The 135,496-nt window shown below is 39.8% G+C and overlaps 6 protein-coding genes and 1 long non-coding RNA gene across 8 annotated transcripts in view; 2 read left to right on the top strand and 5 right to left on the bottom strand.

Annotated features, from left to right (window-relative positions):
• LOC137272777 (uncharacterized) overlaps positions 1–1,082 on the top strand; it is a 5,166-nt gene extending 4,084 nt beyond the window's left edge. The window contains exon 4 of the long non-coding RNA XR_010956109.1: positions 1–1,082. This exon is cut by the window's left edge and continues 1,259 nt beyond it. This is a non-coding gene — a long non-coding RNA (uncharacterized lncRNA).
• Positions 1,083–2,022: 940 nt separating this feature from the next.
• On the bottom strand, positions 2,023–4,382 carry LOC137271940 (uncharacterized). Its single transcript, XM_067804322.1, has 2 exons — positions 3,138–4,382; positions 2,023–3,045 (listed from the first exon to the last, which is right to left on the bottom strand). Exons 1-2 carry the CDS (start codon positions 4,380–4,382, stop codon positions 2,023–2,025), a joined length of 2,268 nt encoding a protein of 755 aa, XP_067660423.1.
• A 10,333-nt stretch (positions 4,383–14,715) lies between these two features.
• Positions 14,716–15,588, bottom strand: LOC137271939 (uncharacterized). Its single transcript, XM_067804320.1, has one exon. The coding sequence runs from the start codon at positions 15,586–15,588 to the stop codon at positions 14,716–14,718; it is 873 nt and encodes a 290-aa protein (XP_067660421.1).
• A 29,890-nt stretch (positions 15,589–45,478) lies between these two features.
• On the bottom strand, positions 45,479–46,585 carry LOC137272776 (beta-1,3-galactosyltransferase 5-like). Its single transcript, XM_067805167.1, has one exon. The coding sequence runs from the start codon at positions 46,583–46,585 to the stop codon at positions 45,479–45,481; it is 1,107 nt and encodes a 368-aa protein (XP_067661268.1).
• A 6,697-nt stretch (positions 46,586–53,282) lies between these two features.
• On the top strand, positions 53,283–70,851 carry LOC137271938 (serine-rich adhesin for platelets-like). Its single transcript, XM_067804319.1, has 9 exons — positions 53,283–53,368; positions 56,617–56,789; positions 59,584–59,690; positions 63,859–63,944; positions 64,417–64,541; positions 65,025–65,177; positions 65,905–66,043; positions 67,808–69,801; positions 70,418–70,851. Exons 1-9 carry the CDS (start codon positions 53,283–53,285, stop codon positions 70,456–70,458), a joined length of 2,904 nt encoding a protein of 967 aa, XP_067660420.1. The 3' UTR covers positions 70,459–70,851.
• An 8,348-nt stretch (positions 70,852–79,199) lies between these two features.
• On the bottom strand, positions 79,200–101,083 carry LOC137274101 (mitochondrial ornithine transporter 1-like). Of its 2 annotated transcripts, XM_067807099.1 has the most exons (7): positions 100,938–101,083; positions 91,915–91,968; positions 88,861–88,964; positions 86,532–86,943; positions 84,625–84,797; positions 83,661–83,822; positions 79,200–80,680 (listed from the first exon to the last, which is right to left on the bottom strand). In XM_067807099.1, exons 3-7 carry the CDS (start codon positions 88,955–88,957, stop codon positions 80,550–80,552), a joined length of 975 nt encoding a protein of 324 aa, XP_067663200.1. In that variant the 5' UTR covers positions 88,958–88,964; positions 91,915–91,968; positions 100,938–101,083; the 3' UTR covers positions 79,200–80,549. The 2 variants fall into 2 exon arrangements, with proteins under 2 accessions (XP_067663200.1, XP_067663201.1); XM_067807100.1 differs by lacking the exon at positions 91,915–91,968 and having other exon boundaries at positions 100,938–101,018.
• Positions 101,084–106,929: 5,846 nt separating this feature from the next.
• LOC137272775 (uncharacterized) lies at positions 106,930–115,788 on the bottom strand. The gene is made up of 5 exons (XM_067805166.1): positions 115,499–115,788; positions 110,167–110,305; positions 109,459–109,682; positions 108,516–108,605; positions 106,930–107,394 (listed from the first exon to the last, which is right to left on the bottom strand). Exons 1-5 carry the CDS (start codon positions 115,620–115,622, stop codon positions 107,207–107,209), a joined length of 765 nt encoding a protein of 254 aa, XP_067661267.1. The 5' UTR covers positions 115,623–115,788; the 3' UTR covers positions 106,930–107,206.
• Between the last annotated feature and the right edge of the window lie 19,708 nt (positions 115,789–135,496).

The raw sequence follows: 135,496 nt of genomic DNA, 5'->3' as shown, positions 1-135,496 counted from the left end.
CTAGCATTATCGTCCATAGATACTGGCCGACTGGCGTGGGTGTGGTTATCAAAATGCGGGACAACAGCAGCCTCCAGTACTTCCTGGTGGTATCTCTGACCATTGAGTGTCCCTTGAATGGTGATAAGATTCAGCTTACAGTCACAGGAGATACATCCCCACACCATTACAGAGCCACAGACAAAGGGTTCAGCTGCATGGATCATCCGCAGTTGACAAGCTTCATTACTCCTTCTCCAAACTCAAGCATCAGTAACACGAAGAAGACAACGGCTTTCATCGGACCAATGGATCCAGCGTCGTGTCCTCAGATTGTGGTTTTGCCGATGATTACAACACGCCAAACGTTGAGCCTTGTCAGTGAGTAAGGGACATCTGATTGGACCACGTGCACAGGGTCCAACGGACCTGAACCTCCTTCGGATCGTGCTTGTTGAGAGACGACTCTGTTCTCTGAGATCTTTGACATCGGTCATGGGCCTGCGTCTCACTAAGCAAACTAGGGCAGTCATCACGGAGAGCCGTCTTTCTCGGCCTTCCTGATCGTGGACGTTCCTTGATGTAACCAGTGGCCGCATGTTTCCTTACAAGGCAACTAATGACAGTGTGATTGATATTCAATCTGGACCCATTGCTGAGACAGGACAAACCAGCTTCATGCATACCAATAATCTGCCATCTGATATTTTCAGGAAGCCTAAGCCTCGACACGTCCAAAGAAAGTTCAATGCAATGAGAATTTCACCTTTTCATACCCCTCAGTCGCTTGTACCATGACAGAACTTTAGCATGAAAAGCATGCATTTGGGTCAGCACGTGAATTTCATGCTAACTGTATGTGTATTTAGGTGTAACTGGTTGACTTCACTGTTTTTGTTACAATCGACAATTATTTTTTGGTTGTGCTTAATCAATGCTCATGTGTATATTTGTTGATATCACGCCATCCTGCAATCGATAACAGAAGATTACACCTTTATTCTGATTATATAAAACATGTTAGTACATACACAGTTGTATTTTGTGCCATTGAAGACATGTTGTTTTACAATATGATTCATTTGAATAAAACATGACTGGCAGACTGAGTTTGGTTTTACGCCTTTAGCAATATTTCAGCAACATCACGGCGGGGGAACACCAGAAATGGGCTTTACACATTCTACCCATGTGGGGATTCGAACCTGGGTCTTGAGCGAGACGAGCGAACGATTTAACCACCTTGCTACCCGACCGTCCCGACTGAAATATGACAAAGGAATATATGAATCAAATACTGAAGTGAGCGACTAGTTTTGCCGCATATATTTTGTCTTACTGGGTTTTGGTGGTATCCAAAACTATGTCAGAAAATATAACATTTTTGATTAAATGTCATTTTTTATACTTACCTGGTAGAAAGCCAACAATGCCCACGTGAGTGGCGCTTACTCAATTTCTCTCATAACACAGTCTACAAAAAGTAGAGACGCGAGGTCAACATACGGGCGGTAGGTCACCCAGGTCACGAGATGACCTGGACACGTCATTCCCTTACCCAGCGAGGCAGACAACAAAACCCTCAGGAGGGGAGGCTGGGCGGGAACTCCCGACTGTTGGCTTTCTACCAGGTAAGTATAAAAAATGACATTTAATCAAAAATGTTATATTTTTTACATACTTATCAGGTAAGAAAGCCAACAATGCCCAGAATGGCACAGAGGCGGAGGGCTGAGAGCGTGGACGCGAGACCTCTCCCGTGCGTCTCTACGTAAAGAGGAACCAAGAAACCCTGAGGAGAGCGATCCACCGGCATCCGCCTCCGCACTATAGGGCGGGTAGGACACCAACCGCTGTCCGGACATCTCCGATAAGGAGGAGGGATCGGCCGACAACCCCGGAAGGGAAACCCAACACGAGAAAAGACAGCTCAACACTGAAGGAGTGGAGAGAAGCAACAGAAAAGTTTATTTGAGGCAAAAAGGGTGTGTAGCTGAGGTCCCCAGCTTGGCACCATACGAGAGGCGGGGGAGTGTAGGCCACCTAAAGAGGAGCAGCCCCGCGCCGAATTAAAGGGTAAGGACCCCCCGTTCTTTGCTGGGCAAAGACCTGGGGTCCTAGCCTTGAAATGCCCGCCAGATCCTCGTTGGAGAGGGTTCGTAAATAGTGGTTGGCGAACACCAAGCCAGACTTCCAGAAGCAGCCCGCCATGATGTCCGCCACCGCAATGTTGCGGTGATAAGCCATGGTGGCCGAGACGGCCCTGATCTCGTGTGGGTTGGTTCGAGTCGGAAGAGGTCTGTCCTGGCCTTTGTAGGCCTCTATGATGGCCGACCGAAGGTATACCCCAAGAGCTCTCCGATCAATCTCCCTTTTGCTCCTCTGGGAGTGAGGGAGGAAGAGCCTCCGCCGCCCCTGCCTAAGGGAGCGGGTACGGTCGGTATACACTCGGAGAGCCCTGACAGGGCAGAGAGAGAGTGCTCCCTCCTCCGTCGGGTCTACCAACGGCCCTAAGAAAGGGATGTGGAAGGTACGTCCCAGTTCGTCTGCCTGTTGGTTCTTGCAAACGAAGTCGGGGGCGAGGCCCAAGGACGCAGATCCTCCATCCGTGGCCTCAAATCTCAGGAGATCCGCCTGAAGAGCGTGAAGCTCCGATATTCGGGCCGCCGAGGCCATGGCCACTAGAAAGGTGGTCTTCACCGTGACGCGGAGGAGGGGAGCCTCTTCCAGAGGCTCATAAAAATCTGACTTGAGGTGGTCAAGGACCACTGCCAGATCCCACTCAGGAGCCCTCGGCTTGCGCCGACCCTCCGCCTGTCGGAAAGACTTGATGAGCTCCCTCAGTACAGAAATGTCCAGTCCCGGCGACCTCTTCCTTATAACGGACATGATGGCCGCCAGATTGGTGTTAATGGAGGAGGCCTTCAGCCCTCGAACGTTGCGCAAGTGAACCAGATAATCAGCTATCTGGGGAAGAGTGGCAGAACCGGACTCCACGCCGTTGTCTTCACAGAAGGAGGAAAAGGAACCCCACTGGAAGTCGTAGAGCTTCTGCGTGGTTTTCCTCTGTGAGGAAGCCAAGGCCGAGGCTACTCGCTTGGAATATCCACTGTTCCTGAGCCCTCTTTGAATACAAGCCAAACGTGCAGATCGAATACCTGAGGGTTTTCGTGAACACGGCCGCTTGGCTTGCTTATGAGAAGGTCCCTCCGGTGAGGGATCTGAACGGGATCCTGCAGACAGAGTCTGCGAAGGGGAACGAACCAGGGCCGGGCAGGCCACATGGGAGCCACCAGAAGCAGTCTGATGGACTTGGTGGTCTGAAGCTTGGCCACTACCTGTGCTAGAACCGCTGGGGGAGGGAAGGCATAAGCGTCCATCCCTTCCCACTCTAACGACAGTGCATCGACGGCCCAGGCCGCTGGGTCCGGCACGGGGGATACATAGATCGGGAGCTGGCAGTTCAGCCTGGTGGGAAACAGATCCAACATGGGCCTGCCGAACTGGAGACAGAGGGACTGAAACGTCCGCGGGTTCAGTTGCCACTCTGTCGAAGGAGGCGCGTCCGGCCGGGAGAGAACATCTGCCAGGACGTTCTTGGCTCCTGGAATGTGAAGTGCACGGATGCTCAGGCAGAGCCTGTCTACCAGTTCGAACAGGCGGAGGGTCAGGTCTAGGAGAGGAGTGGCTCTGGTGGAGCCTTGACGGTTGATCGTCCAGGCTGCGACTGAGCTGTCCGTGTGGACCAGTAAGGTCTGGTGCCTGAGGGGAACGGACCAATGGAGGATGGCAAGTCGTACGGCGTCCAACTCCAGCACATTGATGTGCCGGTCCTGCTGGGCTGCCGACCAGGTACCTGCCGTCTGGTCCGACCCCAAGTGAGCGCCCCATCCTTGGGTGGAGGCGTCCACGAAAAGGGGACTGGTCGGGAGAGGTGTCCTTAGGGGAACTCCTTTGAGGACGTTGTCGTCCACTTGCCACCAGGTGAGGAAGTGTCTGAGGTGAGGTGGGAGACTTATTGGGTGAAGACAGTGGGTCTCCCTGACGTGCTCGTTGAGGAACACCTGAAGAGGTCGGAGCATCAGCCTCCCCCTTATGGTTAGGTCCTGGGCTGACGTCAGGAGGCCCAATATCTGCTGCCACTGCCTGAGGGACAGGGGCTCTGATAGTGCCCGAGTCATCAGGGGCACTAGCCTGGTCATCCGCTCCTTGGGTACAAAAGCCTTGAAGGCTACTGTATCCAGTATGGCACCTAGGTATTGGAGAGAGGTGGTTGGTACCAGGTCCGACTTCTCCAGGTTCACTAGCCACCCTAGGCGTCGAAGGAGGTGGATGACGAGGTCCCGTTGCGCCTCGAGAATGGAGGGCGAAGGGTTGTGAGCGAACCCATCGTCCAGGTACATAAGGAATTGGACCTGGAGTTCATGGAGGAACTGGACGATGGTTTGGGTCACACGAGTGAACAGCCATGGGGCAGAGGAAATCCCGAACGGGAGGACATTCCACTGAAAGTGCCTGCCCCCAGGACGAAACGGAGGTACCTGCGATCCGCCAAGTGAATGGGGATGTGCAGGTACGCATCCTGGAGGTCGAGGGACACCATGTAGTCCGAGGGCTCCAGTAACCGCATGGCTGATGGAACAGTCAAGAGTCGAAAATATGGCGGCTGTTCGAGGTAGGAGGAGTTGAACTCCTTCAAGTCGTGAATCAGCCGCCATTTCCCCGAGTTGCGTTTGGGCCTGACAAAAACGGGGGAATAGAACCCGGGAGTCAGATCCTGGAGGGGGATTTCCTGAACTGCCCCCTTGGAGACTAGAGACTCCACCTGCTCTAAGGTGAGTTGGAACCTGACCGAGTCCATCGGACGTTCCACCAGAGAGCAGGTTAGAGGGGGCGGAGAGGAGATCGGGATGCGGAAGCCACGCTCCAGGATCCGACACACGAATGGGTCTAGTCCTAACTGACGCCAGTTTGGGACAAAGAGGCTCAAGCGGCCGCCAACGGGTCCGTCGAATGGAGGAATGATAGGTGGCGGAAGGATTGGCGGGCACCAAGAGTCACTTCTTCTTGGACGTCCACTTGCCCTTGTTCCGCTTCCGCGGAGTGCCCTTGCTGGGGGTTTGGAATCCCTGGTTAGCCTGGCTGGGCTGGTTGGACTGGTTCGTGGGCCCTCGGCCACGACCTCCGAACCGAAAGTCCACCTTCCCTGTCCGCTTCCTAGGAGTGGATTGGTCTCCTGGAGGACCTCCCTGACGCTTGGGGGGGGTGGAGCCTGCTGAGGGTCCGCCACCCGTCATGATCTGATTGGTTAGGTCCTGCTGCTGGATCTCATGGCGAGTGCGGAGAGCTTCTGGGATTCTGAGCTTCCGCGAACAAGGTGTCTGCCGACACTGAGGCGTGACGGAGGGAGATTAGTGCGCCCCAGGAAGCCTTCCCGCCTGAGGTTGGTAATGGCAGCTGAAATCCTAGCAGCCGACAGGGTGACTTGTGCCACTCCGCCAGCTACCGCTCCAAATGCCCTATACAGAGGTTCCTCACCCTGTTCCATCCCTGCCTCCTTGGCGAAAGTGGCCATAGCTTGGCAGGCGTGAGAAACATAGTTGCTCAGCCCCACAATGGATCTGGCCTCCTTGTCCAAATGGATAAGGTGATTGTCCGACACCTTGTGGGGTACCCCAGCAGAAGCAACACGAGAGATATCGGGATCCAAGGAGGGAGGATCTAAAGGAATGGGCGAGTTCGCCACTGGAAGCCTGATTCTCTGTTTGTCTGAGAGGAGGAGCTGAGGGGTAAGACGACCTGGTCCGGCGGTGGCAACAGCCTCCTTCAGTTCCTTAGCGGCTGCTTCAAGGAAGCGGTGCGGAGGGAGGACTTTCCGAGGGGAGAGAACACAGTCGCCTCTCGCCCTAGAAGCGGCAGAAGGTTGATCGTCCACCTCCGCCAACACCACACCGGTGTATTCCGCAATTGCCTCCAGTCTAGACGCAGAGTCAGAGACTGGAGGGTTAGGCTCTGGGAGGACAGGGTCGCTGTCATCCCCCACCTCCTCCGGGAGGATAGGAATAAGTGGAGGGTCTCTTGTGTTAATGAACTCCCTAGAGGGGGAGGACCTGGGAGAAGGAGAGCGCCTCGGGGAGTGAACAGGCGTCCGCCTCCGGAGGCGGAGCGGAGAGGAGGGTTCCGCAGAATGAGCCGATGTGGGCGGACCAAGGCGTTGATCAAGAATGGACTCCACTAACCCTTTAACGGAAAGGAGAAGCCTCTCTGAGCGAACCTGCTCCCTGTTACGAGACTTCTTCGCTTTTTTCTCCTTCCTTCTCTTCTTCTCCTTCCTCCCCTCCGGTGATACGGCTACGTCCTCCCTCAGGAGGGGCCGAGAGGGAGAGACGGAACGGGAGCGAGTATCGCTCCCCTCTGGCATAGTCCTGATGGGGTCCGACTCCATTCCTGACTGAGAGTCGAACTCCTCCGCCTCCTCGTGAATAACTAACTCCTCTGATGCGGAGGGAGAAGGAGGGCGGATGGGAGAGCGAGGCACCGATCGTCTAGATGACGCCGAAGACACTGGCGAACCTGCGGAAGGCGCTGCCTTCTTCCGATGAGACTCCCTCTCGCTCTTCCTAAGTACTGCCAGGTACTGACGAAAGTCCCGCTCAGAGAGGACCTCACACTCTGCACAAGTGTTATCCGCAGCGCAGGGACTCTTGCAAAGCCTACACAATGTGTGAGGATCCCACTTAGCCGACTTCCTAGTGCCGCACTGAGTGCAGAAGGAGGCGAATACCATGGTGGAACGCACGACAGGGTACGCTGCCGAGGGGTGACGGCAGAGTAAACTCCTATCCGAGGAGGATAGGCACGTCACAAGCGAAAGGTCCGACCAGGCGGAAGGTTCGCCTGTCCTCCGCCTCTCCGTCAAGGCGAAAGGTCCGCCAATGCTCCTCTACACCACACAGGGGTTGAGGGGAACGACAGAAGAATCTCCTAGCGAAGGGTCCGCCTAGGCGGAGGGTCCGCCTGACCTCCGCTACTGCGCACAAAGGCGCAGGTGAACGATAGTTAAGGAACCCCTAACGAAAGGTCCGCTTATCCGCCAATCCGCCTATCCGCCAGCGAGTAACGCGGAAACCCGACAAGGGTCCGAGTGCACGAGCCACACAAGCGTGAACCGAGACACAATCGGGACACCCGTGAAGCACGTGCAAGTGGGACGACGGCCGACGACCCACAAACTGCTGGCAAGAAAGAAAAAATCAGCTAGTCGCAGATAACGAAAAACACCTAAAAGCGACTAGAATGATGATAGTAGAGAGAGAGAGAGAGAGAGAGAGAGAGAAATATAGAAAAATGCAATAAACAAAGCACACACTTAACTAGAATCCAGTAGAGCGGCCAAGCAACACGTCTTGACTCGCTCGTCTCTAGTAAGGGAATGACGTGTCCAGGTCATCTCGTGACCTGGGTGACCTACCGCCCGTATGTTGACCTCGCGTCTCTACTTTTTGTAGACTGTGTTATGAGAGAAATTGAGTAAGCGCCACTCACGTGGGCATTGTTGGCTTTCTTACCTGATAAGTATGTAAAAAATACATGTTTTCAGTGTCTACATTTGGTTAATCGTCAAATTAATCAATTCCGTTCTGTCAGGTAATGAGAGGAAATATATGTCGCCTCTATGAATATGTATATCATATGTTGAATGCTTCAGCATAAAGTTGTAATTAACGTTGTACTGTGCATTCCGACCAGGCCATATCTATTTGGTCCTTGTTCGACACGCAAATGTGACCGATGTCTCTTATTGAATCCGAATACAAACACTGGTGTCAGTGTTACAAAAACACAAGCATTTAATTTGGACTTTTCAAAAAGCAATATAATTAGTGGAGCAGTTCATTGACCGTATTTATTGGTCAACTTACATAAAAATACGGGTTGATAATTTACTCGATCGTACATGCTGTTTTCTTACTTCAGTGCTCAGTGATGTTTCGATCAATATCACATTCAGATATGTAACACATGCACATTGAAATCATTATTCCTAGTCATATGTCAGAATAAGAATACTGTTATGTAAGATATTTAAGTGTGAGTACATTGATTCGGTCTGAATGTTTACGTCAGGGATGAATCAATAATAATGCTGCTGGCCTGCTTGTGAGTATATTAGTCTGTAAACCCGATGGTGACATTAATAGACTGCAGATATAGAACACTCACTGGGATATTTATTATATACACATATCTCGTGGTGTTATCTAAACAGAAGAGAGGGAGTAGTAATGTTTATATTTCTTACATGTCATAGCCGGAAAATGTCACCATGTGAGCGAGTGAATTTAGTTTTACGCTTTGAATGTAGTGTCATGGTGGAGGACATCAGAATGGGGCTTCACATACAACCACGTGAGGAATAGAACCAAGGTCTTCGGCGTGAAGAACGATTTACCCACTAGCCTACTCCACCATACAAGACTGCATAATCTCAGCACTCAACCCTTTTGATATGACACAAGCTACAAGGCTTTGTCCGTACATAAATAGTAGCGAGTCCTTTGTCATCTTTGTGTTTCTTGTTTAACTCCGCACATACCAGTGTTCCAGCCGTCTGTAAATAATGGAGTCTAGTGATCAACGTCACCGATCAGCAAAACAAACATTTTCATCAAGGGAAACTAAACTTTAAAGCGTAAATATATGAAAACATTTATTTCATTGTTAGTTACGAAAGCAAAATATCGTACTACTTTTCGCTATGCTGTAAATCAAAATGATGAATTGGCAATGGCCAGTATATCGACGGCCACCTTCATTCCTAACCTATAAACCATTGGTATGCAAGGCTAAGACGAGACTATAGCGAACCTTTGCTGATGTTATAATGGGTCATAGCACGCTTGTACTAGGTACTTTTAAGTATAGGAGAAAAAACGCCTCCGAAGTTTTTTCTCTTGCTTATAAACCGTCATTTTAAATATTGCGTTATAAGGAATTAGGACCTCACTATACCGCGAACATTCGGAATGACAGCAATGTCGCAACTCTAATGCACAAGTTAGAAAACGCACGGGATTTTCACGCAGTGCACGTGTTTTTTGTGAGTGAGTCAGTTATATACCACGTGGTTACTTGAATCCGCTCATTGCTAACCATGGCAAACCAGAGCGAAGACGAAATGTTTTTAACACAGTCGCAGTTTAAGAAAGATGATGACAATGCTGCTGCTGCTGCTGCTGCTGCTGATGATGATGATGATGATTTTCTGTTCCGTTTCGCGGCACCTTTGACTGAGGAAGATATTGAAAGGAAATTATCTCGATGTGTTCCAAGAACGACAAGGTACAAAAATGATTGGGCGAAAGGAGTATTCAGGCGATGGCAAGAAGAGCGTCGGACGAGGTCAATGGATGCAAACATCGCGCTGTCGTCGTCCGTCTTGACTGAAGACTTGCTGGATATGACTGCTAAAGATATAAATACAGCCCTAAAGTATTTCCTATTCGAGGCGAGGAAAGTGGACGGGACTTGCTACCCAGCTGTTACTGTGTATGGGCTATTCACGGCAATAGCGTCACACTTGAAAGCTAACAAATCTCCTTACAATCTGATGGAAGGCGAAGAGTTCCAGGACAGCAGACAGGCACTGGACGCATGCATGCGTGAGAGGTCCACAGCTGGTCTTGGAGCAGACGTGAGAAAACCTACAGAGGTGATAACTCGAGACGAGGAGAACACTCTGTGGGAGAAGGGGGCTCTTGGAGAAGGCACGCCGCAAAAACTCCTGGACACAGTCCTCTACTTAACTGGTGAGTTGCATTTTGCATTTGATTTCCCTGTCGAAAAGTCGGATATTAGCAATTTTGGCATTTACAATCAAACCTTCACATCGAAAATAAATGTGATTAACTGGAACAAAATGCCCGACTTCACTTTGAGGCAAACCAAACCAAACAAAGTTTGGATGGATATTTTGAATCCCGTGTTAAGACCAAAATAGATAAACATTATATAATTGTGTACGGAATTTTATTTTCCAGGACTTAACTTCGCCTTGAGAGGTGGAAAGGAACATCGGAGTTTAAGACTACACCAACAACCTCAGATTACAGGCCCACATACAGACCAGAACGGCCGCAGGTACCTGCAGTATGTGGAAGACGTCTCTAAGACAAATGCCGGGGGAGTGAAAGACAGGAAACTGCAGAAGAAAAAGGTGCGAGCGTATGAAAATACCAAGAACCCGGAACGATGTTATGTGCGCCTTTTCATGAAGTACAAGTCACTTTGGTATGTATTAGATGTTTTCTGATACATTTCTGATACATGTTATACATTCTTTAGATATACCACTCATTTAATCACATCATGCGGGTGACTTGACCCATACTGCATGTAAATTGTCTTATAATTTTACTCCCTGATGATGATTGCACGCATTGGTTTAGGGGCATATAAATGACAAATGCAAACATTTCATACTTAATTGATTCTATGTCAACACAATTTAACTTTCCAGCCTACCATCTTCAACTCGAGCAAATGCGTTTTACTTCACCCCGATGAAGAAACCTAAGGATGGAAAATGGTACCTAGAGTCGCCCATGGGCCACAACACAATCCAGACAACGGTGAAGAGAATATGTGCTGAAGCCGGAATTGAAGGAAGGAAAACGAACCACTCGCTCAGATGCACTGCTGCTACCCGTCTCTACGAGGCAAACATAAGCGAGCAACAGATTTGTGAACAAACTGGTATGTAACTCAATGAATATCTGCAAAACACGAATGAAACTTGAAGTGACTGGGCCAAATTGCAATTTGGCGATTTTAAATGCTAGAACTTGTGATGTCAACATGTGTTATGGTTAACATGCCAAGATCCGGGTTCGAATCCCAATGATGGCCCCAAGCAAAGCGATTACAATATCATATAAATTGCTTTTCAAACGGTTATGTACAATTTGAAATGACTTATCAAGATGAATTCTTTTATTGTAGGTCACAAAAGCGAGGCAGTGAGGGTTTACAAGAGAACCAGTGATCAACAACAAGCAATGGCGTCAGATGTTCTCTCATGTTCAGCTCCAAAGAAAACTCAGACGTCTGCGACAGTGTCGGTTCCTACTTCAGAGGGAGATTCCGGTACAACACAAACTGTCGCTCACGGAAGTGTTACAATGACGTTCAATTTCAATTAAAACACTGTTATCAGAGTTTTTGTTTTTCCTTTCCTGTGAATGCAGATTTCGGTGGCTGATCGCTCCAAACCGGTACTTTCGGGACGAGGGTTTACTCCTAGTAAAACCTGGGAATAGGTTTTACTTAAATCTAGTTAAACCTATTCCCAGGTTTTACATTGGGAGTAAAACCTCTTACCGGGTATTGGTGCAAGTAGAAAAGATAATGACCATTAAAGGCAGTGATCAGAATTAGGTTTATAAACATGGTTTAAAACCGGGGTTTAACCACAGGCAAACTGTAGCGCAAATGGGTTGCTCAGCGTAGAGAATTTAACCAGTCTTCTTACATGCGAGCAAAGCGAGCAAAGGTTGGCAACGTACTTTCCTCGCTTCAGTTCGAAAAATATTTTTCATGTCAAAATAAAAAATATCGCTACCATCAAAAGTATACACCTATTTCTTCACTTGGTTGTGCTCTCACATTTCCAACCCCATGCTGAACAATTACTCACGTGAAATATTTTTTATTCAACATTTGAAGTGCAACTCGTGGTAAATCAGTCCGTTCTTCGCCTTCACCCCCCTTCCAGCTTCCGGTTCAAAGGAGTGAAGGAACAGGAAGGTATTATTCCACATGGAACACTTAGAGTTATCTCCTCTGCTTCATTCGCAGAGGTATTTCTTTTCAGTTTCACGTGAGTAATCATTAAACATGAGATAGGAAATATGAGAGCACAATCAAGTGAGGAAATGTGTACCTTTGATGGTGGCGATATTTTATTTTGAGATGAAAGCGATCCGATCCGAAGCGAGGAGAGAACGTTGCCAACCTTTCGCTCGCATATAAGAAGACTTGTCATATTCTCTATGCTGCAGAACCCCATTTGCGTCATACGTCAGTGACTATGATGGGGAATAAAATTTAGATCGCTCTTTTAACTTAAATTTACTGAATAATCAGGGAAGTTAAGATTATCTAAAGTTGACCACGGTTTAAATAGGTTAGACCACTCGTACCCTCTGTTTTATGGCTGAAATGATGAGTTAAATCCCCCCGGCGCTACGGGCCTCTGGTGTAAGTGAGCATTTCGGCGGTTAAACACGGGACCCTCCTGGTCTTACCCATACATACTCTTAAGACATTGAATTTGTATACGCCGGATAACCGAAAATAATTATGTTCGTGCCTCTGTAGCCTATTTATGTATCAGCTGAAGCAATAGAAGCTGTTCCGAACAGCAAAATGTGTAGATCAATCATCGCAGCTGTCGTTATTATTGTTGAGAAAGTTTGCTCCGTTTCATTTACACACAAGTGGTGCTGTATTATGCAATGCAAATGTAATGCATGTTTTCACTTGTGTTGGTGACCATGAGTGATTTGACAATAGGAGTATTTTTGCTGACAGTGGGGAGTCGATGTGAGTATAAATACGCTACCTATATAATACACTGCTGGTTTGGGCTCATAAGATCAAGTCAGGTGTACATCAGCATAACAACCCGTCAAGATCCGGGACAGAATAGGTCTTCAGCAACCCGTGCTTGCCACAAAAGGCGACTATGCATGTCGTATGACACGACCAATGGGATTGACTGGTCAGGCACGCTGACTTGATTGACACCTGTCATCGGATGCCCATTGCGCAGATCGATGTTCATGTTGTTGATCACTGGATTAACTGGTCCAGACTCGAATATTTCCAGAGCTCTGTCATATAGCTGGAATATTGATGAATGTGGCGTAAAACCAAACTCACTTACCTATTCATGAGCATAATACAATGTAAGTAGTGGTTTGTTGGTTTGATTTGGCTGTTACATTTACATGCGTCATGGTATGTCTTTGTTTGTGATATAATCCCCCACCACGAGGGTATAGGTTTGAACTCCGTCTGTCCTTTCGAGATGATGGGGAGTGATTTTCCCTAAGACCACTATAGATAGGGAAAGCGAGGCATGTGTTTTCAGGACAGGAATGTCGTCAGGGAGTTAGAAAACAGAAACTTTCTTACAGTTTGTCAGACCCGTGAAGGTCGGGGGTAGACCAGGCCTTCAGCAACACATGCTTGCCATAAAAGCCGACTATGCTTGTCGTAAGAGGCGACTAACGGGATCGGGTGATCAGGCTCGCTGACATATGTCATGAGTTCCCATTTGCGCAGATCGATGCTCATGCTTTTGATCACTGTGCTGTCTGGTCCAGACTCCATTATTTACAGACCGCCGCCATATGACTGGAATATTGCTGAGTGAGGCGTAAAACTAAACTCACTCACTCATTACAGTTTGTTACACAGTTATGGCGACTGCGTCTCTTGACTTAGAGCACGGAATCCCCGGGGAAACGATTCACTTATAGCAGTTAACGTATCGCTGTTTTTGAGAAAAAATGTTGTCAAAATTAGAACAGAATACTGTGGCGGGGCACATTGGTGACCATGTCTTCTTGTTGCTCTTATCATGATAATATAACATGTTATCAGTTTTGTTTAAGCGTACGCGTTGGAAACTTGTTTTACGGATGCACGGAATACGACCATTATTACTTGCGGTGACATATGCTGCGACAATGGTTCCACCAGATACTGCTGCTCAAGGTGGGTGGTAGTTCATTGTTCCTTATACCTCATTACGTCGTGTTGGTCAGGTTGTACACCAGGCTCGGTTGGACTATCTTGGCGAAATGTGTGTCACCTTGACCATACCACAAGGATACTCATGCTATCAATCATTGGTGTACTTCTCCCAGAATTTCCAAAGTAGCCACTTGACATTCAGGCGATGGCTAGTGTGACTTGCAAAATTGTTTTGTTTTGTTTTTCTATCTAATTCAACACTTCAAGGAAAGACAATTACCTTTAAAAATATCAATGAAAGTATCACTAAATCAAACGCTGGATATGAAAAACAGTTTCTGTGCCAACCATTAATGTTTGTTTGTGTAAATTTAATGCGTCATTTTCTGTTCATACCAGTTCTCAAACAATCGTTGGAGTCGTTATTGGAGGGTGTTTACTCGTCGGCTTCATGATAGGCATCCTCACCATCGCCTGTTGGTACTGGCGAAAATCATGTCGGAAATCGAACGGCAATTCCTTGCAAACGAACAGGCGTACAGTTATCACAGGTATTGTAGGATTAGAATGTTGGCAACTCTCACGCAGAAGCGATATTATCATTTTCTAAGGGTTGGCATGGTAGTTGATGATTTTGCATTTCCGAATCTTACAACAAATCGAGACCGACCTGGATTAGATTCTAGACCAAATTCATTCAAGACTCTGTTTGTCTTGAGGCTCCTTTGCAAAACGACACAGCGGAGAAAGATACACTGTACAGAGAATGATGATGAACATTGCTTAATTTAATGCCATAATAAACGCGTCTACTAAAAGACAGTGGTTATTAATATGCTATGATACGTATAACCGGAAATTATCTATGCATTTATTCAGGCACAACTAACGAAGGTTACACTCCACGGGATGACCGCCTACCAAACACAGGAACAATAGGTCCCCCCAGTTACGATGCAATAACTACAGAGGATGTCAGAACTGAATACACGAGAACAGAGGCGCCGTACAATGATACAGAAACACAAGAAACAGGAACAGGTGTAAAAGAAACGGGTACAGGGTTACAACAAACGAGACCAGGACAGGCGAGTACCGAGACACAACAGACGGATATACAGACACAACAGACAGGAACAGAGACAAAACAGACGGATATACAGACACAACAGACAGGAACAGAGACAAAACAGACGGGAAGAGAGACAGAACAGGCAGCAGCAGAAACACAACAGACGGGAACAGAGACGCAACAGACGGGACCGGAGACACAGCATACTGGTACAGAGACAGGATCAGAACAGTTGGGTACAGGGACACCTCAGACGAGAACAGAGCAGGTGGGTACAGGAACACCTCAGTCAGGAAAAGAGCAGATGGGTACAGGAACACCTCAGACGGGAACAGAGCAGATGGATAAAGGGACTCCTCAGTCAGGAACAGAGCAGATGGATACAGGGACACCTCAGTCAGGAACAGAACAGATGGGTACAGGGACACCTGAGACAGGAACAGGGCAGATGGGCACAGGGACACCTCAGACGGGAACAGGGCAGATGGGTAAAGGGACACCTGAGACAGAAACAGGGCATAGGGGTACAAGGACACCTGAGACAGGAACAGAACAGATGGATACAGGGACACCTCAGACAGGAACAGAGCAGATGGATACAGGGACACCTCAGACGGGAACAGAACAGATGGGTACAGGGACACCTCAGACAGGAACAGGGCAGATGAGCACAGGGACACCTCAGACAGGAACAGAGCAGATGGGTACAGGGACACCTCAGTCAGGAACAGAACAGATGGGTACAGGGAGACGTCAGACAGGAACAGAGGCGCCATAGAAGGAAACATAGACGGGAGTAAAAACACAATAGACGGGAACAGGAACAAAGCAAGCAGGAACAGAAACACGACAGACGGGAACAAAAACAACGCAGACGAGAACAGAGACAAAACAGACGGGAACAGGAACGAAGCAGGCGTGAACAGACAAGGTACAGAGACTCGATATGCTTACTGCTTACCAGAAAAAAACAACAACTTTATTTCGTACTCATTATCGACATTATTTAAATCGCATAGCTGGCATAGTGTCTCTCTCGCCGACTGTCGAGTCAAGCATCAAAAAACGTGGTAATGTAACTCGGAACGTCTATCTGTTATCTCAGAGAGGTACCACTCCAAATTAATTCATGCTTAAAATAGTTTGTGATAGAAATAGATTTATTTGATGGAGTTATTGGTTCAAATCATGTTTGTACATAACCAGTCTTTGAGTCAATGACTTCATAAAAATCAGGGTAGCAGTTAACAACGTGGTCATACCATGCGTCACCAAAGCTAGTTTTAAACAGCAATGCTTTAATATTCGTTACCCAATTAGTTTCTCCATTATTGTCATAAACTACCATCATATTGTAACACTTTTTGGGAAATCTATGTGCAGGCATGTTTAACAGTCATAACCAGTATTTGACAGCCTTACCTTGAGAAGATATGTGCGTTGGGAATCTACCACATTCACCGTAAACCATAACACTGGGTGTACTTGTCTTAACGCCAAGAAATCTTTTACAGACATATATATGATTTTTTTTCTATTACATCGAAATATTGTAAGCCCCAGACTCTAGATCAATACAGTAGTATTGGGCTTATTAAACATCAAATATTTTAATAAGCGGCTCAAATGCAACATTTCCCAGAGCATTTAACTGTTCATAGATACAGATAAAAAACCTTCTGCGCTTGTGAGGCTGCCTGTTTAGTTTGTCTATTCCATGACGTAAACACCTAAATATTTATTGAACGGTGTTATTTCGAAAAGTTCTCCTTTAAGAAAGCAGTTGTCTTTACCCGATATTTTGCCACCATATTTAAAAACTACCACTTTCGTCTTATCCATATTTACACTTAGTTTCCAATTGTCGCAATAATTCTCTAATCCATCAATTTCTCCCTGTAGGCCACTAATAGTACGGGAAAATAATATGATATCATCTGCAAATAGTAGCAAAAACAGCTGCGTAATATCGGGGTGTAGCTGGATGCCATGATTGCAATTTTCGTGAATTTGAGGTAATAATTAATTTATAAAGAAACTAAACAGAAAAGGACTTAAGATTCAGCCCTGACTTACTCCTGAATGACTGGTGAACGTTTTTGAGACATCGTTATTATGTCTTACACATACCTTTATATTTTCATAAATACTGCATAAGAGTTATTAATTTTCCTATTCAACCCATGCATTCGTAAGAGACTCCATAGTTTATTTCTATTTACCAAATGCTTTCTAGAAATCTACAAAAAGAGCACGGAATTTGCCACCTTTAGTACTGAAATATTTTTGTACAATTGTTTGGAGAATAAATATATTGTCAACTGTCGAGTATCTCTCTCTGAATCCCGCTTGCTCTTCGTTTATTTCATCCAGAGCATCTGCCCACAGTACATTGAATATCATTTCCAAATATGGTATTAGTATATCCCCTGAGTTCTTAAAAAAATCAAAAATAGTATCATCAATACCAGGGGATTTACTGCATTTCAGATGTTGAATGCTTTAATGTATCTCATCTAGTTATGGGTGCATCTAGAATTACTTTCTGGAGCTCCTTGGGAATAGCAAGAGTCGAAACGTTTATCTGGGGAGGCAAAAAGATTTTCAAAATATTTATACCATTCCTCAGTATGTATACAATTTTCAGTCTTTTTAGGATTGAAACTCTTTAACTCCAACCAAAACTGCTTTGAGTCATTGATGCTGTCTTCCAAACATTTTTGTTTAGATTCAAAATATCCTTTTCTTTTTGCTGGCACGTTGCTGAGTACTTATTCCTAGTTTTGTGGTATTCGTCTAGAGATTTTCTATGCTTATTTTTTCGAAAGTTATTTAATGATTTACATCTGACTTTCTTTAAACTTTCACATTCACTATCAAGCCAATAATTTAAATTTCCTCTGAATGGTTTCCCCGTTTGTCTTCTCATATCTGAGGCTGCTAAACATAAAGCGTCTGTAATGTAAACAATACTCGTATCCATGTCAGATAATGCCGTAGCTAGGGATTTATCTAGCCATTCTTCTACAGAATCGGAGTGTAAATTATCTTAAATTATCAAATTATCGTAGTTTTCTATTGTCCCAGACAAAGATGAACGATTTTTTCAGTTTTGTGTTTTATAACGTTATTGTTACAGTCACTCCTAATCATTCGTGTCGTGTGTAATTTCATTGTTAAAGGGATATGTGTTGACTTATGTTCAAATAATACTGGTGAAGCTAAAAGATAATTAATAACACTAGCACCACTCACACCTATAAAAGTATTCACCTACCTCTTCGTCATTACCACAGCTTCCATTCATCATATGAATATTTAAAACAGCACCTAAATCTAATAAATACTTCCCAAAGCTATTTACAACTTTATCCGATTAAAAACGGCCTAGATTTAAGTAATCAAAATCCCCAAAGTCCCACATAGAATAACCTTGATGTTCAGTGTATCCAGTTATATCATCTTCCACAAAATCAGGTTTAGTACCAGTTCTAGAGTTGAAATCTGCTCCTCATAGTATATACACATTAGGTAAAGTAGTCAATATCTCGAATAATTTCTCTTGAAACAGCGTGATTATATTTTTACATTGTGGGCTAAGTTCTTCATACCATGTTGAGCCCTCTGGGTGGATATAGACACATGTATAAATTATATTTCGATCAAGTCCAAAAGGTGACTTATCAAAAAGAATGAATATAGTATTTTCTGTAACGTTTGATCATTTTATGTATTTACTTAAATAATCATAACAACAATCCCTCCAGAGAGTCTACCACATGCTGAGACTCTGTCTGCATCTTTACAAACAGACACATAATCCAAAATGTGTCTTTTATCCTAGAACAGAGACATTGCTACATGTCTCGGTAAAACCAATTATATGGAATGTTTTGATGTAATTGACAAAGTCCATATCCTGTAGTGTTGGTGAAAGTCTAGAAATATTACGGAAAAAGAAATCCAGCGAGCCTTCAGAGTTCTCAACAGGATGTTCACACAAATCTTTTATCTTGACCATGTCCATACCGCTAGCGAGTTTGTACAGCGGGACTGGGTACAGAAACCCGCCTTTTCGTGTTATTTTAATTACCATTCTATTCAATCTGAAAAATAGAGATGCACTCACTCTTTGTGTCATGGAAGAAGATGCATTATGTCAGACTGAAAATTCAACAAACATGTAGTGAACTTTGTTTACAGTAAGATGTAAACGAGGCTACGAGAGACACTGATAAGTAGGGTTGTAATGATGCATCGAACCATTGATGGTTTGCAATTGACGAGTCTCCGATAGCAATGAATCAATGGTAGAATTGAAAAACTATTGATGCATTGACAGTATGTTGGTAGTAGTTGACTTCCGTTGGTAAACGCCCAGCTCAAAAACAGAAAATATAAGATTGGTTCACTTCCATTCAGAGTTATCTGCTCCTTTTACGTCTTAAACAAACATGCCTGTTATTAAAAGATACTGAAGCCACTTCGGCTTGTTTTTATTTCATATAAACTATACATTTATTTGGGAAAAGACTTCAAGGAGAAAAAACTCTATTGCAATAGCATTGCAACAGTTGGACCCAGCATGATGTCACAGAAAGCTTGGAATGTGCACGTGTACAGTTACATGCGGTGCAACAATGGTAGGTTCTTTCTGCATTCTCCATCAGTTATCGCCCTTTCTGTAGAGCTTGTTTTAGGATTCATCATCCTTCTGTCAATAAACAAACAAAACGAGTTTCTTTCTGGTGACTCCTTTGAGTTTAACGTTAAATATTTCCAATGTACATGTAATGGCGTATCCTTATTTGCAGATAAGGGAAAACTATCGACTAAAGGCGTGGTTGAGTACATGACAGAACAAATGCGAGTATCAAAGAATATTGGTATTCAAATCGGCTTGAGAGTTTTATATTTCTTGTTTAACCCTTTTCTCGGCAGTCATACAGGGACATTTACATAATCCTGTCACTGTTCATAAACAAATCTTGCATCATAAATTCACAAATTGCTATGATTCCAGTGATGATACTACAGGGTGTAAAAGCTGGTGCGTATCCTGTCACTGCCCCATGCCCAGGCACTTCAAATACTCACGGAAACCTTCGGGTTAAGTTAAAAATTATAATGGCGTCGGCATGTAACTTTAAGAAATCAATAATTGACATTAGAGCTGGTTATCGACATAGATCATATAGATGATTGCTGAAAAATATCGATGAACGTGGGAGGAAAATTCCAAAAGCGTTTGAAAGAAATGAATATCAGCAGTGAGTGGTGACATGTGTTTCCATGGGATTTTAACAAAACAACATCCTGAACTTAATGTAGAAGCAGACCATGACTAAATGCCTAAATTTGCATATTGTAATACTATAATAAACATAATCACAAATGGTAATGCTCGACATGATCAATGATACAACTTTCATGTCGAAAATTTGTTTTTCTATCGACGTTATATTCGGCTATCGATGACTTTAGCAATCCTAATAATTGCACAGTTCTTACTAACTACACTGCATTGATAAGCCGTTAGTTGTGCAATAAGACATAGACCTTTAACGATGATTACTGTGTATCAAAACTAAATTGCGATAAACGGTTTGTGCCATTAAAAGAAAATGAAATTGTTCAGTAGGTTTCCTGATTCAATGACTCGTCAGGATTGTTTTGTAAAAATAACAAACAAATACGTGTATGTACTCAATATATTGTTAAATATCCCATTATATTGATAAATATCAAGACTGTTAAAAACAAGACAAGTGTGATGCATGAAAAGGTATTTTGCTTGTCATCTTTGCTGTATGATCTTTGCCATCTTTGCTCTGAAGGGATGCACACGCCACGGATCATTGGCACCGATATATATAGTTTGGCATGAAATGCATGTGGATCCGGTTTATTGTAAATAACTCTTCATCCAACGATCCAGTCGATCTCAAATTTTGCAAGTGAATGTTTTGTAAGACAACCTAATCAAATTGTACATCACCGATTTTATGCATTTGTATGAAAGAATCTGTGTACGTAACTGTCAACAAAATAAACAGTAGAACGCAGACTTCTGGCAGAGGGAGGGAGCCAATGACCTGTAACAGCGGCAGTGTCAGAAAACGTTTGTCAATGTAGGTCAGCTCTGCACCTGACAGGTATGCAGAGGCGTCACAGGTCGTGAATAGGGTAAGGTGGGTGCCAACTGTTAACAATCATAAGGAGTTTGTTTCTCTGAGTTGTTCAAAACGTCAACCACAAAAGCCATTAGTGAGAATTATCTTTTAGGTTAAAATCTTTAAATTTGTAATGTTAATGTCATATTTTGTGCATGCAGTACTAAGTAGAAATGCATTTAAAGAACACAGAAAATATGTTTACACTAAATCATTAATCGGACCACCTATGGTTAAAACTCGTGTCCCCGTTCCCTCGGACACACGCACACACAATCATGCACACTCATTGGATAAAAGATATAATGAAGACAAAAGTGTTATGTTTTGATGTCGTTCACATTCCAAATTAAGCAATGCATTTCTAATAGCTTTAAGTATATAGATAGTTAATAGTTATATTTTCATGATAAGTTTATGTAAAATGAGTGTTTGATGTTACACTATAAGTCGTTGGAATTAGTCAGTGCTGTCATTGTTAAAATAATTCTATGAACATATCTGGCTGGATACTATTATTATCTGTAAATATAATTACAGAATTCACATTCATCATGTTCACTCCACTCCAGAGGCAACAAACCGGATAAGGTGGTCACGCTGCCTGAATTGGTTGAAGCATCACATCCTATGTGTACATCGATGCTCATACTATTCATCACATGATTGTCTGTCCAAAGTGAATTATTTACAGACCGCAGCCATATAGCTGGAATAATGACATAGCTCAAAATCATTTTGGTTTCATTTAAATGCATTTAATTTCATTTGAATTATAAATATAAACCCCTTAAACCTTATTTAGCCCATTCTAGGAAGTTCACATATACTGATCATATAAACCATTGAGAGTATTGATATTTGTAGGGATATCGGTATGGTTTTTGTCATATTCTGTGCTCAGGCTACCATAATTATGGTAATCATGATCCCTAACTTTTGCAGTGCGGTGTACTTTCAGTGACACAGTCTGTAGACATATTTGGTATCAAATTTCATTCCATCAACAACGCGGGCACTCGTGGTTGTGTCCCAACGCATAAGCATAAAATATTAACGGCCACAGTCTGAAAGCTAACGTGAGCAGCACAACAGATGCCAGACAATGCCAAACTTACTTGTCCTGTTCATGGTTTGTGCTCTATCGTCTTGTGGTGTTCAGGGCAATGCGGTTGAGTTTCTGACCATGTTTGCCGACACGACCGCCAAGAGAAGCACCAAGGGTCACCTCCACTGTGCTGTGAAATGCCTGAAGCAGAAGGAATGTAAGCTGTTCACTTCAACGTTCTCCCCCGAAACGGGGTACAGTGGACTCGATTACAAATGCATGCTAGATGTAACTCCCGGAAACAGTTCTTCGTACGAAATTGTAAATACGTGTGTGACTAAATCATTCTATGTGAAGTATCTCCCACAGGTAGGTACAGACACATTTTGTCATTTAATATGACGGTCACATACAATCAAACTGTTGACAAAAAGGCTTGCATGCTTTGTACACAAACAGCATTTACAAGAACACTCGCGTTTTGCAACAGATATAACATTATCACTTCAAACAGACAGAGATCAACTGAGGATGGGGAACTGTAATAGGTTATTTGTACAATAATCTTATGAATGGATTTTTGTCTATAAGAAGTACCCAGGAATTGATTATCAAATATATTTATCAGTTCTTGTTGAAACAAGGTAGTTATAGGATAACTGTATATGGATTACAACTTCTTTAATACTGGAACACGACGTTTCGATGCAGGTTCTTGTATCGTTTTCAAAGTGTGAATGATACAGGGAGAGAACAGGCGATATATATACGTAAACTAATTAACAAGTGATGATAAAGACAAAGGGTTAACAATGGATAAAAGGATAACATGGAAGCCAGTAGTGCACAGAGCCTAGTATAAATACAAGTTAACAATGTGATGATAACTAAGTAAGCCAGTGAGGTACACAGAGTGGGTTGTTTATACAGTAGGCTAGAGTGGTTTGATGAGTTCATCGTAATCATCACTTGTTTCTCCCTGTATCATTCACACTTTGAAAACGATACAAGAACCTGTATCGAAACGTCGTGTTCCCGTATTAAAGAAGTTGTAATCCATATACAGTTATCCTATTTACTTCCAACTTCTAAAATATGCCTCTCAAGCAAGGTAGTTATAGGTAGTTTCATGAAGAAATACAAAGTAGTGATGGACACTAGCAACAATAGTCTGTTCACCGAATATTTAGCCGTGACAAAAGTGATAATCAGGGTTAGAACTGACCTTCAGCAAACTATGTTTATCGTTAAATCTACCTGTGATAAGGTGCGCAGTGACCTGACTCATGCATGTCATCGTGCTCTTATTGCACAGATCGATGTCCATCATGCGCAGTATCTCTGCTGCACCAGCCGTATGCGCAATTGATAGATGAAGTCATTCTTACTTCATTATTATGAAAACAAATGAAACATTTTGAAGTTTAATCATCTGCCAGTGGTAAGAAACTGAAAAGTAACGAAAACAACCTGCATCTTTATATTTTGTATTATAATCTTAATTAGTCTCTTATCATATGTGTATGCATTTTGAAAGTTAATTTTAAAAAAAACCCCGCACGGTCTGCGTGTACTTATAGTTAATATATAGCAAGACTAATATATAAACATTGTATAGATTGCTAACGTGAATCATATTTCACAGACGCCCCATACGCGACCTAGCGTATGTTGCCTGTAATACGGACTTGTCTGCTGAATGCTACAAAAAATAAATTAAAACAAAATTCAAATATTGAGTTTAAAAGAGAATAAAGCATCAATGTCAGGCTATTACGTAGTTCAGGGATTTATCGATCAATGTCCTCATAAAAGAACGATATGACATTCATCTGCAGCTGGTAAATGATCCCGTCATGTGTCTCTCTACTGTCTAATGTGCGAAAAACATCGTTTCACTTTTTTCACATTGGTATTGGTGTATAGTGTCAATGGTTACCCAAGATAGCACACCTGGCAACTAATTGTATGATGTCCACCATTCTAAGTAACGTAGCCAGTAAAGAACAATCAATCAACGTACAGACGGTTGAAGGAAGGTCGTTGTCTTTTACAATCGCACTTTTCGACAGGGTGTAGTCAGTATAGATTAGTAAATCTACACACACCAAACACTCATCTGCTTTTTGACAAATCCGCTGTGGAAGATAAAAGTAATTGATGAATCAGTGTGCTATCGGTTAATCATTTGATCAATGTTTGTTTTTGTAGCTCAGCTGATAAACACTCTTTCATCACTTACATGCACATATTACATACCATCTTATACATTTGCCACACCAGACCTTAATTCATAATGTTGAGTATTTACTACAAACAGGAGAAATGTCAAATGGGAACCTTTGTCGAGTAATCTGAGTGGTATTACCTCTAACTATACCTGTCATAAATTCATTAACTGACCATCAAATTAATGATGACAAATAACAAGTGTAGGTTTATACCACCAAAAGCGGATTACAGCAAGGGAGAAGTTATCGCAGTATAGCGTGCAGCGAGAAAACACTTATGGGCCGAAACTGTTTGGAGGATACGAACGTAAGTTTGTTGTTACATAAGAAATACATATAAGTATTTGTGTGCTTGGGTAAATAGGTATGATCAGCTTTTCACCTAAGAAATTTCTGCCAGTGTCAACGTCGTTGTTATTAGTTTAGGGATTCAAATAAATGAAATGTGTGTTTTTATTATCATAGATAATAGACCAGGGGCGTAGCTACCAAAAATTACACATGATTTTTGCTGTGAACGTTGGGCCAACCCTCAGTACTATCTGAATATAAAGCTTTGCAATCTATCGGACTTATATGAAACAAATGGCTTAGTACGTGCCTATCACAGACGCTCGACACTGGTACATATTTGGAAGTATGACGTAAATATATAAGATATAGAAAGGTGTGACTCTAACAATGGCGGCCCCGCTCGCCTCGGCTCGTTTTGGGTCTGACAAACGCTTCTGTAGCTTTGATCGTTGAAAAAACTGCACAATTTATGCTCCGTTGACCTCTGTAAAGTACCTTGCGCATCACTTACCTGCTGAATTTATGTGTACCAGGCATAGTTTCAATTAACGGAAGGTGGTGGGCATCGACCCTTCTCACTGTGTGAAGAAATTCTGCCAGTGTGGACACGCTTGTTTTGTGGTATTTGGTGATTTAAAGTGTCTTCATATTTGTCAGATAATTCATTATAAGTGTACATATGCAATATTATGTATGAACATGATGTTACACGCAATATTAGTAAAACAAAAAATGCCACCACATTTTCAAATGACTCATATTCGTATGTCGTCCCATAAGACAGACCTTCCAAACGGCAGACGCTTAAAACAACACATTTTATGGTTCGGTGCATAAGGCTGAATTAAGCTGTGCGCTTCAAAATGACGGGATAAAGGTTATACGACGTCTGACCACATTTTTACTCTTTTAAGCATTTTACATCAACGCGAGAAGACAGGAATTTTTGTGTTCATAAATTTCTAAAATGCTTCCGATATTGCATGGAGAAAGGAGCAAAAGTCAGGAATTTGCAATCTCTAATACTCACCTACAGAATGTTGATTAATACATATACCTGGGTATAATATTTAGTAAGAAATGTTCCTTAAACCAGCAACATAATTATTTATATTTTATCAAGAGCTAGATGGTTTGATTTATCTATCGACTGCCAACTGAAGTTATTTGATAATATTGTGATTCCAATCTTAACACAAGGAGCTGAAATATGGGGCTTTGAAAATGTATATTTTGAATTTTTTGAAAATATTCTTTAAATATTTAAAAAAAAACTACTTAGTGTAAAGAAATATATACTCCTAGAAGGAAACCAGTTTGTATTGATATTCGCACAAAAATAGTAACTATGCTTTTGATCCAACTTACTTTAGGGAAATCCTTAAAGTTATCTAATATATGGTGTCATTTCTTAGTTAATGCCTTTTATAAATCACCATATAAAGTACTAAGAGGATGTTATGTGTACATAATAATTTTTAATTCAAATGTGATAATGTAGAATGGATAAAGGTAAAGAATAGTCTCACTGATTCGTTTATACAGAAGTGTCCCTCTGAGTTAAAAGCATTCATCTAAGGGTAGATTCTATAAGTCTATTATACATAACATTGAGTGTGTTGTTACTGTACTCCATAGTGACTTTGGGTCCGTTCATTAATTTAATCGGGATGCTAAGTAGGGATTAGCATGGCTCAGCTAATTAGTCTTATGGGAGGTCTGCCTTTTGGAAGTGAACCCGGTGGGGCAGCCAGTGGTTATAGCTTTCGCTCGTCACGCCGAACGTACGGGTTCGATTTCCCACATGGGTACAATGTGAGAAGCCCATTTCTGGTGTCCCCGCCTTGATATTGCTGGAATATTCGTCCTCTGGTGAACGTTTAACGAAATAATATTGGCAGAGGGTTCAGTGTGTTTTGGGGGGGTCTGTGAAACCATTATGGGCCGTTTTAGAATTATTATCAGATGAACATTTCCAAATTCATTTTAGTATTTGGTATTTGGTCTTTTCATAATAAATGAGCTACTTGATTTGTCCGGACCTCTTGTATGACAGTAATAAAGGTTAGGTTGAAATTCAAGTGCGAAATATCATTCGTTTGACTACACAAATGGCATCTTTAGAGGCATTTTATTTTGGAGATAAAGAATAGATGACAACAGATTTGTATGGCTTTCAACTTCCACCTTACCTCTGATCAACGCGGCGATACAAGATTCATATAACTGTAAGACATTTGTTTTTCCTATAATTACACATGAAAAACATATCCAGCTGGAGTACTGCATTATCAGTTCTCGTATGCAAAGTAATACAGTGATCATGCATTTCTCGGAATGTATTTGTTTCTTATATAAAATAATCAGTTGGGGAGAGTGTCGAAATTCTTTCAGTTGGCCGATATAAATGGCACATAATATTCTTATGTTATTAGATTGGACATGCTGTAGCTATAGAACAAAGTATAACCACCTTCCGTCCTCTATGTCACCAGTGTCCGGTCAGATGTAAATCTAATATAATGTTTCCCAGATTTATTTTGTTGTATGGCGAGAATATTACTGCCACTGAGCTTGAATGATGCCTTATCCTGAGGAGATAATTTGTCATCAGCAGAAGTTGTTAAAAGAGAAAACAGTTATATAGACTCAAAAAGACTGGTGTAACAAATGAATGTGCAGCCATATGTTTGAAATGTTGGAAGTTGTCGGATGTGCTGTCCAGTTTACACAAGTGTTTACAGTATACGATTATTTATGTCAGACCGACAGCAATCTGTTGTCACTGGTAGCGAGAGATCTAAAGGCGCTACAATCACATGTGGTGTGCCACAGGTGTCAGTCCTTGGTCCGGTCCTGTTTGTACAGTATACTGGATAAGTAGGAATTGAGATAATTCTCACAATACACTATGCTGATGACACGCAGTTCCTCCCATCTGTCAGATCTCTCCACATCTCTTCACCGCATAGCTAAATGTACACAGGACATCAAGTGCTGGATGACTACAAATATGCTTAAACTCAATGGCACTAAAACAGAAGCAGTTCTCATTGGTACAAGGCAACAACTGAACAAAGTCAAAACCGGTTTCCTTAAAGTTGCAGATGCAGGATTTGCATTTGGTTGTCCACGTTGACTCTTCCTTGACTCTGGATTCTTATGAAAATCATTTGAGCAGGATCTGCTACTTTCACCTGATATCCATTGGTAACGTCCGGCAATACCTAACAACTGCTGCAACTGAAGCCCTTGTTCGAGCTCTTGATTACACCAAGGCTTGATTACTGCAACAGCATCCATTCAGGCCTCAGTTCTACCCTCCTTTAGAAACTTCTAAAGGTACAAAACACTTGTGCCCACATCATCAGCAAGACTTCTAAATATTCCATATAGCACATGTGTTGAAAGATTTGCATTGGCTACCAGTTAAGGCCAGAATTGATTTAATATCCTCTGTTTGACATACAAGTGACTCCATGGATTGGCTCCCTCCTACCTGTCTGAACTCCTACATCCGTATGTCCCACAAGCGCTTGACTCTGATATATATTTGGAAGTATGACCTAAATATATAAGATATAGAAAGGTGTGACACTAACAATGGCGGCCCCGCTCGGGTCGGCTCGTTTTCGGTCTGACAAACGCTTCTGTAGCTTTGATCGTTGAAAAGACTGCACAATTTATACTCCGTTGACCTCTGTAAAGTACCTTGCGTATCACTTACCTGCTGATTTTATTTCCTTTTAAAGCTTTTCATAGTTTTACCGACCATTCTCGGACGAAGTCAGGACATATGCTCGGAAGCACACAAATCTCAGGTTACAAACCAGCACCGAGTAACAGAGCGAGCCTCTGAGTGGATTGCGTTTTTCATTATTCCCACTTCTTTTAACGTGCATGTATAATATCCTATCAGGGACTCGCTCCACTATTTAGTGCGGGTCTGTAGCCTGAGATTTGTTTTCTTCCGGGCATATGTCCTGACTTCGTCCGAGAATGGACGGTGAAATGTTTGAAAGCTTTAAATGGAAATAAAATCAGCAGGTAAGTGATACATACGCAAGGTACTTTACAGAGGTCAATGGAGCATAAATTGTGCTACAGATCAAGGCTACAGAAGCGTTTGTCCGACCGAAAACGAGCCGAGGCGTGCGGGGTCGCCATTCTTAGTGTCACACCTTTCGATTTCTTAATATATATTTACGTCATACTTCCAAATCTGTACCAGTTTCGAGCGCCTGTGGTATGTCCCCGCACGCAACTTGCGCTCAAACACTCAAGATCTACTGGTCATCCCATCCTACAAACTGAAATCCTTTGGCTACCGGTCATTCTCGTACTCTGCACCTGTGCTTTGGAACTCTCTCCCTTGTGCCATTAAAAGCTCGAACACAATTGACATTTTTAAGTCCAGACTTAAAACTCACTTTTTCACAGCATACCATTAATTAAAATACTCCATTGTAAATATTCTGTATCGCTTTGAGCATGCCTTAGGGTGTGGAGCAGGCGCATTATAAGTATGCATTAGTTATTATTTTTTATTATCTGTAAATACTGAAGTCTGGACCAGGCAATCGTGTGACTGGCACCATGAGCATCGATCTACGCAATTAAGGTGCCATGTCAAGTCGACGAGCTTGAAAGCCTGACGCTCTCGTCACGTCAGATGTTGACTGGAGGGGCAACTACGAATTCCGGGCTAATTAAGTTAGCCCGGGCTACGTCACCTGGGTCCTGAGCGAATTTATGCTTGTCCAGATTGATAGTGAGGTTTTACTTCTGGTAAGTGGTAAATACTGTCATCATATCTGCCTGGTGATCATGCAAGCCACTGGATCACATGACCATATCGTTTAGGAAAGACAAGACATCATTGCCTGGAAACGATGACTAATCAGTTAGAACCGATATTATCACTCCACTAAACAACACAGAACATATATTGCATGAAACGACAAAACTGTGAGCAATCGGATAAACCATTGACTGCTACATGTGTTTTGAGCGTCTCGCCGACAAGTGTCAGTCTTTTGTTGAACTCGAATTACCTCCAGCAAATTCACTTCCACCATATTCTGTCAATCTTGACTAAGATGTATGAAAGTAATTTGATTTTTCATTCCATCTTGGTTTCTAAGTCTCCTATGGCTTACCAGAGCCATGCAGAGTAACGTCCCACGTGAATACGAGAATTTTTAAATTGGTCGTTTCAATGCCAAATCGACTCGAATTTGTTTCCAGATTTATGGTAGGTTTGACCAAATTGGTGAACGCCTATGTCAGACTTACACCTTTTACGCTTGTGTAAAAACCTCGGAGCCGATTTGTAACACAGAGTGGGTTTTAAGTTTCTTATTTGAAATCAAGATCCAGATTCCCAGATTCAAGATTCCCAGATATACGGATTGCATACGTCGTCGTTGACAAAACATATACTATTGTATAGTTTAAAGATTTTTTAAACGGAGATCGGAGAGTGGACATGGATCGGAGTCTCCTACAAGTCTGAGTGTATTTTAGATAAATTATAATCCATCAGGATTTCACCCGCAGTTTATTCAGCTAAGTGACAGTGGTCTTTGAATAACCGATTCTGTATGAGAGATTCATTGATTGACACTAACCTTTGCAAAAGGACCATCATGATTACAATATTAAATCAAAAAGATCCACTGAATTATTGCAATGTTGCCTGAAATCGCCTCTCGCCTTCTATCAGCCGGACATTATTCCAAGCGAACCCAATAAAGTTATGTCCCTTGGATTATGAATATCCTGCGCAAACCCATTCGTGACAACTCGACCCTTTCCATGACCTCCAAGAAGATCCAGGAATAATACGAGCTTGACTGAAACCAGTTCGACAATCCGCACGCGACAGTACTTCTTATGTACAGGGCAGTCGTTTCACATTGTATTTATAGCAAGGGTTAACTGTTAGGAAGTCGTACGCCTCGATGTTTCAATTATCGATATCAGGGAAGTCTTAACTGATAATACATCTTTTATTGCATCAAGAGCAAGCAAAAGTGAGAGTATTTGTCCTCAATCTATAAATATAGGCCAAAACAGTGGCGAAATGTCTCACATTATGCTTTCTATTTCCAACAAACTCAAACTCTTCATACATCCTAAGTCTTAAGCAACACTGCAGAGACAAGGAGAAATAAGTCACTTTTGTCTCCGACAGATTTGGGGATTCACACATTTTAAAAGCCGTCATTCAACAATACGGAACGAAAAAGCATAATATTGTAGCGAAATTTGTCATGGTACATAAGTTTATTGTTTTACGACCTTTTTCTGGAAACAAGATCTTAATGTATGTTAGTGAGTTTCAACTTATAGTTTAAATCCCACACATGGACGTTAAATAATGACTACGAACATGTGAATATCATGAATACCGTATACAATAATTATGATACTGTATTTTGCACATCCTGAATCTCCGAGAGGAGGCGCCTGAGAGTGATTTTTTGTATTGTGTGATTTTTAGCAGAATCTGCATCATTGACAATTATAAGAAATTACATGCTCTCAATTAAGAATTTCTTTAAATAAGGTTTTACAAAATTAACTCCTTTTAAATGCATTAAAGCCATTTTTTTCTTTATGTTTTCACTACATGTATACATTTTTCACATTTCAGACACTTGCAGGAGCATGCCAGGGTCACACATGCAGGAAGTTTCACGTGTGTATCCCGATGACTGATGGAGGGTACCGTTGTCACTAGAGCTTTGTTGAAGTGGAACTTGAAAACAGAAAAGTAACTTAGACCCACTATCCATAGTTACTTTGTATATTACCGGACCCTTTTGTCGCATAAATAAATAAGACGGTGTCATCTGTTTTAGTGGTCAGTTTGTACAATTTTCCTCGCTGTTTTGCTTTTGGAGCCCGAAGGAGTCTGTTACCTCGGAAGACCGTGCATACATTGGCACTGACATTCTGTACTGTTGATGTGTCTGTTTGTATGTCTAGCTGGAATCATGAACGAACCAGTTGTGATGAAACAAGAAACGACTTCATCGTAACATTTTGATATATACCTTAAAATTATTATCTAGATGCCGCGCAAAACTAAACTCACTCACTAACCCTAGTTAAGACACGTCGCCTGTACAAATAAAACTCTGCTTCAATTCAGAAATCAAATCACCAAAACTGTGTTCCACAGGAGATATCCCTAGTGTGACATCTCCTAGGAGATATCGTTTTGAAAACAGATTTTGTACAATCCCTTCACAATGGTATGACGTCAACAGGTTGATGACGTCACAAATGCTATAACATCGATGCACTGCAAATCTGATGGCAGTACTGTGTTCAGAGATGACTTTGGATGATAAATAGAATCTCATCCTCGTGTCTGCTGATATCAATTATATCGGATATTAGTTCATAAACTTTGATAAAGTAACTGCAATCACAATTCAAGCTTACTTCAATCACAATTCAAACCTTTGTAGATACTTGTTTCAAGAGAAACAGTAATTACACTTACATGTCGCTCTAAATCTCAAGGGGTCCATCGATCACACGATTGCTTGGTTCGTTCACATGCCACCTTGACATAATTACTGCGCCAGGTACTTTTCGGCAATTGTGTTAATGACGGTTGCTACAAGAAAGGCAGGATTCAAGCTTATTGAGACCATCTGATACCATCACCGATTTTTACTATTCCGTTCGAATAATCTACACAATTGTAAGGCCATATATCTCAAATGAAATCCATTTCAAATCTTTCGCACAGACAGAACGTGACAGTATGCTGGCATGGACCTATCTCTACTGTCATCACTGACAGGGCTAGCATTATTCTTGAAGAAAGTTTTGCTAAAGAATTTCCATGACGTCTACGGGAACCTATAAATATCCCACCAATGGTTAACCAGTGATGCCGCTACTAATCACATAGGCAGCTGTGAAAACCATACAGCGCTTGTCATGGGCTGAACATCATATTTCGCTATTCTGTTGCATACAAAATGGATAGTGATAAAAGATCAACCACATACATCACACCAATGACATACTATGTTTTAAAATCCAGTGTACATGTTGCTTATCTGTCTCTGGCGAAAGGTCGAGCAAGAAAACAATAATCGGGATTAAGCACAGGTCATTCTTTCCTCAGAACAAAATGTCAAACATTTACCGGAAACATTAACTCAAATGTTAATTACAAGAGGTATGTCACAGACGTTTCCGCCTCTGTAACGAATTATGTGATCTGTATGAAATTTGTGTACAGTTTTTCAACATAGACCCTTCATTTCAATGCACATCTTCCACCCTTTCCCCAGCATGTTTGTCTTGTGACCCTAAACATCACCTCCAACCCCCAACCCCCAACCCCACCTCCACCCACCCCCACAGCAGTGATGACCTCCTCATCCGTCTCCAGTCTGCGGCCCCAGAGAACAGATGTGAGCTGAGGGAAGAGGAACAATGAATGTGTATGGCTTAACGTCGCTTTTAGCATTCTCGCTGTCGACACCAGAAATTGGCTTCACACTTTGTACCCATGTGGAGAAGCGAAACCGAGTCTTCGGCGTGGCACGCGATCACTTTAACTACTAGGCTACCCCTACGCCCCAAAGGTGGTGCAGAGGGAGCAAGATCTGAAAAAAGGCTGGGTGAGAGAGGACACTGAAGCCACAGTCCTGTGCAGAACTCACTGGTGTGTTTCAAGGACACGACAGTCATCGGCGACAGGATCATACACATAAGCATAAGACATTCTAAGATGGCACTGGGTGGTCGTGAAAATATGCGTATGTTGTCGACACAAAATAACGCACATCATATTTAGTGACAAAGGATTCTACAAATCAAAACACGGATGCTATGTTAATGGTGAGAGGCAAGGCCAAGGTCGAAGAGACATTCACAGTTCAAAATCTACGGATAGGCCGACACGGACTCGCAAAGGACATGGGGTGGTACACAGTGCCTTAATGGCGTATCGGGCGTAGGTAAATCAGTGAAATAATTTTAAAAGTGACGTTAATGCCCATTTCACATCCTCGCAGTCAAGCAGAATACAAACTGTTCAATAGTTTCATGGATTATGCAGAGTCTTACTGTCATTATCGTATCCAGTTACTTGTCAGCCCATGCATAGCGCCAATAACGGAAAAATATACTGGACAAAATAAGTTAGGGATATTGGTCTCTAATGACTGATATTTTATCAGTGTGTCATTGAGTGAATACATCATTATTCATACCTTTACAATTTACAAATATCCCTAATTTATCCACTATATATTCATTCACGTGACATTCTGTCAGACAACACCCATTGTTTACAGCATGTTATAATATTATAAAGCATATTACGTTTCGTGTTATCCCGAAACGTTTGAAAAGTTTCGGTCATCTTCAAACATAACCATTGTAGAACTGTATTCAGACATTCTGAGTGAAAACTAAGAAATAATACAGGACAATGCCAGAGTTCGATCATGTACAGTGGTAAAGAATTGGTCTCAATTCAGTCACCGGTAATACATAAAACCCAGCAGATACCATACATCCGAACAAGGATACGCACGAAATATTGTTTTTAATGATTGATAGTAATTGTTTGAAGTCCTATTTTGTATGAATTTGATTACGAAAAACGAAAGTGACATTCTCATGTTGCAATATTCGAAATTGATCATCGATTGACGATTCTCGAATCTTGCTGCAGTAGAGTGGTGCCAAATCATTTATCATGTTTGTTCTTCAGAAAGCCCCAATCCCTAGATTATTGAAAGATAAACATTGGTTCCAGTCTGGTTAGACATTGTTTAAAATTTTGCTTTATTGACAAACAGACGAGACTGAGGGCATACAAATATTCTATCAAATAGATCCATTAATTGAAATGTCAACAACATAACGCAAGGGTAGACCATGTGAACAAATAAAAATAGTTGTAAGTCCCTGATATTTTCGAAAATGGCGATTTCGAAATCTTTGACGGGTTTAAAAAGTGAAATGTTCAAAAGGTCCTATTTGGGACAGTAAACGGTAACATTTGTCCTCGATCCGGTTTTATTAAGTACAGCGGAAGCTGTCAAAACCGACATCTGTCCAATCCGGCAAGTTGTCAACACTGGCATAAAATCTCAGTCCCATCCGGAGCTTGTACTTTTATCACCAGTTCTTCAATCCGGCACATGGTCTAAACCGGGTAATTTCTTCAGTCCCAGTGAGTGTCGGTTCAGACAGATTCCACTGTACACATGTTCGCTTGGCATGATTTATGTCCGGAAAAATGTGTTTTGACGAAGACATGTGCCTTTTTCCTTTAATAGCTGAGACTAAACCTGAATGTTTAGAAGCAGAGATAGAAAAATCCAATGGATCTAACAAAATGTCACACATTTGTCCAACCAAGTCGATCCCCACACATTTTACACACATACGTGACAGTGGATTAACTTGGTGGTCAAGGCGTTCGCCACAGACCCGCATCAAACTGCCGACAGGGGTACAGCATATGAAGGCCATTTCTGGTGCACCTCGACATTATATTGAGAGAATATTGCCAAAGTCACTTACTCACAAACTCACTCACTCACAAACTCACTCACTCACAAACTCACTCACAGTAGCATGCCTGGTAACAAAATTATCTTTCATCTTACTTACATTCGTATGTGTCGTGACTGCGGTGAATATTTATGAACTTTCCCTGAAAGAGACCTTGGATATAGATAGTATCATAGAGAGTATCAACTTTACAGAAAGGCATAATTCCCAGTATGAAAGTTTCATATTAAAAAGCATAAGATCATAAAATGTTAATAGCTTGTAATAGAACCAAGGAAAGAGCTGACTGCCAACATTCTATGGAATAACGTTTGTGTCTTTAAACCTTACATCCGACACACACATTATGTAGGGTGACATTTCTAATTTTGACACATTCAATGGAAGTAGATGCATTTCTGAACCATTATTTCTGTCAGTTCAAATGCGTTTTGCCGGGTGACGTCGATAAGAATGTCAAGTCAACGTCAACCAGGGACTTTATGGCTTCTGACTGTGGATTGATTACCTTGTGTAATGACTCAGCCACATATTCCATATTGTACAAGGAAGGGCGGTTTGACTGTACCGCTGGAACAATATTCTGAAAATACCTCTTTGCGTTGCAGGACGACAATCCATTGCATGCTATGATAAGTAAGCACTGAGCTGAAACTTTAGGACATGATAGAGTGACGTGTTCGGCGATGTCGTAGGACACTATTACGTTTGATCAATTTGGCAACGCGCTGCAAGAAGAGTCAGTCAGACGCCTTCCAGTCGCCATTTTGAGACTAATACGCGATATGCCTCGTCGAAAAAATGAACCGTTGAAACCCGTCCAATAATCTTACTCATATCACACGTGACGATCCTTTGTAGTTCCTAGTTCACCATTACCACAAAGTAATTTTTCTAACAATCTGAAGCTGTTTCCGGGTATCCCATACTTTGAATAGTATACACTGGAATCTTAAAGTACCAGAACAAGATGACTCTATCAATCATAGTTAGAGATGAAGGTTGCCATGCGTTCCATTATACAGCGGTAATACATACTCCCGTCTATGGACTGTATGGTCTATCTGATTGCAGCTAGGCTGCAAGTCGACAAAACTCTTTATCGGATCACATTGGATAGTTCGTATTGTTCTCAGCATCTCAAAGTCATATCGACAAATTATTACACTTTCGGGGTCAAGGTATATACAACCGTGTTCCTTTACTTGTTTTGCTCGTTTTGGTGACAGTCATCCGACTAGTGAAGACTGATATCTTTGAAACGTTAGTTATATTGAGTGATAACGTTCCAAAACTGAAAATGGATAGCCACCTTGAATGTGCACAGGAGTGTTTGTATAGAAATGGGTGTAAGTGTTTTGGATCGTTGCACTCGAAGTCGTTTTACACCAAAAAAGCATTCAAATGTCTTGTTGATACCACTCCTGGAGAGGTCTCTAAATACAACGAGACGTGGACCTGTAAAAACTACATTTTATACATCCGAAGAATTCCAAAGGTAGGTATAGCTTTAGTATTTTTGAAACATATCTATTCAAAACAGAACAATCAAGAATTCCTGGAGCCGAAGCAATGCCAAATCAGTTTTGACTTGAATTGAACTCATTGCACATTTACGATCTCTAAGATCTGGGAGACAAGTCAGCTCTTTTTAACATTTCCTATTTTCTCTGTTATCATATGTATCGGTTTGTATCACGTGAATAGTTGACATTTTGACAGAACATTCTTAATTCTGTATGACGATGCAGGTAGTCGCTGGAGCCTGTCAGGATCATAGATGCCGAAGGTCTGAAGTATGCCGTCCCAAAGGCGGAGGTGGTTGCCGCTGTAGGAGAGGTGAATATGTATTGCTGATATTGATTGTTGAAACCGCTAATGTCAGTATTTCATCAATATCACGGCGGGGGACAACAGAAAGAAGCTTACACATTGGAAGCATTGTGGGGAATCGAACCAGGGTCTTCGTCGTGACGAGTCCACACCTCAACCACTAGGCTACCCAGAGTACGATAAGTAGAAGAAGAAACTATCAATTTAATAGATCGTTCGACTTAAGGATATGTAATCTTGTAGTTTTAAATATACAGTAATATCTGGACAGTCAATATATATGGCTCAGTATGGTGTACGTTCGAATTTGTTTTGCCTGTATTGAGTGTATGGTTTCACGTCAATGCTGCAACTATGCACCAGTCAGCACGCGGAGGACTGAAACCACCAGTGGTTCATCTCATATACGTTTAACGATTACTCATGCTCTTGTTATGCGAGCCGAGGCTGACGAATGGTCATTGGTGTGCCATTTGAAACTTACTTGACTTGCCTCTGTACAATGGATGGTACACACGTGTTACGCATTGTCCTCCTTATAAGCGATTCTCTGTAATGTAAACCAGGAAAATTAAATTGTAGTGTAATCAAAATCAGTGGAAATTAAGAACTAACTGAAAAACATCATTCTTACGTACACACAAACACACACAGAGGTACACATACAAACAGACAGACAGACACACACGCACACGCACACATACAAACACGCTTTTGATCGTCTAGTTGAGGTGCAGTTTATGTAATGAACAAAGCAAGACATTTTCAACAGCATAAATTCTTTGTTGCGAAGGCCAGTGTGCTTGTATTTGTAACAAGGAACATAAATAGTTTAGAACAAAATAGATTGAGAACATCGGAAATACCTTTTGGACATAGGTGTATCCACTTGACTCCATTAGTAGAGGTTTTCCCGTCTGTGAGCCGGTCTCCAGAAGAGTGAACTTCTCTTCCACCTCAGTGACAATCTCAAAGGATCAATTAGAAAAGTACCTCAATAATAAACACCAAGTTTTGTGTGATATACCTTATTTTGTCATTTTTACACTTTCCCGTCAAATACTACAAATTTCATGAGTATTGAAAAATAATATAATAATGTATGGCCATTTTGACCTTTTTGTGTGGACATTTTGACTTTTTGGTATGGCCATTTTGCCTAGGGGTTGTGGCCATTTTGTCTTTTCTGTGTGACCATTTTCACTAGGGTCAGTGTGGCCATTTTGACCTGTTCCCGTGAAAAAGTACAATTATGTGATTTTTTCGCGAATTAGTAATGACAAAGTCGACTCGCCCCAAGCCATGAGCGCGCTAGTTTAGTCGGCGTTAACTAGATTCAGAGACGTTATTGCTGAAAACCACGCTACTATTCCAAATTTGGAAAAGATCTGTCAGCTTTATGTGGGAAACTTGGACAGTGGAAGGGCTAAGACCGGGACGGAAGCGGACAGGTTAGGACGTGGGGGCCGATGTGCGTTGTCAACGTCTAAACCCGCTTTGAAGTATAGTGGAATACTGCTGGTTTTGTGCTGCTAACAATTTTTGCTACTTCCAAATATCTCTAAAGGTCACATGCAAAGTATTATATGTCATGACTAAGTGATAACTGTCTTTTAACTATTTTTTAATTATGTTTATTTAAGATGCTGCCGAGGTGCGTATCATCGATGTCGGACATGATTGATTACAAACAATTAGCAGTCAGTTAGTTGTAATTAGCAGTCAATTAGTGGCAATTTGCTGTCCTTGAAGTGAAGTGCGGTTTTGATATTAGAGTCTCAACCAATCGGAATTGAGTATCACACGATGTCGTGCTAGAATTCTATTCAGATTTACATCTCCAAATATGTAAATTTGGTCCGACATTTACCACATGGCAGAAAAACTGCAGCTTATCGGGCGATTCCACATACGTGGCTGATGTATAAAGAAGCATAAAACCATCCGCTTACTAACATGAGGCAGAGGAAACGCATGTTCTCAACATTGCTTGTAGCTGTGTTACATCGTTGTAATTCTCTTTAACGTTGTGAAGACCAGGGTTAGAACTGATATTCACCAGCCCATGCTTGTCGTGAGAGGCGACTAACGGGATCGGTTGGTCAGGCTCTGGTTGACACAGACTTGGTTGACACATGTCATCGTAACTCAATGGCGTTGATCATTGCAAATGGGGATGATCACTGGATTTTCTGGTCCAGACTGGATTATCCATAGAGCTGGAATATTGCTGACTGCGGCGTAAAACTAAACTCATTCATTCACTGTAATTTTGTAATGACACAAATGCCAAGTGTTTGTTAATCTTGATTCATTTCATTTCGCTCACATGTACACGCACACACATTAATATCGTGTTTTCCATTATACAGAGAACCGACACTGAAGAGGACTTCAAGACACCTGTTGTCAGTATTTGACAGTAAATCGTAAACACAAAGATGAAATTTACGATGGATTTGGGGACAAACTGATAATGAGAAGAGTTTTGTCACGTTAATATCTGCTGACACAGTCCATCCTAATGATGAAGTAAAACAAAATGCTCAGCGTGTCACATGTTCGTGGGTGGAAATAAATATTGAAACAGGAGAGCGATGTCTGTCGCTATAATGTTTATTGGTTTTGTTTCCGGACAAAGTCGTAAAATAATGCAGAACTGAACCCATTATCATTCTTGGAATCAAGCATGTTGCGATTCCTGTTTTATGTGGTATCATGTGAAAACAGGTTATATTATAAAATAAAATGTTCGATACTGCATGATTACACATCACGCAGGTATAAGATAGAGGAAACGCTGAGAGGTTTTGTTATAAGGACAAAATAATGTGAGTGAGTGAGGCTAGTTTTAAACCCCTTTTAGCAATATTACAGAAATATTAAGGCAGAGGACATGAGAAATTGCTTCACATATTGTGCCCATGACGGGCATCGACCTCAAATGATATACTCCAGCGGCAGAATTATAAATAACTAATCCACCACATTGGCCCATGAGCCACCGCCATCTGGACATAGGACCAGTTCACATTATCATATTACAAAATCAAACTCATTGCAGAGTAACAAAAATTCCAAGTCCGAAAATCAAACAATTCAAATTCAAAATAAGACTTGTGCATTGATGTATATATATATATATACTTGGAATATTTGTTACCCTGCAATGAGTTTGATTTCGAAACATGATAATATGAACTGGTCTTGGTGCTGCAAGTCAGAGGGGCATCTGTTTTTAACGTTGTCCTTGTGATACTCCGTAGTGGGCGAGGAGCTCAGATGATGAGCCATACTACATTACCTATGGCATACACAACCTTAAAAGAAACAAACGTCAGCTTGACAATGATGATGATGATGAACCTCTACCGTCCAGCTCAATCGAATACTGGCCACGATTTCTCGTTATGGAAACTCTTGACAAACCGTCTATTAAAATAAACCTTTTGAAGCATCAAAAGGTATATATGGTGATTTCAGACGATTACGTTCTCTCCTTATATAGTGTAGTCGAAAACAACAATCCACCAACCTGATGTCTACTGAGTTGTTCGATTTCCCCTCACAGGACTCTGAACTCGAGCAAAAGGGATCGTCGGAGATAGAGATCGACACGAATAAACTCTGAAACAAAACCCACTAATACTTATCCCTTCCATTTTTCTTCTCCAGCCATTCCAAAATCAGTTTGAGCAGGATTTTGCAATCTCAGTGTTTATACCAATATTCCCAATCCACTGAGATGTTTCAAATATCAAATTATGGACACGGTGTCACTACCTGCACTAACTCGGTAACATGCGCTCATTGCAGTGAGAAAACACAGTCATGTTACTGACGATTGTAATAGCAACATTAAACAATGCGCCAACTGCTCTTGGACACATTCATCTTTCCGTAATCAATGTCCTATCTGGACGCAACAAAAGGAGATAAATAAAATTAAATTCACGCAAAATATTAGTTTTGCTGATGCAAAGAAACTTGCTATTTCCTCAAAAGAACAGGTCACTTCTTATGCCTCTGTTATGAGAATACCCTTTGCTGCCAGTCTCAAAGCAAATGTATCCACATCATCAACGGTGTGCCAAACAGATCTGACATGGGTTGATGCAGATAAACCTGAAATATACACACTCAACCTGTCTACCCAGACGGCTGAATCACTTCCAAAAATACTTGCTCAATTTCAATAACGGCCATCTTCTCAAGAACAACCATCGTCCTCATCATCACAGCCCACACCTAACCGTCAATCATAAAATAATGGAAAAGATCTCACCAAAAAATAAAATGCCAGAAATGACAAAGCCAGAAATGACTTACAAAAATGTCTAAGTATCAGATCCTCCAAAGGTTCAAATGATACAATCAAACTCTTTAATAAGTTCGAATCCTTAGAGGACATGGATGTGTCCCAAAACATCCAAAGTAGGGCACATAGCTTGTCGCCCTCAAGGAAATCAAGGGGTAGATCCCTAATAAATCCTCCGAAGAAATAGTTTCTTCATACATAATTCAGTGGAATTGCAGGGGCCTAACGATTAATCTTAATAAGCTTCACCTATTCGCCCAAGAGCATTCTGCATGCAAGCAACGTATATGAAGCACACAAATACTTTTAATTTACGTCACTATAATGCATATCATTACTTTTCCCCACCTGGTGATAAAGCCACTGGAGGATCATCAATCCTTGTAAGACATGATGTTATTCATAGTCATAGTCATAATCTTCAAGCGGTTGCAGTGCGAATTACTTTGAACGTTACACTTACTCTGTGTTCATTGTACATTCCACCTTCATCAACTCTTCAGCAGGCTGATCTACAAACTCTCTATGACTTACGTTACTATAATGCACATCATTACTTTCCCCCACCACATTGAATAGAAACTGTTCAACTGTATAATGATCTTGCTACTGGCCAATGCGACGACATCGTCTTTTGTTGGTTACCCAGCTACGTTGGTATTTCTGGGAATACCATGGCCGATCTCGCTGGAAAAGCAGCACTCAACAAATCTGTGACACCGCTTCTTATTCCATATGCAGATTACAAAGGTTGCTTTAGAACGTATCTCCGTGATCTGATGCAGAATAAGTGGGACACTCAAGTAGGTATCAATAAATTACAATCTATAAAACCCTATATTGGTTGCAGCTACTTGGGTTGTCAGTCCAGATTTGAGGAGGTCATCATGCGACGATGTCGCATTGGCCACGCAAGATATAGACATGAATACATTTGTATTTGCTCAAAGGTGAGGATCATCCGTTTTGTATCCCTTGTGATGAAAGAATCGCGGTCAAGCGTGTCTTGAGCCGAAGCAATGCCAAATCATTCTAGAGTTGAACCCCTTAATACACATTTACGATCTCTAGGATCTGGGTGACAGGTCAGCCATATTTTACAATTTCTGTTTTCACTGTTTTCACGGTTTGTGTCAGGTGTCAGGTCAGACATTTCGTGTAATGACTAAATGAATCAGTCACTCCGTGAAGTGCTTGTGAGCGCTAAGCAGTGACTGAACATCCCAGTCCAGTCATTACACGAAATGACTAACATGTATACCTTCCTGTTACACATAATGACTGAAGATTGCAAATCAATAAATGACCATGTTTTCATCGTCTGATGGCACATCCGTTCAAGTGATTTTACACAAATGACGTCTTCTTCGTCCCTTAGCACACGACAAGTGCTGATAGGATCAGATATGTCTGTAAAACCAGTATTGTTTGTGGTTGTTGTCACAAATCATTCTGTTACAATCAATACATGATATTATCACGTCAGAATATATACCTGTGCAAAGTAACTGGATCCTGGTGAGACTTGATGACAGACGTTTCACAATAATGGAACTCCTGATCCAGTGTTCGTTAATCAGGTTATAGCTGAGTCCTACTAAATCTCCTCGGGTTCTTTTGGTTTGAACATACTTTCTATTGTAGTGAATTGCATCGACATCTCCCTTGTCACCCGGATTTAATAGGCTTTTCAGGGAGAAAACGTTTGGTAACATGTACCTTTGGCTCTAGGATGCTCGCCAAAATTACACATTTAAATTGAACTCATTCTGTAGGTACAGAAAATAGTCCCAAAATAGTCCTAATGGACACGAAGTTTTTAACGAATGCTGAAGTAAAAGTGGGCTGGCTTGTATTACCAGTTTATGTACTTGATGTACTCAGTGAACTTGATGCCTCTTACAAGTTCTGCAAGCAGATGACTCTCCAACAATACGCTGTATTGTCCACTAAGGCAGAGAAGCTCATCATAGCTCATCAGATGCATGACGGGTCTCCTTTGTTTACTGAACCTCTAAGACCAGAATGGCATCTGTCAACCATTTGAGGACATTATTGAATCCTTTCATATTTTAGTCTGATTCGTAAGATTTCGAATACACATGCTATTTGTCGCGCGAAAAAGGAACAATAACTTTCGCACAGAGAGCACTTTCCAAAGTTACTGTTTTGCTCCACGCGAACAGAGGTACTGATGTCCACTAAATGCATACATACAGAAAGAATCATGCTTTGCTATCCCCCGTCACGAACAAGGAACGGGGCTCATTCCTCTGTCGGCGCAACATTCAAATAGGAAAAATGTCTCTTTGTGTCTTAAGTAATTTAGATTTTTTTACCGTGTTGAAGACGACGCTCCGTGCTTTTCAGTTTTGTGCAAGTCCGAGACAGTTAACATGGTCAATCCTTAAGTGTATTCTATCGGTATTCGATGATACTAAATACCATGAATCCATTAGTCATATTTGTTTGCTTACGGAAGTTACATTACCATGTCGATTTCTTTCTCCTGAAAGCGGTTCCACCTGTATTTAACTGCAAAACCATCATTTTTCTTCGAAATGTTGTTTACCGAATGGTAAAACTCCAAGGTGAAAAACTGCTCGACACCCAGAAGCTAAACGTGCACTTGACGTCTTCGACTAGATATAAATACCACATAATACTATGGCGTATCCGAGATAGAAACTTGGACGACTTCTGCGGACACTTGGTTCACCTATCAGACAAGCATTAAGCAGTGTATAGCCGGTTCCGCTGGACCAGGTTTGACTTTATCACCTATCCGTCACCACTCTGCTATAGTAAATACTTAAACTATATCATGGTCCTCACGACATACGTTCCCGGGGCCCTTCGATTGTACAAACCATTTCCTGGCGGGTAAACTAGTCTGTAACTAAGCTCCACCATCAGGTTGAACGAAGCGCTAGACAGTAGCGTTCAGAAACATTACAGGTTTTTCCTTTGGACTGATATACTTCAATACATCCGGCTGCGTACAGACTTAATACTACAAACCTGGCTGCAGTATTCTATGCGCGCTATTGATTGTTTTCATCCTGTTTACCCTCAGGCTACATAGTCAGTGCATAGTACACCAGCCTGGACAAACAGAAGATGCTATGGTTCGCATAAGTTGGTCGCGGAGGACAATATCATAGATGCATGGGTCAGCCCCAGATCACTGCTTGTTCTCCTGATCTCCAAAGAACACCTCGATGTCTCGGGAAATAACTCAAACGTTTCAACACAGATTTCAAAGTGACTTACTAACTCATTTCAGTTTTATACGTCAGTATTTCATGTCCATGTTTGATATTTTTCAAAATGATGAAAAATACAACCAGTGTTTAACACCATGAGCATCCATCACATGTACAATCAGGTGAGCGATGGGAACATGAATTTAGAGACGGATTCGGGATTTGCGATTGGGGATTCGAATCCCGAATCTGAAAAAGATTTCAGATTCGGGATTCGAATCCCCAATTCCGAATCCGTTTCTAACTTCATGTGCTGTGAGTGATTCTGTACCCACACGTCCTGTTAATCGTCCATAGTTTTAGACAATATCTAACCCAGATCTTTACTGTTTAGTGTTATTATTTAGTGTTTTGTTTCTTATTACCTTAGCTTCTCTTCGGCAGCATAAACAAAAGCAATAGTTGTTTTTTTTTTCTCCATGTTTCATGTCTTTGGGGCGACTCCATAAATACAGCTGGTCTTGCTTACCAAAACTAAAATCTAAATTGGATAAAAGAAAATATTCTCATTCACTTACACATTACAGCAATACGTATTTGATAGTCATGTGGACAAATAGCGATCAAAAAATAATACACGAAAATGGAAAGAAAATTGTTGATTTCAACTTCTGTACCCATTTGGACACCATACTGCATAGATAGCCCACTCAGATACAACATGCACCACATTGTCTTGTACCCATTATTTGTGACGATCTTTACGTCACATTTGGTGAATGGTCAGAGGCTGTCTGAATGACAAGACATGCTTACTGCGTTCACGAACACCTGGTGCCAGTGATTTTCAGCGGTCCGATCACAAGAGCGTTTTATAGCTCTATTGCTTTTAACGCCAAATGATTCTTGCTTCATCGACTGATTGAAACCTCATTTTGATATCTCTCATGTCTTCATACCATCAATGAAACCTTGCCCCATTCATACAACGACTGTGGTTTCAGCATTCTGCGTTCATCAAAGCATGTAAAAATGAAAATGGAACGGTATGGCATGTTGTGACATTTTCTGATTTTAGGATACATGGATCATCTGTGTAGTCGGCGAGGTAGAGGAAGCTGTCATCAGAAGTCATGTTGATTGTGCCAAGGACATTAATGCACAATCCCAAGTACGCGTCTTCAAACTTCAAGAACAGAACATGGGGAGATATATAAACCACTTGCCTGGCTACTGCCATGCTTGTCACATAGCCACTCCCCGAACAGTACTGGGGGTAATAACTATGAGGATACTCTTCCGGAGACACATAAAACTTAGAAAATGTATCTCTTATGACCGTCTGAGAAAAACCACATAAGCCGAGAACTCCTGACTGTAGAAACTCCCTGTGATAATTGGTTAGTTTTAATAAATGGGGCACATTGATCCACATATCGTCATCTGTTTTGAAGACAAACTTTGCATTTTGACAATATAACGTTGCCCACTGGAAACCCATGATTGTCTTGTAGGTAAGGTTGTGATAAGAGTCTCTGAAGTCCTCCATCAGCATGACCCCATGATGTATTTCCTCGATCAACACTCTTGCCATTAAGTCCAGCTGAGGAACTTTGCCAAGGAGGAACACATAGCGTACTCGTCCGGTATTGTTCCTGGATATTGAAGCCCATGTCGACCGAATGACATTCCTCCTGTATCTGTTGCCATGGGCTGTCAGGATGAGCATGAGAAGGTCAACAGACCCAGGACTGGTCTCCCTGCATATTTTCGTGTTCTGTATGATATAGTTGAAGTCATGCCTGAAGCAATTGTAACATGTGTCCGGTCGAACACGCTGTGGTGCCTCGGACAAAGGCAGTAGTTTCATCGATTCTTCCAAAATGTCATGGATTATATTTTCAATAGTGTCATTACGATTTGTTTGCAGAACAGAAGATTCGGGGATCGTGCCACTTTCAAAAATAGATTCAATGATGGTTGTTGTGGGTATGTTTGACATGAGATTAACCACAAGACTATTTTCCTGAACAACAAGAAGTAAGTTCAAGAATCCTACAAACATCAAGAACAACACCCCGTGTTTCAGTTTCGCCTTAATCAGCATCTTGTGTGAATCTTCTGCTTCCCACAAACCTTATTTCACTGAAACTCAGTATATTAGAAGCCGTTAATCTTCTCGGTGTATACTTTTGTGAAGCTATTCTGTTTTAAACCATCGGCCCCTGCACATCACTGCACATTAACATAATGATATAATGAAAGTGACAATGATTGTACAATGCGGAGAGACAAGGGGTATATAACATATTTTGCTATGTCCTAAACTCCCAATTTTATTATTCATAATAAAACATTTTGTGACATAAAACGATTTTAACTGGAGATAATATTTTAACGTATCAGATGGACTTATGATATTAAAAAGTATATACTTTTCTGTGTCAGTGGCAATCAATGTGCAAACATGTTCTAATGCAGTGTACGTGTAGATTCAGTAAAGGTCAGGTCAGCAGTGTTCTACCTTTAGATTTAGACAAAAGACCTGGAAAGTGCTATAGGGTGCTGCTCCTGGGGACTGTTGTGAATATTTCAAAACTTTTTCTTGTGTATCTAAGGAGCCGGTGTCCCTTGCCACACGCTTCATCCCAAGGCCCAAGAAGGTCAGCTTTGTGTGATCACCATTATACCATGCCTAGGCCTATTTAGCAAGTTTTATGTTGCTATTATTTTAAACAACGAGTGTGGTTTCTTTTGTACTTTAGTTGTTACGTCACGAAATGATTTACGTGAAACGATGATAGGTATAAATGAAAGCAAACTGAGGTAAATGTGGAAACATCAAAGGGTATATGTGGGAACAATGAGAGGAACATGGGGAAAACACTCAAGAGTCTATATAGAGCGATGAACGATGTGTGTATGTGTGTGTGTGTGTGTGTGTGTGTCTGTCTGTCTGTCTGTGCGTGCGTGCGTGTGTGTGTAAGTGTGTGTGTGGAAAAAGATATGGGAAAATACCTTTCATCATTCCTTACACACATTGACTGTTTCCACATATTCATTACATTAGAATATATGAATCATTATTTTAAAATCATGTCATGCAATTTCCCACCCCTTTCATGGTTAAGTTACTGCACGTATATTGGAATAGTATTTACATGATTAAGCCACGTTTCCATTGGTTTACCGCACAGTTACCCTTTCAGTGTGATTAAAAAATGACGGTACTTACATGATTGTTTGTTTTGCACGTCATCAATAACCTCAGATCCAGATTGAATATTCAACAACACACGACAGTCTTTGTTGGAGGAGTCATGTACCAAGGCAGCCAAACAGCCATGTCGAAGGCATTCAGACTTGATTCTGAACATACTAAATAACCCCACTGTTTACGATCATTGAGGCCACGCCATAGTGACTACATGTTTCGGGTCCCTTGACTTCGGCGGAAAATGAAGAGCACCGCTGTTTTAGAATACTGACGGGAATGGCATTAGTTCATTGTCATAGCTCAACGACATATCAGTTATAAATGTAAATATGTAATCTTCCCATGTTCATCAAATTATTTATTGTGGCCATTCCTTTCTTTTGTCTTTATTGCTGCGAGGAGTATTATGAGACCTAGTAATAATGTTAGCATATACGTGCAGAAAGCGAAGAAATGACATACGTGCGTTTCTATTTGTTTATGCTATTACATGCATTAGCATACATACATGTATACCCACCCACCCACACGCACGCACGTACGCACGCACGCACGCACGCACGCACACATACATACATAGATACATACATACATACATAATTATTATGCATGCAGAGACACAGACATACGTTACACACACACACACACACACACACACACACACACACACACACACACACACAAAATTTAGTTGTTGTTGTCTTGCCCTAACATTCAACTCTTAACGCTTTAACGACAAACACAGACTGTGGAAATCCAGTCAAAGGGCTTCCTAACTAAGGCGCTGATCCTGGCCATTCAGTCGTTGTTCTGAATGACTTACTCACATGACTCGTTGCTTTAAGTATACTGTTATTGCTATGGGCAGGTCTTATTCATATTAGCCCTCACAGTCACAATATATCTTTTGATTCCCTTACAAATACCGACATCGTACTGTATCATACAATGCGTATTTCAACCGTGGCGATGGAGTCGCCTAATGGTTAAGTGTGTTTTCGTCACGTCGAAGATCCGGGTTCGATTCCCCATATGGGTACAATGTGTGGAGGATATTTATGGTGTGTCCCGCCGTGAATACTTCATCGTTTCAGACGGAACACGTTTTAAACGTGCACTTTGCCACAAAACAAAGGAAATGTTTTATCCTTTGAAGCATTGCCATCTCAAATAAAACGTTTGAAAAATAATACTTGAAACGTATATAAATATATACTTTCATGGACGCTGATATATCTGTGAACGTGTCGAGTTGGTGTTTGTCATTTCTAGGAATACAAACATGTGTACAAGTATGACTTCCATAAATAAGCGTGTTGGTTTGCATTGTACGTGTGAATGGGTGTATTAATTTTATATTTGCTCACATTCATCATGAATGTCATCGTAATTTGATACATTTTATTGTAACATGTCATGCTCTGTTCCTTGTAAAAAGAATTCCCTTTTCAGTTTTCTATGTGCTGCCTTACCTTCTCATATGGGACGGTGGGGTAGCCTAGTGGTTAAGGCATTCGCTCGTCAGGTCGAAAACCCGGGTTCGATTCCCCAAATGGGCACAATGTGTGAAGCCCATTTCTGGTGTTCCCGTCGTGATATTGCCGGGATGTTGTTAAAAGCAGTGTAAAAAATATCCAACTTACTCGCTATCTACCTCACACGCATGGCTAGAGTAATAGTCATTGTGAAAAGCGCGAGCTGCGACACCAAGCGGAGATCGAATCCGGTATGACCTTTGTCTCTCGTAGCTGCTGAACAGTAGAAGGACCGAATCATAAGACAAAGAGATCATCATCAGACACATTAACAGTATCATCAGATACGTTGAATAGAGTTACTTTTAATTGTCAAGAGTTACATTAATCACCGTTTATTTCAAGGAGATCAGAGCATGACCACAATAACACTCATTGATACATGTAAACATGATCTAACAAACAAATGAATAATGCCAAATTACATGAAGTACGTTAACATACAGTAAGATACGTTAAACACAACTTGCAACCAAAAATCAAAACGTTTTAAAACACAATTATCACTTATTCATGACATATAATATACACTGCTGCTTGTAAAAAAACAAATAAACAAAATTATAAGCGTACAATCGCGATTTAAAAGTGCAATATTTTGCACTTGGGCTTACTCCCCTCGAAAAGAAGCACTCGGGAGACCGAATCCAGACATAGCGGGTGGGTGTGCACTCAAGTGTAACGACGGCTTCCGATTGGCTGGCTCATTTGCTGTACAGAAAGATGATCTGTTAAATTGGCATTTTAGAGGTATGGCGAGTCACATGAAAGTAAGATTCTTTATGGATAACAACTTCTTTTGTTGTACTTGATGCGTCGTTTCAGTATGGATTCATATGCCTTTGTCAAACAAAATCATATACGCTAGAAGAAGTTGTTATCTATAAAGAATATATATAGTGATGTTGGGTTTTGTAAATACATGTTCTCTGAATTTGCGTTCGATCCAGTCAAAATTCATCTCCGTAGAGATGGTGAACTACTGCTCGGCTGGAAACTGTCGTTCGTCTATGTACAAAGCAGGATTTGAAATTGACGAGAGTTTGCACCAGTTTCCGTCAGATCCAGTCATCCTAGAAAAATGGATGTAATTTGTTTGCAACCCACAGACATTAAAATATGTTATGTGTACAAGCATCACACCTGTCTAATTACATAATGTGGTAGAGACAGGACTCGGGGGCACGAGTCATAAATCAATTTGTTTTGTTTATGGCGCATAGTCTGATAGGTGTTAAGTTCAAATTGCATGTGGTCAATGATTGAAGCTGTCTATTGCATACTGTCCTTAGCAGACAGGCAGGCAGACATATAGGTGTCAATAAAACAGGCATTGAGCTTTCTCTGTGACAGAGGCTGCTTATCACAATCAACAAGTATTTTTATGCAACGAGTAGATTAGTTACTTGTTTGTGTACACAACTAAGATTTCACTACTGCTTACGACCTCATACTCCGTGCAGGTTTCAAGCTCAGCGAACGTATTCAGTGCGTATGCTTTATGGGTGCAGAGCGGCAGAGCTGTTGAAACCACTTTTTCCCCCAGCGCTGGAGAAAATTTAATGAAACGTCTGAACTCCGATTTCTCAGGGTTGTTTTTCATCGCGTTTTTTTCCCAACTTTATAGGTTGAATTGGCATTTGTGATGTTTTGTTTAGGTAGGTGCATACCAAAAGGTATCGGAATCTGCACAGTTCTGCTTGTGACCTTTAAACATTTTCGTTAGCGTTTGTCACAGAGAGGGTTCAGTCTAAGGCTTTCTAGGGCATATCCAATGAAAATACGATCAAAAATATACACAAACATAATTAACTAACTGGTCCAATAATAACAGCCTATATTTACGACAATACTCACGAGAGAACAAGCCATTGCCCTCCCTAGTTTACACAAACAATGGCGCCAAGTCCCAACCATGTGCTCCAACCGGAAATACACGTAATTACAGGAATGCACAAATAATTCTGAGTGGAAAGTAAAAATTATCATGTATATGCCGATGTAATACGAATGAAAACAAAGTCACCCATATCTGTACTTAACGCATCCGCTGACCACAAATACCCTCGGAGTATGTATACTTATAACTAAATATACTCTCACTAGACCTTTTGATTCCTCACCCCGGTTAAAAAAAAAACTTGAATATGTGTGATTTTTTTATTAAATCAAGTTGATTATTTGTGCAATTTCTGTTTTTATCATCTCAGACGCATTAGTAAAATACGTCATCTCATGCCACTTGAAGCAGCCAAGGCATTTGTACACTATGACAGTGTTTGATACTCTAGAGGCTGGACTATCGGGAACGGTTTGCTTCTAAGCATCAGCAAAGAATCACTGAGTAGACTTCAAAAGTCCACAATGTGGTTTAAACATATTTTATTCAGTTAGAAATGGATTGGCAAACAAGCCTGTGTGGCCTATATTAATGCCTCTCCAGATTACATACTTTGTTCACATTTGTAGGTAGACATTTTACATAAGATTACAATACATTGACATAATATTGTTTTAGATGAATGTTGCGTACGATAAACAAATCAGGCATCTAAATATGAACAGATTGCATTTGTATGATCAGTTTTAAGTTACATTAAGAAATAAACGTAGTAGCTTTACTAATATTTGTTCATGTTTGTTTCGTGGCCAGTTAATACACGGAACTTATAACCTACTAAAACTTGTAAGAATCAAATCGTTTTGATGCAGTGATGAACTGATGAACTGAGTGTAAAATATCTATATTTGTCTGGTATGAAACTGAATTATTGCCATTCAGCATGTCCGCAGTGTGAAATCTTACTTTTAAACATATGATTCATCTCGTATACTGTTATATTTAGGGCACGTGAAGAAATCATGTAACGTATCCTCAGAAACATGTGAACAGGAACCAGAAGCATTATCAGAAACGAAAAGCTTGTATTTGTCACTGTTTAGGTCACTGCATCCCAGCCTAAGGCGACTGTGTATTATTTGACAGAATCGACTGCCATAGTCTAGATCAAACCTATCATCGGTATTTGCGCGGGGTGTGATCTGATTCTTTTTGCGCGGGGTGTGATCTGATTCTTAAACTGTCCAACAGAAGAGGCACTAGTCGCATTTGTAGGTAGATTATTCCACAGTCTGATTGTATTGAGTAGAAACGAACTGGCATCATTTGTAGATCTGCATCTGAGAGTTTAATAAGTTTCGTTATTTCTAAGATTACAATTACTATAGACCATGTGCCAGATGTCAAAATTGGAGGTTTCATTACCAATTTGCTGAACAGATTTGGTTATGATATTCGGTTAGCTTGATATCTGAGGTGTCCAGAAATGGTTGATGGACCTTGAGATCACTTTGCCAAATGCCATTTTGGTGGCCATCTTTAAATACGGCCGCCAGTTTTCTCTTCAAATATAGGGGGTTAGGGAATCCGTCATAACTCTACACAGGATTGACCAATTGAAGTGCGCAAATACACTTTAAATGCACTGAAAATAACAGGAAATGAAGATTCTAAAACTGAAATTCAACTCATTGTGGCGTGCTCCAGCAAAACCAGCCACAAGTTGCAAAACATTATTTTAATTACCTTTCCTATGAATAGCTGATGATAGACATCGTTGCACTCCACTGACGCAACAATGGTTACCGTAGGTATTAAACTGATCAGGAGATCAAGACCTTTGTCACTGAAGCTATTTGTGCTTGGTTTTGCTGGAGCGGGCCACATCTTTAGTCGTTCAGTATTCAGTTTTACTAAAAAGACGTCTTTATCTATTTTTGGTTTTACTTATACTTGACTCACAGTTGACTGATCAACAATGTATCAACAATGTATTAACACTTTAAACCAGTATCATGCAACAGGGTTACATATATGTAATATGAACTTGTGGCTCTCATTAGTGCATTACAAATTCCCTTTAGACCCATTTTCAATATTCTTCCCCACTGTCGGATGTCATCCATAGGCTGACTGTCCGACTGGTCCCCATTCTCTTCTTCCATGTTGGCACAGTTTATCAATTTGCATGCTGGAGTGCAACGGAATCCATATGCCACGCATCGGCAGCTTTCATCGCAACGATGTGGACATTGCCAAGACATCAGCTCGTGGACAATCTCTGGAGCTGCAGCTCCTGTGAGCCTGCAAATTCCAAGTTTTCCTTCCGTCATACCCCATCCGTAACTATCACCAGGACAGGGTAGCAATGGTGAATTCTTCAGACTTCTTCTCCAGATCGCTGCTTGGTAATTAGCACGATTTGTATGTTGCCTTAATGCATCTTCACATGGAGACAGCAGTCCTGATGAAATATCCCTTTTCCTTGCCTGGAACATTTCGTACCTCAGTGTATTGACCTCCTTGACCTTTATATTTAGACAATACATGCTGCACGTGAATGCCTGTATTATTTGAAACATATCCTCTGTGAGTTAACATTGCTGACCAAAGGTTGTGAACATTTCTCTGAAATCCCGATTGTTGTTAACCAGATTCAGAGCATTGACCTTGCCTTGTCCAGAAAATGAGCTGACTGAGTCGCATCCTGTAAATGAATGGATGCATTGCATTGCAAGGAGGTTTGATTTGTCTCATTGTACAACTTATCATGGCTCGTGCCTCTGACTGCGCCGCATATTGTGCTCTTTCATCTAAGTGAAGTTGTCCCAGTAACAAGGATTGCTCATTTGCGCACTGTCCCAGGGATGATAACAATAATCAAATAATGGCAGAATAAAGAATGTGTATATTGTTTCCAGTGTTTTGCGTGGCGTGACAGCCTATATTTAAAACTACGAAAACAATTAATCATGGGGCTAATATTGCTGATAATTTCATTGATGTTTGAATGTCAAAGTAAGTTATCCTGAAAGGTAGTACCTAAGTGTTTATGAGTCTCAACTTTATGACCTTACCATTCATGGTGATGGGAGGTTTTACATAATGTTCAGTGTTACGTGAGAATTGGATGGTTTCAGTTTTGTTTGGATTGAATTTAACTTGCCAGGTTTCTGCCCATTGGGATACACTGTCTAGATCTGAGTTTAGAGTAAATGCACTTGTGTAAGGATCCGATTTGTCAATTATCACGGATAGTGACGTGTCGTCTGCGAAACACGTAAATTACTTTCGCTTCCATCAACTATGTCATTAATGTGTACTAAGAATAGAAGAGGCACGAGAACTGATCCTTGGGGAACTTCGGCTATTAATTGTATCGGTTTGGATTCTGATTTTTTACCTTGAATAACTACTCTCTGCATTCGATATTGTAGAAAACTTTCAAACCATTTCAATAATGTTCTGCTTATTCCACTTGATTTAAGCTTGTGAATAATTCCTTTGTGCCAAACTTTATCAAATGCCTTGTTTTTATATCGCAGACTACTGGCGTAGATAAGAGAATAGAGCATCCCTTCATATTTGACTTAGGACGTGGAAACCAGAAAATGCCAAAATTGGGCATTTGAAAGTCAGATAACTTAGTCTTCTGTGTATATTTGTAATTAAGGTAATAATAATAATTGTTTAATCGTCATTCTGGAAGCTATCGAGTCAAAAATGAAGTTAAAAGTGACTACAAATACAAAGTGACTATTACTTCTTGTTCTATTACATGTAGTTGTTCAATATTTGTTAATAGGCAGTTTGTAGATACACTTTTCACATTTGGTTGTAGTCACTTCTAGCTTCTAGATGTAATCTAGATCTACATCACAACGTCGCTCAGCGCAATAAACAAGAAGTTGTAATCCATACAGTTGTATGTTTCATTTTTTTATTCAAGTAATGTCGTTTCAGTTCAGACCAAACCCTAATGTACTATAACAGTGCATTTACAACCTATAATTTTGGATACTTACAATATCGTCATTGGAAAGCACACACAGTGATATCAGAGAAAACATAATATTTAATTATTATATGGTCTCTGAGAAACTGAAGCTGAAAACTTTTAATAAAATTTGAAACAAAAATATACATGCACTACATACAACCATAATCTCGCGCTACAGATCAACACAAAGAATCCTTATATCAGAGAGAGTAGAAGACGGGGATTTTCTAGGTTATATGAACTCAGCGATAAACATTATAAGGCTGCGTTAAAAAATCAATGTTTCTCGGGCACATATTTTTTCAAAAGTGATGTGGACGGTAGGAGTAGTAGTGGAGTGTAACGAAAAGTCCTGAGTAGTCCTAGGCCAAATGTTAGAAAAGTCCCTATCTTTTAGGATCTCTCAGTAGCAGTAAACGTGTTATTCAGTAATTAGTATGACACCTCCCACCCGCCCAAAATTCTTGTTGATGTGGAACTAGCTACTGGAGGTATCAGATTACTAAAAACTAGCTGGGTTCAGTCCACTGTTGAAACAGTGTCCACATGTTCATAAACAAACTGCTTGAGAATGATCAGATTGTCTAATGTGTGGTGACAAGCACTGGTGTTCAGCATGGTCAAGATATGCAGTATGGGTGATAAGGCTGGGTGTATCACATTACCTGATTTCCATGATATCTGTACATTTGGCCTAGGAGTATGAGGATAAGTTTACTTAGACTGTCTTATCCTCAGGACTTTTCGTTACACTCCACTACTAAGTCTAACAAAACCTTATGGGAAGTCGCGTCAGGTAACCTTTGAGATTCACCAATCAGAACACAGCTTACCAACTCGCGAAGGTGGACATTCGCACATACCTTTTGAACTTTTTATCTCGAAAAGGTTCGTACCCGAACGATTTATGTTATTTAGCGTACGCTCGCTGCCGAGTGATGCGTTCGTTACAACCATGATAACGATGAGTAAACAGACGTTGAAAATAGTGTTTTTGGCAATATTCAAGGATGTCATCTTGTGGAAATATTAGCGAATGGTAACCATGTCAACAGAAACCTCAAAGCGTGTATACTGCAAGTCATATAACTGTGGTATATGCGGATTTTTGTTTGTGGAGAGATCTGTGTCAATGACCTGAATATTTTGAAAGTCCCTCCGATCATGAGATAGTAGCCGTTGTCTGATTGGTTAAATGTATTTAACCGTGTGGCGTTTGATTGGACGGTCATTCGTCGCGCAAAGGTTGCCTGACGCGGCCTTCTGCTAGGTTTTGTTAGACAGTGGTGAAGCGTAACGAAATACACTGAGACTAAGTTTACTTAGAGTGACAAGAGCATATAACGCCAATCAAACTTCGGTTAACACCAAATATATATGTATATCCTATAATCTCTGTGTAGCGATGCAGACAGCTTCCTATAAAAATGGCCAGGCTACTATCGTATTGTTTTCTTTGCCTCGGAGCGTCAACATGGGCAACTCAGTAAACGGACCGTGTATCTGTTTGAATACGGAGTCGGAATCTGTGTATTTCCATGTCCAGCTACCAAGCGCTGTCGTCATATGCAGTGACTAGATTCTACCAGCGTTGTAACAGTGGTGTTGGAATCACCTCACATTTCCCGAACACATTCGCATTTCGTACAAACAATCCACCATGCACTTCCTGTCATGCTGTCATAGCGCGAGAGAATGACCGAGATGAGAAACCATTGAGTAAGTTTTTAAACTTTTCTCAAAAGAATGTAATTCTTAGTGCTTATCTCGCTCTGAATGCACGAATATATGTCCCTCTCGGTTCTGCATCAAGAAATCATCATCTAGTTTTCTTCATATACTGATTTGTTTTTAAATTAATGTGGAGTTGTAATTGTTTAATTGTTGTGTCAGTCTGATCAAGGTTTGGTTTACGATATTTAATTACATAATGGGAGATTCCTTTTAAGATGCATGGTTTTCTATTTGAGCGTAAAGTAATTTGTGTCATCAAAAGTTTGGGCAAGACACTCTCTCCAATCATTGCTCTATGGGTAGAGAACAGGGAGAAAGCCTGATATGACCCAAGAGAGTCGACCTAGTTAGCGAGAAGACTAGCCTCTCGAGCTGACCCTGAAGCAGATATAACCAAGAAATTCCACACAAGTCTAGAATCTGAAAATGAAGACAGTCTCAGTGCTCCTTCTCATTTCACTTTAGTTTCTTTCACTATGAACTCTTTTCAGTACAATATGTTCATTTCAGAGACTAGTTGTTAGTCTATGAGAATACTCGTGTCACTCTAAAGGTACTGAGCCGGTAACTGTTATGTCTATTTATAATATGATGTGAGTGGAGAGGTGCACTACAATACCCCATTTGGTCACTCCTTAAATGCATAACCGCAACTGGGTTATATGTATTTCCTTTGAATGCATATGATCAAGTAGCAACATGAGATGTCAGAAGACCCAAACTGGACCCAGCTTTCAATGTTGAATGTTGAACACTAAGGTGACCAAATGACTTTGTGAGTTGCACATGCATGACAAAAAAATTGGAATCTGGAAATGTGCGTCCATTATTCATTCAAGTTTATTCAAAAGTAAATAAGGCCACCGGCCCATTTTACATGTAAGGGTATAAAAAGAAAAATAATCATTATACCTTTAGAGCGCCTGTTGAGTTACAGCAACATTAATAGCATTAGTATGGAACACTGCATGTAATGGATATGCAGAGTTATAATAATAACACAAGCGTAAATACATTATGTTAACTTTAGCTTTAAAGACTTGCCCACTACTTAGTACAAAAGATATACTATACAAGACAGTCTACGGTGTCCGTCTCAATGTTGCTCACCAAATATATTTTTATACTGGAAGTACTAAAGATAATAGTACACAGATAGTGAGCATCTAAAGTCTAAGTATAAATAGCACTGAAACCAAAGGTATGCCATGAAAAGTAGTGCCATACCATTTTGCATGTACTAGAGGCAATATAATGATTATATTACTTCATGGAGCACCATAAGAGATACATATAAATCTAAAGAGTTACATATATAAATGCATGCCATTGTTGTACTTCCTTAAATGATTTCCACACCTGATACTGCGATGAGTACATACTTCAGTCACAGTCAGCTTATTATCAGATTTGTACAGTAGATATATTATATAAAAGCTTATTATCAGATTTGTACAGTAGATATATTATATAAAAGCAAAACACTTGCATCACCTTGCATAGCACCAATATAGTGAGTACATATAAGTACTAGTATCTCTGATGCTTGGTATTTATATATTTCTTTTAATAAATTATAAGCTTTGTACTACAGGGATACATACTGTACCAAGCTAACAAAAATGTATTTAAATATCATCTGGAAATGTGCGTCCATTTTTCACATATGTAGAGCATGGATGGAGAGAAAAAAATCACAGCGTACATAGGGACAATGTCATTCATTGTACCCACAACACATCTGGAACTTTGTCAAGTATTTGGTAGTTTCAAACAATCAGTTCATTTGATCAATGATTCATTCCAAGCTCAAAAAGAAATTTTAAAACCTACACTTCTCTACACTATTTCTTCACAGGCCTCTCATATTGCCAGGAAGGACTCTTAACACTATTAATTGCCCATGACCCTCATATTTGTGAGTCAAGGTAAAACTCTGCATTTGATTTGAATCTTCAGACAATTATCTACAACAAAGGTAAAATTTGAGATGACATGAAATTTGTAGTCGCAAAACAGCTCTGAACCTTAATTTTAACACTCATTCAAGGAAAGATCAGCCTGAAAGAGATTAATAATTAGAATGAGAAGTAGTGTACATATTGTAAGCTATTCCACATGTTATATATAATTTTAACTAAATCACTATTTCCCTGTAAAAATAATTTGTATCAATTAATTCACCTGTCCGGAAGGCATCCAGAAACAACCCAAGTGTTCACAGGTCAGTGCTGGTTAGAACCACTGCTTGTTGTCAGAGGTGACTAACAAGATCAAGTGGTCACTGACTGACATGTCATTGCATTCCAGTTGCGTAGCTTGATGTTTATGCTGTTGATTGCTGGGTTGTCTGATCATGACTCAATTATTTACAAACAGCCGCCATGTCGCTGCTGCATTGCTGCAGGGCTCCAGATAATTTTACTACATTTATGTGCTTGTATATACATCTTACCTCTCTGGCTTCGTGCATACCTATATATATTCTGCAATGTTACCTATACTCATTATCCACCTGACGAAGGGGCAAGAATTAGCCTTCAAACGTCGTGTTAAAAGAATTAAAGAAGTTGTCATCCATAATAGTGTCTTGTATTACCTCACCAACTTCTAAATTCCTTTGAAGAATCTCATATTGTGCATATTTTTTAGCCCTTATCTGGAGCCCTGATTGCTGAATGTGGCATTAAAGCAGTGTTATCATAGGTCTGTCTACTGGAATATGCATTAAATTAACTGTTGGCACTGATTCATCTCTTTCCACCCCTGGTTGTTTCAGGGCATGACACAGCAGCAGTCATAGATCAGGGCAGCATGAGTGGAGACAGGAGAAGTTATGGAACTTACTCCGTCTTTGTTGGCCGTCTGAGCAGGGACACCACACAGGTATGTAACAATTGATAGAATTTCCTATAGCTCTAACCGTTGGTTTACATACATTATCACATATCTAGTTTTTGTCAAGGAATGCCCATAACACCAAACAGTTACCCAGCATGTCTTTGAACCCCGGCAGAACCAGCATTGCATTAAAACATGCAGGTTACTGCAAAGCCTAGCTATCAATTTCTATGAAACCAGGCCAGATGATTGAAGTAATGATGGCAATATTATGGCAAACACTACAGATGCACTTTTTGATGACACATCTTTATAGTCACTCTACCAGCAGACTTGTCCCAGTTACTGTATTAATTAGGGTCAACTGCTTCACTTAGCAGAGCAGATCTGTATTGCATTCAGACACTATATGGATACTCGTTATGCCTCTGGCTGCTTTTCATTTGACCTGAATTAAAAAATTTCCATCATTTAACTAAATGACAGTTTCCTGACAGAAACTCAGTCAGCAGATTTTAGTCAGTTTTTGAACTATTAGCATGAAAAAGCAGTTAAGAATCGAAACATGACTTACTGGAAAAGACGAAGATAATGTTCCATGCATACAGGGCACCTAGCCAGTCATCTCATGATATTACCCCATTACCTGTTTCTAGATGATCAAAAGTGTGTATTGCCTCACTTGGCTGGTTATGGAATATATTTGGGTCTACGTACAGTACTGTTCCAGTTGCAGGAATATTGCTGTGTCATGAACCAAACAACAAACAATCTGCCACTAACCAAGTTTCCCTTATGAAACACCAATAGGCACAACCCTGAGTTTATGTAGCAGAACCGTGATCATGTGATCAGCATGTGATCTCTGTGAAACTGGCAGTGATATTGACAGTAAACAACAGCTACGAATGGGATTGTTGGAACTCTCATACTAGAATTATCAGTTACATGGTGTTTTGAAAGTAGGGATGTAACAATACATCAAACATTGATGGATTGCAATAGTTGAGTCTCCCATAGCAATTTATCAATTGTAGAAATGTAAAACTAGTGATGCATCGAAAATGTGTGTGACTATCGATAGTTTAGTAATTATTTCTGTTGATAAATGTGCAGTGCAAAATACTGAAAGTACCAGATTCTTTCACTATGATTTAGAGTTATCCTCCCCTTTTGCCCCTTAAACAAACTTTCCTGCTTACTTGATCAGTGTTTCAAGTCTGTCAGTTATTAAAATAGACTGAAAATATTTCAACTTGTTTTATTTCAAATCCACTATATATTCATTTGAGAAATGACTTCAGATGACAAATTCAAGGAGAAAAAACTATTTTGCAATAGACTATCACTATCGTAATTGTTTCCCCCTCAGTAGTCACCCATATTTGAAAGGGTGTACAGGACTGTAAGAACCTTGCAAATTCCATATTTCTTGAGTCCCTTTCAGACACTGTCTGGCGAATTTAATTCCCGGAAGGTCTTTTTATTTAGCCTAACAGTAAACATGAGCATTCAGTCTTTAGTAGAATGAGAAGCTAAACCTTTCGCCATGAATATCCCTGAACGGTCATAAAGGGTGATGATTCGGGATGGCTTAGGTTTTGGTAAAAATCATGAAATTTGAGGTTTTGTTAAAGGACAAGTGAAATGCAGGAAAATTTTATTTTGGGGATATTTTGAATATTTATTGACATAAACAAATGTCTTGCCGCTCTTCCTATATAAAGAAAAGTTTTCAACATGTTGCTCCACTCCTGTGAAACTCTTTGACGCTCCACACAAAACTTTCTGAAACAAAGATTCAATCCCAAAAAATCTTAAGATTCTTTTTTTCACTAAAGCCATCCAGTGACTCTTCACTTTCCATGTACAGGTTCTCAACGCCATGAGCATGCATTCATGGGTGGACATATATATTTCTACCCTATTATTATTATTATTAAAGTGGCACTGATGCGGAGCGAATAATTCTCGCCAGCGGTGTAATTACAAAACCAAACTGAAAATGGGTCAGCGTCCGCTCCCTCGACCGTGACGGATGCCCGCTCCCTCAACCGTGACGGACAAAGGGACTCGGATCCGGTCCACCTTAGCAGAATCTCTTCACCCTAAACAGTCAGGAGGCTGGATTCCCATCATATGCCATTATTTAAAAATATCCATGGTATTCCTGATGCTTGGATGGTATAGTGACTGATCCAATTTGATCCTATTTCTGTGTTTTTTACCTTGATATTTAATCATGTCATGTGAAAATATGATGTCTACATACACAAAGCAAGCCATTTGTTTCATAAAAGTCTGAAAGATTGCAAAGTTTTATATTAGATAGTTTTGAGGGTTGGCCCAGCTGTCATAGCAAACATCATACGTAAATTTTAGTAGCTACGATCCTGGTTTATTATCTGTGATAATAAAAAACACACAGTTGATTTATCGGAATTCGTAAACTAGTAACAATGACTTTGCCATTGGTAGAGAAATCTGAAAATCCTTCTTACGTACAAAAACCTGATTATACCCATTTACCCAAGTACACAGCCAATACCTATGTGCATTTCTTCTACAGCAACAAAGTTCCATTGGTATCCTCGAAACAGTTTCAGCCCGAAAGTGTTTTCAGGCTGCGACACAGAGATTACAATTTACATCTTCCTTGCTGTAACTCGCGTTTGATTGTATAAACCTACACATGTTATTTGTGATCCTTCACTTGATGGTCAGTTAATGAATTTATAACAGGTATAAATAGTGGTAACACCACTAAATTACTCAACATAGGTTCCCATTTGGCATTTCTCCTGTCTGGAGTAAATACTCAACATTACAAATTAAGGTCTTTAGTGGCAAATGTATTCACAATTTGCATATTATGTAATATGTGCATGTAAGTGATGCAAGAGGGTTTATCAGCTGAGTTACAAAAACAAACATAGATCGAAAGATTAACCGATACCACACTGATTGATTAATTACTACCACAGCAGATTTGTCAAATAGCCAGTGTTTATGAGTGTAGATTTGCGTAATCTATACTGAATACACCCTGTCGTAAAGTGCGAGTGTAAATACAACATCCTTCCTACAAAGAATTAACCGCCACTGCTTTGATTGATTGATTGTTGCTCATTATTGGCTAACTAATGGCGGACATCATACAGTTAGTTGCCAGGTGTGCTGTCCTAGGTGACCAGTGAGATTATGTATACACCAGTGTGAAAATTCTCGAACGATGTGTCACTTTTTCACATATTGGACGGTTGAAAGACACAAGACATAGAGCAGGATTATTTACCAGCTGCAGATGAATGGAATATTGTTCTTTTATGTGGATATTGATGGATACATTCCTGAACGAGGTAATAGCCCGACATTGTTGCTATAACTTTTGTCTGTCATAAATTTAATATTTGCATTTTGTCTTAATTTATTTCTTGTGGCATTCAGCAGAATCTGTATTACAGAAAACATGCACTAGGACGCGAATAAGGTGTGTGTGAAATTATTCATGTTGGCAATCTATACAATGTTTATTTCTTAAAATCATGTTGGAAATACACTCTAAGTATAAGCAGACCGTGTGGGTTTTTAATTAACTTTCAAAATGCATACAAATGTGACAAGGAACTAATTAGGTTTATAAGACTAAATATAAAGACCTACACTGACTTCGTTATTTTTCAGTCCTAACAGGTTTTTTTATATCACTGGTATATGAGTTAACGTCAAGATGTCTGATTTGTTTTCATAATAATGAAGTAAAATGACTTCACCTTTATTAATGTTGATCAGTCTACACATAAACTATCAATTGCACATATGGGAGGCGCAGCAGATATCTCGAACCAGTCACAAATTCTGGGATGTCATCCGGGTACTCACGAGAGAAAAACAATAACAAAAGAAACCACCAGTCCACGGAAATTGCTCTGCATCAGTGCCCTTTTAAATAAGAAATTTTATTACTCTGTTTATGCTCATAATTGTTTACGCCAACTCTAAAATTTCGAAGCCGTCAACCATTCCATCTAAGGTTAAGGTCAATTTTACAACCCATATGTTGTGTTACATGACAGATTTCACAGTTCACACTCCCTGTTGACATGGTTTTGTATGCTTTGGTTACTGACCAATCAGAATGCAACAAATTTATCTTTAGGGTAATATGGTGTTGTAGGTCATGCATCCCCATCATGAATAATGGTTGTTTCAGGATGAACTGTATGAACTCTTCAAGCCCTGTGGCCCAATCTCAGGAACATACATTGCTGATCATGTTCCAGGGTTATATATCTATGGGTGAGTAGTTCATGAAATCACCTAATTCATCTGCTAATTGAACATGCAGTAGATTTTCCTTCTAGTTCTCTAGGTTGGCGTCACGATATGGCTGAAATATTGCCGATGTGACGTTAAATATTAACTCACTCACTCTAGGTCGCAACTTTGCTTTGGAACATTTTTTAAAGTATTATTACGATTTAAGTTTTCTTCATTGTTTGGTGATGCAGTGAGCATATATTTAAACCATCTGAGTACAAACCTGTAAATAGTTAAATCTAAGCCAGACAATTTTGTAATTGATAATGTAAGCAACAATCTACAGTGGGATGATACCCAAGAAACCAAAACACTTGCAAGCTGCAGAGTCTACAATGCATTACTGGTTTTATGTGACAAACAGAGGGCAGTAGTGTTTACATTATGTTGGTTTATTTGTTTTGAGAAGTAGGTTTGATCACGATGTTGCTTTGATCTTCTCCCTCAACAGTTTTGTGAGATTCACTGACCCTCAGGCCGCACTGACTGCTGTCAGAGAAGTAGACCAATGGACACTGAAGGGATGGATGCTCAAGGTTGAACTTGCTTCTCATACTAGGCGGAAACTGATGGCTGGTATGTTACTTAATGATCACTTTGTGCTCTCCATCAAAGTGTTACAAGAAAAGCAACACTTGCATCCTGTTTTACATATCTCTATAGGAAAACCTAATGTCTTTTCACTTCTGTCATAATATGACAAGATGAACAATATGCATAGACCTAACAATAAATGGTCGTTCCTGTTAATCATGTCTGTTAAATATTAATGAACCCTGTGTTGATGCTTATTTTAACTGGCAGGGATTTATCAAGGATTCTGAACACAAGTCCAGTAGCTGATTTGGGGAATACAATTGAATTTCGTTGTATTGAAAGAATGCCATAAAATTTGTAAATTGTGCTTAAAATTTGGGTATTCAATGATGTTTTTTCAGATTTTGTGTCACATATAAACATCAAATCGGGATGAGATAAATTCCTGTCTGGATCATGTTAAATATTACTTATTCATTACTTTTGCATTAAGATGTTCATTGACGCACAATCTATTATCAGAGGGTCACCTGGAAGACACACGGAAGCCGAGAGCCAAACATGCCCCACCCACCAAACAAATGGAGATGACCCGCATGTCAATGGACAGCTTGCTGAGTGAGAGTCGACTGCGAGACTCATGCACAGAGATCAACCTACAGACAGGTATGCATTCTCACACAGCTTACAAACTCCCTCACGATGTTTTGATCATGTATGTAGTTACCTCTCTTTGTTAAGGACGGGTCAGTTTATCTGTGAGAATCTGGGCCAAAACATTTCCCTAGAAAACTCTGCAGGTTCAAAGAGGTCACCAAATGGATGGCATAATAACATACCCAAACAGCATGGACCACTGCACATAACGTCAGCATAGACATCGACAACTATGCCAAATCATAAGTGGGAGTTAATCAGAATTATTATTGAACATATGCAAAGTACAAATTCTAGTACTTGTTTTAGTTGAGTTCCATCTGGGATTTGAACCCACACCCTCAGAGTCAGACACCTAATCGTCAGCGCACAAAGTCAGCCGCTGCGACTTTCACAAACATGAAAGTCACACAACTGGTTGTTAAGACAGTGGGCTTTGTGTACCCTCTGATAAGTGTTAATTGGCATGACTCCCAGATTTATTATTGCCTGGTCCAGATTTGATTTATGATTTAGCGAGCTCATTGAGCAGGAAAATTACAGAGGGGACATTAGAAAAGCATGATTTATGCATGTCAAAGCATGATTTATGCATGTCAACTTCTTTATTGTGAATACATGGTGTTTGGGTAGTTGCTTGCTCTTTCATCTTGTGAGGAGGGGAACATTACTGTAGTATAGACATAACCATATAGACAATACATGCCTAATGCTGTATTTAACCATTAACTGATGCGCTTTATCACAGGCAATAGACTTGATGTAGAGAAGCTCATGGCTGACATCAACAAGCAGAAGTGCCGCAAGACGTGTGTCCTGAATGGAGACCTCGGAGGTCAGCACCTGAAGACCATCTCTCAGATCAAGAAGAAGTTATTGAAAAGGTGGTGCTTAATGAACACATATGTCTTGTTATAGCTTGCATACCAATACATCTTTACCATTGCTATTAGAGATGGGTAGACCTCATCATATTTGATTAACTATTGAACTAGAGTCTGTTGCAGTGAGTAATCCATTAAACATGGATATTGCTGTTGAAATTATTGGGCTTATGACATACTTATAACTGCACTGAAAGCATTTGCTTATCACTGAACCCCTGAGTTTGATTCCCTACATGGGTACAATGCATAAAACTGGTGTCCCCTGCAGCGATATTGCTGAAATATTGCTAGAAGTTGCTGATAGAAACCATACTCCCATATATGCTTCCTCACAAATAGTTACAAATCCGAAGTTGCCTGACACAAATTTTAAGCAGAATTATTTTTGAAATATCAGGTTATCATTTTCAAACTACCCAGTGGGACCCAAGAATGTAAATGTATGTTGCATATTCAAAGAAAGTTATCAGTAGTCTATGTGAGTAATAATTTTAGAATAAATACTTAAGTTCTCAAAGAAATAATGGAGCCCTAATTAACCACCCAAACCCATGGATTCAAATAAATAGACATTTTGTGACTTTTTTCACAATGAAAATGATGTATCAAGGTTGGCAACTTAGGCTGCATAAAAATAATCAAATGTTACTGGGGCACATTTTTTTCAAAATTGACGAGCAGGGATTGACTTGTGCCGCAATATCATAATTTTCTCGCATCAGTTCCTATAAAATCGCATTCCTATAAAAATTATCTGAAGCTATATATTTAAAATCGCATCCTGCTAACCTGAACAGTACAATTAGAAATAATGAAGTGTTTGAATCTATTTTACTGAGAAGGGTTTTGTCCTTATTTTGTTTGTCGAACATATTAGCATTGCTTTGTACCTATTTTAAATCTCTGAAACATAACTTCCTGCATGGAACTTCGAACGTAGTTACACAGGGCTGTACAAAATGAGCTGCACTCCAAGGGGTATGATAAACTTTGAACCTTGCAGTATTGTGTTGTTTATGCACTGTGTGACACTGTACAGAGTTTGTGTTCGGACGCCTACCAAAAAGTGTCTGCTAATGAAACCATCTCATTCAATACTAAAGTTTTTGAAGACTACAAATGAAAATGAAGAAACAGCTGAAATCGTCCACCTTCATGAAAACCAGAAAACGGACATCAGTGGTGATGCTAGTAGATCTACAAGGTTTTAATTTATTGCAATTCATGATCGGTTGTCTTGAAGTTGCTTAAATACACGACAATGTCCTATTTGTCATTTATTCCTTTTCTTGCAAACGATCATAAACAGTTAAATCTCATAAGATTTGAAAAAGCTCCCGTGTAAGATTTTATCTCATATCTTTTCTCAGCTAGGTTTATCCCTGGGCGAGGACAGTAGGACTTTAATTTTTTATAGAAAAAAAGTGACAAGGGATGAACACATTTAAATTTTTTTTCCTCTCAAAAGTACAGCTTAGGAAGTTTAGCCTGTGTTAATGAGTTGTAGATTTAGTGACACTCATTCTTATAGACACTGAGTCTTATGGTAGACAAATTGATGATCGAGATGCGGCAAAGTAAAAAATATTTTGTTTAAATGGCTATGAAACATTGCACAAATGAAAATGATGGGCCAATGCCAGAGAAACATTTCACTTTTTGTATTTAGCCTTAGTTCCTTCAAGGTATTTGGAACAGTGTAACGATTAATTATTAATATCTGCCATGGCATAGTTATCACAGTGACAGTTATTTTTGCAGTGAAGCAAATGGAAGGATTCCAGCTCAAACAACTAGTAAGTTCTTCAAGACTCTTGAGAATATCCTGGAAAATGTCATCTCCATTGCACAAGAAGATGATGAGCTGCAAAGCCAGTCTGCTCCTGACTCAGTAACTTCAGAGGGTGCCAGCTCCCAGTTTAGGGGAGGGAAACAGACAACATTTGTAAAACATCTCTCACATGCCATTCGGAAGACTAATGGACTTTCATCAAACTTAGAGGAAAAGATGGCATTTGTGTCAAATTTGAATGAATCACAGTCAGTCTCAAACGTATCCTGCAGTGACAGAACATGTGGCCTCAGTTCTGGGGAGGATGAGAGAGGCAACTACATGTCAGAAACAGCTACAAAGTTAGAAAAGAGGATCTCTTCAGATCAAAATGAAGATGGTGAAATAGTGTCAGGGGATTTTACACAGTCTTACGCCAAACAGAAACAAGGGTGTTCATTATCAGAGAGGGAAGGGAGCTTAAGAAATGGTGTCATCAGTGTCATGAGAAACCATTCAAACATGCAAGTGCAATCATTGTTACAAGAAACAGGAAAGAGCATAGTTGATGACACAAAGAAGAGTGAGGGAAATGACACGCCCCCAAATGGGGTCGATGACACAATAAACAGTGTGATCAATAACAAAAGAATCTGTTCCACAGGAAGAGGTGTTCTTGATGCAGTAATGTCCGATCCAAGTGAAAATACAAACTTTCCACATTGTAGTCGAAGTGATGAAATGAGTGGATCTAGCAGTGATGATTCAAGCAATAGTAGTTTTAGCTCGGACAGCGAAAGGAATCGACTATTTTTAAGATTTCTAGGATCTGAGAGAGGTCATTGTTTGAATGCTGACACCTCTCCTTCAAACCAGCATACATCAGAAAATGAATCTTCCACCTCTGATGTTGAAACAATGACAAATCACAACGTCTGTGTTGAACAAAGGTTGATGTCAAAGTCAGATAACTGTGATAAACTTAAGTTTAAGGACAGTGACTATTGTACAGAACTGACATCAATATTAAAGAATATGCTTCACATTCAAAACAAAGATGATAACCACACAAATGCTTTAATTGATCATAATGCCAGTGACTTCCATGTTGATCCAGAATTATACCAGGATTCTTATTCTAATCTTCCAGAATGTCACCAATCACCAGCAGCATTTAGAAATTCCTCAATGCCAACAGATAAACTGAAAAATACCTCCAGTTCAATTTCACCAAATCATTCCCAAGCCAGACCATGTAATACAAATGGATACAAGCCTCCCATGGGCAGGGGCCTGTCTTCTATTCTTGACAAACTGAGGTCAAGGGAGAGAAGGCCAGGGACTTGCTTGCCTGAAAGTGACAAACATGCTCAACATAACAACAGTGCAGAGTGTGTTGATCTTTCTTGTTCAGACCATGCTTATACTGATAATCCTTATGACGGCTCTGGTGGTGATGCTCTTCTTTCTGATTCCCATAAGGAAGTTTGGACATCAAACTTTGTTGAGTTGAGGGAAGATAAAACTGTTAGTGGTCCTGTAAGACAGAGAAATGCCCGTCCAAAGGCTCGTCCACAAAGAGTTTTTGGTTCCTCAACACAAAATCAATCACTTTCTGAAGCAGAGTCAAGGTTTAAACCTCTGAAGGTTCTAGAAGAACACAACAAACCCCCTATCCAAAGTATATCATGTCAACCAAAGGATAATTTAACTTCTGTGTTATTGAGTCACCGTCGTTCTTCTGCGGAAAATCACGCTGTAGCAAAACCCATGGCTGATGCAATAAGTATCCTCCAAGGTTGCAGTAAGTCAGCTTCTTCTGAGACGGAGTCCGATATTGTTGCTGTTGATTCAGGGGTTGAGTCAGATTCCTTTCAGAGAATCCAGTCAGGCAGAAAACGTCAGGAGAGAGAATTTGCTAGGCCAGCAGCCAATGGTGGTGGTTCAAGGGATTCTGATCAGATGCAGCTGTACATCAAACAAGGTGGGTCCAATCTTGCATTATCAGATCTGTAATGATCATGTGATCATGTAATGATTGTGATTGCCATCTCAAAACAGTACAAGTGTATACACAACATGAGTATTCTTACTGTCTGAACTGGGTGGTGGGGAAACCTGTTGATTTAAATGTCAGTTAGTCATGCCAAAGACGGCAATCTATTCCCCCTCAAGGGTACAATGTTTGAACCCCATTTCTGGGGTCCCAGTGCCATGTTATTGCTATTAAGATTGGAATACTGTTAAATGTAGTGTAAAACCCAAGTCACTCCTTCATTCAATTGCTTGTTTAAATATAAACTGATTTAGCGATTATGATGGACTCAAGGTCACTTGTCAAGTTGTGCCAAGCAGTAGAAGAAAGTGGGTTGAATGACTGTAAGAATTACCTCCCTTGGTTGACTTCAGACTTTGCACAAATCTTTAGTTCATTAGTTGTGATGTTTCTCACCTTAACACAGTTTACATCTTACAATTCTCAGATCTCTGTGTCTTTATTAATTTTAATATGTAACTTCTGTCATGATGTTTTGAAGAAAAATACATTTTACATTGTTGTGAATATGTTAATTTGCTCAAAATGCATGCAAATGTTTCAGTTGTTGGTCGGGGTAGAGGACTACAGGCAAGATTCCAGTGACCCGAGGAGACCTGTCATCAGGGGCCAGTGTTTATCATGTATCTGTGCCATATCAGTCAAAATATGTCACTGTTCCTGCAATGTTATTATGTCATCATTGCCAGTTGGCAATTAATTATTAGGGAGTTGCCACAATGGCACTAGAGTTATTGCTATCATATCAACTTGTTTTCATGTTCAGTTGTTCAGGCTGCTTGTATGTATGTCACCATTATTTTCATGTTAAAGAGTTTGGACTTGATCTCACGTGTCCTGGCTGTTTATCTTGGAGGTGGAATATTCCATGTTGACGTCCTATGCTGCTTGGAACTGTTGAGATTAGTATGTATTTAAGAATGAGTACTCACCTGACGAAGGAGTAAAAATGTACTGTGAAACACCATGCTCCTCTTATTAGAGATACTGACATCCACTTATTTTCCCCTTTTTTGGCATATGTTTCCAAATCAAGTGTTTTTTTGATAGTTTTGGTAAGTAAAATAGTGTTTGGTTTTATTTAAATACTGACAGTCCTAGACCTTGCTTCAATCTGTAACACATAGAAAAGATTTGGTTCATAACGAAGACAGCAATAAGGACTGGTTTCGATAAGCTGGAGTCTACCAAAGGCATTATTAATCAGCATATTATTTTGCATGTGTGCATGCCTGCGTGTGGATCTGAATCAAACAGCTGAGATATTTCCAGATGTGGTTTTTTTTTTGCATTTGTGTTTTCTCAAGATAGTAGAGACCCAAGAATCTCACCTCAACCAATGTAAAATATGAAATGCATGTGGAAATGGAACTTTTAAAATTCAGGAACCTTAATTATTTGTAAGAACAAGGCAGGATGAGAAATGGGTCTTATATTTACCTGCTGGAGTAATGCAGGAATGCCAGAGTGTCATGCTTGATTAAAGTCCTGCTGGGACCCCTGGACCCTCTGTCACAGAGTTGTAAGGTGATTGTTAGTCACTAAGGTAACCTTAGCACAATGTCAAAGAATTGGCATTAAGGTTAACCTTAGTAATGGTTACCTTGTGAAAAGAGCCACTGAACAATTCCCTAAACTCCCAAGGGGAGATAGCTCACAACTTCACTTCTCTAATGTGTGATTAGGGCACAATGTTCATTCAGATGAAGCTACTACTAAGTTAGGGGCTCAAATCTGTCTTATGTTTTCAGACAGGTGCTCTATTTATTTCCTACCCACTGGAGCCATAACTGCAGGGTTGTGACAGAAAGGAAGCTGATATAAGGAAGATTTTGATTACAATTGAATATGAAGAATATTGGCTAGGTTAGTTGTCAAACTGAAAGGTCCGATCAAAAAGGGCAAAGATTTTGTTGTTATTACTGAAACATCATACCCTGGTGCTGCTCCGTGTTCTACAGTGTCCAGGTTTAAGTATTCTCATGGACATAGTCCCTTTACAGGACTCTGTTCTTACATATAACATGGCTTATTCCCAGATTTTATACTCAAAGAGACGTCAAGATTGTTATGGGTTAAGTGTAGTGATATGAAAGGTTTGATTTTCTTTAACTTCTGTTTGTGGCGTGAAATCATTGAAATAAGTAGATCAGTTTCACAAATTTATATGTTGGTACCTCACCTGACAATTCAAATTATAGGTTTAAATATACTTTTTCTTATGTTTGTTGCAGTTTTTGTTGGAGTCAGATAAATAGTGTATTGGCCTTGTGGAAGACCATTTGGTATCCGTGTACAAGGTATATTTCAGTTTTGTTAGCATTTGCTTGTTTTGTGGATTTTTTTTGTACATTTTCCGAAAAGCTTTTGTTTTGTTGAATATTATTAGTTTATTATTAGTGATGACAATTACTGTATGTATTAGTTTATATGATAAGTTACCATGTTTATAGTTTACAGTGTGTTGTAGTCTCATATAGTTAATTTTAGGCCAGTGTTTTCCCCTTTTGTTATGAAGTCCAAGAACCAATTTTTCCAACTTTTCAAGATGAAGGGGAACAGACTGCTTCACATACACTTAATACAACTGACATTGTAAATCATCCAATCATCATGTGAAACAGCTGGATTATATTTTATTGTATTTTATTAGTTTACTGTCTATATCCTGTCAGTTTGCTCCAAATAAACCATTATTCCCTTATTTGGCCTTGACATTATCATTTTAGTTTTATCAGAAAATAGAAAAATGTATGTCATCAATAAAATCAACGTTAACATGTATCAATGTTGAGTACCAGTGCCACCATAAGTACACTTGTAGTAGCAGTTCTGGTTGAATTTGCTACTATGCGTTACCTTGTACCTACATCAGTGGTGTTTTAAAACAAGTTTCACATGTTAGCACACATGCACAAGTAGCAGTTGTCTCCTTGTGGTAAAGAATGCCAGGAGACCTTCGTACCTGTGTGTAGAGACAAATTTGACCACAATTGATGCTACGAGTATACTCATGAGAGGCAGTCAGTGTGTTAACTTCATGTTAAAAACACAGTTGTTATTTTTGTCCATTCCAGACAGTCCATCCATCTTTTTCTAACAGACCCGTGAAGGTCCCGGGGTAGAATAGGCCTTCAGCAACCCATGCTTGCCATAAAAGGTGACTATGCTTGTCGTAAGAGGCGACTAACGGGATCGGGTGGTCAAACTAGCTGACTTGGTTGACACATGTCATCGATTCCCCATTGCGCAGATCGATGCTCATGTTGTTGATCACTGGATTGTCTGGTCCAGACTCGATTATTTACAGACCGTCGCCATATGGCTGGAATATTGCTAAGTGCGACGTAAAACTAAACTCACTCACTCACTTTTTCTAACATGTGATACATGAGTACATGTTAATAGATGCTTTCCTGTTGTTGATTATTTGACTGCACATACTATATTTTTACATGAATAATGAATACATAGTTTCAATTGTCAGTTCTCCTTAGGTTAGCTTTGGGTTTTATCTGCACAGTAACTGTATGCTTTAGTTTCAGCTTCATCATAACTGTCATTCATACTTCAGTTTGATATGTATGTATGTGAATTAGTATGTGTGAAAAAGTTTGTGCACAACTGAATTCAGAAATAGTGAATCATTTGTAAAATGTATGTCTTCAGTAGAATCAATGTACAGGTGTCTGTTCGAGGCAGTCATCCCAAGGTTTTTGCTTACCCAAATGACTTTGTGGCAACACGGTGTGCAGATTTTCCTACCAATCACTGTTTACATTCAAGATTTTATTATTATATTGATTTGATTATTTGATGAGTTGTTGTATTTGTATGCAGTTTTTAATATTTAGACAAACTTTTAAAAATAATTATAGGTCCAAGTTTACATAGGGTGTTGTCTCTATATTACACCAGAGGCAAAAATGTAGCGCAAATGGGCTGCGCAGCATAGAGAAAATGACTAGTCTTCTCTACATGCGAGCAAAGGTTGGCAACGTACTTTCCTTGCTTCAGTTCGACAAATATTTTTCGTGTCAAAATAAAATCTCGCTACCATTAAAGGTATACACCCGTTACTTCACTGGGTTGTGCTCTCATATTTCCAAACCCATGTTGAACAATTACTCACGCTAAATATTTTTTATTCAACATTTTAAGCGCAACTCATGGTAGATCAGACTGTTCTTTGCCTCCATTCCCCCTTCCAGCTTCTGGGTCAATGGAGTGAAGGAACAGGAGGGTATTATTCTGTATGGAATACTCACAGTTACCTCCCCTGCATCATTCACCCATTACGCCAGAAGTGTTTTTATGTAGTGTAAATATTACGAAAATTCTAACAATAGCGATGACAGATAAGACAAATAAACTCCAACAGATTCATGATAAAATTATGCAATATGGTATTTCTTTTTAATTTCTGCTTATTCATGTTCCGTCACTTCGTTCAACTGGAACCTGGCAGGGGTAATGGAGGCGAAGAACAATCAGAATGTCATGAGTGGCGTTTAAAATGTTGAATAAAACATATTTCATGTCAGTAATTAATTACTAAACATGGGGTAAGAAATGTGAGAGCACAGCCAAGTGAGGAAATAGGAGTGTACATTTGATGGTGGCAATATTTTATTTTGACATGAAAAATATTTTTCGAACTGAAGCGAGGAAAGTATGTTGCCAACCTTTGTTCGCTTCACTCGCATATAAGAAAACTTGTCATATTCTTTATGGTGTGCAACCCCATTTGCACTACAGTTTGCCTGTGATTACACATATCATTACAAAATGATCTATGTTCATTTGAAGGTTGTTTGTACCGTGGTTGCATGTAAATGTTTGTATCAAAATACATGGAATTACAAGTAGCATGTGGCATGTGCTCTTTATTACCCATTCCCACGCTTAATCCTTAAATTTGAAGATACAAAGCCAAAAGGGCAGTTTACTTGTCTCTTACCATCTGTTGCCGAAACAGTTGACAAATAGTTGTTATATAACCAAATTTTGCAGTAGGACATTTTGTATCTTGCAATGTATGCAATTTCCATATTGATGTTGGCACCTGTTTAATTTATGTGAAATATACACATTTGAGTTTGTATACATTTTAAACCATTTCCAATCTTTATAAGTCTTCCTCTGGATATTTTGTGAGGAATTCTGCATGTGTCAGTCAGATATAGGCCAACATTCCTGGTATAGTACAGCTCGGTCTCACAGTGACCGTGTGTCTGAAGTGATCCTGCATGTGTTTGTTTTATCATGTGGGCATGTGGAGGTATCCAGAAAGAAATCAACAAAACATTAAGCTGGAGCAGTTTGTTTGTTAGCAAGATACTTTTATATATTAAGGTAAATGTAAATGATATTTGTATTTAACCATACATATATTTTCAATACCAAAATTTTCAATAAATCAAGCTTTTATGAAGTCTTGTATTGGGTTGTGTAACACCTCGTTTGCCGTTCAGTCCATCTGGCTCAAAATCTAACTCGAAAACTAATAAACATAATATACTCAATGAAACACTGATAACATCAGACCAACTCAGGTTTTTGCAGAAGCATATGAACAAGTGTGAACAAAGTCACTGATGTGCTGACCTGTCTCCATCCTTCCTCTCTCACCTGGATGTCCCTTTCTTTGCACTCCTCCCATGTAACAAATAGTCAACTGGAAAAGTATTTTAATGTTAGTTTGTTAAACAACTTTTTTATGATTAGCGTTTCATTTAGTATTATTAGTTAATTAGCTTTCAAGTAAGATTTCAACTACAGTCTAACGGACTGTAGACAGTTGTCTGATGTGTCACAGTTGCCTGCTGGGAGCTGGCCACCTCAGCAGTGTCAGCATCTGTGGTACACAACATTCACAAACGTCCAGTATTTGTCACAGCTGCATGTCTTGAATAAGGGATATGATGATCTTGTAACCAAGAAGGATGGTGGGGTAGCCTTGGGGTTAAAGATTTGCCCATCATGCCATGACGTGAGTGTAATGAGTGAAGCCCATTTTTGGTGGCCACCACTGTGATACTGTTCCAAACTGCTTATTACTATGCTCAAACACACAAATCCTCGCAGGAGGTCTGTGCTTTAAGCTGGCCATCAAGTCCACACAATAGGAGCAGAATGGTGCAAGTTAGATTGTAATTGCCTTGCCCTGAAATATGTTAGAAACATGTCAAAAGAAACTGTCACCCCAAGACACCTCTCAAACAAACAAGTTGGGCAACTAGTGTAAGCAAGGGAGATCACTCTAATTTATAAGTTCTTTAGGGCTTCCTCTGAGCAGTACTGTTGTTTCTAATAAGAGCTGACATGACTGATGGCATAATATCCACTCTCACGTGTGATGAATGGAAAGGTCTACAGGTATGTAATTTCTTCATCAGAAATGTAAGAGATGTTTCAGTGAATATGCTATCATCGTTATCAAGCAAGTGCTTGATTTGATTTTCGCCACTAAACCGGTGGAATATTGAGAGTGCAGTCTCAAACAACAAACAAACAAACCACCCCAAATGGCAAAGGGATTTTCTCCAGCAATCGAAGGTCATATGCTCCTGATCAGAGAACATTTAATGGACTGGTGCATAGTTCATTGTGTGTCATACCTTACAGTTCATAACATCTATGCCTTGTTTTCCAGGTCACAACTGTATATGCAGAGGCAGCTGTTATACATCTAAAAAAATTGAAGAATGCTAATAGACACAAACACTGACATAAGGTTCACCAGTCTAAATACAAAAGAGGGCTGGGGGGAAGCCTTGTGGTTGAAGCGTTTGCCCGTCACACCGTAGATCTGGGATTGATTCCCCACATGGGTGCAATGTATGAAGTCCATTTCCTGTGTCTCCCACCATCACATTGGTGGAATACTGCTAAAAGCGGTGTGAAATTAAACTCACTCGCTGAATACAAAACATGAGACGTTTCTATGAAACTGTGTATTCCTTGCTTTCAATATATCAAGATCAGCAAGTATAAAGGAGATTATGCCGAACTGTGACTCTCAATGAGAACACATTTATGAACAGGCTGCCTCAAACAGACATTGGTGCTCTTGATTATATAACAACACATATAGTGTAGTCCTGAGATGTATATCTGCATGAAAATTCAACAACAGGAATTGTCATATATATGAAGTATTTACACAACATACAGGACTAAAAATACTTTGATTTCTGGATACGTTCTTGATTAAATCGAGACTATTCATAAACTGATAATAAGTATTTATCCCTGACCCCATAACAACAATAATAAATTTTTCTCCTAGTACATACAGAAAAAAAACAATCAGCATGCACGTCCCTTTGTCATGAAATGAAATATTGCTTAGTCTGGAGTAAAATAAAAAAACCAAAACAAACCTTTTCATGAAACACACCATATGCTCAGTCAAAAGATTCATGAATTTATATGGTAAATAATGTCCGTCATACGTTAATGGCCTCCAATTCCTTGAACAGCCTATTTCAACACAAATATCCCCAAATTCAAGTACCTCATACTTTAAATGTCAGGACGGGCATTATTCATTGTAACCTTCTGCACTGTCAATACATCAGCTGAAACTACAAGGCTTATGAAGTTGAAACTCCTCATGAATGATCCCATCACTCATGTCCACCAAATGGTATATGGCTGAAGTTAGCAGAAAATTGAATACACCTCATTTACCTTAGCCAAAGGATATATTAAAACACTGTGGTAATAGGGCTGTCCCCTAAGAATACATGAACATTTCTAGAATGATGTGAAAAGCACAGCAGTAAAGGTTCCACTGTAATAACTGCCACTAGTATAAAAACACATGCATTCTGAAAGACACAAATTATTAAACAGCTTTAATATAGATGCTTGACTGGCCTTTTAGAATATGTGTCTTTGATGAACATAAAATAAATTCTGGATTTAATCTTCTAGATTTCTTTGATATGTTTCGGGCCTTTGCTGGCCCTATCATCAGATGAGTAAAACCTGATGAAGGGGCTTGAACAGATCCCGAAAATTTTGAATCAAACAATAAATAAATGATGAAATCCAGAAAATTCTTTATGTTCAGCTTCATCATTGTGTAATATGTCAATCCTTGATTAAAACTGTTTCCTGTTTATACATTACCTGGTCTATATGCAATATGTTACAGAGGGCAAAATGGAAAAGTATATCAGGTTTTAAAAGAAAGATGGTTTAAGTATTAAAAAGAATTCCTGCGATAAAAGTTACCAAAATATAAAGGTGATACATGTATACATGCATGTTCATTCAACCAGTATTATTTTTCAGTTCCGAAAAGTCCATTCTTAAAATAGATAGTAGACAGAGTGTGTGACCGACCAGCAGAAGGTCAGAGGTTTGAATCTCTGGCTGTTACAAAAACATTATGGAAGAAACTGCAGCTAGGAAATAAAACAAGGCCTGACTGACAAGCACACTTTACTATCTGCATTTGCAACACACCTCATTCTACCTCAACCTAGACTACATATGGAGGTTATTAGTGTGCACTAAAATGTTTGTAGTTTCACAATAAACATTATTTTCTTCACAATCCATGCAGAATACTGCAGAAATATGGAGATATATCATATAACATCAAGATATTAAGTTTAAGATCCTGCTTATCATTTGTTACATACAGCTACCGGGACAGATCTGTAGACACTGTCCAAGAAAAACAACACCTATGTAATGACATTAAGAGTGGACGAAAATAGATGATGCATCTCAACTTATGACCGGGATAAATTAGATAGGCCTTTCTATTTACATATACAGTCCATATACTATAGGAAAAGGTTTAGAGTAAACTGGAAAGATAAATATCAAATATAATCCCTATTAGGAGTTAGTATGTGCATGTGAATCCATCCTTCAATGAATCTGTCAAACCAAAACTGTATCAGTGCTTTATCAGATATATATCAGTATACAATAAATTTCACAATTCAAACACTTCAGCCAGACATTATAATTCATGAGCTCAGACAAAGCAGTTCAAAGAGCTTATATCAATAAAATTCTAATTTTGCAAGCTTGATTTAGACAGGAAGTTTTCCGTCCAATAAAACGCCTCACTTTTCAAATTAGTAATTACAGCACTAATTGGAAAGAATCTATGTGACATCCTCAAAAGCTCTAAAATCCCCTTATTAATCACTGTGAAGAAACCTTCATTTTTTCACATTCTTGCAGCGTGATTTGGAACCGTGTCAGGGGTATGTTCTATGTCCTGCATAAAATTCACAAAACCTTAAAACTGCTTGAAAACTGTCATTCATCAGTATATAAGACAAAACATGGCAACAGAATATCAATATATGTTTATTGTAAAAACTCTGGTGTATAATGTCAAACATGAGATTCTTTAACTGACTTAAACTTAACGTATTTTCAATGGCACCAACAACTAAAACAAATGGAGGGATAAATATTCAATGATCCATTCTGACCATGCCAGCTGAATAATTCCCATACCAGCACCAGACATAGCACTACCTCATCAACCTGGTGGAAAAGACTTACCAGTGATGCCAGCTTTTTCTACTCCTGTCTCGACAACAGCCAGACCAGCTGTTTCATATCACTTACTTTCACTTAATTATTTTGACTGCCTTTAAAAATGAGTAAGAAGAAATCTATAGAACCTCAGTCTACACAAGAAAACATTTATGACATGTTCATCTAATCATAAATACTGAATCTACTCCATACAGAGGTGAAGATTGATGAGCTCATGGTCATTATAATAAGTCTAAGCATACTGATCACCAGTACTTGTTAATCTGATACATCCAGTACCTAATTCCTGAATCCGCATCTTGTGTAAATCTAAATAAACCAATATTGTTGATGGGCCCAAAATAGTAATGACCTTAATTTTGGCATTTTGTACATCCAGTGTACCCAAATGTTAATCAAACCTTTGTTTCTCAGGTGATGTCCACATCTTCATCCCTGCAAGACAAAACTAATTACATGTACTTTGACTGTATGACCCCTTTGCCATTGTAACACTCTAAACAAACTCAAAACACAGCTCCATCAAGGGTAATTCGAAGACGCCATCCCTCTCAATTTTCTACAGAATCATCACAAAAAAAACATGGCAATTCCGCCATTCTGACAAATCCCAATTCATTCCAATTGTTTTCAAAATAAAACAAACATATAGATTGTCTTACTTACTGGTTGGCCAGGATCATATTTGACTATAAATAATGATAATTAGATAAATAACACATTATTCATTTTATTCATTCATCATTCACAAATACTGCTGCCGAGTACTGCAAATCGGTTTCAGTTATATAAGGTAATGTGCAATGGCATCGTGTAATGGCATTGAAAAGATTTGTTCCTTGAGTGTAACAAGTTACAGAGATACCTAATTTGTTGGGAAAATTATTATTACTACCTATCTTAGGGAGCTCAGATTCCTAATTGCACCAATTCGGGGGTTGGCACCTCTGGTAATTAAGGATGCTACAGTGAGAGGCCCGAGAAGACCACAATAATGAGGAATCCTCTCTGACTCACATCGATGTTAATCTGTTCATAATACTGCTTGCACTCGTGATGTAAAAACGCTCAACCAGATTCTTGCCTGTAAAATATAATACTGTGATATGTACACTGGTAATTAACTGTCACAAATATTATCCTGAGACTTGGTCAGAAAAGTAGCCCAGCCACTTCTTTGTTGTTTCATAGGCAAGGAAGAGAGCGCCGGTAGCTGGAAAGGTTCTCACAACAGTTGGACCCAATCCCTTGTACAGCGCCAGCACTCCTGGAATACATGGGGAAGAAGTGCATGTCTTTCTTTGATTACTTCAAATCTTCAGATTCTTTAACAACTTAACTACCAAATGGTAGCTAATCTTAATTACTCACTGTACTACTCACAAAATGTACTTTTGACTAATTTTGGTCATCATTCGCTGCAGGACATTTTACTTTACCAAGATGCTCAGTTTCAAAACAAAACCATATCTTTCTCAGTTACTGTCAATAAGCACTTAAAAATCTCCACTTCTAAATAATATAGTTAATATAGCATTCCTATAACTCAAAAATTGAACTGAGAAACTCTGTCTCTGTGTGCACTACTGTTTGGGAAGAAAATGGCACCAGACTAAGAGAGTGTATATTTCATGTTTTAGAGAACAGGGTCCTCTCACATATGAATGAGTGGTGTGACATCCTGATAATGTTGGATCCAGAAACTTTGCAAAGCTTGCCAAAGTTTATCAGAGCTGCCCACTTCACCTTCCATTATGAAATAGCTGTGCCTAAGACTTTCAACACCTGTCACATGTGAGTAAAGTGTGATAACATTATTAAAGAATTAATTCAAAATCTGAGACCAAACTGTTAGATTCACTTTAGGGAGGTGGGGTAGCTTCTTGGTTAAAGTGTTCATTGTCCCTCAACACAGGTTCATGGGTACTATATGTGAAGCCTATTTCTGGAGTTCCCCAGTCTAAGTAAACTTAGTCCCAGTGTATTTCGTTACACTCCACCACTGAGCCTAACAAAACCTTATGGGAGGTCACTTACCAAATCGTGAAAGTGGACATTCACACATACCTTTTGAACTTTTTATCTCGAAAAGGTTCGTACCCGAACGATTTCGAATGCTATATAGCGTACGATCGCTTCCAAGTGATGCACACGGCATACATACAACCATGACAACGGTGAGTAAACAGTTGCTGAAAATGGTGTTTTGGGCAATATTCAAGGATGGCATCTTGCGGAAATATTAGCTAATGGTAACCATGTCAACAGAAACCCCAACGCGTATATACTGCAGGTCAAATAATTGTGTTATATGCAGATTTTGTTTGTGGAGAGATCTGTGTCGGTGACCTGAATATTTTGAAAGTCCCTTCAATCCCTAAATAGTAGCCGTTGTCTGATTGGTTAAATCTATTTAACGGTCTCGCGTTTGATTGGATGGTCACTGGTCGCTCAAAGGTTACCTGATGCGACCTTCTACTAGGTTTCGTTAGACTCAGTGGTGGAGTGTAACAAAATACACTGAGACTGAGTTTACTTAGACTGGGAGTCCCCAGGCATGATATTGCTGCAATATTGCTAAATATGGCATAAAACCAAACTCAATCACTCCCTCTTCACTCACTTAGCTTCAGTTACCTATAGCTAGCTCTAGATATAAGACACAATGTGCTCATGTTTATATGATGAAAACTCAATTGACATCTACATAATATAAACATTCATGACAACATCAGGTTTGTTTTTGCAAATTATCAGCTGATCATACTTTGAATTTCGTCCTCTTTTTATCATTAACCCAGGGATTTACAGGGCACAAATTCTTGCACCCCATATGCATAAAAATTGACAACAGATGCATCAAAATAGATTAGCGCATCCACAGGGATGCAGAAAAAGTTCAAACACTTTGTAACAATATTGCAACAATTTTATAACATAGTATTAATGATAATATTTATGTGTCTAGGACCCAATTTTGTAGTCCGGGGCCCCTGAAATTTAAAAGGATCAGTCCCAGGGACCCTCAAGTACAGGACTCAAAGTAAATCCCTGATTTAACCATTTCTATTTCCTTTATTTCATGTATATATTCATATTCCCCAGAATCATAAATCAATAAAATTCAAAATTTTCCGTTTACATCAATACACATGTGCATGACACTGTATCATAATATTTCACTTGATATCTTCATATAATGCCCATGTAACTGAGTATGAAATGTAGCAGTCCTTATCAACATAATCTTCTATAATACAAATTTCAGAGTATTCTATATATATATGCCCACAATATGCATTTAACTGAGTGAGCATTTATGTCATGACAGCCTCACTGGAATTGGAAAACACTTGTCACACAAACGTTGTTTATGCTGGAGTTGACAAGACATTTATTTCAAGAACTAATGAATGTGCAGGTCGTTTTACTAGTCATCATGTGTTGCAACAGCTTTTGTAGTAGAACATAGTAGAAATAAATAGTCTAGTAATATGACACAGGTCTGTAAACAATCCAGCCCGGATCAAACTGTCACTACATAACATCTTCTCTCATTTGGCCATTGTTGCCGTTAACTATCCTATCATGCAACAATATTGCAGGTTCATGACAACAGACTTAAAGTAATCAGGGGTGGTGTGGTAGCCTTGCGGTTAAAGTGTTTGACTGTCACGCTGAAGACCAGACAAATCTGGATCAGACAAATCCAGTGAGTCCATCATGAGAAACGATGTAACTGCATGTTGAAATGCATCAACCAAGTTGGTTAATCTGATTGCCTGATCCCCTCTGTCATCTCTAATGAAAAGCATGGTGCTGAAACCCAAAGTTTACCACAAGTTTCACAGGGCCCAGAAATGTATGTTTGAGACAGATACTTAAACAACTATAAATGAATGAAGTGAAACAGGGAACAGTTAGGTTTGGATCTATCTCCCCAGACCACAACTTGTCTGAGAGTACTCTGTGTCTAGTACAACAGTAACAGAATGGACTGCAACCGACAGCATTTCCAAAAGATACGTATGTAATTCTTTGAAAGGCGTTTTAGAAGATGTATAGATGAGAAAAAGGCAAATTCTATGGATAGTCAACTTCTTTACTGCAATGGGTGCAATGTTTTGATACCTACACTGAAACGTTGCACCTTTGCAATAAAGAAGTTGACGATCCACAGAACTTGGTTTTCCTTCAACGTCAGATCCATGAACTCTGATGTATGTGCACAACACAAGCAAGCATACCTTCTTCTCTGAAGATCTTGAGTACTGTTGCTACAAAGGTGGGAGTTGCAGACCCTGCCACACACTGTACTTGAATACGGGATTTCACAACATCAGCTGGAAAGATGGCCGTCCACAGTGCCACCCCACCAACACCACCGCACACAATAGTCCTCCAAGCTCCTAAAATACAAGAAAGCAAAGTTATCAATATCCCCCCAATGGCAAACAACTCTTCATGAACATGTCATCTAGTTAGACTGCCAAATGTTTGGTCGTGTGTATAGCAAAGTTGTAGGAGAGTATTGAAAGGTTTTAAAGTTCTGCTACGGAAAAGAGCACCAACACTAACTTCAGTCAAAGGCAAACAAATTGCCATGATAATGTAAAAAATATTTTATTCAGAAATCCAAAGTATCCAAAAAAGTCACCAGATCACAGCTAGACCTATCAATGTGACAAGTTTGGTAAAGAAATATTGAAAGGTTCTGTTCCAGAGAGATGAATTTGCATGGACACACGTCCAAAATAATACCCCCTGCAAAATACCTTGCAGGAAATATCAAGTAAATGAGTGACCTGGGTTTTAGATATGACAGTAATTGAGAGGAAAACCCCAAAGACGGCACAAGATGTCAATGGAGACTTTGGTGAAACCAACCAACATCGCGCTTGTATGGTTTTCCTTGACTGTCATGCTCTGTAGCACACAGGGCTAATGGACAAATCACAGGTTAGGTAAATTTAAGCAAGGGACCCATTCACATGCATCTACCCCCAGTTAGCATGAGGCTCCCACATCCCACCTGTACCTCAACAAAAATGTCAGCCCCTGCATGAATAATCTTGGCCTCATATTACGTGACCTTGACCAAGTTTTCCTGATACTACATGGCCTTGATTTCATAAATGAACTCAAAGTATATGAACAGGAACCTGTGCAAAATGAGCTTGACCTTATACTAATAAACTGTGACCTACTCACCTATTTCATCTTTAGTCTTCCCTGCCGGTGTGAGGAGGTGGCGACATATTTCGTAGCCCCCAAAGAAGAAGAAATATCCTGGCATTTCCCTCATGAAGGTACTGGTGAGCCCCTTGAACAGGCCTCGTACACCCTCTTGCTGGAGGATCTCCTTGGTCAGACCCCAAGGGCCTCTGAGTTGAAAGATCTTGTTATAGCTCATACTGACAGTGGTTGATGTGATGCAGAAAATATTATACAATATTGTAAGTGCTTATTACAGTATGCAATGATTTTCAAAATGCAAGTACAGACAGAAATACATTATATATATATCATCTAAACACACCAGGCCAAGGCATTTGAAGACATATTTGGTAAACAGGAATAAAAATATCTTATTGACTATTTGTTTTTATTTATTTCACATTTTTCTGGTATACATACAAGTTGACGTATACTATGTAAAAGTATTTTTCTACTGAGACAATAACCGAGTCAATGTACATCAAAATAATTTACCTATTCAACAGTTCTAAATAGGCATGTGTAGTTATTCTACTTTGTCAAATGTTTAAACACATAACAAGTATATTATTACTGTTCTAATTTCATTACTTTCACATGTTGAATCTCTCCAACTGCTTAAGATGAAGATCAGATAGATATTGTATATCGACAAAGCTCCCTTCGTCAATGCTTTGCGAGATAAACCCAGCCAGTTCCACATCCTGTTTGTTTTGCAAGTCAACCTCTGAATGATAATAAATTTGCCCAACAGAGGAAAAACAAGTCAAATTGTTGGCAATATATTTGTAAAGACCACACCTCCCAAAGACAATAGAGATGTACATATACACTCAATGCCCGCCATGTTAAATGATGTGATTTACCAGAGAAACTGGAGGGGATGGGGGGTGGCATGGGGGGGCAATCATAATGAAAAGATCAAAGTGTGCTTATGCACTCATCCCTTGACCTACGTAGTGCACTGTCTCAACTCAGTAATTAATTAGTAATTTAGTGTCACTTTGATTGTTTTAAACATCCGGTATTAAACACCTTTAAATGGTCAGTTAGTCAATTACATCAAAGTATGTTAGACTACTTTGAAAACATGCTGGTGCCTTATACCAAAATTGGTCAAGAACTTGAAATTGCCTGTTAGACAGGACAGTCTTTTGATTTTTTATATGTTTGCAGGGCATCACTGCGACTCTTTCTTGAACTTGTTCAAGCAGAGATACTTCCTTTGAAGCTTCATTCCAGCTGGATGTTCAGGGGAATTACAGCCTATGGAATTATAAGTGAACGCCTCATTCAGGATTGCCATGAAAACGCACTTTACACAGTGGTATGCTGAGTGTGTTGCCCAAAATTTGAAAGACCGTGTTGACAAGAGTATAGACTTGAGAATAAACATGATAAAAACTGTTCACGCGAGGTGGACCTACGAAAGCCTTATTGCTCTCAAGAATAGGAGAGAGGGAGTCATCCGTGGAGTTTCAAACTTCTAACCCTCTTGGCATTGTGACCAAGTGAGTTACTGGTACTGTTGTGAACTGAATGTGTATTGTTGGAAATGCTAGTATGCCACTGAAGTCATTGAATTTCTCTGTATAATAAACTATTGTGCCTAATAATGTGTTTATTAGAACAATAGCAAGATGGCCACCATGTTTCATCACCTAAACATGGACCGGGGACAATTACTTAACAAAATGAGAGAGGTCATTATGTCTGGAACGTTTTGGGCCTACAGTTCATTTGCACAACTTTCTTGCTCACAAAACTTTGTCGATCTACAGGATGTCCTTTTATTTTTAGTCCCTCCAGCTACTTGTCAAGGATCAGTCAGATAAATGCCCTTACATTTTGAGTCTCTCCAGCTACTTATTGTTAAGGATCAGCTAGATAAATGTCCTTACATTTTGAGTCTCTCCAGCCCTCCTTCCAGCTGCCCTTGTGTGGCCATCTCCCTCATAGCCTGCAGACGACACTTGACCAGCTCTGTTGGGCACAGAGTGAATGATGAGAAAAATGCAGCACCACTTCCTGCCAGGGCATTCTGCAAGGGTGTCAGCTTGTCTACACTTGGGACAGAAACCACCTTCGCCACCATCTTCTGGCAGATGCCATAAAATAGGAACAGGACTGAGTTCTCTGAGATCTGAGCAGCAAGGGACGGGACAGTGCCTGCATAGAGACCTCGTACAATGCCATCTTGTTTGAATGTTTGTAAAGTACAGTCCAAGGCATTAGTGTAGAGCGTAGGAAATGTCTGCATCTTCACCTTTACTGTGTCCAGTGGTTGGCCCACGTAGACAGAGGCAGTGCCACCTGAAGAATAGCAACATAATAAGGTACTGAAATTCACCTCATTCTCTCACACCTTTAGTGTGATTACCATGATACTGATGTTCTTCCGGTCACTGAAGTGCAGTGTCAAGCTATCAAAAGTCCTTTGGAGCTCTACTCCATATAACCTACATAGAGTGAATGTTAAGAACATCCAAGAATGAAGTTTCATAATCTAGCTATTTACTGGAAACCTCACAGATGGTGTATCAAACACAATCTGCATATTCCATCCAGACTTAGGAACATTCTGGATTCTCACCAGTCAGTCAGAGATTTTCAACTACTTTCCAGTCGCTGCATGCATGTGATTAATGTTCCAGATTTAACAGCTACATGCTGAAGCGGGGGCTTGTTTTCATGAAACTTAATCTACATTCAGCTTAATTTACATTAAGCTAAGCTCTGCACATTTTTTGCCTTGGTGCTGGTTTGTCATTTATATATTCCATTTTATGGTGGGGATCTGGAAATAATCAAATCTGGACCAGGCAACCCAGTGATCAACAACATGAGCACCAACCTACGCAACCAGGATATGTTGAAACATACCAGAAATTAAGAATATGAGTCCTTGGGACCCTCATATACAGCAATCAAGGTAAAATCCCTGCAGTTCATTTAAAAAACAAAGCAAAAAAAAAACACTTGCTAAAGGGCAAGTCATTTGTCCTGATTTAATGACATAATCATGATGATGTAATTATGGAAGAATAAATCATCATGTCATTTGATGTTAAGTTATATGGGACTGTTTACTGAAAAGTGATAAATAGCAGAGAAAGATAACTCTACTATAGTATCATTGCAAAATGTAATGGCTACATTTTGAGCAGATATGAAATGACATCCAAGTTTATTTGCAGCTAGAAACCAGAAGTCTAGTAGCCCATGGACAAGTAAGATACCATTATCTGATTGCCCAAAATGAAAACTGACTTGTCCTGGGTGTCGAGTGATGGGAATTTTTAACCCATGCCCTGGCCAATCAACATGAAGCCATTTAATACTTCAGACAGTAGCTAATGACCTACAAGGTATATATATGAGTGATTAACTGTGAGCAAAAGGTTCATGTTAGGCAAATAGTTAGGTTCATGCAACCAAACGCAGACTTCAAGGTCAAGGATAGTAAGTAATTTTCACCCTGGTAGTGATGCGTCATTTTCATCTGTTTGAACACCTATGCACATGATAATGAATACCTTGGCAGGTGAACTGTAAGATAGATAATTCACAGACATGAACACCTGTGACAAACAACAGAACTGGTGAGTATAACTGATTATATTTCCTACATGAATGCGTCATTTCAGCTGCATACATTGGTGAAGGATGAACAGCTTTCATTCACATGATTGTGATAGCTCTTCTGGAGTATTTACAGCTAACAGCGAGCAGTATATTTTACAATAAAGACACTTTTTATCATCATTTAGACACTGAAATGGTGAAATAATGATTTTAGATGATAAACATTCCAAGTAGAATCTGTGATGTCATCTGAAATCAAATGATCAAATGTTATTACTCATAGTGATATATTTGCTGGAAAAAAAACCCCAACCCTTGACATTCCTCATTTATCACTCATTGTCATCTTAAGAAAAAAAAAGAAAGGAAAATCTTGAAACATCAATCCTTCAGGCAAACCTCACTGAAACCATGTTACGTAAAGTTGTTTGCCTATGACATAATAAACGATGTAGCATGTGGTATGTTCACAACAACATCTAAAGCTGTCTGTCTATAACATAGTAAACGATGTGGCATGTTGTATGTTCACGACAACATCTATCAATTCAAATGATGAATCCCCATTGTAAATCCCTAAACTATATATTAAATCTATTATACCTAGCTACCTTCAAGATTAACACTAGCCTGTGATGTACCAACCTGCTACACCCCCCATGAAGTCGATGAAGGCATCTGTGGCTGTACTCCTGTTCTTCTGACCAGCCTCCGTCTCCATCAGCTCCAGCGGCGGCTCCATAGTATTTCTGTAAGGTTGAATACACTGTCACTTCATTCCAGGCACACCGCAGCATGTATTTCATGTGCTTAATCGCAGATCTGTCTGTAGCAACTAAGTGTATTTTTCCAGATTCATCAACCCACCTACTTGTTTCAAACATGTTTAGTGCACAGGCTCATCTAATATGTGTCAAAAATTGTAAACCAAAAGTCACTGTGTTCTGTAATCTGATTGGTTGAAAAACATGATCAAATGGTATTAGATTCCCGGAAACTGCAAGACTATTCACTGCGTATTTACACGTAAACAATTGTTTTGTTGTGTCATCAACAGTGGTGACGTCATTCAAATCATATTGTGACGTAAAGTTAGAATGACGTCACAAATGAGCAACTCCAGACGTTACCATGGGAACCAGCTGAAACGGCCAGCTGATGACACTTTACTGCTGTACTCATACTCGATGTAAACGAGTGCAGACAGTAAAACCCCTTTGGTTTACTTTTTTGTTTACAATGTCGATAAACATCATGTGTTGGCCAATTTCGGGGAGTTATTGAGTATTTGAAGCACGGGAATATTTCATTTGAAACCTCCGGCTGATGCCGTCGGTTCCAAATGCATTCCCGTGCTTCAAATACTCAATAACACCCGGAAATTGGCCAACACATGATGTTTATCTCCTAAGTAAAGACCTTGCTCTTAAGAAATACACTGACTAATGAACTACTCAATAACACCCGGAAATTGGCCAACACATGATGTTTATCTCCTAAGTAAAGACCTTGCTCTTAAGAAATACACTGACTAATGAACTACTCAATAACACCCGGAAATTGGCCAACACATGATGTTTATCTCCTAAGTAAAGACCTTGCTCTTAAGAAATACACTGACTAATGAACTACTCAAATTTGTACAACTATGACCAAACCTTCTGGCGTTTAGTTTAGTAGATTAGAAATGGTCTCATTATCATTATTTTTATGATCCTCAAAGATATTTGTATTGTAATGTCCTACTGTGCAACGATTAATAAAATTGTTAGTGGCAGCTTAAGAGCATGACAATTTGAAATTCATTTCATAAAAACAATTTTTATACTTTCTCATTCACATTGTAGATGTGACTTTGGTGCAACCCACAGTCGAAGATGACAGAGGATCACAACTAGCAAGTATGGGATTCCAGCCTATCATGAGTAGATCAGCCAATTAACAATCTGAGTCAAGCAACATCTGTTCACATACACTTTTTCAAATAAGGCTGATAATACCCCCACAAACATCATAGAACTGTCTGAACATCATATATATCAACCACAGGAATCTGCCGAGACATCTGTTCCGTAATTCAGTATGCATAGTAAAATCCCATCCAAACCCACATTAAAATGATGGCAGTAATTCAGGAACAAATGAAAAACTCTTCATGCTGAAACTGATTTAAAACCATGGCTCTTAAATTATAGCATGTACCTGAGTATATCATGAAAAGTACTCACTGTTTTTTAACACTCATGATAAGCAAAGAAAGACAAAAGGGACCAAATGTCCACAGAACATGCAACATTATAAAAAACATTTTCTAACTGTTTCATGTGGAAGAATGTGTAAATGCTACCACCCTTTATTGTGAATGATCAGGCATCTATGTAAACACCATGTTAATCACTGGTCCCTCTATCGTCTTTTTATCACAATGTTCTCCTCATCATGTGTAAACAGAGTACAGCCAACTCATATTATTGGGTGAATGTATTTTGTTACAACAAATATCACAATTAGAATAAATTGTACCCTTCTAGCATTCTGCAAGCACATGACATATTTTTTCATATCTGGTATCTACTATATGGGAAGAAACATTGGGGCAATAATCATTTTACTTTTTTAAATAAATTCCTACAAAGACTCATAATACTCAACTTTTCTTTGAAAAATCTTACAAAACTATTCATGGATGTAGCATTCAATGGGTGAGAACCACTTCATTACTCATATACAGAGTTAGAGTCTAACACCATGAAGTCCAGGGTTTGGACTAATCAAATTCCCTACCTTGATTGATTGCATAACAAGGTTACATTGTCTTTTATTATACAGTAACCCAAATTATCAGAGTTTTTGGAGTCTAAGTCCACCCATCACTACAGTCTAATGATCATCCACAAGTCAGAAAGCAATTTTCAAAGTCTCTGTGGGACATTAGTAAATATTTTAGTGAGCCATCGGACACTGGGTGGAGATTAAAAGGATGAAGTTCCTGAGGCATGTCAGTGTTTGCTCTTGGCTTAAATATTTATGCGTCATCATGACTCTCTGGTTTCATGAGAGGGTGTCAACTACAGTTTGGAACTTTCATCAAAACATCAACTGTGACTTTGAAAACGACAAAAAACAAGGTAAGGCAAATCACATATTAATCGGCAGTTGATCATCGCACAGAAACAGGAGTTAAGATTATCTCAACTATGGGCCCAGTAGCATTGCGTCAACAATGATGCAAGCTTCTAAATTCACTGCATGTTTGAGATAATATGTGCATCAAATACGCAAGTTTTCTACATCATGGCAAACACTGTGGTGTCCACATTTTCACTTCATCACAATACCAAGTTTATTGGACTGGTTTATTAATTTACTAATTAAAGTCCTCCAAATAAAAATCAGCTAACCACCTACATACCATACAGCATTTAAACAATGGAGGACATGTTCCCTGAGCATTCTGACCCTAAGTCATGAATTTACGCTGGACATGAGTCTGCCACTTGACCTTTTAACAGTAAATGTAGCTGAACACTTCTGGTACCATCATTTCTTCACCTGATATGAAGTTACGGGCATGGAACTTTCAGGAATGATAACATTTCTGTGTTTTGGACACAGTGTTTCACAGCGACTTCTTATCTCTACATGATTTGAATCTCCTAGTCTACTGGTTGGACATTGACAGGGTGACAGACCACTAACCTTTCACTCTCCGGGCTGGCTTTCTTCACTTCTCCAAGGAGGCAAGAAGATGCACTGAAAAGTCAATTAATACTAGTGCTGGGAATTGGATGAAATCTCATAAGTGATGACTGGTTCATTAGAACCAATCAATCATCAAAAATATCTGATTAGCATAAAATTTTCCTGGGTGGCATAAAATTTTCCTGGTAATGTTTGTTATTGCACAAAATACAGAAATATCCACGTAGTTCTTTCACAGAGGTTTACACTGAGTCGTAAGTTAGAGGGTTCCCAGGACTCATGTTCCCAATTTTCAGGGATGCTGGACTACTAAACTGGCGTCCCAGACACTTAAATGTTATTATCAATACTTTGTTGTAATACTGTTGTAATTTAGTTTACTGTTGTTGTATTGTGTGTCATGATCATCACATGGTTACAGAAATTAAATTGTAAATAATACAACAACCCAGCTAAGAATGAAGATTTTTATGGATATCAACTTCTCTATATGAGAACACAATGTTTCGGAGTTAATGCTTACTCCTTCATCACCTAATTTATCACCTGATGAAGGAGTAAGCATTAACTTCGAAATGTTGTGTTCTCATATAAAGAAGTTGATATCCATAAAAATCTTCATTCTTATGTATTTCACTTCTAAATGCTCTTCAAAGACTTGAAACAACCCAGCTAGTAGCAGACTCAGTGATAACTTAATGTTGCTTGACTGAAATTTTTACAAGATGCATTTCGACTTTTTCTGCCTCCTTGTGGATGCAGTAATAAATATTGGTACATCTGTTGTTAATTTGTATGTGTATAGGATGCAGGGAATTTGCATCCCATAAATCCCTGCATTCAGGGTAGTTTTTACAAATTACACAAAATACATTAGAAAACTTAACATCTTCAAGATGACTAGTATTTTAGGAGCAAAACTTTCCTGGAGTCTTTAAGATAAATTCAATCATAATTTGGAACAACCTTTTGTGCTTATGAAATGTAGCAGACAACACCAAACCTGACAAAATATTCTTCATGCGAATAAGTGTTCCAAATTGCTTGCGCTTGATTATGAGAAAACACGACTGATTGCTTGATCATTTAGTCATAGTGAATAAAATCTTTCAATATTTCAATTAATGGGACCGACACAAACTGATAGTGTCAAGCAAACTATTCTCAATAAAATGCTGTAATCTGATGAAAGGGAGTAAAGTACCTCTCAAACATCCCTATTCATGATAACATGGTAATGATAAATACTGAATAAATAAAGGCAACTCTGGCTTTTTGTCAAGTGTTTAAATAAAAGACATAAACATGAATGCTTACTTTTATGAGATTTGGAACAAAACACGTAAAAGGTTTCATTACTATTTGCATTGTTTGACCAAATTTCATTCACGAGTGCTCTTTCTATCTGAAATTGACCGAAAAAAGTGGTGGGACACAAAGGAGTGATTTTTTTTAGCATGTTGCCTACTGAAAACCCAGTTAATTAAAACTCCGGAGTCTCAGACAGAATGAAATCAGTGAAGTGAAATCTTTTGTGGGTCTTATATGATGCCATGGAGGTGTTTGCTTCTGTGTGTCATTAAAATACTCCAGGGTCTGTGAAAGAATAAACAAGATTAAATAAAAACAACAGAAAAGCTTACGAGAAAGTCACATTTACAAAGAAGAGAATTTACTTACAGAAGTTGATAGCTGACTAACACTCGTAACAACAACATGGTCATCAGTGCCAACAGATCTACCAAAGAATACCAACTTATTCAGTAATAATGAACATCAGTTGGATGATGTGTGTGTGGTGTACATCTGCCAGTGACGCAACAATCCATATCTCCCTGCATCTGTGCACACATTTCCCCATCAGTGTATGGTATCTTAACCTACGCTCAATTTTTTCCATTTGCAAAGTTTTTATGGTCAAAATGGTAAACATTTGTAATTAATAAATCTATTTATGGTACTGCTATAGAAATTCAAAACTAAAATATGTTTTAGTCATTAACTGTTAAAAAACATCAGTTCACTGTAACAGACCTATCAATATAAAGTGTTTGGTGATGAAACTCTCCATAGTTTTCAAGATGAGAAAACTCCAGAAATATAATCACTACTGCCATTCCACATCAATACCAAACAAAGTTACTGTCACGCAAATTGAAAAAAATACCATTTTAAAAAATACGTAACTATCAAAAGGCACCAGTTCACAATACTATACCAATCTATGGAGAAAACGCATCTTGACATATTACACTGAATCTCTCTGATGAAATTCACAAGGTGAATGCAAGTTCTGGTCGGCAATAAACTACACAAAACGGACATGTTCATCACAAAAGCGTGCAAATCTAGAAACACCTAAGAAACTGTTCATAATTTATGGTGGGGTGGTGATGATTTTAAGGGGGAGCCACCCATTTTGTTCTAGGGAGGTAAACATGAAGGGGATCACTTACTTTGTACATTAGTTTTACCCCCTAGCCATAAATTGGTCCCTAAATACCTATTTGTCTAAAACTGAATTGTAGAATAGTCTACTGATTTATCATGCTACCATTACAGAAGATGGATCAGTTGGCTGTTTCCTAATATATGGTCTGGCTTGCTGTCTGTCAGACCAAATGACAAAGAACAAAAACAAAAGCAGATTCAGCACAACGAACCCTGTTTTTGCACGCAGGGAACTAGTCTAATGTGTTACCATATTGAATATTGCATGTTTTATGCAAATTCTGAGCAAATTCATACACATTTGTTTCTGGTGAAATGTAAAAAAAAAGTTCAAAATGCCAGGGAATCTGGAACAAAGTAAACATTCTATTTATTACGTATATTTGTCCCTGATACTTGTCCTAGAACAACAATCAGTGAGTGAGTGAGTTGAATTTTATGCCACACTCAGCAATATTCCAGCTATATGGCGGCAGTCTGTAAATAATCAAGTCTGGACCTGACAATCCAGTGATCAACAGCATGAGCATTGATCTGCGTAATTGGGAACCGATGACATGTGTCAAGCAAGTCAGCGAGCCTGACCACTCAATCCCGTTAGTCGCCTCTTACGACAAGCATAGTCGCCTTTTATGGCAAGCATGGGTTGCTGAAAGCCTATTCTACCTCGTGACCTTCACGGGTCCTTAGAACAACAGGGTCTTAGAGGCAGAACCAAAGTAGTCTTACCAAAAAGTGTAATTTTTACCAGCATGAATTACTACTTAGATATGTAGACACATACACAAGTTTATCACCAGATGATAAATACAGAACATATATTATGCATTCCAGATACTTGCCATACATGAAAATTCATGAAGGCTTTCAGAAAGAGCTGCATGATTAATGGGCAAAAATGACAAACTGGATGTAACAGCTATGTCTAAAACAAGATCAGATTCAATACATCACATGCTGCTGGACTGTTCTGGAATTTTCTTTAGCTATAAGTTATCATGATCTCTGAATATACATTGAAAATTCACACTGTTAACATAATGGTATCATGTTATCCTCACCCTCAGGTCAGTCGGATAGCATAGTGGTGGAAGTGTTCACTCATCAAAGATCTGGGTTTGATTTCCAAAATCGAATACATCAATCAAAGTCCTTTGCTGTGGTCAGACCCGTGAAGGTCACGGGGTAGAATTGGCCTTCAGCAACCCATGTTTGCCATAAAAGTCGACAAAGCTTGTCGTAAAAGCTAGACAACTAACGGGATCGGATGGTCAGGCTCCGCTGACTTGGTTGACACGTCATCGGTTCCCAATTACGCAGATTGATGCTCACGCTGTTGATCACTGGATTGTCTGGTCCAGACTTGATTATTTACAGACTGCCGCCATATAGCTGGAATATAGCTGAGTGTGGCGTAAAACTTAACTCACTCACTCACTCAATTCTGTGGGCACGTGCCTTGATATTCCTGCAATACTGCTAAAAGCAGCTTAAAGCGCAACTCAATAGCCCTGAATTCAGTACTACCATCAAAATACATTTCTAATGTTATATCCAGTAGAATTTACATGCCACCAGCTGGTTATGTTGCAATTTTGAAAGAAGTCTGCAGGTATGTCATTCCTGACGTTGTGATATCCTGAACATAATCAGTCCATGCAGTAGGGTCTTGGGTTTCAGGCACAGAATTGATTTAAACACTCCGGTGGTATATGCTGATCAAGTATAACATTGAATCACTGGAAACTCTAACAATATGTCATATGTATATATGCTGAAGGAAACAAATATGGGATCATATCAAAACACAAGTGTTCCTTATTTTTATCCCAGGTTTCGTAACAAGCTATGCGATAAAAAGCTTGTGAAGAAACCTTTTGAAAAAAATAGAGGAACACTTGTCCTTCACTGTGATGCATTATTTTTTCTTCCCTCAGTGTATGTGCAATTTGGCTCACCCAATCAAGGAAAATACATCATATGTCTCCAACAGAAACAGGGCACTGGCTAAATATTTCGACTTTGTAATCTTTGTATTCAAGCTGTGTGTGACATATTCCATTTTCCAATAATATGCCCATCACTTGTTGAACAACGAAAAAGCATTTTACCAAAATATTTGAGTGAATAACTCTATCTGTAAATTTACTTTTCCCATGAAATGTGATTATCAATCACTCATCCTCAAATATGTAAAACACTGTTTGTGCCTCTTAAATGATTGAGTGAGTCAGTGAGTGAGTTGTGTTTTACACCACCATATTGCAATATTCCAGTAATATCACATTCTCTTCCCACAGAGGTTACTTGTCATATCTTCCTACGAACCTCTGTTCTAATACGGCCATATTTCCTGGTTCTCATAAAATCCCCTAGCGGCAAAAAATAGCAGCAGATTTATTTCCCTTTTTTCTGTTCAATCAGAACATGTGTTACATCGACTTAGATTCAACTTGACAAATGCAAGCAATGTGGAGAAACAAAAATAACATGACTGAGTTCTGTCTAGAAGAATCATTTGAGTATCGCGCTTGGGAAGAGGTTCTAGTTTTAATGATGCATTCGGAAATTACCGAGATCTTTCGAACGATCACTTTTGAAACAAGGTTGCTGACTGCACTACTAAATCTGATTGCCTCCAATCAAGAGTCTTCAATACTCACACCATGAAAGGGTTGTATTAGAACAGAGGTCACGTAGGAAGATGTGACAAGTAACCACTGTGGGAAGAGAATGGCAATATCATGGCGGGGACACAAAATGGGCTTCACACTCTTCAAATGATATCACGTAAATATTTCATTTATATCAACATACACCTGCAGAGATTAAGAAAGGTAAGGGTCATGGGCCATTTTGCACATTACAACTAGAAATGGCGCTATCAAAATGATGAAGTTTACTATTAGTACAAGGGCAGTGGCCCATTCTACATTCAGATAAGGGCTCATAATCCTGAAAATGGCTCATTGTCAAAGTTCTCTATCACAATGTCTGTACCTGTATGTTCTCTATAACATGTTTTGTGTTTTCTAAGAATACCATTCTGTTCTGTATGCTTTTTGAGTAAATCTAAGAGCCTCACAAAGCCAGACTAAATAACGATGCAAACAACAGCAAATCTATGTTTAACATCACAATGAAATACACATGTCCAAAATATCTTTACATGTTAATCCAGAATAACTGAGCATATCCATAAGAAGATACAGTTTATGGCTGAGAGGTAATATCATGGTCACAGTTTGAAATGGAGGAGGCACAGCATTTCTCGTCACGCTGATGACCCAAATGGTGCGAAGCCCATTTCTGGTACTGAATCTAACATGCAGGCACTACTAACACACTACAGTAGGACCCTCTGATTGTCCTGTACAGATTCCAAGAATCATTTGTTCCTGTGCTCATGTTGATGCTGGTCTTCATGTGGTGTTTCTAAAGTAGAATAAATCTCCTGGACTTAAAGCTGGTCTTGCTAATGGATTGCCAATATATAATCCATCCCTTAGACTTTACACTGGTCTATCACTGGGGGTTTCAAGCCTCAATTCATCAATCAGACTTCATGCTAGTCTTGTAACGGGCTGGAAAAAGTCCTCAGGATCCTTTCTTGTAGCAGAGTCAATTTCTGAAGACATGAGGGAAAACGGAGGTCTCATCTGAAGGCCTGCTGTAGAACACATCAGCAGAATCTCCATTACACAAAACAGACATAAGTAACCTCAAAAGCACATCTGGATTTGTATATTCTCTTGTTCCTTAAAATTTCATATCATAGTCATGAGATCATAATATCAACGACCGTCGCTGAAGACATGTCACTGCTAGTTTTGACCTGCACACCTTTGGATGAAGAATGGCTGTCAGTGTTTTTTAATCTGTAACCAAGATGAACTGTCATCCATAAAGGTACCTATAAAATTGTTTGGCCCAATATCAGAGGAAATCGTTCCTTCAAGTTGTGAGCAATTGGTGATACTTTTAGTGAGTGTTCTTGATGCATAAGATACAGGATTTTCCTCAATCCTCGAAGGACATGGGAAGCACTGCACCAACTCCATGTGAAGACAGAATGGGCAGTTTCGCACTGCAGTTTCTAAACACACTGCATGATGCAAGCTCATGTTTATCATGTTTAAATGCCTCCTCACACAGTGGACTCCCCTTTCTGATTTTGCCTAAAGAGGATGCACCAGTGTTGACAGAATTTTCCATGATATTGTGGCACTTCCAGGAAACTGTTTATATCAGAAACTGACTGCAGTCTTGGAGCATTATGGATGGCATCAACATGTTCTTGAGTTGGGTGTATCCTGTTACAGTCATCTATCTAAAATATTCCACTTGAGACAGGAAAAACTCACTTTTATCCAAGTTAACTTTGACCCTGTCTTTTCTGAGACATTGCTGAACTTATCTAAGTTTCATGTCATTTATCGTCAATGTACGATTTGGCAAAGGATATGGGATAACATCCAAGAATCTGTTTAGGTAACTTCATAACCCACACTGATAATATGGAAAAGCTGAAAGGTCATGTTAGCTTCACACTTTATGCTGACTGCCTCAAAATAAGGTCTTACTCTGACAAACTCAAACTTCCAACTGACCTTCCTGAGCAGTCATGTGTCCCTTTGTTGCCTGTTTCTCCACCAGAAGCACATGGTTTTTAACATGCCACTACCAGAAACTCATCCTTCCCCAAATACATACACCTCTGAGTTGTGATCCATCACTGTATCCAAAGTATCTCAAACATTCAATAAGACATCTAGTCTGACTCAATCTCATATAGACAAATTCTACTCACGAATGGTGGCACATCATGGACTCTAGCTACAATTATCTCTCCTGTGTGATCCTTCCACTTGTATTCAGTACAGTAACACTATTTCCTGATTAGTTTGTGAACTGTTTGTAAGAGTAATCAAAGTCTAGATGACCAAAATTCTTTCGAAATGTTCCTTGAGTATTAAGGTCATGCTTGTTCCAGTATCAACCTCCATATGCATATGAACAGCCTCACCTTCAACCCTAATTTCCACCTTAGTACGGTTTGTCTTTTCTGTGTTAATGTCCACTCAAAACAATCATATAGGTTCTTCCACTTTATCTCTTCAGTTCATGGGAACCCTTTTCTGCCATTTCTATCGCAACTGCAATTTTACATGCTTCCTTAAATGTCTTTCTGATACCAATGCCATTTGTTATGGAAAACTGACTTAAACACCTGGCATAAGCATCAAGATGTTCCGTCAAAATCTTATCTTAAACATTGTGCTACGATCTTACAGACTAATGCAATTGCAAGGGAAAACTAGCCATCTTAGTCACCAGTGTTGTAATGTAAACACTACCATGTGCATCTAAAGCATCGAAAATGCATGCAGTACTAATATACTACAATACTGCCACCATGATTGTCCTGTACTCCTGTTATCACCATTTTTTACTGGTTTTCAACGATTTGCTCCATTACTACTTAAATAATGAAACAATTTTAATCATGATGTTAGATTAGCTATTCACCAGCATTCTTTAACAAAAGTAACAGGACCAGTTATCACCATTTCTGAATTTTTCATGCTATTCACCGAATGTGAAGTAAATTTGGTAATTAAACCACTGTGTTTCAAACCTTGACATATTGAAAAAATTTCATAATAACTCTCTTAAGTTATGGAATTTCATGTCAACACACTTATGGTCACGTGATGTGTTTGAGGCTTGGCTTCTGAGGGGATTCATATTTGTACTGTCTACAATGTAAAATACTTAAAGTGATTTTAACTCTCATGGCCTATCACGATGTGTCAGTGTGTAAAATACTATGGAAGTACAGTTCAAGCTGCCTGCGCAAGCGCTACTCGCTAGCGACCTGTAATCGCCAAGCACCAGTTGTCGCCATCACCTGGTTGTAGTGCTTGAGATGACAGATTTGTAATTTCGTAGTATTTCACACATTGACACATCACAAAGTAATAGGCTACAAGAGTTAAAATCGAACTGTCTTCTTAAGCGATACAGACTGGTGATAGCGATAACTGGTCCACATTGATAACTGGTCACCAGCCACCATGGCAGTGTTGGCGATAACTAATATGCAGAGATAGCTGATTCACAGGACACTGTTCTCGTGACAATTCAATTGTTCAGGTGGTAATCAAGACAATCACACATGTTCTGAAGTGTCCGAAAATACGCAATAATTGGCAAGGTTGTTAATTATTGCTTTCGTTGCAAAACCATCCGTTTTGGTCAATATTTCCGACCCGTTTTAATGCTTACATGTTCAAACTGGAATAACCCCTTGTTTATTCGATCACGTATGAAGAACATATTCCAGATTCACAAAGGCAATGAAAAATCTAAAACATCTGGACATCTAAATGGCATGTAATCTACACTGCAAGGAACAGACCACTTAAATGACACTGACAATCTAAAGGTCCTTATCTTGGAACATAACTTATGTTCTTCGACGAATGAACTGACACATCCGTTGACACTCTCAAAGTATGATTGATGCCATTAAACTGCTAATAATTGTACTGCGTTTGCTTACAAACCTTTAGGGTGGTCAGATTGTCTTCTCAAGCCGTATTGTCTACTTAGTATTCTTCTCGATATGTTAGCCACGCATCAAAAACATATTATCTGCGTGTAAACATGAACAACCTCGTGGTGACCTTTGCCAAGGCCACAGGAAGTGCACACCTCCATTTTCTGCGAACGTCATTGGATGAGTTGTTCACTGGTTATAAATATCTCCAGTAAACAAACCCACGTGGTGGAAATCCTACCTGAAAGCTAATGGAGGGTTTCTCTTCAGTATTCAGACTGATGGAAATCTGCACGATAATCTACTAAGGTTCATCTGAGTAGCTTCTCAGGCGAGCAACATTTGATTATTACATTTGACAAAAGAGCAATAATGTCTTTGGGATTCCCCGCTGTCAGCGCTGCTCGTGGAAGAGAGAAAACCTGCAGGGAAATATTGATATGCCACGTCACTGATTCCCTTATTCCGTGGTTGTGAAAGACCTCTTGTTGTTTCTACGGTCCTCTTATATAACGCACGCCGTTGACGATAATTCTCTAAAGGGAAATGCTAAGCCCAGGTGAACGGAGGGAGGAATTAATTCATTTGTGAACATTCATGTGAGATCGGACCCGTGAAGGTCACGGGGTAGAACAGGCTTTCAGCAACCCATGCTTGCCATAAAAGGCGACTATGCTTGTCGTAAGAGGCGACTAACGGGATCGGGTGGCCAGGCTCGCTGACTTGGTTGACCACACATGTCATCGGTTCCCAATTATGCAGATCAATGCTCATGTTGTTGATCACTGGATTGTCAGGTCCAGACTCGATTATTTACAGACCGCCGCCATATAGCTGGAATATTGCTGAGTGCGGCGTAAAACTAAACTCACTCACTCATGTGAGATCGACATGGTTAACTAAGGGATGTATAGAAATAATTCCTCTGTCGGTTATTGAGCGACAAAAATTGCTCTTGAAGATTTTATGTATATTATATAAAGTGCACGTCTTTGTTTACAGCTAAACGTTTCAAGGCCCATCTAAGTTCATTTTCAATTTTTAACAGCATCTTTACTTTAATTCCGTGGTTCCGTGTTAGAAATGAAAAGTATTTCTTACCTTAACATGTGTAATTTACAAAGCCAGGTTTTCAAAGATTGGCAGTGTTCACAAAACCTGTCTATTTTGTCAACCTCTAAACTAGTAGGGGGATGTTTAGACAACAAGACATTCACGGACTTGCGGTTATTTGCAGCAAGACAACCCACCGAAAGAGATACGCATGTAACCATCCTGAAATAAAAATATCACTGAATAAACATGTATCAATGGTAACGTATCATCCGTACCAACATAATGCTAACACGAGAGACTTGCCACAGACTGGTCGTCCACGTGTGACATCACGTTAGCAAGACAACCACATTCGACTGACCCATCTGAGGAATCGAACCCAGACTGCTAGTTTGACTGCTCGGACCATTCCTGACTTACGTCCTGTCACTTCCCGTAATGTACGGAACAAACTAAGCGATCACAACAACCGCTCCCAACGGCCTGCAATGCATTGTACCTCCAGTTTCGCTCCAATGTCAGGCATGCCTATCCTGGTTCAGAAAGCGTCTACAGAACAGGTAACAAGATTGGAATGCTGTTTTGTTGAACGACGAGTCGAGGCTTCATGTCAACAGCTCAGATGTCAGGGCAACGGTGTAAAGACGGCGAGGTGAACGTATTCTGAAGCGAGCGTTGTTCAACGTCGATTGATTGGTTGTGTAAACATTACAGTATGGGAAGGCATCTCATAGTCTAACGCAGCTGTTCCACAATACTTCGTATAAACATTACATATAGGCCTTAGGCGTGGTGTTATTAATGCATGGTGTAATATAACGGAACCCATGTAAATGAAACAAAGAGAGCGCGGGCATGAGGGATTAGATCAATAATTAACCAACTATAAGATGATTTGTTCGAGCGTTTCTGCATGAATTTTGCCGCGGAACATGCAGAAAACTGAAATTTAATTGTTAAGGTTTAAAAGAGGGGATTTTTAAAGGTGCTAACTTGTATTTCCCAGAATGACCGTAACAGGATTCAGCTGAGCGCGGCGTTACGCAACAGTCGAACAAAACGTGATTACTGGGAATCGGTGCGTAAAAACAACGAGTGACACCTGCAGACAACACAGAGATGGGATATAATCACCAACTGTAGTTTATCAAAAACAGGCAATTCACTACAATGTGTTGTAATATAAAGAAAATGATGACTATATTCACCTCACTGCAACAATGGTCAGGTTTCCAAAATGGGCCGGAGTGTCCATGGCTTGAATGATACATACACACATACATACATACATACATACATACATACATACATACATACATACATACATACATACATACATACATACATACATACATACATACATACATACATACATACATACATACATACATACATACATACATACATACATACATACATACATACATACATACATACATACATACATACATACATACATACATACATACAGGCCTAACTTAGTATATAAACACTTGTGTATGTGTACATGTCTGGATTTGCGTGTGTTTATGTGTGGGTGTGTTTCATTACCAATGTTTTCGCTGTGATATCAGTGTCTCATTGTGTAAGACAATGTTTACCTATTTGAATCATTTTTTTTATCATTACAATCATTTTCATGTTATAATTATCATTACAGCAGTTTCCTGTTGTCCAACTGAAAGTATTTTATGTATACAGTGAATAGTGTGGATATATTTAAATACATAGTGTGTGCATATATATCCTCATGTATACAGTACATACGTACAGGGACCATATATACATTCCGTTATAGGATTACTAAAACCTAAATGGAAAATATGAACAGAAAGAATGGAATCTTGCATAGTTACATTCATCATTTAGTGTGTCAGTTATAAGATTGCGGAAACGTACATGGAACAATTACCAGAAAGAATGAAAACCAGAAAGAAAGTTACATTTAGGAAATGCAATGCATTTTGTTGAAACACTTCAGATATCAGTTTTGTCACTGATGAACACAAAGAACTAGAAAGAGCTCAGAATATATATTTCACTATTTTATCCATATAAAATTGGGTTTCACTGACTGCCTAGTATATCTGTACAACATATATATGTGATTATTATCACCACATTCAGGGGATCATTATGTTTACCTTTAAACCCAAATAATATATGGTCTTCACTTAAAAGAATATTACTTTCTATGTATCCTTCAATCCTTCAAATGTTGTCCAAATATCTATGGCGTATTCACAATTACAATGCATATGTGCAATAGTCTCATCTGGATCATTAACACAATGAACATGCTGGTGACTTGCCATAGCCAGTGTGTTCGAATCATGGTTCGTTTGTTTCCTTGCTTTCATACTAGGAGTTTAACAACGAGCAATATTTTGTATACCGTCATGACTTCAGCTTTAGGTGGTGTAAATCAAAGCGGTGTTACAGTTAGTTTGCATTAGTCTCTCATAACCACAGACGCTCTGTGACGTTTCCCCCATCTGGTACAGTGCATGAGAGAGAGAGAGAGAGAGAGAGAGAGAGAGAGAGAGAGAGAGAGAGAGAGAGAGAGAGAGAGAGAGAGAGAGAGAGAGAGAGAGAGAGAGAGAGAGAGAGAGAGAGAGAGAGAGAGAGAGAGAGAGAGAGAGAGAGAGAGAGTTGCATATTCTGTCATTGGAGAAAATGAACTTCAGGGCAACGTCCTCTACAGTTCACTGATTCGAAGCCATCGAAGCCATGTTAGCTGTTAATAACAGTGTCAGCATGACCGCCTCTACTTTCATTTTTGAGTGTTAGGAATTAACAAAAACAGATTCTACCATTAGCGGAACAAAATATGCTCATGTTATTTTTTTCCACCCTTACCAATGGCTTGAATTTATGTTTTGTATCAACTGCTGTCCCCAGCTTTCTTTCTTGGACGCTTCATCGAGCGAGAGTCGATTTAATGCATTAATTCATTCAAACTTTAATATTGTAATCAATAAACTACAATAAACTACACGGCAGCTTCCTGTGGGGCTGATAGTATTATTGAGAGAAATACATTTATATATTTTGAGAAGTATGATGTGAAATAGTTTTAATCCTTCACACACCTAATTAACAAGCTTGGTAATCGATGGAAATGAAACGTGATATCGCCGTATCGTAACTTCATCACGTTAACGTGTTTCTCCTACAAATAAAATTGTTAAAGGTAATATCAACTTGGGAACTCCATACAAAATGTTTCAAGTGGAACATGGCATGACTGATGGACTTCATTGTTGCGAATGCAACGGTAGTCTGAACCTTCTGAAAACGCCTTCATTAGAAATTGAAGCAATATGTGAAAGTCGCGTCATTATCTAAATGATGCAAAAGTTTAGAGAGAGCTTACTGAACAGTTGCCCAGTTCCTATATTAGCTGACGTTCTCCAAAGGGATCAAGGGATTCCATAACAGAAATGGTGGCATGTCCCCGTTATACGTGGTTTTGTTTGGTGCTTTTTCTGTAAATACACGAGTCAGGACCAGCTAGCGACATCGATCCATGTAGCTGGGATGCGATGTCGTGTGTTAACCAGGTAACCTACAGTTGGTCTCCTCTCACAAGTGTGAGTCTCTGAAAAACAAACCTAACCCGGATCGCCAAGGGTCGCTTGGTATATAAGAAATGAGTGACTGAATACACCGGCGGTCACATTTCTTGACCTGACGGATATATCATACCTCACGGTTATCGATACCAGTAACTGAGTTTGTCTGAGCCAATCTGGATATACCTAGTTTAAATCCTTCAGGCAAATAATTAACAAGCTTGGTAATCGGTCGAAATGAAACGTGATATCGCCATATCGTAACTTCATCACGTTAACGTGTTTCTCCGCGTTTTTCATTTTATTTATTGTTTTGTCTTATAACTGACGAGCGACGTTAAGCAGTAAACAATGGGCGGTGAACGGTATTGAATGACTATTGCTTGAGATATGATGATTCTCATACAGGCTTTTACCCCAAGCATCAGTGTGTCAGGCAGTATTTTAAACATATTTGGACACATATCGCCACGGGAAGATGTCCACATGTAGATTTGGAGGAGGTGAATGAATGTTAATTTCTGGTTCCATGGTCATACATGACGCTGCTGTGTGACGCTAGACATGACGCTAGACTTCAAGTGTAGACACAGGACGGCTAAACATCACGTTGACTATACTGACATACGACAAAAGAGACAATACCATCTCCCCGTCGACTCTAGCGACAGGTGAATATCTCACGTAGACTTTTGTAAATTCCCTGGTGATTTATTTACATCTACTACACATGTCGTTCAGGGAACACACATCTTGTACTTAGATAATCCCCGTAGGTTCAATTGACGTAGAGAGTCTAAACTCCGCACAGGACTCTTTCATACCAACTTACATAGTCTTCGTCAACCACTAGCCGCGAGCTTCAATGGGCAGCTTCGTATCCATAGCATTTCTGAGCATCTGTGGTGGGTAATTCTTATAGTTCTCATGATATATTCATCAAATGTCCTAGTCTCTTAAACATAGTTCATTTTCAGAATATATGCAGATACACCCTTCTGTTTGCTGAACATTGACTCAGTTGGCCAGTGTAGTACACTTGTGTTTTCCAGTCATCTCTGCTGGCTCCAGCTGTATATTACCACGCTGTTTGTGTGCATTACCTCTGTAGATCTGTAGATTTAGTTTGTACGGGTATATGGCTCCACTGACCAGTGGGTAGTTAGTGTGACCACTATCAGGGCTACATAGGCACGGGGGACATACCCCATTCACTGGCCCCTTCCACAAGAAAACAGTTGCAATGGTCACTCTCAGTGATAGTTAGTTTTGTCATCTAAGCCTATAAGTGGATGCAGACAGGAGGATGTCTTATTCCCTATCCCTTAGATAGAATGTTTTAAAAGAACAACAAAAAGACTCACTGAATCAGTGTGTGCGTGAGTTTAATTTTACACCACCTTTAGCAATATTTAAGCAATATCATCATGGGCGGCAACAGAAATAGGCTCTACACATTGTACCGATGTGTGGAATTGAACTCGTGTTTTCCGCGTGACTTAACTACTCGGCTACCCCGCACACCTTCTCTGGTGAAATAAAAGTCTGTACAGATTGTTATTTATTTTCACTTGCACTGAGCCGATTTCGGGTTTAGATTTTATTGAAAAAAAACAGAAACAAATCGTGTATTCTAAGATGAAATTTAGCCAGGAATTGGTATGTGGATGAGACATAAGCCTTTGAACTTCCCCCGGTAGATAAAGATGAAGTATATGCAGTTCTCATCGCCCATGCAGGAGAGAGCACAGTCCTCCACATCATGAACGAGTTTAGAAGAGAGTAGCTGTCCACTGATCCCGCGCCTTTCGAAGACCAATACGGGGTGGTCAGCTGCAAACATACAATACATACAGCTGCAACATAAAATTAACTGATTTACTATTTTACGTGAAGAAAAACGATTTCATCATGATGAGTCATTTGACTGAATATTAATGCACTGTAGGACATTTGGACTAAGGAAAATAGGCAGAGATTGGGCGAGGTGTGCGTAGGATATGTTCTTGATACTTTTGCAAGTGTGGCTGGTTCCAGGCTACAACTGATGACTATAAATATGACTATCTATTTCAGGACAATCCAACTATTGAAGGATGAACAACAATGTTCATCTAACGGCGTTAATAGTTCCACATATCCAGTATAATAAGTCCGGGCCCAACCATACATCAGGGTGGGTAACTTCAAAATGGTACCAGCCCAAAATGGATTTGACCTGACAGACACCAGGACATGCTGAACTTACTCAGGTGTATGAAACATTTAAACGTTTTACCAGATCATCTGACTGGCTAGCTGTAAATTTAGACCATCCATGTCTTGGGCGGTCGGACTGAAGTCAGGTAGGGGTTACATAGTCCACATCAGACTGGTTAGGGCCATATAGTTCACAAAAGTCAGGTGGAGGTTATATAGTCCACATCAGACAGGTTAGGGCCCTATAGTTCACAAAAGTCAGGTGGAGGTTTTATAGTCCACATCAGACAGGTTAGGGCCCTATAGTTCACAAAAGTCAGGTGGAGGTTATATAGTCCACATCAGACAGGTTGGGGCCATAGAGTTCACAAAAGTCAGGTGGAAGTTATATAGTCCACATCAGACAGGTTAGGGCCATATAGTTCACAAAAGTCAGGTGGAAGTTATATAGTCCACATCAGACAGGTTAGTGCAATATAGTTCACAGAAGTCAGGTGGAAGTTATATAGTCCACATCAGACAGGTTGGGGCAAGAACGTTTGTTCGAGAATCTAGATCTGCACTGCAATGGAACGGGGCTTACATCGCGAAATGTATCAAAGTACTTGAACTGTTTGGAAAACCTTATAACTCTACGTCAGCTGTTCAAAGCAGCTTTCATCCCATCGGCTATCGTTTTCCAACAATAAAACACATCACATGACACTCACATAAACAAGAATACACGTATAAATGTATCACCAGGAAAACCATACCTCGAATCGGTTCACTCAATCCACGTTCGGTGGAATTCCGTTTTGTGTACCTCACAATAGATGGCCAGGCTCTGGGCAAATTCAGTGTCTCTGTGTGGAATCAAACATGTCCGAGTTAACCCACTAGGTTTACATTCACATCTTCACTCTAAAGTGATAACTCTGTGGGTGTCTGACGACCTGTTCGTAGGAGATTACCAGAAGCTATACCAAGTAGAAGCATGATGGTTTCTCAGCCACCAGCAAGATGGAAAGACACTTTCAGAGGAGCATGTCTGATGTGACTTTGTAATAGATGTTTCATCTCCCCATTCGGGCGATCTGGCATCAGTTTCCAAAGGGAAATGCAATTAAAGTTTTGTCCTGCCTGAGCTTTCTATTTACGTAAAATCTATATTTCCGAATCTAGACTATTCAGAAAAATGAAAACAAAAGGTTGAACAAAAACCATTTATGTGATTATGTGCAAATGTATTCTTCATTTAGATGGTAAGATCGAATTTCGTTCAAAACTGCAGTTTTCAATGTCAAATGTATGTGTGCACATGCACAAAAGTTAAGCGCCACCCACTATTTTTGTGATCTGCTACTTTGCTACTTTGGATACTCAATGGTAGCTATCATAACGAGATCTATGACTCATTGGTTTGAATATGTTTGACGCTGTGATGACGACCTGTTTGCCTTGCAATGGCCCTGCATGACATGCCAGCATTTTTCATGCCTATCACATATCATCTCTCAACTTTCTCCTCACCATGACTGACTATCTAACTCTAAAGTGAATCTATGGAAGGCATAAACATTCAGTCATAACCATTTATAGTTTGTATTTCTGATCTTCGGTGGTGAAATCAAGACACTATGAAAATAGTGGCGCTTAACTTTTGTGCATGTGTATATATTCACCACAACACTTGTCCATCGTGGACTTACTACCCACCTTGACCCATACATAGAAAAGTGTTGTTGAGGTGACAGGTAGCCGAGCGGAAGATGACAGATCCTCCATCGAGGTTCATTACGACACAGCCCGTGTCAAGTGACACAACCGGTTGTCCATCCTGCCACGGTAGAGATCCTGGCGGGTCAAGAATCTCCCCGTCTCCCCACTGGAGCTGATTCAGACTAGCGTTATAGTGAAGCCCTGTCCAGATGTCATTCTTTCTGTAAAATATATGGTATTTGTATCCGCCATGAATGTTCTAATTCGTTAACTCAAAGGACTTATTTCGGACATTCCATTTCACGAAACAAATGCTGTTATCAAGTAGTGCATGGTTTGTCAAGCTAAGTACTGCATTCATTTACCAGTTTTGTTAAACCTAACCATACCTTTGTATTACAAAGGTATGTACATATATTCTGTGATATTTTGTCTCATTTTTTCACATCTTTTCCGAATATAGATGGTAAATAATTAAACTGAGTCCTTTGAGAAAGATAACGTACCATTCACCCTCCATTAAGAGAGGGAGTCAAATGATTGCTCATGATCCACGCAGAGCGACGTATTCTCAGATCTTCACTCGAAAAGAAAACAAATTTTGTTTGGTTGAAACGGAACGTGGATCACCAAAGGGTTGTGCAACATTGCAAATTGTGGTCCTTTAGACGACTGGGCACTTCTAAAAGATGTCAAGGTACTTACCTATTGTTCATGTAAGCAGACACAAGATCTTGCGTTTCATTCGTTTTCATGTCCACCAACTGCAAACCGTTGTCAGTGCAAACAGTTAATGCTTTCATGTAAGTCATTTTTAAGGGTACGTAGAAATATTCCCCTGAAACTAAGAAAAAGTAAAGAATTTGAAACATTGATTCCTTTAGAGAATGAGATGACAATGATATTGGCAACAGGAGAGCAGGAGAAAGCAAAGTGTCGTCTACTCTAGACGAACTCATTCATTCTAACCACACTGGTTTTATGCCGGGGAGGACTATTACTGAAAATACACGACTATTATATGATATTATGTTTGAAACAGAAATAGAACATCCCTGGTTTGCTAATCCTTATTGATTTTGAAAAAGCGTTCGATTCTGCATCAAAAGATTTTATCAATCCAGTCCTCCATAAACTATGGTCCCAAACTGATAGGATGGATAAACACCTTAACTTATGAAACAACATCTTGTGTCATCCAACATGGTAACCTATCTGACTTTTTTTTCAAATGAAAGGGGCTGTCGACAATGAGACCCTTTATCCCCATATCTTTCCCTCTTTGTAGCAGAGGTTCTTGGTTGCAAGGTAAGACATAATTAAAACATCAAAGTTATTAATGATAATGAATATAAACTGAATCAATATGCCGATGATACTGAACTATTTCTGAATGGGACTGAAGAGAGTTTGTTCTCTGCAATCGACACAGTTGATACTTTTTACAAAATGAAAATTAATTTGGATAAATCAAAAGCAATACGGATTCGATCAAAAGCTAAACCTACTGATATGATATGTAATGATCTAAAAGTTGAACGGGTAGTTGGTGACTTCGATATACTAGGTATTAAATGTACACCGGATCTTGAAGATCTATGGGTAATTAACTCTAGAAAAAGACTGGAAGACATTAATACGCTCCTAACATCTTGGAGAAATAGGAATTTAACACTTATTGGTAAAATAACAGTAATAAAAACCCTAGCAATCTCCAAATTGGTTCACATTTTCAATTCCCTGCCCAACCCACCAGCAGATTTTATTACTTCTGTCGAAAAAATGTTTCTTAAATTTGTTTTGAGTGATAAGAATGACAAAATAAAGAGAAACATAATACAAACATAACTATGAAGAAGGGGGTTTGAGATTTGATCGATATTAAAACATTTATGGACGCTTTGAAATTATCTACGTTACGACGATATTTCGGAAAAGACGATAAGGAAAATTCATGCAACATACCTTTCAAAGACATATTTAATTTATCCTGATGCCTACATTAAGATTGAAAACCCTTTTTGGCAGGATGTAGTAAAAGCATTTCACCAAAAACATTATATTCATCAATGAAATTCTTTCACAATCATTATGGTTTAATCACTATTTCAAAAATTCATTAAAGTATTTTATAGAACTGGGGAGATAAAGGGATTATTAATATTAGGGATCTATGTGATGAAAATGGATTAATGTCATTGGAATCTTTAAAAGAAATATATGGTATCCAAGGTACTCTTTTAGATTGTAGATATTTACGACATATATTTCCAGACTCTTGGAAAAATACTCTAAACCAATGTCATTTAATACCAGTCAGGGATTTAAATATTAACCATTGTCAGATTTGTCTCATAAAAAAACATCTAGAGGATGCAGAACTTTTTATGATAAACCTATTTCCAATGATATATACCAAAATATTTGTAAAATGTGGCAGCTGTTGTTCCCGGAAACAGACTTTGACTAGGAAAACATATTTACAGGATACAGAAAAGGTTTGCAAGACACAAAACTCATAGTTGTTCAATATAGATTTCACACAAGGTGCTATTTATAGTAAAAGAGATTTGCTTAAAATGAAGAAAGTTGATAGTAATATCTGCTGTTTCTGCAGAGATCTAAATGAGAGTGTTTGTCATGTGTACTGGGAATGCCAAGTGCCACAGACTTCTTAGAGAAAATTACAAAGTTTGCTTAACAATTAATTCCCTTATCCATTTCACGTTACAAAACATATGGTTTGGTTTGGTATTCTACACCGAAATATATTACTAAACCACATGATCATTGCGGCCAAAAGACACATTTACATACGTAGTATTAAGAATGTGCATCCTAACATAACCTCATTTACAAAAAACCCTGAAAGAAACATTCTTTGTCGAGAAGAATATATGCCAAAACAACTAAGACAGAACATTTCAATCATAAATGGGGTCCTCTCTTCCCAGTACTTGGATAAATTTGAATGTATCTATGTATCTGTCATATATCACCTATATCAACCTGTATATGTCTATTGTCATAAAGTCGATATAATATCTGTATATCACTCAACGATATGTATGTACCTCTGCTACATGGCACTACATGTAATCGCGTGAACCAATAAAAAAATCAGTATTCACCTATTTATCCAGGTTCTTTCCAACTTGGAGGTTTTACAAATCGAATATGTTTTGAACTATGGCGCCAGTGGAACATAAGCTTCCTGCAGTTTCCATGAACCAAATGCTGGCTGGGACAAATTCCAGAAAGGATGGCTCCCCTATGTATGTAAGATTTGAGTTGTTCCTCAGTCGACTTCACAAGCTGCTCCTTTAGAGACAAATATCGCACGTGTCAATTCTGTCCAAGACCTCGTTCAGGAAACTGTCGTAATTCTGTGTATTGGAGTTTTACAATCGTCTTCACGTTGCGAACTATTTTCTCAACGGGAATTTCCTTACTGTTTCATGCATGAACGTTGTCGACAAAACGTTCTTGTAAGATCGTAGTGTGAGGGAACAGTCTCTGTCGAATTATCAGGGAACCGTTGTACTATGCGATCTTAGTGCTAATGTGACCGTACCTCCCATCCCTTAACATAGATTTAAGATTGCCTTAGCGCTAAGGTTGTTTTGTATAACGACATACACCAATCTCAAACCAACTACGTTTCCTTCACCATTGAATCTTGACATTGTCCAAACTTTTAAGTAACTGATAAATACATTGCTAAGGACAAATATCTAGCATACGTGACAATCATTATCTTACATGAGATTTGATTAGTTCATGTCAGTTTGATATAACAAAGGTTTCCCTCTGATAGCCAGATATAATTCTGATAATATATATGCTGTATTCCAATTATTTTGCACGAAGAAAACGAGTTCTGAGTGAGTGAGGTTTCACGCTGCCTTTAGCAATATTACAGCAACATCACGATAGGGGTCACCCGAAATGGCTTGACACATTATACCCATGTGGGGATCGTACCCGGGTCTTCGGCGTGACGAACGAATGTTTACCACTAGGGTACCCCAGCGCCCTCGAAGAAGCAAGAGAATGAAACTCCGCGCTTTGTTTGCGAGTCAACGATGCTATATGATACTGCCAAGGTTACCCTCAACAAGCTATTCTGCTTAAATAGTTTCTTTGTCTTAATTAGTTAATAATGTATGACGCAAACATGTTGGCAAGGTATACTAACAACTTGTACTGTCGAAGGCTAATGTAGTACGGATCTGCCACAAAACTTCCACATTCTAAACTTCCACGTCCCAATACTACCACACATTAATAAAAACAACAAATCTTCATCTCAGCACCTTCTATTAATGCCCTAAACAGGGAATACAAGAGAAGCAGACACTAAGCATTGTTTACATTTCGTGGAGAAGGGGACAGTTAGTTAATAAATCTGAAACATATATGTCCCGAGCTTTGGGATCAAGTATAAATTGTATAATGATAATATGATGACTGGGTTATCTTCACATCCTCTTGTCTTTGCTTTTCTTCCTGATCGCCGCCGGGATACCTACGCCAGACTCTTCAGGTGCATCAAGACAGAAGTACAATAGAGACTGAACCGTCCACGATAGGTAACTGATACTAAAGGATGTTGAGGGGTTTGTTTCATTATAGGCAAGCTATAAGGACGAAAACACAACAGCTGGGTCTGTCTGTGGCATACAAAGAAGATTCTAATGCGAGAAAATGGGTGAGAAGAGCTTGTGGTTTGGCATTGCTTGACCAAGATACTTGACATGAGATGCTGGATCTACCCCAGAGGTTCCACAAGCAGGAGGAATGTTTAATGACTATTTAACCTCAACATGACTTGACGAAGATGGCAGGATTCCATTTCCCTATGGAACCACCACCAAACTCAAGATCGCGTACAAATAACCGCCTGAAAGGCTTCCTAAACAGACTGTATCTCTCTACCCAGCCTGTTCGTTTCATTGACGTCATACAGCGCATAGAGAAAACAGATTGCTCTAAGAGGGCACAGACTGACTTTGGAGCACCACCTCCTCCAGGACACCTGAGAAGAATAGATTACTGAGAACAGAGAATAGATTACTTCGATGGCAAGAAAAACTGAGACATGGACAAAAGACACCACTTGAGTCTCAAATGTGCTGCTGAAATCTTGGATGTCATAGGATAGAAGCTCCATAAAATATGTATTTTAATGCAGTTTTGTTAATAGCCATGCCGTAATAACATGTACGACCGTACAATATATTACTAAGTGCTTGTTTGTATTCATTACTGATTAATGGACTGAACCATTACAGAGAGAGGTAATCAGTGTTCCAAAGTGTGTGTAGTCACTCAGAAATGTTGTTATTATAAGCTGTGGAAGTTTTGGTAGGTGGAAGTTTGGGGAGGATACCGATGAAAATCGTTCTTTTAGAAACATCATGGTAACAGTTCGGGTCTCTAATACTTCACACATTGCCCGGCAGGGCTTTATGTGACGCAAAAATGAGCGTCGGTCTTGTACAAATGTACACTCTGGACATAGAATCCTGAATAATGCTCTGTAATCCGCAGCATACCATTTGTTCAAGTCATACAACGATTCAGTAATATAAATGTTACGGCAACGCAAACTTTACTGTAAGGAAGATGAGATACATATGGATCACAACACCCTGGTTATTATTAAGTGACGCTTCGGTGTAGATTCTTATACTGTTATATCCTGCTTTACAACGTTATAAGAATCTATACAGAAACGTCGTATCATAATAATATTTAGAAGTTGTTATCCATAAAGCATCGTACATTTCTTACTATTCATCAACTTTGAACTTACTATTCATTCAACTCTTTTAGATTGAATTGCCCTTCAATCAGATCATAGTCAAAAACACAGTTTCTTCACTTGACAGGACTCTCATATTTCCCGGCCCTTGAAATTAGTAACTGAAGGCAGTCTGAACCCATTGTTTTGTATGGTGAGGTAAGTCTTTGTCTCCATGTTTCCGACACATTTCGTACTTGCCAAAACCATACAAAAACTGATTCAACCTACCTGTAAGCGACAGCACATACAATACAAGCCCCTTCAGCAGCGGCATGACTGCCACACAGTCACCGCCTTTCGGCACAAACACCAGAAGCAGTGTACCATGTCTGTGACAAGTTAGCACCAACATTTTCTCTTCAGAAAATTAATCCTCTGAAAGCTCTCTTTCTCTTTTGTGATTGTCTCGGCCAAATGCGTTAACGATTATCGAAAGACTCGTACGCCTATTGATATTTGTCACCAAGGCGGATCTGTTAACATGAAGACAGCGTTCGGGAACAAGGAAAAATTCTGATAAAGATGTCTGTAGCGGCTATTTTCGCCCGTATGTTTTATGCATATATTCAAATTGTCATCGAGCAAACATACCTAGGCAGCAAAATGGGATTAAATATGGATGTCGATGTCCATCACACCTGTCTCCATTAGTATCATGTGAAAGAACGGTTCCAAGCAAACATACATTATTAAATAGTGAATCATTTATGTAAAAAAAATGTTCACCTCAGTATCTCCCAGAAACGGGTGTTAACTACTGTCCTTACCAACGATTTCAGAACACTGACATAGTTTGAATGTGTGAAAGTAATACCAGATTTACCTTTGGACTAAACATGTTATCTTGAAGAGATGCCATGGTTTGTTCGCATACCGTATTCAACGTAATATGACAGTAGGAGCGCGTATTACTTTTACGCAGTTATTTCATTTCAGTTGTTTCTTATCATACTTCATGATATTTTAGCCACACAGGCATTGGTCCTGAGATAAAAAAAAAAAACAAGATAAGAGTGATCTCCCCTTATCAAATTTATTTTGGCTATGCTTTTTAACTGGAAATAACGTTTAAGCCCTCTGGTAACATTTTTTTGGTTTTGAGTATCAATCTAGTTTGAATTTACTTCACATAAATTCATTAAAGGTCAAATGCTACCAAAAAGTCAAACATAATTGAAGCACAATTATCACTTATTCATGAGATTTAAAAGTGTAGTATTTTGAACTTGGGCTTACTTCCCTCGAAACGGAGCCTTCGTGAGACCGAGCCCAGTCATATCGGGTGGGTGTGCACTCAAATGTAACGACTGTCTCCTATTGGCTGGTTCACTTGCTGATACGCTGAGGGCTAATTGTGTGTACAGAAAGGTCAGCTGTTTGATAAGCATTTTAGAAGTATGGCGAGTCACAAGAAAGTAATATTCTTTATGAGTAACAACTTCTTACATTGTACCTGATGCGTCGTTTCAATATGGATTCATTTACCGTTGTCAAACCAAATCATATATACTAGAAGAAGTTGTTGTCCATAAAGAATGTAAATACATGTTATCGGAATTTGCGTTCGATCCAGTCAAAAATCATCCCAGTAAAGAAGGTGAACTACTGCGTGGCTGGAAACTGTCACTCGTCCATGTACAAAGCAGGGCTTGAAACAGACGAGTTTGCATCAGTTTCCGTCAGATCCAGTCATCCGAGAAAAATGGAGTTAGTTTGTTTGCAACCCACAGACATAGAAACGTGTCATGTGTACAAGTATCACACCTGTCTACTTACATAATGTGGCAGAGACAGGACTCGGATGCACGAGTCATAAATCAATCTATTTTGTTTATGGCGTATAGCCTGATAGGTGTCAAGCTCAAATTTCATGTGGTCAATGACTGAAGCTGTCTATTGCATATTGTCTCTAGCAGACAGGCAGGCAGACACATAAGTGTCAATAAAACAGACATTGATCTTTCTCTGTGACAGAGGCTGCTTACCACAATCAACAAGTTTTTTTGTGTAACGAGTAGATTATGTACTCTTTTGTGTAGACAATCAAAATTAGACTACTGCTCACGCCCTCATACTCCATACAAACATACTGTTTCAAGCAGCGCGAACGTATTCACTGCGCATGCGCTATGGGCGCAACGTTGAAACCACTTTTTCTCCAGCGCTTGGTGAAATTTAGGGTGTTTTTTTTCAGCTTTATAGGTTGAATTGGCATTTTTGATGATTTGTTTAGGGAAGTGCATACCAAAAGGCATCGGAATCTGCAAAGTTATGTTTTACGTTGCATGTGCCCTTTAAAAAACCCTCCAATCTTGTTATTATGAAATCTTTGTTTTTAACTGATGAATCACTATGGTTTCTAAATTATATCCTGTGTCATCCTTCGTTTCAGGGTGGGTTTAGCGGATATATTTTTCAATGACCACTATAAAAATACACACACATAATATACATCTCAAAACAATGAATTTGGTACCCTAAACTGTTTATACAAAAATGCATAGTATGGTCAACGTGATAATACACTGGCATACATATGTGGGAAGAACGTTTCCTACCCTCTAGGATTTATGACTGTTCCAACGAATCTCTTCAGGACTTTCTATAACTGGTGAATATGACTTTTTGCATTGACTTCATTGTTTGTCGCGTTTATATTTTAGATTGTATGTTGAAAACTTATGGTCGGTTTTAGAGGTGAAAACATCTTTTAGTTGTATTTACTAACCATGTTTTACGAAAACATGTGAGATTTAGCATACAGCATACAACGTGAGTTTCGTTAAAAGAACGTGAACAACATGAGAGTTGGCGGGTTTGAAACCGTTTGAAACGTGCGTGCTACTAAGAGTCCGAAAGAAGAACCAGGATGAAGTTGCGCCATACGATATTCGTGAAGAGCGTACCAAGGGACATTACTCAATGGGGTTCGCTTGAAATAAAGTTCTGGCGAGAGAGGGCGAGGGAGTCTATTTAATGCAACGTTGCATTTATTCATTTGAACTCTTTAATTTCTTATTGCAATCTTAACTGGTAAGTTTTGGGGTGGTGGTGGTGAGATGATATCATATGGTAGCTTCGGTAGGGGTTGACAGTAATAATGAGAAAAATTCAATACAGATTTCTTGAATAGTGTAACTTTAAGCAGCCAGTTTAACGTCAGTTATAATTGACAATCTTCGTTTCCATACACATCGGCTGTCGAGTGTCAACAGTACAGTAGCGCCGGTGACTCCAAAATTTCCAACAACATGTGATTGTCATATGAAATGATGGCATCGACAGTCATTGGAGACTTGGTATGATCGGTTGGTTGTTTGATGCCGCTTTCAGCAATATTCCAGCGATATGGAGTAAATAATCGCGGCAGGACCAGACAATCCAGTGATCAACGGCATGGACATCGTTCTGGACAACTGGGATATGATGACTTAGGTCATACAAGTCAACGATCCTGAGCACCTGATCCCGTTAGTCGCCTCTTACGACAAGCATTGGTTGCTGCACACCAATTCTAACCCTGATCTTCACGGCAGACTTGGCATGACACTGCTTAAACATCAAAGCATCCCACAAAAAAAGTAAAAATCTGCTCGGGGGATTTGTTTTTCTTGCATCAGCAACACGAGGACATCTCAGGGACAACGAACGTTCGCAGCAGTTCCTGTCCTAAAAAAACTAACTCGGACGTGCAAGGTGTTGTGAACATAATGTATTGTGGATTCAACATAACTGTTTCAGACATTTCGTAAGAGTGATTGAAACGGTCTCTAACAAAAAAAATTGAGAACCTGCTTGTTTGATAACGGTTAAAGGATTCAGTCTCAAACAAAAATCAAGAGCTATTCCATTTTTGACAACGTTGACCGAACGTTACGGTCAAATGGGATCAATTGTCTGCCGTCTAGCGCCACACAGGAGGGCCCTGACACTGTAACGACATTGATTCTGAGTATATTACGTAACCACTACACTGACATACATTGTGAGATTTGAGTTTTGATCAACGAATACAGGTTTCGAAGACTTAAATCGTGCCAGGACCGTCTGCTAAAAAGAACCTGGATACTATAACACGTTTTGTATTGAGAGAAAGAGTGGTAGAACAAGATACAAAGATGACATTCAGTCAGAATTCCGTTTGTGGGTGATACATCCGCCCCACTTCTCGTTGAGGTAGGCGTAGATGAAGTGTATGCATCTCGTGTCTTCCTTGCACGCGACAGCACAATCCTCCAATATATCAACGCTTCTGTATCCGTGTACCTGCCCACTGATACCGTGTCTTTCAAAGACCCACTGTGGGGAGCCAGCTGCAAATATACAACATATGGCATACACATGTGGTCTTTCATTTTCCTAATGGACAAAAATGATTAGTCATTGTTTGATTTTCGTATTTATGAACTGTACTGCTTGGGAATAATCTACTCAAGCTGGGTGAAAAACGGGGTTTCACAGCCCCGTTTGTTGACGATGTATTTAAGAGGAAAGGTCACAGAGGTGATCTGATGTCAGGAATCGATGAAGAGGGAGTGTGAAATGTGTTCCTATGAAATTAACTTTAACAATACACTAGCATTGGGAACCGAATGTCTCCAAAACGTATCAAGCATTTCTCAGTTTACACAGATTTAACATGATTATGACTCTTGACGTTCACACTTGAAAACTACGCAAGAACCTGTATCGAAACACCGTTCTCTAGAGTTAAAGACGTTGCCATACACATATACCTCTTCTAGTTAGAATCTGTGGTGTTTTTTGTTCCGACGTGCAATGTGATACGGGCCATTGTGAAATAATAAGCATGGCAACATTTGTATTAGCAATAAATTCATTAACACTATCATCACATGTACACGCTGGACTCACTGAACGTAATGTGTGATGAAATATGCATGCTCCTAGCTAATTGCCTTCAAACTCTTCCAGAATGTTCCATTCTGTGTTGGATTAGTGGCTCGTGTTCCAAACTATTCCAGATATTACTGGACACCAAAACCATCTAAACATAGTAACAAGGAGATAGCTGTTACCAACTGACTCTTACCAGAAGCAATGGAAACCAATTCAACATTAAACGCTAGTAACACTCTCCTCCATCATGAATATATCTTGAACACCAGGAGAACATTCGGTACTAATTAAAGTACAAATTATGTACAATGTATAGTTACTTTGTTCTATGTTTACAAAACGCGCATGTTGTGTTTACAGTCAAAACTGATCACACTCAAGCTCACCATGACAACGCATCAGCAACAATGGTTGCCTCTAACGACAAGGGTCCAGATGTTATTTTCAAAATAAAAGCTCAGTGGATAGTGGCCGGTATTTTCTTCTTGTCAACATTTCGTAAAATAGTTTTGAGGTCTACTGTTAATATGAAAGGTCTCAATTTGGTGCTTCGAGGACAGGATACGTCTTGAGAAAGGCACTAATTTTATTCTCAATGCAAATTTTCACGCGATAATATGTCAGCAGCATGTTGCGAATTTTAACCATTTGTTTATTCACTGTTAGTGTGTAAAAATGACAACAAATGAACTCTGTAGGTTGGGGCGCAGGATGCGTTGTACCCGTGAAGATTCAAAATCGGATAGTCCACAGACTACTCATAACAAATCAAAGAGCCTTTATCTGTAAACTGCAACTTCGCCACCATGCACATTAGACATGTTTTATAGCTTCAATTGTGCAGTTACAAAATGCGCATATGGCGAAGTTGCAGTTTACAGACAAAGGCTCTTTGATTTGTTATGAGTATCCCGTGGACTATCCGATTTTGAAACCATCTTAATTTGTTACTGAAATGGAACATAATTATACATTTTTCAATCATCTTCATTAATATCTAATCCCATTTCTATTTCACATTTTCTTTCACTAGATATTTGATTTGTAACTGTGTTTGCTTTAGTTAGGTTTAAGCAGAATTCTTTACCTTCTTTGGCAGGTTTAAATAACATTTTCAGATTGTCAGGAATAAAGGTCATTTTTGACTTCTTATCTGTATTCAAGGAGTTAATTTTCATGTTTTTCTTGACAGTTTGAACCAAACCTGTGTATTCTAGGAAGTTCATTTTCAAATGATATATATTTGTAAATTCAGCAAAACTGAGAAATGAATCATCCATTTTCAAAAAGTCATTGACGAATCTGACATTTGCTCGTTGTGTTTGAACATAAATAACATTTTTATATCTATCAAAATATTGTCGTTCGCCCATAAGTACTGGGTTGGAATATCGTTCAAGGGAGTTTTTCTTTGTAATGATCCCCATGAATTAAAAACATCTTTCCAGAAAGCATTATGGGTATTACAAATTTTGTCAACAAAACAAAGTTGATCTATACTAGGTCTAAAGAATTTTTGGTCGGAAATATACTGAGTCGAAAACGAAACTTCACAAAATGTATTTTTAAAAATAATGAATAATTTTTCTCTGATGATACATCTATGTATCCGAAGTGGAATTCCTATCTTTCGACTCTAGAAAAACCTCAGCAAAACCCACTCAAACCCATCCATTCGTCGCGCAAATGACGTTAGTGCCAAATCAGGTTTAGCACGACGTGCAGTCGATCACGTGATCTTCGCATCGAAGTTTTCTTCATTTGCATGAGTTTGCATTGGCTTTGAGAACTGAAAAAACAAACCACTTTTAAACCACAGTTCTGGCGGTACTTGAAATGTCACGATTGTCAAATGTGCAACGTGAACATGCCGTTGACATGTTGCAAGCGAAAGATCAGTTATTCGATGCAGCCTTCGTAACATGTAAGACTTGCGAGGTAATCTACAACAAACTGGCACCACTTCTGATCGGCCAAGTTCGCGTCGTCCCCGTGTGACGTCACGAGCAGAAGATCGTCAAATGTCCTACGTGACAGATTTCTGCCGGGTAAATGAATCAGGGCTGAGATGTTTAGAGGTCGACTGTCCTCACAGAACATTCGAAATCTGTTGCAGGCTGCCAGTCTCCATTCTCAACGTCCATATCGTGGACTAATATTGACGCCGTTCATCAACGTCAGCGTCTGCTGTGGGCCCAACGTCACCTCCAATAGACCCAAAGAGACTGGAATCGAGTCGTCTTTATGGGTGAATTCAGGTTTACCCTCAGATTCGAGTCTGGAGATGACGTCGTGAACGGTATGCCCAGTGTTGTGCACAGGAAGTCGACAGATTCGAGGATGGAAGTTGCATGGTGTGTGGTGATTTCTGTGGGAACAACCCTTTCCGACTTCTGGTCATCCGTGGAAACCTCACAGCTGCTGCTTACCGCGACCAGGTGCTCACCGCTGAACTTCTCCCTTTCATGGCGGTTTCATGCGGCCCAGGCCTACAGTTCCAGCATGATAATGCTCGTGCGCATACCGCGATGTTGACACGAAATTTCCTTCAAAACGCTGGAATCAACGTCATGGAACTGCCATCGAGGTCCCCCTGACCTTAATCCAATAGAGCACATGTGGGATGCACTTGGGAGAAGGCTTCATGGTCTTAGGAACAAACCTCTGAATTTGAAGGAACTTGGAGCTGCCTTGCAAGAGCAATGGCGCAGAATCCCCAACCACGGGTTCACAAGCATCAGGCAGTCGATGAGGATACGGTGTTTGGCAGTGAATGCGAGGGGCGGCTACACACAATATTGAACTGAAAAATTTAGAATTGTTGTTCTTGTGACTTGACATTCTGTATACAAACCCATGTTTTGGAACGGCGGTGTATCCTAATGGAACTGATTGTGGCACTCTTAGTGTATCGAGTACATCACACAGATCTCAGCAATGACATAATAACAATGTAACCATCTTACCATCTCTTGTTCTTTTGTAGGGCCCTGAAGAAAGAATGTGAAGTTTCTTTTTTGACTCAGTATAGTCAATAAGATATTTCAGTTTTGTATTGTTATGCGTGTACAGTCTGCTACCTTTTTAGATAATATCCTTTATAATATTAAGTGTACTTTGAGACCTCCGCGTATATAATCTTGTAGAATCACGTTTTACTTTATCCGGTTTTCTTCTCCAGATAAATGAAATTTGTTTTTGTAAGTTATTTAACGATTCTACTGACGTGTGAATGGACGCTGTGTCCAATCTATATCTAAAGGGTCGTAATATATTATAGAAGAAAATACTACTTTTGGGGTTATATGTACCTGTGGTGCGGAGAAAGGCGCCAGTTACAGTGTCCAGTGACCATTCGGTCCAATCACGACTAAACGGATGTTGTTGTTTGAAGGCGTGGTTTGAAAGGCTGGACGTAAAATACTTCACTCAGTCCTCCAACCTGCTATAGTGATGAAACAATACAGCGGATCATATAATCCTTCAACAGAAATGATGTTTCGTGCCAAAACCAGAATGTCCGTGCATTTATATTGTCTAAAAACATACCATGGTTTGACTCGGTGGAATTCCGTTTTGTGTACCTCAGTAAAGATGGCCAAGCTCTGGTCACGTCTGTGCAGAAACAGTATGTCTGCATTAAAACCATTGTGATTTCAAACACGACACTCTTCAGCCAATACGAAATCAAGTGGAACAGGCAACCAAGTACGTGCACTATGTTGTGAGTAAAGGGCGGGTACTTAATCTCTCGGTTGGCAAATGCCTTTTTGTCAATATGTTCGTCCCAGTACGTTTGTACGCATGCGACATTGGGGGCTCCGAAGATTTATCTGGCACTGTGAATGTTCATCTTCGCTTTTTGAAGTCTTTAACCTCGCTGAAAAAAGCACTCAAAATATCATGTTTTAGAATGAAGTTGGTAGATTCTGTGTAACAGATTCAGATAACTGGAATAGACACTGATTCTGTAGCCCGTGAAGGTCCGGGATAAAACAGACCTTCAGCAACCCATGCTTGCCATAAAAGGTGACGTAAGTCGTAAGAGGCGACTAACTGCGCTGCGCAGATCGATGCTCACAAAGGTTGGCAACGTACTTTCCTCGCTTCTGATCGAAAACTATTTTGCATTTCAAAGCATAATATCGCCACCATCAAAGGTACACTCCCATTTCCTCACTTGGTTCTCACATTTCCTACCTCATGTTTAATAATTAATCACGTGAAATATGTTTTATTCAACATTTTATAGCGCCACTCTGGGTATTCAGATCGTTCTTCGCCTCCATTACCCCTGCCAGCTTCCGACTGAACGGAGTGACGGAACAAGAATAAGCAGAAATTAAAAAGACATACCATAATTTTATCATGAACCTGTTGGTCTTTTCTGTCGTCGCTATTGTAAGAATTTTCGTAACATTTCTTCTGCATAAAAACACTTCTGGCGTAACGGGCAGACGAAGCAGGGTAGGTAACTGTAAGTATTCCATATGGAATAATACCCTCTTGTTCCTTCACTCCGTTGACCCGGAAGCTGGAAGGGGGAATGGAGGTGAAGAACGGTCTGACCTACCACGAGTTGCGCTTAAAATGTTGAATAAAATATATTTCACGTGAGTAATTGTTCAACTTGGGGTTGGAAATGTGAGGGCACATCCTAGCGAAGAAACAGGTGTATACTTTAGATGGTAGCGATATTTTATTTTGACATGAAAAATATTTTTAGAAAGTACGTTGCCAACCTTTGCTCGCTTCGCTCGCATGTAAGAATACTGGCCATTTTCTCTCTGCTGCGCAACCTGTTTGCGCTACAGTTTACCTGTGACTAAACTCACTCACTTATACACTGATTATGTACGACAATACACCGCAAAGATATCATCATGATTTGGTAACATTTCTTTAAAATGTGTTTGATGATCTTGGACTTAGGGTCTTGTGTACCTCGCCTATCAGTTCAACGAGGTCAAAACACCTGTGAGCCATGTGTCACCATGTAAAACAACAACTGATTCTGTTGCCAACTGATTCTGATGATTCTGGCACCACGTGAAGTCGTCTAAGCATTCATGTGTCTGTCGTAAATGAACACAAAAACCCAAACACCTCCGTGTGTCAAAATACCTCCGTGTGAAAAAAGGTTCACCACAACTGGAGTGTCACTCGTCTGACGTGACTTACCTTCACCGACAGGTTCACCGACACACAATACGTCGACATTCGTTTTGCAGGACGTCACCTTGTAGATGAAAGATCCAGAGATGTGTTTCACGTAGGCACATTCCATCCTCTTTGTTAGATCCGGCTGTCCATCCTGCCACGACAGACTATGCGCAGAGTGAAAAATCTCCCCGTCTTCCCACTGGAATTTGCTGACACTAGCGTTATAGTGAAGGCACTTCACACACTGAAGGATCTGTAAAATGTGATTACTAGAGTTCTAGCGACACCTTAACCAGTGTGCCAGGTTCTACCCATCCTCGATATCTCCAGGGTCTACGTTCCGAAAAGTCTCCACTATACCCTGGATGCATCTACGGCTCAGCCCGATAAATTTATCACCTTCTGCCTTCCTCGTTGTCTAAATTTCATTGTTCTTGGTGCCCAAGGTATGGTGCCTATTTACTGCTATTAGGAGAAGACCTGCCTCTATTGAAAGGTAAACAGTCCTTCCGACATTTTCGGAAGTGTCGTAGGCTGTATTGGGGAGTCTACACATTCTTCGGACACTTTTTCGAGGATTTGCCTTTCCAGTGCCTCCTGAGAGGTCCCCATCGGCTGCGTGTAGAGCCTGCAAGAGTACCCGAGTTGGTGATGAGTCAGTCTGACCAGCTTGACTGCCTTTTTCATTCGAAACCTCTTTGCTGCAGTCATTCATTTCCCTTTCTTTGTTCACTATCGAGGCTGTGTCAGATGTCCTCCCCGATAGTTTCGCTGTTGGTTCATCAGAAATGGTAGCTCTGAATGAATGTTCATCTCACGTTCTTCTTTTACGTCCGAACGTCCTGCAGTTGCAGTAATTTGATGCAAGATGATTGTCAAATTAATGGTCTTCAGTGATTTGTCCACCTTTTTGTAAAACAAGAATGACACCCCATGCACACGTATGGGGCTATTGTGTTGTGCACTTGCTACCCTTGCGTTGTGTTTTGGGGTGTTTTTGCTCTCGCACAGGAAGTACCAACATTTAGGCACTCGTGTCGTAAACATAGTATGGCATTGGCACGAATAAAATATTCTGTTTATTATCGAAGTCGTCAAACTGAGGAAAATGAGACAGAATCTACTTTCGAACACAGGTAGGCTACCCGCGGTAGCCGCACATAGACCACAACGTCAAAAAGAAACGTGACATCATAGCATTGTTCATGACGTCACGTCACCATAACAAAGTGATATCTTGCCCTAGGGCATCGTATGAAAAATATGAACCCCGATATGTTCTCCCTCGTAGGTAACAAAATATGTTGGTGCTTTCATAAGAAAAGTCTGTTAACGCTTATACTTCCTAACTAACTTGAAAGTTCAGGGTTGCCCTACCTTTTTTTCTCAAGAGTATAAAATGAAGACTGTTTTCCTTGTAACATCCACTATACAGCCTTCTCTTCACACAAAGCGGAAACAAATTTGGTGGGTTCTGATCACAATGTGTAGGCCCTATATTTTAGCAACAATATAAGTTATTCCAAGCAAACATAAAATGTTACCACCAAAGTAATTTAAAGGGTTTGATTTAGACAATTAAACTAGATATTACTGAATTACCTTTTCTGAAATACTCTTAGTTTGGGGGGTGAAGAAACTGTCGGCCATAAAGACCTGCAGAAAGCAAGAGTTGAGGGTCCGAATGATTTTCCATCGGCTTCTGGCCTAAGGACTGACGTTAATTTCAAACGGTGATTTGGCTGAGGCCAAGCTTCGATGACCAGCGAAAAATACAACACTGTAAGGCTGAACATTATACTGTGGCACTTCAGACGAGTAGTCCACTTACTAAAAGGATACATGTATCTTATACTCACACGTCTCCTTTGTACACAGAAGCTCGCCCGTTGATCTCACTGGTCTTCAAGTTCACCATCTGAAGACTGCATTCACTGCAAGGATGTAATCTGCGCGGAAGTATAAATAGAAATATTCTCCTGAAACTAAGAGAAAATACAGAATATCAAATAATCTTTACGTGAGTTTGCAATTTTCACGATGGACAAATGCCATGCTATGCAAAAATAATACCATGGTTATAATGCCAAACTGGATATAATGCCTTTGGCCAATGGTTTGGGGAACAAAAATACCCCTGGTAGAAGGTATGCAAATCATAAAATCCTCTTTTTCAGAAATTACAACAATTTTGGCATGTGTCATATAATGGCTTTCGGAGACCACCTTTACATGGACCATGCCAAAGCATTTAGTAAATAATTTGCACAACTCAAAAAGTCCACAAATATATAGTTATGGACACGTAGATATTTGATTCATGGTCAAAGAACAATCGATCCCTACCTGTAAGTGACTGCAGAATAAAGATCAGCGTCTTCAGCTTCATAATATTCTTGTCTCTCACGGACATCACCTGTCGACTCCAATGCTTCCATCACACAGTGTGTTAGGTAAGTGAGCTGTAAAAGCGACCCCCTTTAAGTGTTTGTCTTAGCTGAATGCTTCACAATTATCGATGTACAGTTCGTCTATGCACTCACATCCCACTTTGGCCGTATGTATTATATATCATAACGACTTGTTTTCGGGGACTATTAAGGCAGCAAAGTGTGTTCAATAATTGAAGACGGTCACAACAATCGCCTTGATGTTGTGACAAAAAGAAGAAAGATTCTGGTGGGATAGACATATTAACGTTTAACACGGCATGGGGTTTGTGAGTTGTTTATCTCAAACCCTTTGTACTAGTTGTGATTTTACTGATACACCGGTGTGATATCTGAATTTGTGTATTAACCAGATCTCTTCTCCAAACTAATTTAACCCTTCGTTTGCTTAGTGGAATAATCCTAACCAGTTATTCTCTAAGGTAGGTCATACACATTTACATAGATTCTTTATTAGGCTGCCCATTTTAATTGCATGGCATGAAGAACACCGAGGCGACTAACGGGATCGGGTGGTCAGGCTAGCTGGCTTGGCTGAAACATGTCATCAATTCCTAATTGCGCAGATCGATGCTCATGCTGTTGATCACTGGATTATCTGGTCCAACCTCGATTATTTACAGATCGCCGCAAGATACTAAACTTATCTAATCTCAACTGTGGGATGAATTACAAAACGATATTTATATTTTAAAGTGATACATTGCCAATTACTTAAGGCCCATATCACCAATATCTAGAACAACTACCTTCCTTCAACACCTACTTTATTTTCGCCCAGTCCAAGGTCTTACTCTCCTTATCCTATCTTTAATATATTGCAAGATAACTGCTACATCTCAAGTTATGAGAAAAACAGCAACTGTGTGGAGATCATTCTAGCCATGGATACTGTTGGGTGACGCTTCCGCAATGCGGGCGAGGTTCACTATATACGCCAAACGCAAGTTTGGTTTTTGCCAAGGTTTTTAAACAGAAGACAACCGAAATTATGTCTAATCGTTTATTCTATACAAAACATTGTTAATGTAACAGCTAGAAATTGATGCTGACATTTAACTGCAACAGGTTCAAACTGATCACTGTCCATCAACTAGAGATACGCTTGAACGCGATAAGTGACAATCTCGTATGCGCGTATGATCCCCTTGAGCATGCACACTGGCCATACAACGTCGCCTCACTGAGTTCAAAAGAGTCTGAAAGAGTGCCTGAGGCAAGAGGTTCCACTCAAACACCATTCTCTGTTCCACCTGAGATGAGAAAGTGTGAGTGGCTGTCTACCTACAACAACCTTACGTCCAAATTCGTCCCAGAATGTTTAAAGGGAAACCATATCCGGGGAAACAGACGACCATGGAAGAACGTCAGTGCTGATCTAAGCCAGATTATCCATCTACACCCTTGATGAGTGAGGGCTGTTAACACCGCTGACGTTGTTAACATGTCAGAACTGGCCCCACACATGGCCATCGGCAGCTAGTGGATTCCAGCCGCCCGAACACAACGCCTACTCGTATCGCTGGACACACTGCACTTCTTGACCCATGAACTAAGGCTGCTGTTACTGTTACCCGGATGAATCGATCTTGCGCATGAGTTGTCACTCGTGGCCGTCCGGTACAGGGATGATCAGGAACAACCCTGGTTTGCTGATGACATTGAGCAAGTCATGTAATAATGGAAAGACGACAGCCAAATTGTCGAACTACAGGGCAGGGCTTCCTCCGTGTAACTTTCCACTGGCCATACCCATCTGCTGAGTCGTTTGTCTAAGCATCGTTTGTGTGGCGTGTACACCCCCTAGCGTCAATACTGAACTGTTATAAAAGGATACCTCAGAGTGAAATGCCTGCTTTCCACCCATAACTGTCGGCGCACGTAATAAAATTATGGGTTTGCTGTATGGTTGGTGTGTTTGTGCTAATGTTTCGTGTGGGCTTCATATTGCATTACATCGTCTCATCTGGGGTCATTGCGTCACTTTACCATGAACGTTCCATAAACATGAACGCTTACTTTTGTTACGGTGAATAGTCGTGACAAAAGGTACAAGAAATCCCCTCAGAACCAGCAAAATATAACACTGACAAGTCTAAAAATAGCAGTATTTCGTATTGAACAGAGAACAAGATGCAATGATTCACAATAGAGGTTTTATGTACAATGCAAGTCACATCTAAAGTAATGGGTCACAAATATAATGTCAACTCACCAAAGTCTTGGTAATACTGAATGTAACGTGGGCGGCCAAACTTTAGATCAAAGGTTCTTTGACGGTGAGGCTGGCAGGTATATGTACACCAATTAATATGTGTGTGTCCCCCGTGCTATCAATACAACCAGTCTCTACATACAAAGTCACTGATTCCTGAACATTCGAGCACGATACGTCATCATCACCATTAATGTAGAATTTTCGTGACTTCCGGTAGTACATCACATACTCAAAGGGAGGTAACTCTAAATCGCTACCTACTGCCAAAGTAACATTGAACATTTATGATACGAAATGTGACCCATAATAAAAGCTCTAAACATTTTGACCCAATACTAATAAGCACTTAATCAATATTACAATTTACAGAAAATACAATATCGTAACACTGTAATGAGATTTCATTGTTTCGATACATATACCCTTGAAGAAAAGAGCCTCATCATGCTGTTTTGGGGTTTATTACTGGAGGCATATATAACTGATTCAAACATAACATCATTGCTCGATTACAGTAAAATAATCACTTCAAAATTTTCCAAAAGATGATTATCCAGAAAGTGTCTGGTCAAACCACAAAGGTCTGCTAATGCTCCTCCATCAGAATAAGATGTCGGTATCTGGTGTGACCAGAGTGAGCATGGATAACAGCGATCATTCTCTTCCCACAGAGGTTACTTTTATCATATCTTCCTACGTAACCTCTGTTCTAATACGGCCCTTTCATGGTGCGAGTGTTCAAGACTCGCGATTGGAGGGTTAAGATTTAGTTATGCAATCAGAGACGTTGTTTCAAGAGTGATCATTCGCAAGATCTCGGTGATTTCCGAATGCATCGGGAAAAATTGCCACTACCAGTTTTTGTTTCTACAAACACATCATGGCGATTGATCCCTGCACTCTCTATTGCCAGTTTCTGATTTTCAGTTAAACGTGAAATACCGAATGTTTCCTTCGCACGTTGATGAACCAACTCCATGGGGGCCGCCATATTGGTGCTAAGTCTTTTTAACGCGTATTCTCATTGGATAGTAACAAGGGAGAGATAATTCCTGTTGCGATTTTTTTGCCGCAAGGGGATTTCTCGATGACCGGGATATATGGCCGTGTTAGAACAGAGGTTACGTAGGAAGATATGACAGGAGAAACCTCTGTGGGAAGAGAAGGCCAAGGTAACACCTGAATATTGCTTTGCTGGAGGAAGTACTGGCAAACACGTGTAACGTGAGGTCGAGCATTATCATGCTCCAAAGATCAACCGTTGACGTTGATGCAAGGAACGTGACATTGAACTGGTCTTCTGGCTAAACAAATACGGCTTCCCATAGCCAACTGCACACTGTCTGGGAGGGGATTCGGCCCAGTCCAGGGATTTGGATTCTTGTGGATGTTGCGTCCGTGGTGGACGAAGCTGCGGCGGTAACTCTTGGTCGGCCTGACTGGGTCTGTCACAGTATTGTTGTATCGGGTCCTTAGGTTTAAAGTGGTCTGTATGCATGGACACGCTTAAGTGCCTCGCTACCTCATGCTGTGATGCCCATCGTTGTACACGGTCGATGGAGTTGTGTCGTTGATCTTCTGTCAGTCCTTTAATTCCCTTTTCGTCTGTGGTGACTTAAAGCAATGCATGTGGAGTACCATTGATGTGGCTTTTTAAAGCCATCAGTCATAGGCTTCAGCTCATTTATAGGTAGTACAAGATTTCATGATGCACTTGTATTTCATGTAGGGTGCATTGTTACCGATTCTCTACATTGTGACTAACGTTACGTAAGGTTTTGTTCATCGTTTCTTTTTTAAATAATGCATAAATAATTAGTGTATTTCCATAGCGCTAAATACCTCAGGCACTAAGTGTCTCTTCCAACCACTTACATACCACATTATCATCCCGATAATCTAAGGTTACAGCTAGGTTACAGCTACATGATTTATCCCACCGGGTACCCATTTTCTGATGGATGAACAGAAAACAGATGAACAAACTCGCTTGCCCTTGCTGAAACCACATGTTTCACGTGTATTCCGTTGTGGGGCAGGACTGACGTCCTAGAAACTCTGCTAAACACGGTCACCCATCCTCGGTCACTCCGCCCAGCGTTGCTTCACCTCAGCTGATTTGTGACCTGAGCACAATGCACAGGACCACGTGTCACCATGACAAACGTTTCGTCGTCGGCAACCAATCCACCACAAGTACGACTCAGCATTTATTGCTTGTTGTCAAATATTTTCCTAAAATTCACATTTGTCCCATGTATAGTTTCTTTCTTTTAAGAGTATAGTTTATCATCATGGATTCTTGTCTATGATGCAAAACATTTAAAATTTCCAACAACATGTACATTTAGACGCCTATTTTTTATTTACAATCTTAAAGAATTGTAAGGTTTTGTCGCCAAAATTCATAGAAATTCACAGATCATTGATAGTTATTCTGAAGCTCAGGTGCCATCTGTGATGGTTTTGTGGAGACATACACACAACCTAATAATCTAGTGCTGTTGCGGGCCTTCAACAACCAATGTTTGACAGGGTTTATCGTTTTCTGAACAGATAACCTTTAAGTAACAGATAATTAACAGAGTAAGACAGAGACCTAGACGAAACACCAGAAAACAACAGAAGAAAAGTACATGTACCTGTGAAACCAGGCGGTTATACTCCGGTGTTGTTGGGTCCGCCTCCAAAAGGTTGTCTAGACTGTATTCTTCGCAAAGAATGGACTAATGTCGAATGCGGAGATGGAAAAGATACCTGCCATCTGTCAAGTGGCTCAGCGGCTAGAGTTTGTACCCAAATATGAGAAAACATGGGAGAAAGCATTTCACAGAAATTTGAGTTTGGTCGATTGCTTACTTTAATTTGTAAAGACTGTTTTATTTTTAAAATAACAAACAAAAAACAAAAAAAAAACCCAAAATAAACAGTTGAGTTAAAAATTCAGCTATTTCCATTTGTCAAACTCAGTTTGAAACTTGAGTAAAACTTCATTAAAAAGAATCTTTACAACCTGGCTATTAACGGCGAGATCATTCTAATATGCATATATGTAAAACGTCAGTTTCCCCAGAAACAGTTCCCATTTTGAGCAGATGTCAAAGGGTGTGGAAAGTATTCCAATATTCAAGTATTCCTATAATGTCAGATGAGCCAATTGGCGGCGTAATAAGGCATAATGAATTACCTCGTACATACCGGTACGATGGGTGCTTCATATCTTCTCAACCTCATATAACAAGACTTGACCAAACGAAATTTTAATTATTTATATTTCAGCATTATTACACTTTTGCTAAAGATGTTCGAGGTATTGTATCCAAGGTTTGTAGAATCCTCCCGTCTGCTAGGATGACATGTGTGGCCTCTGTTATGGGAATCCTGCTCTTTTCGATATCTGTCTTTGACCTACTATTTTCTGTGTTAAGTAAACTTTGCAATGCTTGCTTCTTATGTAGAAGTGTCCAGTTAACGTCCTTCTCAACACACCAATAACAAATATACGAATACGGTGTATTGAAACGTTCAAGCGCATCTGTCAAGACATTGTCAAGTCATTGAAGCGCCATACAATATCATCCTAACTGTACTATCGGCGTACATTGTCGTTCAGCATATGACTACAAAAGTGACATTTGAAAAGCGGTCAAATGTGACCCAAGTTATATTTGAGTTACATTTTCAAAGCAGGCTACATATTCAAATACTTTTGAGGAATGAGTTCCATGGAGGCCCGACAACTGACAGCGTAGATCCCTTTCGCTGAGTACCCGTATGTATACACGTATGCTATATTACAAGTCGTTCACTGGACACTGGTTCACTCGCCTGCATGACATCTATGGCAGATATCACTGGCATGGAATCCAAGGGAGATGTCATCTGCATAACATCCAAAGGAGATATCACCTGCATCACTTTAATTAGAGATATCACCCGTATTTCATCCCTGGGACATATTGCCTTCACGACAAATATCACCTACGTAACACCCATGGGAGATAACACCTGCCTAACACTAATGGGGATATCACCTGCTTGCCATCAATGGGAAATATCGCCTGGGTGACATCTATACGGGATATCACCTGCATTACATCCATGACAGATATTACCATGCATGACATCTGCAAAGGATATCGCCTGTATGACATCCAGTGGGGGTAGCACCTGCAAGACTTGCAGAGCAGATATCACCTGCAAGACATCCACAGATTTCACATGCACGGCATCCATGGGAGACATCAACTGCATCACTTTCAAGGGAGATATTATCTGAATAATATCCACAGGGGATATCACTTGCATGACATCCATGGGATTATCCCCTGCGTGAATTGCATGTTGCATCACTTGTGTGACATGCACAGGTGATATCATGTGCATGACATCCATGAGAAATATCACCTACATGACATCCATGGGAGAGATCATCTACATAACACCCAAAGGAAAAAATATGTGCATAACATCCATGGAGATATCACCTGCATCTCTTTCATGAGAGATATCATCTGCATGACATCCATGTGGGATATCACCTGTAATACAGATATCACCTGGATAGCACCCAAACGAGATATCACCTGCACAACAACCACCTGCATGACATCAATTGGAAATATCTCCTGCATGACATCCATGGGGGATAACACCTGCATGACATCTATGGCAGATATCACATGCATGACATGACAGCCATCAAAAACAGTGCCTGCATGACATCCACAGGAGACATTACCTCCATCACTTTTACAGGAGATATCACCTGCATGATATGCACAAGGGATATCACCTACATGACACCCATGGGAAATATCACCTGCATGAATTGCATGTTGTATCACCTGTGTGATGTCAACAGACGACATCATGTGAATGACATCAAGAGGTATCCTGCATGACACCCACAGGAGATAATTACCTGCATCACTTGTTATAGAGGATATCATGGGGACATGTAAAGGAGATAATGAATACATACATGACAGCCACGGGAGACATTTCCTCCATCACTTCCATGAAAGATATCATCTGCATAACATCCATGGGACATATCATCTGCATTAGATACAAGGGAGGTATCACTTGTGTAACACCCAAGGGAGATAACACCTGCATAACACCCATGGAGATATCTACTTCATAACACCCATATGAGAGATATCACCTGCATGACACCCATGGGAGATATCTGTAGGACATCCACGGGAGATATGGCTAGTGTTACTTTCTTTGGAGATGTCCCCAGCATGACATCCACAGAAGACATCACATCCACAGCAGATAACACCTTTGTGACTTTACAGATCACCTGACTGACATCAAACAGTAAATCCTGGAATTTGCTTCCCAGACTTCTGATTGATTGGCAGATATAACCCTTTCATTCCTGTTCACTGTCAGCTACTGGTCTACCCCATCACCCTAAGTGTGAGATGCAGATTCACACGTGCTTACAGATCTTTGTTTTTGAAGCATGCCGTATGTTTCAGGATGTGTTCAGCTTATCACCTAATTATTACATTATCTTCT

This window comes from Haliotis asinina, chromosome 2 (genome assembly GCF_037392515.1).
Source record: "Haliotis asinina isolate JCU_RB_2024 chromosome 2, JCU_Hal_asi_v2, whole genome shotgun sequence".
Lineage (NCBI taxonomy): Eukaryota > Metazoa > Mollusca > Gastropoda > Lepetellida > Haliotidae > Haliotis > Haliotis asinina.
The sequence above is the reverse complement of the archived record's forward strand: the minus strand, read 5'-3'. Positions and strand labels throughout refer to the sequence as shown.

Coding starts and splice junctions, on each gene's coding strand:
- LOC137271940 (XM_067804322.1), bottom strand. CDS start 4,382: ATGTACCTGGACGATGGGTTCGCTCACAACCCTTCGCCCTCCATTCTC. Junction 3,046..3,137: donor GTGTTCACGAAAACCCTCAG/GTATTCGATCTG, acceptor GCTTCCTCACAG/AGGAAAACCACGCAGAAGCT.
- LOC137271939 (XM_067804320.1), bottom strand. CDS start 15,588: ATGGCGCCTCTGTTCCTGTCTGACGTCTCCCTGTACCCATCTGTTCTG.
- LOC137272776 (XM_067805167.1), bottom strand. CDS start 46,585: ATGCTGATTAAGGCGAAACTGAAACACGGGGTGTTGTTCTTGATGTTT.
- LOC137271938 (XM_067804319.1), top strand. CDS start 53,283: ATGCCACGCATCGGCAGCTTTCATCGCAACGATGTGGACATTGCCAAG. Junction 66,044..67,807: donor AAGAAGAAGTTATTGAAAAG/GTGGTGCTTAAT, acceptor TTATTTTTGCAG/TGAAGCAAATGGAAGGATTC. Junction 69,802..70,417: donor GCAGCTGTACATCAAACAAG/GTGGGTCCAATC, acceptor CAAATGTTTCAG/TTGTTGGTCGGGGTAGAGGA.
- LOC137274101 (XM_067807099.1), bottom strand. CDS start 88,957: ATGGAGCCGCCGCTGGAGCTGATGGAGACGGAGGCTGGTCAGAAGAAC. Junction 86,944..88,860: donor CTTCATGGGGGGTGTAGCAG/GTTGGTACATCA, acceptor GCTATTCTTCAG/GTGGCACTGCCTCTGTCTAC. Junction 83,823..84,624: donor GAAGACTAAAGATGAAATAG/GTGAGTAGGTCA, acceptor CTTGTATTTTAG/GAGCTTGGAGGACTATTGTG.
- LOC137272775 (XM_067805166.1), bottom strand. CDS start 115,622: ATGTTGGTGCTAACTTGTCACAGACATGGTACACTGCTTCTGGTGTTT. Junction 109,683..110,166: donor TCTGCTTACATGAACAATAG/GTAAGTACCTTG, acceptor TATATTTTACAG/AAAGAATGACATCTGGACAG. Junction 107,395..108,515: donor ATTGAGTGAACCGATTCGAG/GTATGGTTTTCC, acceptor GTATGTTTGCAG/CTGACCACCCCGTATTGGTC.